At 33.1% G+C, this 144,179-nt stretch overlaps 1 protein-coding gene and 3 long non-coding RNA genes across 4 annotated transcripts; 1 reads left to right on the forward strand and 3 right to left on the reverse strand.

Moving 5' to 3' along the window:
• Positions 1-5,021: 5,021 nt before the first annotated feature.
• On the reverse strand, positions 5,022-117,099 carry LOC126886585 (signal recognition particle subunit SRP72). Its single transcript, XM_050653537.1, has 10 exons — positions 116,873-117,099; positions 115,551-115,668; positions 115,153-115,414; positions 114,723-114,913; positions 76,648-77,116; positions 74,746-74,907; positions 69,173-69,331; positions 64,996-65,150; positions 53,804-54,013; positions 5,022-5,279 (listed from the first exon to the last, which is right to left on the reverse strand). The coding sequence occupies exons 1-10, from the start codon at positions 116,979-116,981 to the stop codon at positions 5,144-5,146; spliced, it is 1,971 nt and encodes a 656-aa protein (XP_050509494.1). The 5' UTR covers positions 116,982-117,099; the 3' UTR covers positions 5,022-5,143.
• Positions 117,100-127,277: 10,178 nt separating this feature from the next.
• LOC126886586 (uncharacterized) lies at positions 127,278-130,263 on the forward strand. Its single transcript, XR_007698698.1, has 3 exons — positions 127,278-127,890; positions 127,947-128,189; positions 128,605-130,263. It is a non-coding gene; the product is annotated as an uncharacterized LOC126886586 (long non-coding RNA).
• A 2,754-nt stretch (positions 130,264-133,017) lies between these two features.
• Positions 133,018-134,430, reverse strand: LOC126886587 (uncharacterized). The gene is made up of 2 exons (XR_007698699.1): positions 133,627-134,430; positions 133,018-133,437 (listed from the first exon to the last, which is right to left on the reverse strand). It is a non-coding gene; the product is annotated as an uncharacterized LOC126886587 (long non-coding RNA).
• Positions 134,431-143,343: 8,913 nt separating this feature from the next.
• LOC126885840 (uncharacterized) lies at positions 143,344-144,090 on the reverse strand. The gene is made up of 2 exons (XR_007698464.1): positions 143,843-144,090; positions 143,344-143,786 (listed from the first exon to the last, which is right to left on the reverse strand). It is a non-coding gene; the product is annotated as an uncharacterized LOC126885840 (long non-coding RNA).
• Positions 144,091-144,179: the final 89 nt, after the last annotated feature.

Consider the following 144,179-nt stretch of genomic DNA (forward strand, 5'->3'; position numbering starts at 1 on the left):
AAGTCATCACTTCGCTGAAATAAACTTTGTACATATATAAATTATGTGTATGTATACATAAATAGCATAGGGCATACGCATCGCGTATATCGTATATGATATAGGTATAGATAGCACTTCTTTTAGGATGGGGTAAAAGCATTGAGCTCGTAATTTATATACTATAAGAAGTTTTCACTTCTTTCGGCACTCCCACGAGTGCCTTTAATTTTTTTTAATTATTAACAATTAGCGCTATAGTCCAGGATGTATCGTCGCTCCCGTTAGTGAAATTATTCCGATTCGATTTTTTTGCACAAACTTACTCAAAAAGAGGTCCTTATAACATATCCACCGTGTGCCGGCCGGTGCCGTGAAAACATGTCTCTTGTGATTTTTCTCTAAAATTGATTGTTGTCGAGTTATACGCGATTTAAAATTTGAAAAATGTGAAAATGGCCATATAACTCGACAACAATCAATTTTAGAGAAATATCACAAGAGACCTTTTTTGCTCAGAATAACCCAAATTATCTAAAAAAAATCGTTCGCAATGAAAAAATTATTTTTGTGAATTTGTTTAAAAAAATTGTTTAAACAATTTTTCGACCACGGCACCACCAGGCACCCTGTGGATGTGTTATAAGGACCTTTTTTGAGTAAGTTTGTGCAAACAGTAGAATAAACTTTGAAAGCATTTTCCCCACATTCACACTCAAATTCAAAATTTTAGTGAAATCCTTCATGTTCTAAACTTCTCATTACCAAAGATCATAATAACTTCAGGTGACAATTGTTTTGCAAAAATAATTTTTCAATATTGGGATTATTAATAATAAATTCGAATGTTGAACAAAGATGATAATAAATAAATTTTACTGAATCTGTTGCTAAGCACAAACCATCCCTTTGCAAATAATCATAGTAATCTGCTCCAGTTGTATTTCCTTTATTGTAAAAAAACAAGGTGTTTGAAATGTTCACAATAGTTTTTATTTTTATGTATTTGATGAGCGACATATCCACAAATATACAACTGTGTTGATTCGTCCAATTTATACACATCCAAATAGTTGGATTTAAAAATTTGATGAAAAGCAGCAATAATTTCTTCAGTAGATTCATTCTCTAAGACATTAGAAAGTAAATTTTTGAAATGTTTCAAATCCTGGGTCCCTTTTAGATATTATGAATACGATTTTTTTTTCAGACTCTAATATTTGTGTATATGAAACATTGTAAATACAACCTGACAGATGTCTGTACTGTCCAAATCTTTTTTCCAAGTTATCGGTTTGAAATTTGCCTAACAGTATATATTTTATATGAAAATGTATATTTAGCACTCTCTATTGATGCTATTGTTGTTCTTCTTTGTATTGCTTTATATTGTAAAGCTTTATACAGGGTGGAGCATTAGTGTGACAAAGTCCAATTACTCGGTTGTCATAAGAGATACGAAAAAAAGTTATTTAGGTAAAAGTTGGGGCACAGATAGAACCATAATTTAAAAATATTTTCAAATATACAGGGACGTTCGTATTGACAGGGTGACACGAACTTATGTTTTTTTAAATGGAACACCCTGTATATTTTTACATTTTTGGATTTTCCTCAACATTTCCTTTCTTAAAATATAGGGTTTTGTAACATTATACGAGGTAGTTTAAAAGATAATTACGTTTTTTTGTTAATTTCGTAGCAATATGTACACCCTGCAGAATTGTAGTGATTTGGCATCAAATTTTCTATTTATATTAAAACGAGTTTTAATATAGTCTACTATTGTTAAACATTAACAGCCTTATTAATAAAAATTGCTTAGTCCGACGTTAGTCTCGGATTACTTAGTCCGAGATTAAGCGAGTACTAACTTCATTTTAAGATTGTCATTAATAAACACGGACTAAGCTCGGACTAACTAAACCTTCCTTAGTCCTAGTTACAACAAATTTATGTTGGCAACTCTTGCGAAAAAGAAGAAAAATGTAGAGAATTTTGCGAAAAAGAAGAAAATGTAAAAACCTCTCTTTCCTCTAAACCGAACAGCTGTTCGGTCGGTGCCATTTCTGCACAAATTTTAGTTAATTTTTGTTGGACTTCGTTCTGAGAAGGTGCTACCTGGTGTTTTATATTTTATATCATTGTATTATTGTTTTGTATTTCATATTAACTGCTGTACCTTTTGAAAATCGGTATTTGACTTTAAATTTACCTTCTAATTCCTCTAAACTAAAGCTTTTTTTATAATTTTGTATATTTTGATGTGACTCACAAGAGGAATAGGTATCATTCCGCTGATTTCTATCCTCATTTAATTCGTATATTAATTATCTTAAATCATTAATAAAATAATATCTCTCCATTATCAATAATAACATAATAATGTTATTATATATTATAAAAGCAAGCAAAAGCAAATAATGTATTTAGCAAGTTTGTAAGGTTATGAATACAAAACGTCAAGTTAGTCTCGGTTTAAACCTACTATTACCTCGGGATTAAATTTTAGTTCGAGACTAGAGAGGGTTTAGCTTAGTCCATCGTTAGTCGCTGTTTATCAATAGGGAAAATGAATGGTATTGACTTAGTCCTCGGACTAAAGTTAGTCGAGCGTTAGTCCGTGTTTATTAATAAGGCTGTAAAAGTATAGCGAAATGTTTAATTTTAGTATACAGGGTGGGTCGAAACTCGGAATGAGTATTTCCTGAGTTTTCTTAAATGGAACTAATGGAACGGAGTATTTTAGTATTGTAATGAAATGATATTTTATGGTACTTTTTTATTTCTTAAGTATTCCCTATATCTAAGTGCTTTAATTTGTAAGTTATACGTGATTCTTTAAGCCAATCATTAATTGCAACAAAAATTACGTGAAATTGTATTAGGTGGCCCTGAAAATATCCAATCAAAAATAATTTTTCGAAATAAAAATACGTAATAATCTAGCCTGATCCTTGATTTATTAAAATTGGATGAGATATCCAAATGCATTCCTAGTAAAGTTTGTTGGTGCGTAAAATATTAATCAAACATACAAAATTCTCCCAAGTTGGCTATGACACAAAATGTGCGTAAACATTTGACGTTATACTATTTATATAGTTCCGGTTGATTTGTTACCATTACTAATATGAATTTTTCCAATAAGGAACTGATTAAAATGGCTTTGTGCTAGGAGAGTATAACAAAAATGACTAGTTGCAATAAAAATCTATCATTAGCAATTCCCTGATAGACGACAAGCAAGAAAAGAAACTTGAAAGTATATTAAACCGGTTTCAACAGACTAGATACTTAGATTGTAAGAATGGTTGTACTAATATGCAGATCTTCAGTGACACTAAGGATTACATTTAATTCCTGTTTTCTTCACTTACAGTAGTTTTTGTTCGATCAGATTTATCATAAAATAAGTGTCCAGTCCGTTGAAACCGTTCTAGTATATTTTTAGCCGTTTCTCTTCTTGGTTATCGTCTATCAGGGAATTTCTGATGAAAAATTATTATTGCTAGTAGCACATTTTTGTTATACTCCACTAGCACAAAAACCTTATTAATCAGTCCCTTATTAGAAAAATTCATATTAGTAATGGTAACAAAGCAACTGGAACTATAAAGATAGTATAATGTCAAATTTTTAAGCAAATTTAGTGTCATAGACGACTAGGTAGAATATTGTATGTTTTTAGTAATATTTTGCGCACCAACAATCTTCACTACGAATTTATTTGGATATCTCATCCAATATTAATAAATTAAGGATCAGGCTAGATTATGATGTATTTCTTTTCGAAACATTATTTTTGATTGAATATTTTCAAGGCCACGTAACATAATTTCACGTAATTTTTGTTGCAATTAATGTTTGGCTTAAAGAATCACGAATAACTTAGAAATTAAAGCACTTAGGTATAGGGAATGCATAAGAAATAAAAAGGACCATAAAATATCATTTCATTACAATACTAAAATATAGGGTGTTCCATTTAAGAAAACTCAGAAAATACTCATTTCCTCCCTTCGAGATTCGACCCCCCCCCTATACTAAAATTAAACATTTTGCTATACTTTTAATCATTAACAATAGTAGACAATATTAAAAATCATTTGAATATAAATCGAAAATCTGATGTCAAATCACTACAATTTTACAGGGTGTACATGTTACTACGAAATTAACAAAAAAACCTACAGTAGAGCGTCGATAATCCGTACAGGGGTAGTTCGGATTATCAAATTGTTCGGATTATCGAACATATGTTCAACATACATACAAAGCTCATAAACGTAGTACATATGTACATATGCACATACGTTTTAGTTACAAGGAATAAAACACCTGCATAATAAACAAATATATTGTATGTATTTCTACATAAACAAAACAAAAATCCGCGGTCATATTTTGCCCATATTGTCATATTAAATAAAAAAATTCGGTACGCGATCATTTTAATTTTATAATTTTTTTGTTTTCGGATTAGCGATCGTTCGGATTATCGACGCTCTACTGTAATTATCTTTTAAACTACCTCGTATAATATTACAAAACTTTATTTTTTAAGAAAGGAAATAATAAGTAGAATCCAAAAATGTAAAAATATACAGGGTGTTTCATTTAAAAAAACATAAGTTTGTGTCACCCTGTCAATACGGACGCCCCTGTATATTTAAAAATATTTTTAAATTATGGTTCTATCCGTGCGCCAACTTTTACCTAAATAACTTTTTTTCGTATCTCTTACGACAACCGAGTAATTGGACTTTGTCACACTAATGCCCCACCCTGTATGTATCTATAGTCAAACCTATATAATTATTGTTTTTACAGTGCCCACGTCTATAAAGTAAAGGTGGCTGTGACAGTGGATTGTTATCGAGGAGGCTGAACGCCTCCGCTTAGTCAGCTGTTCAGTCGCCGAAATCGTCTGAACGTACCCAATAAATTATTGGTAATAATTCATATTCGGTGGATCAATACGATTAAAAGTTCATATCAGTACTTCAGCACTTGATTCAGTATAAAATTAAAAATTACAATTAATTTAAATCACATTTTTTAAACCTTTATTTTATGCCGTTTGTCTAGAATTTACATTACAGTAATAATATAAAGTATGTATAAAGTAATATAAAGTTTAACAGAAAATATCAACAAATATTTATCTTCTCTTTCCCTTCTTCTTTTGTTGACTCTTTTTGTGATGAGTTTGGGCAGATTTAGATGAAGGCCTTGGACTGGGATCCACTGATGTACTCGCAGTGTCTGATGAATCTTCAACGAATTTAGAGAAGTCGCTAAAATAAAAGTAAATTATTTAAAATTAAATATTAAGTTATTATATAAATATGTCTAGTGTACAATGCAGATTTGCCCTCAATTCGTCCCCGAGCAGGTACTAGAAGATAATCCTACCCTTAAAGGGAGAGTATGGTTTGAAATCAACATTTCAAGCACATTTTTGGGATTTTTTTTGAAACTTGGACGCTCATTTTATATTTAAATTAAATAAGCATAGTAAGTAAAGGGGTGTAAAGTTGTGTTATAGAGGTAGCACCTTTTATCGGAACGACCACATCGAGCGTCATAGACGGGAGATGGTTCTTGATAACTGGTCCTCATAAGACAACTAACTCTCACTTATGGCTCCACGTGCCACACCCCGGGCAACTGCACTAAGTGAGGGTAGCCAGATATGGCGAAAACTCCACCGAGCGATTGCCGGTATAAGCAATCCCACACTTACTGACCAACGGCTTCGGGCGGATGAATTTGTAAGTGGAAGGGCACTCTTTTGTCCTGGCGCTAAGAAATTGGCACCAAAGGCGAATGAATCAAGTAAATGATCAACGGCATAAGGATACAGAAGGCAAGGAGAAACCACTGTATTAAAGATCCAATTGGATATTTCTAGTACAATCATCATGGCAATGAGTACTAAAAGAAAAAAAGAAACATCATGGGAATCGGAGCCCAAGATCCGGCAGAGAAGGAACAGACAAGGACTCCCAGGTCGTTAACCGGCGAAACCCTTGTCGAAACACCGAAACAAGACAAATTAAAATTAACAAAAGCAAAGATAGGTACGTGGAATGGCAAAAGTATGTATCAGCCGGGTAAAATGCATAACATCCTTCAAGAAATGAGAAGACTGAATATAAATATACTAGGAGTAAGCGAAACATGGTGGCCTAACTCATAGACCAGGGTATTTAGCACTAAAACCACCCGAATAAATAAATTTTTAAATACAGCACCTAGAGACTTTCAGTTTTTTGCATTATATTCAGGATGACGTCAGGAAAAAAGTCTACTATTCAAAAATGGGTGGAAATGCATAATTGCACTGTAAAGTGCATAAAATGCATCCATAATTGCATAAATATAAAAATAAAGTGAAAATCAGTATACTAACGAACAAAATTTATTATTTGGGGGGTTTTTGGGGTCACTGAATACGATTACGCCATCAGAACTGATCCCCGGATCACTTGGGTCCAAAGTAACGGCAAGAGACGTCATCTTCTTGAGTTTCTATGGTTTTCGGCATTAAATCGATGCAAACGGATTACTCACGAGTTTTAGGGGTCGCTAAATACGAATATCATATCAGAATTGACCTCCGGAGTACCTGGTGCCCAGGGTCGCTACTGCACGTCACTTTTTGGAGTTTCGAGGGATTTCGGCACTATATTGATGTAACTGGACTACTCGGGGGGGTTCTTGAGGTGGTTAAACACGAAGATGCCATCAGGACAGACCTTAGGATCACCTGGTGCGCAAGGCCACTGTAAGGGACGTCATCTTCTGGAGTTTCGAGGGCTTTCGGTATCAAATTGATGCAAACGGATTACTTACGGGTTTTTGAGGTCGCTAAACACGAATATGCCGTCAGAACAGACCTCTTGATCCCCTGGTGCCCAAGGTCACTGCAAGGGACGTCATCTTCTGGAATTTCGAGGGCTTTCGGTATTAAATTGATGCAAACGTATTACTTACATGTTTTTGGAGTTGCTAAACACGAATATGATATCATAATTGAACTCCGGAGTAACTGGTGACCAGGATCGCTACTAGGGCACGTCATCTTCTGGACTTTTTAGGGTTTTCAGCATAAAATGGATGCAAATGGATTACTCGGGGGGTTTTTGAGGTAGCTAAACACGAATATGCTATTAGAACATACCCACGGAGCACCTGGTACCCAGGGTGACTGCAAGGGACGTCATCTTCTGGAGTTTCGAGAAATTTCGGCATTAAATTGATGTAAATGGATTACTGAGGGGTTCTTGAGGTCGCTAAATACAACTATGCCACAGGAACTGAATCCCGGAGAGTCTGGTGAAAGGTTATTGCTAATGGCGTCATCTTCTGGAGCTTCGAGAGTCTTCGGCACTAAATTCATGCAAATGGATTACTCATAGGTTTTTGGGCTTGCTGAAAGCCAATACGCCATCAGATCTCACCCTAGGAGCACCTGGTACCTAAGGCACTGCTAAATTGGTACCTACCAAATCGATGAAAAAACTTTTTGGTTTTTGGTTGTTGAACACAAATATGGCTTACATGAGGAATTCTGGAGTATCTTGTGATTACGATAATCACTAATAACGTCAACGCATAATAACGCTCATATAAAAAAATATAGATCAACATAGTAAAGTTCGTATTCCGCAAACCCAAAAACCCATGAGCAATTCGTTTACACATAAATTTAGTACCAAAATTTTTCTAAACTCCATAAGATGATATACTTTAGACACCAGGTGCCCCGGTGTTTGTTCTGGCGGCATATTTGTCTTCAGCAACCCCAAAAACCCATGAGTAATCCGTTTGAATCTATTTAATGCCAAAAACCCTCAAAACTCCAGAGGATGACGTGCCTTAGGCCCAGGTGCTTCGGTATCTCTTCTGATGGCGTATTTGTGTTTAACAACCCCAAAAACCCGTGAGTAGTCTGTTTGCATCAATTGAGTACCTCAAACTTTCGAAACTCCAGAAGATGACGTGCCTTAGGCACCAGGTCCTCCGGTGTTTGTTCTGATCGGGTATTCGTGTTCAGAATCCCCAAAAACCTTTAAGTAATCTATTTGCATCAATATAGTACCGAAAACCTCGCTTGCGGTGACGCCCCTTGCAGTGACCCTGGGCACCAAGTTCTACGATGGTCTGTTTTGATGGCATGTTAGTGTTTACCGACCTCAAAAACCCCCGAGTAATTTATTTTTATCAATTTAATACCAAATTCCTTAAACCTTCAGAAGATGACGTCCCTTGTAGTGGCCTTGGGCACCAGGTGCATAGGAGGTCGGTTGTGATGGCATATTCGTGTTTATCGGCCTCAAAAACCCTCCAGTAATCCATTTGCATCTATTAAATGCCGAAAACCCTCGAAACCTCAGAAGATGACGTGCCTTAGTAGCGACCCTGGGCACCATGTACTAGGAGGTCAATTCTGATGGCATATTCGTGTCTAGCGACCCCAAAAACCCTCAGTAATCCATTTGCATCAATTAAATGCCGAAAACCCTCGAAACCCCAGAAGATGACGTACCCTAGTAGCGACCCTGGGTACCAGGTACTCCGAAGCTCAGTTCTGATATCATATTCGTGTTTACCGACCCCAAAGAACCAGTAAGTAATCCGTTTACATCAATTTAATACCGAAAACACTCGAAACTCCAGAAGATTACTTGCCTTAGTAGCGATCCTGGGCACCAGGAAATCCGGAATGAATTCAATATTCTGATGGCATATTCGTGTTTAGCGACCCCAGAAACCCGTAAGTAATCCGTTTGCATCAATTTAATACCGAAAGCACTCGAAACTCCAGAAGATGACATCCCTTGCAGTGACCTTGGGCACCAGGTAATCCAGAGGTCTGTTCTGATGGCATATTCGTGTTTAACCACCTCAAAAACCCCCCGAATAGTCCAGTTGCATCAATTTAGTGCCGAAATCCCTCGAAACTCCAGAAGATGACGTGCCTTAGTAGCGACCCTGGGCACCAGGTACTCCGGAGGTCAATTCTGATGGCATATTAGTACTTAGTGACCCCTAAAACCCGTGACTACTCCGTTTGCATCGATTTAATGCCAAAAACCATCGAAACTCCAGAAGATGACGTCTCTTGCACTGACCTTGGGCACTAGGTGATCCGGGGGTCTGTTCTGATTGTCTAATCGTATTCAGTGACCCCAAAAACCTCCCAAATAATAAATTTTGTTCCTTAGTATGCTGATTTTGACTTTATTTTTATATTTATGCAATTTTGGATGCATTTTATGCACTTTACAGTGCAATTATGCATTTCCACCCATTTTTGAATAGTAGACTTTTTTCCTGACGTCATCCTGAACATAATGCAAAAAACTGCAAGTCTCTAGGTGCTGAATTTAAAAATTTATTAATTTTGTGCTAAATGCCCTCGTCTATCAGGATGCCTTTCGACCAAAACCAGTACCTTATATTACTCGGGAAACACTGACAACCAACATAGACTTGGAGTAGCAATTATTGTCGATACAGAGGTCAACAAGTCAATAGAGGGTTTTGTCCCAATCTCAGAAAGAGTGATGCTACTACAAATAAGGATATCACACACGAAACTAAATTTGATCCAAGTATATGCACCAACGACGGATGCAACAGAAGATGAAGTAGAAACATTCTACCAACAAATTGAAGATGCACTGAAAATGACAAAGAGCAGGGAAATCACGGTAGTTATGGGCGACTTTAATGCAAAAGTCGGCAAGGGAAGTGCTGGAACAATAATGGGAGATCAAGGACTAGGGGAACGTAACGATAGAGGTGATCGTCTAATACAATTCTGCCAAGAACAAAATCTAATAATCACAAACACGTTCTCTAAATTACCTTTGAGACGGTTATATACATGGCGCTCACCAGCAGATAAACCGGAAAAAGTGGTAAGAAACCAAATCGATTATATACTGATTAAAGAGAGATATGGTAATACCATCAAATCCGTTAAAACATATCCAGGAGCAGATGTCACATCAGACCATAACCCACTAATCGCTAATGTCACGCTTAAGCTTAAACGTATTAGAAAACCCCAAAGAACTCTAAATATAGATGTTAGAAAACTGAAAGAAGTTGATATAAAAAAACAAACTTCAACAGAAAATATACGAAAACTTTGATAAATTAGATACTAACACCTACGAGATAAACCATCAATGGGAAACACTAAAAAACTGCCTACTTGTTCCATGCAAAGAGATATTATAAGAACCAATAAGAAATGGAGACAACTGGATGACCGACGAGATACTCGGCATGATGGACCAACGAAGACAAGCCAAGAACAAAGACAATCACAATTACAAAATAATTAACAATGAAATCAGAAAAAAGATAAGAGAGACAAAACAAACTTACTATGAGGAAAAATGTAAAGAGATAGAAGCTCTTCAGAACAAATACGATCTATTCAACCTGCATAAAAAGGTTAAAGAAATGACAGGACTGCAAAAAAGAAACCACAACACAACTCTTTTAGACAAAAATGGAAACACTATTATAACGACTGACGAAAAGCTAAAACGATGGAAAGAATATATATGGAAGAGCTTTTCGACGACGAAAGAGGAAACCTACAAGACATATCTTTCGAAAACAGAGAAACAAGTGTAGAAATTACAAAGGAAGAAAAATTGTATGCACTAAAAAACACCAGTAACGGAAAAAGCCCGGGACCAGATCAACTGCCTATTGATATCCTTAAAATAATAGAAAATGAGTACACAGATGTCCTCTTAAAGCTCTTTAATGAAATTTATCAGTCGGGTGACATACCCAATGAATGGTTGACCTGATGAATTACAATACAATGACCTTCGAATTATAACAAATCTATATTATAAACAGCAAGCACACATACGCATTAACGAACACACATCAGAAGAGTTCGAAATTAAAAGAGGAGTGCGACAGGGATGTGTATTATCACCACTACTATTCAATGCATACTCTGAAGAAATTATGAAAAGAGCTCTTGAGGGAGAAACAGCAGGAATAAAGGTAAATGGAACACCAATTAACAACATTAGATATGCGGACGATACTATCATAATAGCAGACAACCTTAAAGACCTCCAAAAGCTAATGAACAAGATAGTTGAGTATGGAGAAGAATATGGATTATCAATAAACATCAAGAAAACTAAATTTATGAGGATATCAAAAACCCAAAATAATAATGAAAGCCTGACAATTAAAGGTAAAACTTTAGAACAAGTAAAAAATTGCAACTATCTTGGCACAATACTTAATCACACAAACGACTACTCTAAAGAAATCAAAGTTCGAATAGAAAAAGCAAGAACAAACTTCAATAAAATGAGAAAGGTACTTTGTACAAGAGAACTGAAATTAGACTTGAGAGTTAGGCTGGCAAGGTGTTATATTTTCTCGACTCTGCTTTACGGGACAGAAGCATGGACACTTAACGCATCGACTACTAAAAAGTTGGAAGCATTTGAACTGTGGGTGTATAGAAGAATCCTGAAGATGTCATGGACCGAGCATATAACAAACAACGAAGTCATGAGAAGAGTCAACAAAAGACTGGAAATATTGGAAACCATCAAGACACGAAAGCTGCAGTACCTGGGGCATGTTATGCGTAATGAGAGATACAACATACTTCAGTTGATTATACAGGGGAAAATCCAGGGCAAGAGAAGTGTAGGAAGGAGACGAATCTCGTGGTTGCGTAACTTGAGGGAATGGTACGGATGCACATTAACCGAACTATTCAGAGCAGCAGCATCTAAGATCAGAATAGCCATGATGATTGCCAACCTACCTCCGTCGCAGAGATGGCAGGTGAAGAAGAAGATAGTAAGTACAATTCACAGAATATCAAGGAAAAATATTGAAAAATAAGCCAACAGTGGCAAATTTTTACAGACTCCTCAAAAAAAATGCATTTTGCGTTGGACGTCAGAACTCGTCACTGGATTATGTGAAACAAAAACTTCAAAAAGATTTTATTAGCTTATGAATTTCTCAAAGTAGCGCTGTCGAGTTTTTTTTATTTTTAACGATTTTTGAGTTTTTGGTATTACTCGGAAGTCAAAATAAGCATAAAAACAAATAGATCTCGACAGCGTCACGAAATGTCTAAAGAAAGTCTATGCAATATTTCTGGTGGATCGGTTGAGTTACAATTTCCACCGCCTTTGAAAAAGCAGTTTTGAGAAAAACGCGTTTAAAGTTTTGACAACTTCATCTTCCTATTTGTCTGTCAAATCGTAAAGTGATGCACATCGGAATGTTTTTCTGAATCGCCGAGTAATCTACAAACGAGAAGGCGAACTAACAGTTGTTGATCGTTTCTTACTATGCTCAAGCGTGCTGGCGCGAAACCGCGGCAAAGCGAGTCGAAGGTAGGGATATTCAACATGCTGTATCTCTGGTAATTTTACTCCGATCAATCTGAAATTTTTAGAGAGTATTCTTGAAATAATGCACTTTTATTTAAAGTCATAAAAAAAATTAAATATTTCAAACCATACCCCCCCCCTCCTTAATTTCTACCGATGCTAATAATTACGGTACATTAATGACATCAGTCAACTGGTCCCCCAGCAGAGGATTATAATTTCTGGGAAAAACAACTTGAGTTTAAGAAAGTTTAAATTTATTTTCACTTTCATTTTGAAATACTAGGCTTACCATAATTACGAAGAGCCAAACCAGGACGCAGAAGAGGAAGATGCTCATTTTCGTTTGGCTTTTCGCTTAATTTGTGTTCATATTTGAAATGCAATCAAAATTATTAAGAACTGAAAATGTATTAAAATAAATGTGAATATATTTTTTATTAAAAAGAAAAAGAGATAAAATACAATTAATACAAACACAACTAAAAATTTGCCCAGTTTTATTTTTCGCTCATGCTTGCTTAATATTTTTCACTAGAATGCACTTTTTACAGAATTTTGTCATAAAATTCACTGCATGACATATTCAAGTTGAATTTGCACGTAAGCAAGGGCGCATTCAACCGTAAGTTGCCGAGTCGGCTAAAACCCATGAAGGGTTGTAACGTCACGGAGTAAGTAAGTAAGTAAGGGCGCATTCTTCCATCCTTTCCAGATCGTCAAATCACATTTTTTTCAACTACAAAAAAATTCTTTCGACTGGCCCCGAAGTACCGGGTAGACACATAGCAAGCCCCACAATTTTTTGAAGTGAAAACTTCTTTAGGGACGTTGTGCGACTTTGGATAGGGGAAAAAGCATTGAATTCGCGACCGTCATTGCGACCGTCATCGCTTATGCTATATATTATTTGTATGTATGTATATATAAATTGTATAGAAGTATTTAAATTTAAAATAAATGTAAAACCTATTTTAGAATGGGGAAAAAAGATTTATTTCGCGACCGTCATCTCTTCGACGAAATAAATTTTGTACGTATCTATACTATGTGTATCTATACATAAATTGTATAGAAGTATTTAAAATTAAATTAAATGTAAAACCTATTTTTCGATAGGGAAAAAGGATTTATTTCGCGACCGTCATCTCTTCGGCGAAATAAATTTTGTACGTATATGTATTGAAGTGAAAACTTCTTTAGGAACGTTGTGCACTTTTTGGATGGGACAAAGTATTAAATTGGCAACCGTCATTGCGACCGTCATCGCTTCAACGAAATAAACATTTGAAGTAAAAACTTCTTTAGGGACGTTGTGCACTTTTTCGATGGACAAAAGTATTAAATCAGCGACCGTTATCGCTTCAATGAAATAAATTTTTGAAGTGAAAACTGCTTGAGGGACGTTGTGCACTTTTTGGATGGGGTAAAAGTATTGAATTATGGACCGTCATGGCTTCGAAGAAATAAATATTTGAAGTGAAACTTTTTTAGGGACGTTGTGCACTTTTTCGATGGAAAAAAGCATTAAATTAGCGACCGTCATCGCTTCGACGAAATACATTTTTGAAGTGAAAACTTCTTTAGGAACGTTGTGCACTTTTTGGATGGGGGAAAAGTATTGAATTAGGGACCGTCATCGCTTCGACGAAATAAATATTTGAAGTGAAACTTATTTATGGACGTTGTGCACTTTTTCGATGTAAAAAAGTATTAAATTAGCGACCGTCATCGCTTCGATGAAATCAATTTTTGAAGTGGACACTTCTTGAGGGACGTTGTGCACTTTTTGGATGGGGAAAATATTATATTAGCGAACCTTAATCGCTTTGACGAAATAAATTTTTGAAGTAAAAACTTCTTGAGGGACGTTGTGCACTTTTTGGATAAGGAAAAATTATTAAATTAGTGACCGTCATCGCTTCGACGAAATAAATTTTTTAAGTGAAAACTTTTATAGGGACGTTGTGCACTTTTTGTATGGAGGAAAAGTATTGAATTAGGGCCGTAATCGCTTCGACGAAATAAATATTTGAAGTGAAACATTTAGCGACGTTGTGCACTTTTTCGATGTAAAAAAGTATTAAATTAGCGACCATCATCACTTCGACGAAATAAATATTTGAAGTGAAAATTTCTTGAGGGACGTTGTGCACTTTTTGGATGGGGAAAAAGTAGTAAATTAGCGACCGTTATCGCTTCGACAAAATAAATTTTTGAATTGAAAATTTCTTTAGGGACGTTGTGCACTTTTTGGATGGGGAAAAAGTATTGAATTTTCAGTCATCAGTGAAAGTCATCACTTCGCTGAAATAAATTTTGTACATATATAAATTATGTGTATGTATACATAAATAGCATAGGGCATACGCATCGCGTATATCGTATATGATATAGGTATAGCACTTCTTTTAGGATGGGGTAAAAGCATTGAGCTCGTAATTTATATACTATAAGAAGTTTTCACTTCTTTCGGCACTCCCACGAGTGCCTTTAATTTTTTTTTAATTTGTCACCTCAATCTGCTTCTTGTAAAAATGGGTGAATAGCTGGAGCTATTTCTCTGAGTAACTAGCTTCATTAGAATTTTTGAAGAAGCCTTATGCCAATAACACCTCATCAATCATTATTTGGGTTATCGATTGAGGTTTTTGCATTTTATTTATATTATCTGCTGCTTTTTCGATTTCACTCCAGTTAAGCTCATTTTTCAAACAGATCCACTCAAAATCTTCGGCTCCGTCGAAGCTCTTTTCCCACAATTCCAAATACGAAATGCAGCGCTCATAAAAAGCGTGAACGTCACTCATGAAGTTTTCGACATTTATGGAATCTTTCAATTTATTTAAGAGTTGTTTAGCTTCTTGTGAAGGAAATTTGGTTTTCCATCCTGTGTTGAAAATTAGTTTTTAAGTGTGTCAAATCTATACCTATATCTGTCGCAGTTGAGTTAGTCTTCTCCATAGACTAAATGGTTTTGTTGAATACATTTAACTGTCCGAACACAAAAAGTAAAGTGCTCCAATTTCTGTTGTGAAGAATTGTCGCAATAAGACAGGTCAGTTTACTTGAACAAGAAAATAAGATTTCAGGCCTTCCTATAGCCAGGATCCTTTCCACAGCTGGTAATAAAGACATTTATTACCAGCTATGGTACATGGAAATCTTGTATTTCCATTTTGCACTAATTTTTTGTACTCGATGTCAGCTGTCTTACAAAACTTTTCAAGTTTGTAACGCGTACGGTATACATACAAAAATATTTGTGAAATTTTACAATAGCCTCTATTTCGTCAGGAAGACCATCAACTGCATGTTGGATTTGGATTGTATTGTGAACGATGTGTGCGATGCAACAAATGCCTTTTACGTTAACGCCGAGACCTCCCTTGAGCCTGGAATAGACGTTGTTGGTGCCTCGCCTGTTTACCCATCCGAAATTCGTATTACAGTTATTACCAGAGAAAACAGCCACCTCGTTTTCTATTTCGTGTTTTTGGTTATCGACAATAAGTGATTTGCCAAGATTTCAGTGCGCTTATTCTTGAATCGAGAGAAAATTTTACTCCCCACTACGCTAACTCGCTTTTCTACTCCTTCATAATTTCTCTCGATTTTAAAAAACTGTATTCTTGAATCGAGGGAGTCGAAAGGGATGAGACAAACTGCGAACAGTGTTGCCCGATTGTTGTTGAAAATTTGAACCAATCACAAAAGTTAAATATTGGCAAATGACATACCGTCAACTGTCAACCTGATCATTTGTTTTTGTTTACATGCTTTTTCGACATCGACAAACAAAAAAGAAACAGTTTTTCTGAAGAGTATCAGAGTATTTTCCTAAATACATTTCTTGGCTAGTTGTTTTGATTGTGACTTTCTATTTATTTGCATATACATGCTGTGATAGTAGTATTGTTTACCAGCTTTGCACCTTTATTTTATTTCTTTGTTGAGGTTTCTTAAACTCAACATTAAACTGTGCTTAATTAAACCAGCCTTTATTTTCTCTTTTTGTATGTACACAACGTTGACAAAGATTTCTCGTGTTCTAACGTTACATGTTTTGTTTGTTATTCAGTGTGTCTATTGGTTGTTGTTTTTTTTAGATATACAAAAACTATAACCTGCCTAACTCTGTAGAATAAATAAGTAACCAACAAATTAAATTCATATTTAGTTTAAAATCATTTTGTTATACAGCAGGATAAAATAATACAAAAGATGATTTTAGTAGCACAAAAAATATGATTATAACTTGGCCACATGATATACTATGCACTATGCTAAAACCAAAAAATGAGAGATTATACACTTTTGTATGTATAAAAAAGAATATTGTGAGGGAAGGAATATCTGTACACCCACTTACATATTTATTTATCGATAATAAAATTATACATTGATTATAACCAAAGAATATAAACGTTAAACGAATATAAATGGAGAGTATATATTCTCTGTTATAACTGATTAGCATGTATGAGAAGTCTGATATCAATATTTGCTCGCTATCCTCTTGTTCTCCGCTCAACATTTATACTTTATAATTCCTTCTAAAAAAATTATTTTTTTGTATAAAATTGTGTAGGGGGCTAATTTTTCTACTTTAACAATATGCACATCATTCCATTTCATTGTTTCCCCGCTGATATTTTTGGTGTAGTTAGCTGTGTTTTTTAACTAAAGCTTTAACATCCATGAAATCTCGAAATTTAATAATAATATAGGGTTTTCCAGTTTTCTTTGCCAAATTGATCATAGGTGTTAGTTGTGAAGGCACATACAGTGGTCCTCCTTTCAGAGAATTTTATTTTTCACATTCTATAAGAGCATGCATTGTATCGCCCTAGTTTTGGATGTGAGACCCAGAGACATGTTAAGGATAGACCGGGCTAGTAATATACCACTCAATGCATCGATGTGTAACGCCGACATAGGATTGAATGGTCTAGCCATCTTTGTCTGTCACTAATTTTTTTTTTGGAACTAAAATATTTACCATTTTATGACAAAATATATGCGTGAGATCTTCACTGAACGTTATTATAGAGTTGTTACCATTTGTAATTCGTAATAAATATTGGTTATTGAAGCACTTCCCAACATATACCTCGAAACCACTATAATTCAGACTTGTTACTCTTTGAAATATCTTTGTATAGATATCTAATAGACATTATTCTATAGATATGGAAATAGATAGAAACTTATAAAAAAACCTCTGTAAATTGTAATTAAAAACCAGAGTTCCATACAATTGGATCAGCTAAGATATTTCAGACAGAAAAGATTATATTATGTGACAGAGAGATGCATAGAAGACTTACTATCACAATAACAGCTATGAATATGAAACACCTGAAAAACATATGAAAAACAGCCACATAATATTATGCATCCCAAACGTGGATATTGAACAAAGCAGATAGAAATAAAATAGACGGTTTTGAGACTTCTCTCCGCTTTTTTAAGGTTATGTATTGTTATTTTCGCTCCCATTTTCAATTTCTCTTACATACTACCAGTAGAAATTATTACTCCCTTAGGGAGTGACATTTCTCTCAAAGATTAAGAGAATTTTTTCAAGAATACAGCATTTTCGGTTTTAGGGAGCCACGCCTACTTTTACGTCACTTTCTCTTACGATTTCTACTCCCTGAAATTCAAGAATAAAGGCCCAGATGTTTTTCCGGCGACAGATCCAAAATTGAGTAACTTTAAAGATATACCTCTCTCAGGTACAAAGTAAAGTAGGCACACTAAGGCGCAATGGATTAAAAAGCTCATACCGAACGTGGGGCTGTGGTACCGCTGCAGGTTTAAGAGGGTCAACTTCTTTTTTACCCAATTCTTGACCGGACATGGGTCTTTCAGATCATTCACGCATAGAATCGGAAAAGCAAACGACGACCTATGCCGGACCTGCCACGTGAGGGAGGACACAGAACAATGCGTTTTCCAATGTAACGTTTTTACTCAAGAACATGTAAGGCTTCGGAATAGATTTGGCGACATAGGTCCACATAATACAGTGTGGCCCAAAGAAAAGAGTCCACCTCGATATTTGCACAATAGTTATTACACACATTAATAGTTATTGCACAATAGTTAAGGGGGGACACATTTTTACGATACATACATCTGTCATTATTTGTCAACCGCCTTCCTTCCACTTCCCCTACCCTTCTTTTTAAATAGGGAATAGGGGTCGTGTGCTAGCTCATTTGAAAGGTTATTTAATTCTCTATTCAGTAATATAAACTTTAACATAATTATTTATACAGGGTGTAAAAGAACAAATATTTTAATTAAATTAATTGACACAAAAAGAAGAATGTATGTAATTTATTTTATTCAAAATACATTCTACTGCTGTCACAAAACAGACAAAAAATGATTTTTGATAAATAAACATTGTTTTTCGCTTAATTTCAATGTTCAAGCTGCCACCCATCTGCCTCTTGCTAGGTTGAATATTGAATCTAAGCAACAAACAATGTTTATTTATCAAATAAACATTTTTTCTGTTTTCTGTCAGCAGTAGAGTCAATTCATTTAATTCAAAATAATTTTTCTTGGACACCCTGTATAAATAATTATGTCAATGTTAGTATTACTGAATAGGGAATTGAATAACCTTTCAAATGAGCTAGCACACGACCCCTCTTCCCTATTTAAAAATAAGGGGTGGGGGAAGTGGAAGCGAGGGGGTTGACAAATGACAGATGTGTGTACCGTCAAAATGTGTCCCCTTAGATAAAAAATCGACGTATTTCGACATTTCCTTAAAATCTAATAAGTACTACTAAATATCGAGGGGCCTTTCTTTGGCCCACACTGTACTATAATAAATATTGCGATCCAGAGTAAAAATAATTTTGAATTTATAATAGACGCGGTCACTAAAATAATAAAGCAAATAGCTATAATTAAACGGGTTGAGCAAAACGGTTGAGGTGGAAAAAAATAAAAAAAGAATTTAAAAAAACAAAATAATTATTAACAAAAAGATACTTTAGCACACTTACATTTACGGCGTAAGAGACACATGACCCTAATTCTTTCCTAGGGCTCATTCTCAGTTTCCCCCCTAGAAGAGACCAATTTGTCCTATAATAGGATCTGAGTTACTTCCCTAAGCTCCTCTGAATCAGGCAGGTGCTAATGGACTTCCTTACAAAAATCCACCCTTCAGGAACCAGGCTCCCCCTATCCGTCTGCCGCGTTTGGGCGGGCGTGAATAATATGGGGATCACGAAAAGTTTTCCTCCTTTTGAGGCTTTCATTCACAGACTGCGCGGAATATCCCCAAATGTCGTTCGCTAAGGAACACGTCCAGGGATTTTCCGGGTCGGAAGAGGTGGTGGTTTTAGTTGGTATCTGTTGAAATGCTCAAAAAATTGCATTCTTCTTTTAGCTCGTTGTGTAGGTTATCTCTTGCCATCGGTGCCACTTCCGTGATGATCGCTTCACACTTGGTACACGAAGACCCTAATTTGAGCTTAAACAGCTTGTACAGGATTTAATTAGCATTAAAAAATAAGAGCAATTCATATCGATTTAATTTTTAAAGGTCTTAAACAAACATTATTGTTTATAGTAAAATAACTGGGTGACATTCTTCCGCAATGTAGGTCAATCGGTTCGAGAACACCTCAGTCAGCGATTTTGATATTATGAGTATTTCACGGTCACAATCGTGTCGTCAAAATCATAACAAAACAATTATTACGAGTTTATTTATAGATACGGAGAAAGTATTGGACAGATCATTCTTTATTCATCATTCATTATTTAGACATCAAGTAGTTAGAATATAGACTTGGCCCACCAACTCGTTACTGGTATATTTAGTGTTGGCAAATAAATATATGTCTGGTAAATAGTGTTCAACTTACTCAACCCCATCATAGGGGGGTAACTAACCCCAACCACCATAAGCTTCTATATTAATTTTGAGGAGCAATCAGATGTTTTAAAACATATCGTGCATTGCTATATGCATGCAAAGTAGCTTCTTTAGCAGCAATGGAAAGTTCATTTTCTATGGGTTCGGCATTTTTGAAAAACGATGTTATGGTAGATGAGCTTGCAATGGCACTTGCGCCGGGGTGTCGGTGTTGTTCATCGGGAAGCTAATGCAAACCGGCCGGAACTTTGGGACAGGGATCTCAAACCGGGACGTATGGTAAGCCTAGTAATGACTAATAACTATTGCAAGCAAAACATTATCGAATGCTCTAAAAGTTTTAATGAACGTGGAAAACCTATATTAATAGTAGTAAAATCTCAGAAATTTACAAGACAATGTTCTTACAAAAATATTTTTAAACTTTTGCAAATTAAAAGTTTGGGATTAAATCTGAACCCAGAAATTATTGTGGGAGACTTTGAAATAGCCATTCACAATTCCATAAGAACAATGTTCACAAATTCCAAAATACACTAAGAATCAAAATTAACGCACCACCTTAAAAATGGGACATTTTTGATGTCTCATATTTCCTTAACCTGTTGTCCGATTTGAGTGATTTTTTTAGTATGTTATAGCTTTGTTCTTCAAGAATATCGATGTAATAATATTATTGCTAAACAGGTAAGTGTCATTGTATACCGGGTGTAACAATGGTAGTGTGTTTTTTCCTCAAAGTTTGGAACACCCTGTGAAATATTCTAGAGTATATAAAATATTGAAATAATAACTTGACTGTACCCTTAGTTTTTCTTAACATTTTGCTTTTTGATTCATTCGCGTATGTGGGATAATAAAAAAGTTAGGTACTTTAACAACTAGCCATGTTATTTATCAATACAGAGTGTTTCTAAATAAGAGCGACAAACTTTAAGGGGTAATTCTACATGAAAAATAATGACCGTTTGCTTTATAAACATATGTCCACAAATGCTTCGTTTCCGAGATACGGGATGTTGAATTTTTTCTTACAAACTGACGATTTATTTATTGCTCTAAAAACGGTTGAGATATGCAAATGAAATTTGGTAGTTTTTAAGGGCAGTTATTGCGCATTTTTGACATACAATTAAGAATTTTATATTAACCATTGGCGTGCATATGGGATGTATCTAGAATGTTTATACCCGTATGCACGCCAATGGTGAATACAAAATTGTTAATTGTACTTCAAAAAATGCGTAATAACTACCTCTTAAAACCTACCAAATTTCATTTGCATATCTCAATCAGTTTTTTTCCAACTTTTTTATTATCCAACATAAGCGAATGAATCAAAAAGCAGAATGTTAAGAAAGCCTAAGGCTACAGTTGAGTTTTAATTTCAATATTTTATAGACTAGAATATTCCACAGGATGTTCCGAACTTTGAGGAAAAAACACACTAGCATTGTTACAGCCGATATACAGTGACACTTACCTGTTTAGCTAATATTATTACATCGATATTCTTGAAGAATAAAGCTATAATATACTAAAAAAAATCACTCAAATCGGACAACAGGTTTAGGAAATACGAGACATCAAAAATGTCCCATTTTTAAGATGGTGCGATGATGCTTAGTGTAGTATGCTTTGCTTTCGATTTTTCGGAAATACAACCCGAAAACCACTGTCTACAATAATTGTTTGTTGACTATTTGGTGGACAATTATATTTCCGAAGAAGGAGCACAAAAATGCATCTGAATCTGTGCATGCTAAATTTAGTGCCAGTTTCTATAGGGCTATTTATCGCCTCTCATTTGTTTCGGGCACTTATCATATGTCGTATAATATTGATTATATATATATATATATATATATATATATATATATATATATATATATATATATATATATAAGAAATACTGGATATTAGTGACTGTCAATATCAACAAACAAGTGGTTTATTAGGGTTGCAGTCAGAAGTTTGGCCAGGATATCAAAGAAACACTCTTTTGACTTTTTGTCTAGCTTTCGGGGTTGTTTGACCCCTTTATCAAGACTCTGTAATATAAAACAAAAATGTAAGTATTTTAAAATATTACATTGTTTTAGTAAACCTACTAGTCGTTGAGATTATTAAAGAGAAGCTTGATGATGCTCAACATTTCAAATTAACACAAATATTGAAAACAGAAAACAAAGGACACAATACATTTTAAAATTTTTGAATAATTAGCAGAAATACAATAATTATTCTGTCATGTTAACCTACTGATAATGTAAGTCAAAAACTCTGACACATAGAGAACAGAAATAAGAAACAATCAAATTAAAAAGTATCAAATAAAAAAGTAATTAAGTGTTATGATTATTGTGGTTCTTTTTAAAACATCAGAGGCCCATACAAGGTGTGTTCAAATTCACTAACTGTACTTAAGAGTATGCAACTCATTATACGTCCATGTGTGTTTTGTAAAACAAACAAGTATTTTTATGTTTTGGTTTTTAGTGTTGCGCAAGTAGATAACAATATATGTTGCTAAGTTTTTCTATATCTGATTTTTTATTTATACATGAGTTGCTAGATTTTATGCAACACATTTCCACAAAAACGCGTTTACAGTGGTTTGTTTCCCTTGCCAAAATTTTTGAACGATATATATAATGAGTGCAAACAATTTTTAAAATCACATCCGGAAATTTACATTGTGAGGAGTGACAAAGGAAATGTAACAGTAGCAATGTATAAGAACGATTACATTGAAAAAAGTAATAGTTTACTAAATGACACAAAAAGTTACATCAAACTAAAGAACAGTCCGGTATGCACCCTCCAACAAAAGGCGAACAAGCTGGTTTCGGATTTAGCTTCTTCCAAATCCATAACAACAGAAGTTGCTAAATCCTTGAAAATTTATAATGCAGTGGCACCTAGGTTTTATACACTACCTAAAGTTCATAAACCCATTATCTCAATGAGGCCAATTGTTTCTTCTATTGATGCCCCTAACAGTAAACTTGCCAAACACCTCACGGATATTCTCACGATTTCCTATAATGAGTCTAACGAATTCTATATTAGAGATTCTTTCACTTTTAGTAACTTCATTAACAATGTTAAAGTTCCGAATAATTATATATTAATTAGTTTAGATGTTGTGTCACTTTTTACAAACTTACCGTTAGATGCTATTCTCAACAGCATCAAAAATAACTGGAATAACATTGCTCCACATACCAAGATTAATTTAGATGATTTCATTAGAATTCTAACATTCATATTTGACTCCAATGTCTTCTTGTTTAATGGTACTTATTTTAAACAAATATTTGGCACTCCCATGGGCAGTAAAATATCTCCCATCCTATGTAATTTTGTTTTGGATGAACTTATAACAACGTGTAAAGAAAGGATACCTTTTCACATACCTTTTATTAAACGATATGTAGATGACTTGATTTTATCGGTTCCAGAGAACAAAGTAACTGATGTTTTAAACACTTTTAATAACCAATGTGAACACCTTAAGTTTACGGTTGAGAGGGAGGCGGATTATATGATTCCTTTTTTAGACATGCTCATTCATCGTGGCAGGGATGGCATTCTGAAGACTGAGTGGTATCGCAAGCCTTGTTTTAGTAACCGTTTCATAAATTTTCATTCCCAACACCCATCTAAGATGAAAACAAACTTGGTTTTGGCCTTAAAAAGTAGAGTCACTAAATTGTCGCACCTGGAATTTAGGGATAGGGGACTAAAAAAGCTGAGATCCATATTATTAGAAAATTATTATCCCATAGGGCCTCTAAACAAACTTATTTTTGGTTCTCCTTCTTGTCAATCAGCTGACGGACGAAATTGTCATAATAATGAAGTCCGACAACTGACAGGCAACACATCAGTAGTACCACCCAAAATAACTTTTGGTTCCTTGCCCTACATTCCTGATCTGACACCGAAGCTATTCAACATTTTCAAAAATGTGAGTGGCTTAAAAATCGCAACAAGGAATGTGAAAACGGTGTCTATGTTATACACAAGGACTAAGGATCCCTTCACTATGCAGGAATCTTCGAATGTTGTATATTCTATACCTTGTTTCAATTGTAACAACGTGTACATTGGCGAAACATCTCGTAATTTCCATAGTAGAGCCATCAGTCACCGTAGTGACATAAAAGTTAACAAAATAAATGCATGTGCACTAACAGAACATGCTATAACATTGAAACATGAGTTCAATTTCGAGGGTTCCTGTATTTTGGCAAGGGAAACAAACCACTGTAAACGCGTTTTTGTGGAAATGTGTTGCATAAAATCTAGCAACTCATGTATAAATAAAAAATCAGATATAGAAAAACTTAGCAACATATATTGTTATCTACTTGCGCAACACTAAAAACCAAAACATAAAAATACTTGTTTGTTTTACAAAACACACATGGACGTATAATGAGTTGCATACTCTTAAGTACAGTTAGTGAATTTGAACACACCTTGTATGGGCCTCTGATGTTTTAAAAAGAACCACAATAATCATAACACTTAATTACTTTTTTATTTGATACTTTTTAATTTGATTGTTTCTTATTTCTGTTCTCTATGTGTCAGAGTTTTTGACTTACATTATCAGTAGGTTAACATGACAGAATAATTATTGTATTTCTGCTAATTATTCAAAAATTTTAAAATGTATTGTGTCCTTTGTTTTCTGTTTTCAATATTTGTGTTAATTTGAAATGTTGAGCATCATCAAGCTTCTCTTTAATAATCTCAACGACTAGTAGGTTTACTAAAACAATGTAATATTTTAAAATACTTACATTTTTGTTTTATATTACAGAGTCTTGATAAAGGGGTCAAACAACCCCGAAAGCTAGACAAAAAGTCAAAAGAGTGTTTCTTTGATATCCTGGCCAAACTTCTGACTGCAACCCTAATAAACCACTTGTTTGTATATATATATATATATATATATATATATATATATATATATATATATAAAGACAGTTGAAGGTAACCGGGAACGACCCAATACTAAGGAAGCAATAAAAAACGGGTGCTTCTAAGTGAGTGTCTTTTATTAAAAGTCAAGCTTTCGCCACATAATTTTGGGCTTCATCAGAACTTGCTGGAATGGAAAAACATTCTTTACAATCATCATAAATTAAAGATGTTATTTTTTTAATCTTACCTAAATGTTGACACTATTTCTTAGTGCATAATAAAATTGATATGAAACCACACATTGTCACAAAAAAACCAATCACATCTCCCAACTGGAGGAAAAATGGCAATCAAAGCAATATATATATATATATATATATATATATATATATATATATATATATATATATATATATATATATATATATATATATATATTGATGCACGTTAAGTTGTGACTTCCGGTATACAGAAGAGGCTGTCCGACTTCCACCTTTTCTACTAGGAATTATTTTTTAAAAATTGTGTATTTGGTAAAAGGGGGGCTTATAAAATGGGTCTACCTGTTGAGGGGAAAGGATTTACCAAAATAAATTTTGTATATATATACGTATATACCGAAGCGTACAGCATACGTTATGGCTTCCATATATAGGGTAGTTCAAGGTGCGTTGTCACTTCCAGCGGTGTTGTCATATTTTGGAAGTCACAACGACTCGTCTGCTGATTCACCTCTTACTTTAAGCGTAATGTGTGATCTTTTGAAACTTTTACTGTGAATACAGTTGTGAATGCAGTTCTATGTTTTAAAGTTGTCTATTTAAATTAAAAGATTGATATTCTTTTGATTAAACAGGTTTACAAAAAAAATACATTTCGGAATATTTGACGAAACCATATGACTAGGGGGATTTGGGGTCGCTGGTCACGAATCCGGGGTCCGCTGACCTCTATCACGTCAGGTAATGGTAATCTCAAGGTCAAATCAAGATAAACCGACAGTCGCTCTGAAAAAGTATATTAGGGGGTTTTTGTGGTCGCTGATGACGAATTTGTGTCCGCTGACCTCTATCACGTCTAGCTCAAGGTCATTTCGAGGTCAAATCAAGATAAATGGACACGATCGCTCTGAAAAAGTATATTAGGGGGTTTTTGGGGTCGCTGATCACAAAACTGGGGTCCGTTGAGCTCATCCGCGACAGGTAAAGGTCATTTCAAGGTCAAATCAGTTTTGTGGACTTGTCCTGATTTGGCCTTGAAATGACCATTACCTTACGTGGTAGAGCTCAACGGACCGCAGTTTTCATGATCAGTGACTCCAAAACCCCTATATTTTCAGAGCGATTGTGTCGATTTATGTTGATTTGACCTTGAACTAGACGTGATAGAGGTCAGCGGACTAATGATTCGTCATCAGCGACACCAAAAACGCCCTAATATACTTTCTCAGAGCGACTGTCGATTTATCTTGATTTGACCTTGAAATAACCTTTACCTGGCGTGAAAGAGGTGAGCGGACCCCGGATTCGTGATCAGCCACCCCAAAAACCCCCTTGTAACATGGTTTCGTCAAATAGTCCGAAATTTAGTTTTTTTTTTTGTAAACCTGTATTATTTATATGATTGATATTTATTTTACAAATACTAATATTTTATTATTGCTGCAAAATGGATTTTTTGGAATTAATTAAAAAAGTGTTATTAGTAAGTAATTTATTTATGAAAATTATATCAAAAAATTTAATAAATAAATTTGAACTTATAGGAAATTTTAATATTTATTATTTTTCTTGATTAAATTTTGAATTTTAGATTTTATTACAGGCACCGTCCTTTTAATTTTTGATGTACCAATAATAATGTGTAATAAGAAAATTAAATGGCTAAATACACCAGGTGGGGTTGAGCTGCTAAAAAGCTATCTAGATCCATCTTTTTAGAGCAGATTAGTCCCAGTCTGCTACTCGATACTATTGACTGTGCTTCTCCAGTTCTTTCTATCCTCTGTCTTTTTCTGCTAGTCTCTAATTCCTGCCCTATATAAATTTTCCTTTACTTCCTGTAACCATTTATTCTAGTTCCTCCGCGTCTCCTTCTAACTCCGGGTTTCCATTGTAAAATTGAGTTTATAGTTGTTACGCTACCTGCTCTCCATATATGCCCCAACCATCTAACACTGTGCTGAAATCTGAAAATCTGGAATAATATCTACCCGGGTCGAAACATTTTTTTTAATATATGAAAATAGTTATTTATGAAACAGTTCGTGAAGTATGCTTTTTACGAATGCACGTGATGTTTAGAGCACAAGCGACAACGGAGCGAGTGCTATACATCGCTTAAGTTCGCAAAAAGTACTTCACGCACAGTTTCATACAATATTTTATCTACGATAAACAAATAAAAAAACTGTAACTCTTCATCACTGGAATTCATTCCTATTCTACAATTTTTAGAACTTATTTAAACATTCTAATTTCTTTCAAACCACAAAACTGTCAAATTTTTGTTTGTAATTTATTGCTCATTATGTCATCACCATGACAACGCGAAAGTTAAGGATATTTGATTATATGAAAGTGTGTCAAAAACAGTGCGAAAAAGTAAATCCCGTTTAAAATACATTGTTACTTCACGCACACGTTATCCATTAAATAGATCGATGCAGATCGGCCTTATATCGGATCCTCTACTATTAGTCCGTTCGCTGACGGTAAAATATTGCAAAACCCATAAATTTTAAAAAACCGCTTAGATCAGGGGTGGGCAATTACTTTTAAGCGCGGGCCAAAATGAAAGTTTCAAAATGTCTCTCGGGCCGGAGGACTATACCGGATATGTACGCTGTGCCCACGCGAATTTTTTTGGTGTAGTTTATTCCCTGCCCAAGAAATAAATACTATAAGTATTATTTTAAAGCATTTGGACAAAGAAATTTGACTGTTAATAATTAGAAAATGGTAATAATAAATTGTCCTACTTGGGAATACATGCGAAAAACTTGTGCCCAGTAAAATATGTCACGTAATTGAAAAAAAAATGGTCATTATATTAAATCATAAGAAGATCCAGAAAAAGAACCAGATAAAAAATGAAGATGGCAAGTGGACAAAATGAAATACTTACTTAGGAGTCTGGATTACGGAAGATTTAAATTCGAAATCATAAATTCGATCAAGAATAGAGCAATTGAGGGTAGACTTTTCGAAGATGAGGACATTTCTGAGTCACCAAAGACTCAATCTGCAAATCTGATATTAGTTGATAAAATGTTGTATATCCACTCTATTCTTTTTTATGGTGCCGAAGCTTGGATTGTTAATGCTGACTTAATGAGAAAGCCGGAAGCTTTTGAGATGTGGCTTTTTGGGAGAATTTAGAAAATACCATGGACCGATCATATACGAACAAAATGATGTTGCACGAAATGGAAAGAGACAGAGAACTTTTGACCTCCATTAAAAGGAGACAGACAGCATATTTACGGCACATGCTCAGAAATGATATGTACGAGTTGTTCGAAGGAAAAAGGGGTCCTGGTAGACGACAAATATTCTGACTGAAAACATTTGAGACTGGATCGGGTTAAACACACAGACGCTTTTAAGAAAAGCAGAAAATAGAGACGAATTTGCAATGTTGTTTTAGCCAACCTTCATTAGTGGAGTCGGCGTTAGAAGAATAATAATAAATTAATGGTAATTAAATAAATCAGTTATTGAAAGATTTTATTTTCTTATTTATTTATATTTTAATGATACAAATTAATTTATATTGATACATATTTTGTAAATATACCTAATATTAAATAAAATTATAAAAAAAAAGACAAACATTAAACGTTAAAATTAATAGAATACTCATTATAAGTATAACTTCTATAATAGTTAATGCGAAACGTGAAATCGCGAATGTTCATGTGATATTATTTCTTCAAAATTGGGATCCAAATCACTTGTAGCAATCCTTAATACCGAGTGTAGATTTTCGTCAGTAATTTGTGATCGATATTTATTTTTCGTGGAAACCATCGAAAAAGTTCTTTCACAAATATATGTCGAACCAAATAAAACTAGGTATTTTTGAACATAGTTTAAAAAATGTTTAAAATGTTCTGTATTCAAAGCACCGTAGAAAGCACTCAATTCGTTTGATTGAACATTTTCTTTTAATAAATTATTTGCCTGTAAGTCAATTAATTCTAGCTGAATTTCAACAGGAGCTTCTTGCACATCGAAATTGAAAGGTTGACTAATTAATGACAAAGGTTTTTCAATAGCTTTGAAATCTTGAAATCTTCTTTGGAATTCAGTATGCAGGTCTTGTGTTACTGAACTATATTTAAGAAAATCAGAATTTTTCAATAATTCTCGTCGTGTTTGTAATGATGGGAAGTGGTTTAATATTTTTTTATTAAAGTTCTCAGCAAATAAGTTTAGTTTTATCATAAATGCTTTGACATTTGAGTGCATATTGAAAGCGAACTGGTTTTTCCCTTGTAAATTTACATTAAGTTCATTTAAATATTTTACAATATCTACAGAAAACGACAAATCGTTTAGCCATGCCTCATTTTGCAATTCAGGAAAATCATGTAGTTTTTCTTTTATCGACAAGAAGAATACTATTTCATCAAGCAAATATTGAAATCTGTCCAAAACTTTACCGATGCTAAGCCATCTCACCTCAGTGTAGTAAGGAATTTCGTAAAAGTCACTTTCAATTTCTTTCAAAAATTCAACAAACTGTCGATGATTTAAGGCACGTTCCCGGATAAAATTTACAACTTTTGTCACAACAGTAACGACGTGATTCAATTTTAAAACTTTTCTACATAACACTTCTTGATGAATAATGCAGTGTAAAAATAATATGTCTTGTTCTGGCTGCAACTGTTTTACTTTGTCGCTGATTCGTTTTAGTAAGCCCACATTTTTCCCTGTTAAACTAGGACAGCCATCCGTAGTGATGCTTACTATTTTGTTCCAAGGTAAATTTACTTTAACTAAACACTCTTCAACAGCGTTAAAGAAGTCTTCACCGGTAGTTGTATCTTTCATTGGATGCACACTAAGAAGTTCCTCGCGAATTTCACATTTTTTGTTAATGCCCCGAATAAATATTAATAATTGACTTGTGTCAGTAATATCGCAGGACTCATCCAACGCCAGAGAACAATATGTAAAATCAGCAATTATTGTTTTTAGCTGGTCGAGTAAATTTCCTGAAATATTTTCGATCCGTCGTACTATTGTTCTCCTTGACAGGCTTAAATTTTCAAAAATATGTTTGTTTTCAGGACAACATATCTCCGACACTTCTACCATGCACTGTTTAACAAATTCTGCTTCAGAAAAAGGTTTACATAACTTAGCAATTTTGTGTGCAATAACATAACTTGCTTGTGTGGTAGATTTCTCGATGTTACTTTGTTTGCTAAAAATATTTTGTTGTTTATTTAAGTTTTTTGCTAAGTTGTCTGCAGCATTTTTAAGTTCTTCTAAAGAAAACGATGCATATTTTGGATGTTTTGATGTATAATGCCTCTTTAAATTATATTCCTTGAAAACAGCAATGGTTTAATGGCAAACTAAACAAATTGCTTTCTTACCAATGTTCGTAAAAAGGTATTTTTCTGTCCATGCTTCATTAAAATTTCTGCATTCCAAATCAACTTTTCTTTTTTTAGATTGTATCATTTTGCAAATGCTTACAAATAAATATTTTAATACAATAAAATAAAAACAATGTTTTCAAATTTTACTTACAAAATGTCCTCCACTTTTTCAATTTATTATATATTTGCAAAATAACACACACTGTATCAAAAGAAATATGAGGAGTAATAGGAAATACGACCAGTGCTAAATCAAAATAAACTTATACGCGTCTTTCGAAGTAGTTGTAAAACTTCGGCAAAAGTCGGTAACAATGAATTTTATGCTGAAGTAGGTATTCCAAACAACCATACTTAATTCAGATTTAATAAATAAAGAATCATATTATTGGGACCAAAGTGCTGAGGTATTTAGATCATAAACTGTCAGTGATATGGTTGAAATAGATACCCAAACACCGAGTGCTTGTCTTGAGACCTTGAGAGTTAAATACGATTATTAATACCGAATAAACAATTATGAATCTCCGGGGATTTCCCTATATTTTAAAAGAAATTTAAAGTAAATAGTTACAATTAAACAGTTTTTAAAAATATAGTTAGCTAAGGCTGTTCGTAATTATAATACTCTCTATTATTTATATATGTATTTAATAATTTATGTGAACACTATGCAAACTATTACTGTTGATTTCAACAAAATCACATAAAAGGGATTAACCCTTTCGATGCGGCTCTCTCTCCGGCGATACTCATGCCCCAGTGCGGCTATTTCTGACGTCAAAACGGTCGGCCGCTTTCGCGCTAAATAATGCGACTAAATGATTCTTTATAACGTTGTTTTATATAAACAAAATAATTGGGTAATTATTTATAATTTTTTTTATTTTTTTTTGAAACAAAATAAATTTTACAAAAAAATACAAAAACGCTATTGTTTAGAAAAACTTAGGATAGAAAGATAGATAAAACAAATTAAAAAATTATTGCACATATTTTTGCATTCAAATTCAATGTAAACAAATGTTAACAAAACAAATAAAAACAAAAAAATTATCCATAACAAAAAAACAACAAAATTATCCATAACAAAAGAAAAACAAAATTATCCAAAACAAAAAATAAAACCAAATAGTCATTTGTTATGTAGAACTTACTTTCTAAAAATGTTTGATGGTGTGAAATCTTTCAAAACAATTCACAACACATAAAGGCACATTGCACTCACGGCACATAAAACTTGTTTCTTTTCTTTTTTTGTTTTTGGCACACACAACACATTTTCTTAGTCCAACTTTCCTACTTGTTGTGGGAGGTACATGCGACGGAAAATGCCTACAAGTAAGCCGCAATGGATTGTCGTCGACTGATCTTCGACCTGCTGACGTGCGCATTTTCCCCTTGTGATTTTCTTCCACTATCTGTTGGATGAGTGTCAGTTGAAATTCTGCCAACGAAGTTTTAGTTTTTGCTACTATATTATTCAAAACGTTTGCATTGAGCAGAACCATATCCATAAGGTGAAGGAAAACTTTTTTGTACCATTTCGCAGTTTTTCGGACGCACTCTACTGAACTCAGTAGCATGTCCGTCTTGTCTACTGCACCCATAAACTTATTGTATGCAACAATACACTGGGGTTTTACAATTGTCCTCCCAGTGAGGCGATCTTTTTTACCAGTTTCCATACCGGTGTTGTTATGTAAGCTCGTAAGCATGTATACTTCTCGTTTATCACAATATTTTAGCGACAACAATTTGTCATCACTTCGGAAACTCCATTCTCCTCTCTGAAGCTTTTCTGCCATTTGCGGCATATATTTTCTATTTTTCCGCACAGTTCCACACGCATTTGTAGCTCTATTATACAGCCATACAAACAGACTGGGGCTTGTATACCAATTGTCACAATACAAAGTATGACCTTTATCCAAATAGCGTGCCAAAAGCGTTAGCACCACATCGCCAGATTTACCCAAATTACAATTATTCGTTTGTAAGTCAGTTGTTGCTCCAGTATAGACAACAAAATCGAGAATGTACCCAGTCACTGCGTCGCATAAAACAAAAAACTTTACACCAAATCGATGTCTCTTCGAGGGTATGTACTGTTTGAAAAAGAGTCGGCCTTTGAAAAGCAAAAGGCTTTCATCTATGCACAATTCTTTATGCGGCTTGACAGCGTTTCGGAAAGCATCACGTACGTGGTCTATTACTGCTCTAATCTTGACCAAACTGTCGCCGTTTTTTGGCAGATTGTTGTCCGAGAAATGCAACATTCGCAAAATCAGAAAAAACCTGTCACGCGACATAAGCTCAGAAAATGCTGGAGTAGATAATAGTGTGTTTGTTGACCAGTATTCACTGAGGCGCAATTTTTTTACACGAGGCATCAGATATGTAATCCCAAAAAATAACCACATCTCATTGAAATCTGTATCTTTCCATTTCTTCAAACGTGACTTAGCGGATACTTCCACATGTTCACAAACGTAAATATAAAATTTGTTTGTTTCCGTAACTATATGATTTACTATATTGTCCGTAAAAAATACTTTACAAAAATCCAAAGGTTTATTTTCAGCAGTCAGCCCATCAATTGTGCAACCAACCTCTGACGAGTCAAATGCAAATGTTTTTGGTAGAAGGTCTTTTTTTTTCAGAGAAAATCGTAGGTATTATTCGATGTTTGGTCTTCGGGCTCTTGAGCAACGTCCATTTCTTCATCGGAATCTAAAGCATTTTGCGTATTTTCTATGTATTCGTCTTCACTGTCGCTTCGAGTAAGAATTTCAAGTAACTCTTTTTCAGTATAAAACTGCCCCTTCTTAGGTCTTGGTAACGCTTTTGAAGGCCCCGGTTGCTGCTCGTCCATTATTTATAAAAACTAATAGGACGATACTGATGTAAAAATGATGCAATACTAAAGTAAAACTGATAGAAATCGCAATGTTTTCGTGTTGGGACAAGCATCGGCAATGAGTGAATAACAACATCTAAACGCAGACGTAAAGAGACCGCCCACTACTCAGCAAGCGCTAGCCCCGCCTTGAATTACCCACAAATGAACACGTGCGCAGGAAACTGCAATTGTCGGCCACAGCACTTCACGGCAAATCAAAATAACTAAATGACGTCCATAGCACTGTAGGCACGGCAAATCAAAGACGTCAAATGACGTCCGCAGCATTCAAAGGGTTAAAAAGATTAGGTACTTGCGGGGTTTTTCAACGGGCCGGACAAAGTAAGCGAAAGGGCCGGACCCGGCCCGCGGGCCGGCTTTTGCCCACCCCTGTGCTATAGCCTTATTCTTTAACTATATCGCTGTAATAACATTGTTTCTAGACAGGTAAATTATCATTGTATACTGGGCGTACCAATCAAACTGGTTTTTTTTTTCAATTTTCACAACACCCTGTGGAATATTCTAGCCTTTATACAATATTGAAATTAAAACCCAACTATAGCCCCAGGTTTTCTTAACGTTCTGTTTGTTATTCATTCGCTTATGTTGGATAATAAAAAAGTTAGGGACTTTAACAACTAAACATGTTCTTTATCAATACATGGTGTTTCTAAATAAGTGCGACAAACTTTAAGGGGTAATTCTGCATGAAAAAATAATGATCGTTTACTTGATAAAGCTATGTCCGCAAATGCTTGCAAATATAAAATTCTTTTGCCAAACGATCATTATTTTTTCATGCAGAAATTACCCCTTAAAGTTTGTCGCACTTATATTTAGAAACACCTGTATCGATAAAGAACATGGCTAGTTGTTAAAGTCCTTAACTTTTTATTATCCAACGTAAGCGAATGAATAAAAAAACAGAATGTTAATAAAACCTGGAGCTATAGTTAGGCTTTGATTTAAATATTTTATAAAGGCTAGAATATTCCACAGGGTGTTGTGAAAATTGAGAAAAAAAAACCCAGTTTGATTGGTACACCCGGTATACAATGAAAATTTACCTGTCTATCAACAATATTATCATAGCTATTTTGTTAAAGAATAAGGCTATAACATATTAAAAAAAATTACTTAAATCGGACAACAGGTTTGGGAGATACGAGACATCAAAAATTACCCATTTTTTGGGGTGCCCGTTTTTCGTGCCGGTGAGTGTAGATTAAATTAGAAGTTCATTGTAAAAAAGGAAGTAAACAAAAACACGAGAAAAATGAATTTATATAAGTAAATAGGTAAGTAAATATTATAGATTAAAATAAGTACAGAAAATATATAATTATAGAGATATATAATCACTTATTGTACCTTCATTTAAGGCTAACTTTAAAAGTAAAGCAGATCTGCTATTATTCATGTTTAAAAACAAAAGGCACACAAAACACTAAGTACGATTAGGACCGCGAATCTACAACAGATAAATGTCTGGAAACCGTTACACAAGGTTGCCAAAAAACGGAAGTCACACCGAGCGGTGTGGTATACGGAAGACGCTACGCGTTGTGTACATAGCCTGTATAGTAGCACGGGAGCGACACTAGCGCTGGTGATATACCGTCGAACTAAAATCTGATCTTATGAGTATGTTAGATACGATATGACTTCCAGCGAAATTTTTAATATAAGCCTTCTGATACCATCTAGTAGCCAAATTCGTAAAAATATAGGCAAAACGTTGTGACTTCCGAAATCGGAAGTCATAACGGTATATATGAAGTAACAACGTATTACGAGAATCTACTTTGGAAGTCACATGGATACATGTATCAATATATATATATATATATATATATATATATATATATATATATATATATATATATTGATGCACGTTAAGTTGTGACTTCCGGTATACAGAAGAGGCTGTCCGACTTCCACCTTTTCTACTAGGAATTATTTTTTAAAAATTGTGTATTTGGTAAAAGGGGGGCTTATAAAATGGGTCTACCTATTGAGGGGAAAGGATTTACCAAAATAAATTTTGTATATATATACGTATATACCGAAGCGTACAGCATACGTTATGGCTTCCATATATAGGGTAGTTCAAGGTGTGTTGTGACTTCCAGCGGTGTTGTCATATTTTGGAAGTCACAACGACTCGTCTGCTGATTTACCTCTTACTTTAAGCGTAATGTGTGATCTTTTGAAACTTTTACTGTGAATACAGTTGTGAATGCAGTTCTTTGTTTTACAGTTGTCTATTTAAATTAAAAGATTGATATTCTTTTGATTAAACAGGTTTACAACAAAAAATACATTTCGGAATATTTGACGAAACCATATGACTAGGGGGTTTTTGGGGTCGCTGGTCACGAATCCGGGGTCCGCTGACCTCTATCACGTCAGGTAATGGTCATCTCAAGGTCAAATCAAGATAAACCGACAGTCGCTCTGAAAAAGTATATTAGGGGGTTTTTGTGGTCGCTGATGACGAATTTTGTGTCCGCTGACCTCTATCACGTCTAGCTCAAGGTCATTTCGAGGTCAAATCAAGATAAATCGACACGATCGCTCTGAAAAAGTATATTAGGTGGTTTTTGGGGTCGCTGATCACAAAACTGGGGTCCGTTGAGCTCAACCGCGACAGGTAAAGGTCATTTCAAGGTCAAATCAGTTTTGTGGACTTGTCCTGATTTGGCCTTGAAATGACCTTTACCTTACGTGGTAGAGCTCAACGGACCGCAGTTTTCATGATCAGTGACTCCAAAACCCCTATATTTTCAGAGCGATTGTGTCGATTTATATTGATTTGACCTTGAACTAGACGTGATAGAGGTCAGCAGACTCCTGATTCGTCATCAGCGACACCAAAAACGCCCTAATATACTTTCTCAGAGCGACTGTCGATTTATCTTGATTTGACCTTGAAATGACCTTGAAATGACCTTTACCTGGCGTGAAAGAGGTGAGCGGACCCCGGATTCGTGATCAGCCACCCCAAAAACCCCTTTGTAATATGGTTTCTTCAAATAGGTCGAAATTTAGTTTTTTTTTGTAAACCTGTGTTATTTATGATATGATTGATATTTATTTTACAAATACTAATATTTTATTATTGCTGCAAAATGGATTTTTTGGAATTAATTAAAAAAGTGTTATTAGTAAGTAATTTATTTATGAAAATTATATCAAATATTTTAATAAATAAATTTGAACTTATAGGAAATTTTAGTATTTATTATTTGTCTTGATTAAATTTTGAATTTTAGATTTTATTACAGGCACCGTCCTTTTAATTTTTGATGGACCAATAATAATGTGTAATAAGAAAATTAAATGGCTAAATACACCAGGTGGGGTTGAGCCGCTAAAAAGCTATCTAGATCCATCTTTTTAGAGCAGATTAGTCCCAGTCTGCTACTCGATACTATTGACTGTGCTTCTCCATTTCTTTCTATCCTCTGTCTTTTTCTGCTAGTCTCTAATTCCTGCCCTATATAAATTTTCCTTTACTTCCTGTAACCATTTATTCTAGTTCCTCCGCGTCTCCTTCTAACTCCGGGTTTCCATTGTAAAATTGAGTTTATAGTTGTTACGCTACCTGCTCTCCATATATGCCCCAACCATCTAACACTGTGCTGAAATCTGAAAATCTGGAATAATATCTACCCGGGTCGAAACATTTTTTTTAATATATGAAAATAGTTATTTATGAAACAGTTCGTGAAGTATGCTTTTTACGAATGCACGTGATGTTTAGAGCACGAGCGACAACGGAGCGAGTGCTATACATCGCGTAAGTTCGCAAAAAGTACTTCACGCACAGTTTCATACAATATTTTATCTACGATAAACAAATAAAATAACTGTAACTCTTCATCACTGGAATTCATTCCTATTCTACAATTTTTAGAACTTATTTAAACATTCCAATTTCTTTCAAACCACAAAACTGTCAATTTTTTTTTGTAATTTATTGCTCATTATGTCATCACCATGACAACGCGAAAGTTAAGGATATTTGATTATATGAAAGTGTGTCAAAAACAGTGCGAAAAAGTAAATCCCGTTTAAAATACATTGTTACTTCACGCACACGTTATCCATTAAATAGATCGATGCAGATCGGCCTTATATCGGATACTCTACTATTAGTCCGTTCGCTGACGGTAAAATATTGCAAAACCCATAAATTTAAAAAAACCGCTTAGATTGACATGAAATTTGGCATTCACATAGGTAACATGTCAAAGAAGCACATTGATATTGTGCCGATGTGTGCTTTTGACATGGGGGTGACTTTTACCTCGTCTCGGGATGAAAAAATATACGTTCAAAATAAGTCCGGAAATGGATTAACTGACTAATTCTAGGCAACTTTTGTTCTATAGCATTTTTTCACTTAGTTACTTTACGAGTTACTTGCGAGTAAATATGTTTATTTTTCAACAAAAAAAAACATTTTTTAACGGTTTTTTGGCAATTAACTCAAAAAGTAAGTATTTTATCGAAAAAACCATTCTTAGGAAAAATATAGCCCATAAAAAAGTAAAAAAATGGTGTGCTTATGAATGAGATCCCTAGACCCAGTAAGAGAAGAGTTGTAACTAATGAAAAATAGGTTCATACACGCCAAATTCCAAATTGAATATTTCAACGTGAACTGTCAAAAACTAAAGCACTTTTTGGGGAACACTCATTACAACTTTTTTGTAGTGTTTAAAAAAAGGTTAAAACAGTTTTAGCATTAATATTGTCAAAATTATAGGCCTATAACACTGATCTCAAATATAGGCAAAATATTTGAAAAAATAATTAAAATAAGACTTACAAATTTTTTAAAAAAATTTAATATACTATCTGAATGTCAATATGGGTTTCAAGAGGGAAAATCAACGGAAGATGCAATCTGTACTCTAACAGCTAACATCTACAAAGCTCTTGATAATGCAAAACCATCTCTTTGTATATTTGTCGATTTAGCAAAGGCATTTGATACGGTTTCACATAAAATACTGCTGAATAAACTTCAAAAATATGGTATAAGAGGACTTGCATATAACATCCTAGAAAGTTATCTGCTAAATAGACAACAACATGTTTCTATAGATGGAGAAATCGGTAAAGGAAGAATTATATCTTACGGAGTACCACAGGGAACAGTCTTGGGGCCAATTCTCTTCAATATTTATATTAATGATCTATTTAGACTGAATATCACAGGTAAGATAATAAGTTTTGCAGATGACACAGCTATTTTCTATGATGCAAATACATGGAATAACTTAAAACAAAAAGCTGAAACAGATTTTGCTACAATTCAAAAGTGGTTTCAGTTTAATAAACTTACCTTAAATGTAGAAAAAACAAAATATATGCCATTTACATCATATGTTAATAACCTTCCAAATCTTGGCCCGTTAAAAATTGATGCAAAAAATGAAATTCCACATACATACGAAATTAAATATCTAGGTATAATAATTGATAAGCATTTACGATGGAACACCCAAGCAAATAATATAGTAAATAAATTAAGAGGACTCTTATCAAGATTTAAATTTTTAAAACAATTTTTAGGAATAACTCATTAACGAATTATTTATTATGCACTTATACAATCTCAACTCACATATGGTCTTTTAGGATGGGGTGGAATACGCAATAATTACTTACATTCTATAAATATTATTCAGAAATGGATAATTAGAATTATATACGGGAAAAATTTAAGATATTCTAGTGAGCTGTTATATAACGAAAGTAAATTTTTAACTGTACGTAAATTATTCTGCTATAAAGCCCTTATACATATACATGAAAAAAAGATAATATTAAATTTTAACAGTCATGCCCATCAAACTAGATATATAAAACATAATGCAATTCTACCAAAATGTAATAAATCCATCCTCCAAAGATATGTTGGTTACATAGGGCCCAAATTGTACAATTTACTACCGGATAATTTAAAACAATTTAAAAATTATAAAAAACATAGGTATAAATATGAAATTAAACAATGGATTGGGAGCAAATCAACAAAATTTTGCGAAGAACTTATTAATGGACAATTCTAATAAATAAACTTAAGTATGAAATAAATATCGAAAATAAAGTTTACATCTATAGAGATTTTTATTATCAACTGCAACATTCCTTGAATTGATGGACACATTTATATCACAAATTACATATAGTAAAATTAGTATATTTTTATTTTTTTCTTATTTAATGTTAGAGTTTTTAGTATTTTTATAAATTCCCATATAACTGTGTACATTTATACAATTGTTAAATATTTTTTGTTTTTGTTTATATTGTAAGTTAATATATTATATTTTTAAGTCTCACGCACAAGGGGTGCTACTTTTGTATGTATATTAATAATATATATACAAGGTAGCTCAACTTCAGTGAGTTATTTATGTTTATTTAGGTAGTACTCATTATGCTTTTTATTTTTTGTAAATCTTTATTGTTATTCCTAAATAAAAAAAATATTATTATTATTAAATTAAGGAAGTTACGCTCAAAATGAAGATCCTTTTTTTTTTTTAAATTATAAAATTCACCCCCTAATTAGCATCCGAAATGAAATTAATAGTCACCACTTCAGAAGTTGATTTACTCGTGTATGTATTGTTTATAAATATGATCTGTAAGCTTCATCGGTTCAAAATGCTTATTTTAAGGGGATATAATTGAAAGGGATTGAACTAGTCACTAACCAACTGTGTAAGCCAATTTTGAACAGCCATATCTTAACCAATATTTGTCTCAAAGGAAAACACATAATCCTAAATATTCAGAAAAGCAAAACCTACATTTTTTACTATTCGTAATTTTTAGTATCACTAATAAATTTTATGTCATTTTGAAACAACATTTTTTTCTGCAAAAAATTTTATTTTAAAACCAATTTTTTTCAAAAATTAGCCCTTTGAGCCGATCATATAAGATATACAGATCATATAAATATTACATAAGTTAAGTAACTTGTGAAGCGGTAAGTATTAATTTCATATGAGATTCCAATTAAGGGGTGCTTTTTCGAATTTTTTAACAAAAATAGGACCTACTTTATTTTGAGCGTATCTTGCTTAATTTTGATGCTAGAAAGTTTTTTAGAAAACATAAAAAATATTTTTTTAAAACTTTAAAAAAGTTGTAATAAGTTGTCTCAGAACAGTGCATAATTTTTTGGTTGCTATCATTTTTTGGTTATTTCACATGAAATTATTCGTTTTTAAATTTGACGAATATGAACCTGTTTCCTGTTTTACATTAGCTACAACTTTGCTTCTACTGATTCTAAAAAGTTCATACGTACATCAATTTTGTTACTTTATAAGCTATATTTTTAATGTTTTTCCCGATAACATACTTACTTTTTGAGTTATTGGCAAAAAAAACCGTATAAAAGTGTTTTTTTGATGATAAATTGCCATATTGACTCGCAAATAACTCAAAAAGTATTAACTTAGTGAAAAAATTCTATATAACAAAAGTTGCTTAGAATTAGTCAGTTTATCCATTTCCGAACTTATTTTGAACGTATATTTTTCACCTCCGAGAAGAGGAGAAACTCGCCCCCAGGGCAAAGTTTTCTTTTCACTTTTTTCTTTGACATGTGACCTATGTGTATGCTAAATTTCACGTCAATCTGTTCTTTAAAATTTGGAGCAAAAACCGTTAAACCTCTTAAAGGAATATCCCGGTTTAAGGAATAGAAATTTGCGGTCCGGAAACGTTTCTACTAGCGACCAATGATCGGTTATTAGAATATCCCGGTTATAGGAATACTTTTGATTGGCACGAAGGCTATTCCAATAAGCGGGTTCGAATGTATTTCGGTAAGATCGTAAAAAACGAATCAGAATATTTTTCCTATCGACTAAGATACAACCTGGACTAGGTAAAATAAAATACCTACTTTCAATACACCAATAATCATTGCGTTTTTTATAAATGTATAAAAGCATAATATTTTAGTGCATATTTCAATTATTCAACTGTTTTTTGCATAATTTAAGGTTTTTTTAAGTGCATATTTCCCGAGCTCTATTAATTTGATGTATTTCTCCACGAGTTTACAGCAAAAATCTTGATAATTACAATTGTTTTGTTTGTATAATAATTATTGTTTTATCATACAGTCAAGTCGTCCTTGAATCCCAAACATTTTTAAAAGAAAATAAAATTTTTATTGGATATGTTCAAGCAGACATTTCCGTTCAAGCAGAATTTTTAGTCACAACAGATCAATGTCAAATATTATTAGAACAACGCTACGGTGTCACGTTTCTTTTAATGACCGACACACATATTATATTTTAATTACGGATCCCACATTTTGCTAAACAGTTAAGAATGTAGTAGAAACATCAAACTTAAGAAACATATTTTTATTGCCTACTGCTGATAAATTAAACAGTATCAAATGTATGTAGTTTTGTATTCTAAAATATTTGGAAAAAATACCTATGTATTTTTTTTCATTCACACATCATTTTAAGGGAGTGTCCGTTGAAGAGTACAGGTTCAATATTATCGGCAAATGAGTTTTGTCTTAAATACCGTCCGTATAGAGGAGGTGTTCGTTAAGGAGATAGGCGCAAAATCTTGGTAAAATGCTAATTAAATGCACTAATTTTTTTCGAATTCTGAGAAAACTAATAAGTATTTTTGAAAAATTTAAACGCAGAATGGAATATTACATTATTACCGAGGGCCGAAAGTCCCTGAAAACTTATATAATGTTTATTTTAATAAGATAACGGGATAAAAAAACAAGAGAAAAGTTGGTGTGATTTTTAATTTCGAATATTTCATTATCAAGAAACTTTTTGTTTATTCCAGGGACTTTCGGTCCTCCGCAATAATAATCTTTCATTCTGGGTGTAAGTTTTAAAAAGTATTTATTAGTTTTCTCAGAATTCGTAAAAAATGAATGCATTTAAATAGCATTGGACCGAGATTTTGCGCCTACCCCCTTAAGAGAGAGTTTACTGTATTTCATATTATTACTAGAATTTATTACTTTAAACTGTTTATCGCTCTTGATTCATTTTTTCGTGTATTTAATTCTAATCAATTGTAATTGTACATTCAATTTTTTTGTATATTTTTACACGTTTTATTACTTTCGAAATAACAATAACTATAAAATCGATTTTTCAGCCTACTTGGGTCAAAAAAATACGCAATTTTCGGAAATTTCGTTAAATGAGAACATTTACCTACATTTCTTGTATTTAAGCTTTTAATAAGATTTTTAAAAATAATTTAGATTATTTAATAGATACATTCACCGGCACGAAAAACGGGCACCCCAAAAAATGGGTCATTTTTGATGGCTCGTATCTCCTAAACCTATTCTCCGATTTAAGTATTGCTTTAATATGTTATAGCCTTATTCTTTAACTATATCGCTGTAATAACATTGTTTCTAGACAGGTAAATTATCATTGTATACTGGGCGTACCAATCAAACTGTTTTTTTTTTCGATTTTCACAACACCCTGTGGAATATTCTAGCCTTTATACAATATTGAAATTAAAACCCAACTATAGCCCCAGGTTTTCTTAACGTTCTGTTTGTTATTCATTCGCTTATGTTGGATAATAAAAAAGTTAGGGACTTTAACAACTAAACATGTTCTTTATCAATACATGGTGTTTCTAAATAAGTGTGACAAACTTTAAGGGGTAATTCTGCATGAAAAAATAATTATCGTTTACTTGATAAAGCTATGTCCGCAAATGCTTGCAAATATAAAATTCTTTTGCCAAACGATCATTATTTTTTCATGCAGAAATTAACCCTTAAAGTTTGTCGCACTTATATTTAGAAACACCTGTATCGATAAAGAACATGGCTAGTTGTTAAAGTCCTTAACTTTTTTATTATCCAATGTAAGCGAATGAATAAAAAAACAGAATGTTAATAAAACCTGGAGCTACAGTTAGGCTTTAATTTAAATATTTTATAAAGGCTAGAATATTCCACAGGGTGTTGTGAAAATTGAGAAAAAAACCCAGTTTGATTGGTACACCCGGTATACAATGAAAATTTACCTGTCTATCAACAATATTATCATAGCTATATTGTTAACGAATAAGTCTATAACATATTAAAAAAATTACTTAAATCGGACAACAGGTTTGGGAGATACGAGACATCAATAATTACCCATTTTTTTGGGGTGCCCGTTTTTCGTGCCGGTGAGTGTAGATTAAATTAGAAGTTCATTGTAAAAAAGGAAGTAAACAAAAACACGAGAAAAATGAATTTATATAAGTAAATAGGTAAGTAAATATTATAGATTAAAATAAGTACAGAAAATATATAATTATAGAGATATATAATCACTTATTGTACCTTCATTTAAGGCTAACTTTAAAAGTAAAACAGATCTGCTATTATTCATGTTTAAAAACAAAAGGCACACAAAACACTAAGTACGATTAGGACCGCGAATCTACAACAGATAAATGTCTGGAAACCGTTACACAAGGTTGCCAAAAAACGGAAGTCACACCGAGCGGTGTGGTATACGGAAGACGCTACGCGTTGTGTACATAACCTGTATAGTAGCACGGGAGCGACACTAGCGCTGGTGATATACCGTCGAACTAAAATCTGATCTTATGAGTATGTTAGATACGATATGACTTCCAGCGAAATTTTTAATATAAGCCTTCTGATACCATCTAGTAGCCAAATTCGTAAAAATATAGGCAAAACGTTGTGACTTCCAAAATCGGAAGTCATAACGGTATATATGAAGTAACAACGTATTACGAGAATCTACTTTGGAAGTCACATGGATACATGTATCAATATATATATATATATATATATATATATATATATATATATATACAGGGTGCTTCATCTTATTCGCCTCGGTCTCTGTACGGAAAACCACTTGATATTTTAAAAAAATTTCTTCACAGAAATATACAGGACCTTTAATACTACAACCTAAAAATAATGTGAATTATACAGGGTGTTCCAAAAAAGAGTGGTATATCAAAGTTATATTTTTTCTTATGGAATGTCCTATATCTGATGACATTATTAAATTGACCTTAAAAAATAAGCTATACTTTCATAAGGGTTCCCTATACCTAAATACAGGGTGTTTTGAATTATTTCGATTTTTATAAAAATGTAAGGTTTTAGAGAAAAATAAATATCTACGAATCTAAGAAGCAGTAACAAATTCTTTCTTGGATCTTAATAATAGACTATTTAGCATACTTAAACAGATGCTTATTGCAACAAAATTTCTTACAGGGTGGTCAAAATATGAGATTGTTCTATTAACAAATTCAAGCTGTAATAACTTATTTATTTTAAATGGAACACCCTGTATCTTACTAGTCTATCGCGTAGAAAATTTAATTAGCTTTCAATTTGTATTAGGGTTTCCTATACCTATCTTTTTACAGGGTGGTCAAAATATTAGATTGTTCTATTAACAAATTCAAGCTGTAATAACTTACTTATTTTAAATGGAACACTCTGTATCTTACTAGTCTATCGCGCAGAAAATTTACTTAGCTTTCAATTCTTATTAGGGTTTCCTATACCTATCTTTTTACAGGGTGGTCAAAATATTAGATTGTTCTATTAACAAATTTAAGCTGTAATAACTTACTTATTTTAAATGGAACACATCCGATTATGGATTTGCAGATTGAGAACATTTTGATTACTCAGAAATATCCTCATCTTCAAAAAAAAAACTACTCTCGATGGCTCTATTCTTAATCGAATTTCTCATCTCGGATTTAGGTCTTTAGTAGATCTTCCTTTAACATTCTACTTTTTCTTGTATTCAATAACTTGCTTCTTCATTCGTACCTATTGATTGATACCTCTATGGGAGATTGCCATTCATATCACATAGTGATCCTTTGGACTTAATTGATCGTGGAGGTGATTATTCCTGAAGCCGAACTGATTTTTTGAAGATTTTTTCTTATAATATCAAGTCTCTTAACAATCGCTCCCAAACAGTTTTGATATTATTGGTAATACTAGGATACGGTAGCATTGTCCAATACGAGGAGACTGTATTTAGTGATTTTTTATCTTTGGGGGCATTATGACTTTAGCCTTCAGGCTTCATTTTTTTTTAATTATTTCTGTTATGAGATTATATTTTGGCGTTTTTTGGATTGATGTTTTTCTGGATTTCTTTAGCTACTTAGTTGGGAGTTAGCTGGCCTGATGTTTAATTATAGCTTCATAACTTTACGGATTTTGGTCTAATTGGAAAATCTTCTCTAGGTGCGTAGCGAACATGTTTTTTTTCTGCGTCTTGTCTTACTTTATATAGAGAGATGTTTGTTTATTTTGGGGCGGTTGCCTCTATGGAAGATTGTTACTCTATCTCTTGCTCGTTCGACCGATACTTTTTCTACCACTTGATGATTTGCCCCTTGCTATTTTAACAACTTTTGCTTCCTTCATTATATTCATCTGATTATGTCATTCTTTTTTCTATTTAGTGTCTACTCGTTTATACCCAGTACGTTACATTTTGTTCTAATCACGTCACTCCTAGCATCATCTTGGCGTGCTGTACTCGATCAAAATTCCATTATAAAGAATAGAATATCGAGTATGTCATTTAAAATAAGAACACTCTGTGCGATTAAATGATAATAATGTGAATTTTATTAATGAAACTATCTTGACTAAGATATTTAAGTATATTGGCGGTGTTGATGATGTGTTGTACATAACCACGACATAGGTATTTAATTCTAATTTTTAAAGCTTACAAATTAGGAAATCTTTAAATATTTAAAAAATGAAGGGAGATAGGTATAGGAAACCCTAATAAGAATTGAAAGCTAAGTAAATTTTATACGCAATAGACTAGTAAGATACAGGGTGTTCCATTTAAAATAAGTAAGTTATTACAGCTTGAATTTGTTAATAGAACAATCTAATATTTTGACCACCCTGTAAAAAATAGGTATAGAAAACCCTAATACAAATTGAAAGCTAAGTAAATTTTCTACGCGATGGACTAGTAAGATACAGGGTGTTCCATTTAAAATAAGTAAGTTATTACAGCTTGAATTTGTTAATAGAACAATCTCATATTTTGACCACCCTGTAAGAAATTTTGTTGCAATAAGCATCTGTTTAAGTATGCTAAATAGTCTGTTATTAAGATCCAAGAAATAATTTGTTACTGCTTCTTAGATTCGTAAATATTTATTTTTTTCTATAACCTTACATTTTTATAAAAATCGAAATAAATCAAAACACCCTGTATTTAGGTATAGGGAACCCTTATGAAAGTATAGCTTATTTTTTAAGGTTAATTCAATAATGTCATCAGATATAGGGCATTCCATAAGAAAAAATATAACTTTGATATACCACTCTTTCTTGGAGCACCCTGTATAATTCACATAATTTTTAGATTGTAGTATTAAAGGCCGTGTATATTTCTGTCAAGAAATTTTTTTAAAATATCAAGTGGTTTTCCGTACAGAGACCGAGGCGAATAAGATGAACCACCCTGTATATATATATATATATATATATATATATATATATATATATATGTTACACTTGAAGTTTCCGCGGGAGCTATATGTGCTTTCTGTTGCTTTCCGGGTTTGACTCCGCGTTGAATAATTTTGGTTTTGAGAAAAACCATTATTTTGACGACGTTTCGGCAAGATCTCACTTGCCATTGTCAAGTCAGGTGGTTCCGCTTCTCGCTGCTGCTTGAAGTAAACTGAATTCTTACTCACGATACCGTCACTTATGTAGTTGATCCTGATGCTGCTGCTTGCCCTGCGCGAACTCGTGCTCTTGTTATTGGTCCGGTGTAGGTTGCAGTCGTCGGAGGGATGTTACGCGTGGATGTTGCGGCCTGATTTATTTTGGTCTTTTTCTTCAGTACCGTTTTCCATGTTGTAGGAAGCCGTTGCGCATCATCTCTTTGGTTTAAGCCGTTGGGATTTCTTTCAATTTCTATCGATTCTCTGATTTCCCGTTTTCTTTTTACTTCGATGTTAGCTAACATCGTTGTTTGGTTCAGGTTTATTGTGTGTCCTGTATTTGCGACATGTTGAGCCAGGGATGACGTGGTTTCTCCCCGTTCGATAGCATTTCGGTGTTCTTCTCGTCTTACCTGGATTCTTCGGTTGGTCTGTCCAATATACGACTTTCCACAATCCCCACACGGAATCTCGTATACACCTTGGCTTTCTAACGATATTTTGGTCTTTGGTGTTGGTAAAATAGTTGAGATCTTTCTGTCCGTATTAAATATCGTTTCTATGTTGTGTTTTCTCAGCACTCTCCCTATTTTCTCTGTCGTACCCTTCACATATGGCAGAATGGTTTTGCCGATCGGTTTATTGTCTTCTGTAGGGTCCTTATCTCTTCTTCGAGCATTTTGAGCTTTTTCGATGTTGTATGTTGAGAAGCCGTTTTTTCTTAACGCTGTTTTCACGTTATGCATTTCTTCATTTTGATGTTCTTGGTCTGTCAGTCTTTCGGATCTTGTAATCAAGGTTTTGATGACTGAATGCAATTGTGCAGGATGGTGGTGTGAAGCAGCATTTAGATATCTATCGGTATGTGTCGGTTTCCGATACAAAGTATGGCCTATGTGTCCGTCTTGTTTCTTTATTATTAACACATCTAAGAATGGAATTTGATCGTTTTCTTCCAGTTCCATGGTAAACTGGATTTTATGGTGGATATTGTTGATGTGTTCTAAAAAAGCCTTTAGTTTTTCTTCTCCGTGGGTCCAGATGATAAAAGTGTCATCCACATATCTAAGCCACAGTTTGGGTTTGTATTCAGCTGTTTCTATTGCCCGCTGTTCTATTTCCTTCATAAACAAGTTCGCTATTACTGGTGACAGTGGGGAACCCATCGGTGCTCCCTCAACTTGTTTATATCTTTGTTCCTTATAGATGAAATAAGTGTTATTCACTTATAACATTCGTGAAAAGTGAGACAACATCGAAGCTGACTAGCAAATGTCCCGGCTCAAGAGTCACACCTTTTATACGCTCGATGAAGTGGCTCGCGTTCTTGACGTAAGAATCCGCTTCTTCCGCGTATGGTTGCAGCTGTTGGGCCAGAAATTTCGCCAGCGGTTGTAAGGGAGATCCGATGGAGCTCAAAATTGGTCGCAGTGGTAATCCTGCCTTGTGTACCTTGGGTAGGCCGTAAAATTTTGGGCATCTAGATGACTTCTCTCTAGGTATGAGATGGACCTGTTGTTCTTTATTGATATTTGAGGCTTTGATCTTGGCTTTTGTTATTTTCTCTAGATAGGTTGTCGGGTCTGACGAGATGCTTTGATATGTTGTATCATTTAAGATGTCGTTTATTTTTGTTTCGTAGTCTTGAATATTCATCACTACCGTAGAGTTGCCTTTGTCAGCTGGAAGCACGATGATTTCTTTGTTGTTCTTCAAATTATGTAAGGCTTCTTTCTCTTCCCGTGTTAAATTTCTTTTTGGTGGTTTAGCTGTTCTTAATATTTTTGATACGTCCTAGCGTATGATCTCGGCTGTTTCTGCTGGGAGATTAGTAATTGTAGTCTCTACCTCAGTAATGATGTTTTCTACGGGAATGTATGTAGGTGCAACAGCAAAATTGAAACCTTTTGCAAGAACACTATTCGTCGCTTCATCCAGTGTCAGATTTGAAAAGTTATATACTAAATTGTTTGTTTCTATTTGTGGATTTTCTTTCTTTTTTGGCCGCTGTTGTAGTAACAAATTTTCAAACTTTTTAATTTGTTTGGTCTTAGTGAGATCAGCATCAGTTTCTGCTCGAAAGTTTGTCAGTTGTTCAAAGAAATTCCATAATGTTGGATGTATTGTGTTACTTCATAAGCAAAAAGTATCCAATATCACCGGATACACTAAACCTTACCAAACACTGTTTAAATAACACTTATTTCATCTATAAGGAACAAAGATATAAACAAGTTGAGGGAGCACCGATGGGTTCCCCACTGTCACCAGTAATAGCGAACTTGTTTATGAAGGAAATAGAACAGCGGGCAATAGAAACAGCTGAATACAAACCCAAACTGTGGCTTAGATACGTGGATGACACTTTTATCATCTGGACCCACGGAGAAGAAAAACTAAAGGCTTTTTTAGAACACATCAACAATATCCACCATAAAATCCAGTTTACCATGGAACTGGAAGAAAACGATCAAATTCCATTCTTAGATGTGTTAATAATAAAGAAACAAGACGGACACATAGGCCATACAGTGTATCGGAAACCGACACATACCGATAGATATCTAAATGCTGCTTCACACCACCATCCTGCACAATTGCATTCAGTCATCAAAACCTTGATTACAAGATCCGAAAGACTGACAGACCAAGAACATCAAAATGAAGAAATGCATAACGTGAAAACAGCGTTAAGAAAAAACGGCTTCTCAACATACAACATCGAAAAAGCTCAAAATGCTCGAAGAAGAGATAAGGACCCTACAGAAGACAATAAACCGATCGGCAAAACCATTCTGCCATATGTGAAGGGTACGACAGAGAAAATAGGGAGAGTGCTGAGAAAACACAACATAGAAACGATATTTAATACGGACAGAAAGATCTCAACTATTTTACCAACACCAAAGACCAAAATATCGTTAGAAAGCCAAGGTGTATACGAGATTCCGTGTGGGGATTGTGGAAAGTCGTATATTGGACAGACCAACCGAAGAATCCAGGTAAGACGAGAAGAACACCGAAATGCTATCGAACGGGGAGAAACCACGTCATCCCTGGCTCAACATGTCGCAAATACAGGACACACAATAAACCTGAACCAAACAACGATGTTAGCTAACATCGAAGTAAAAAGAAAACGGGAAATCAGAGAATCGATAGAAATTGAAAGAAATCCCAACGGCTTAAACCAAAGAGATGACGCGCAACGGCTTCCTACAACATGGAAAACGGTACTGAAGAAAAAGACCAAAATAAATCAGGCCGCAACATCCACGCGTAACATCCCTCCGACGACTGCAACCTACACCGGACCAATAACAAGAGCACGAGTTCGCGCAGGGCAAGCAGCAGCATCAGGATCAACTACATAAGTGACGGTATCGTGAGTAAGAATTCAGTTTACTTCAAGCAGCAGCGAGAAGCGGAACCACCTGACTTGACAATGGCAAGTGAGATCTTGCCGAAACGTCGTCAAAATAATGGTTTTTCTCAAAACCAAAATTATTCAACGCGGAATCAAACCCGGAAAACAACAGAAAGCACATATAGCTCCCGCGGAAACTTCAAGCATATATATATATATATATATATATATATATATATATATATATATATATATATATATATATATATATATATATATATATATATATATATATATATATATAGCGTGTCTACTTAAGTTGGAAACAGTGAACTTCGTTCAAGAGTAAAGTACCTTTATTTCTCTCAACATCGAAAATTCTTATTACGAAAAGTTGTTTGGAATTAAAAACTACGATGAAATATGCAATTATATGCTTCTAATTGAAAAACATATTTTCCAAATTTTTCTCAAATTTGTGGATACTTAACTTCGTTCTTATTTATTACACATATGATAACTCTTTTATTATTACTTTTACGAAAAAAAAAAGTATTCTCTATAAAAAGCTTAGAAAAAAGTATTCTCTATAAAAAGCTTAGGTCCTAAGACCTAAGATGCAACCATCAGATATCACATTTTATAATATTTGTAGGAGGTATGTCAAAAAATATGAATTTGACTCAGGAGTAAAGTACCTTTATTTTTCACAATATTGAAAATTGTTATTACAAAAAGTTGTTTATATAATATTCAATTGCATCTTTCTAATTGAAATATTGTGAAATATAAAGGTACTATACTCATGAGCGAAATTCATATTTTTTGACACACCTCGTATAAAATTAATAAAAGTTGATATATTATGGTTGTATCTTACATTTTAGACCATGCTGAGCTGTTTATGAAGAATAACTTTTTTCGTAAAATGAATAATAAAGGGTATTCATAAATGTGAGAAAAATTTGTAAATTTTTTTTTCATTTAGGTGCATGTAATTGCATATTTTTTAATTTTAGTTTTTAATTCCAAACAACTTTTCATAATAAGAACTTTCGATATTCAGAGAAATAAAGGTACCTTACCATTACACGAAATTCATATTTTTTGGCGTACCTCGTATAATATTGATAAAATTTGATATACGATGATTGAATCTTCGGTTTTAGAGCATGTAGAACTTTTATGAAGAATAACTTTTTTTCGTAAAATTAATAATAAAGAAGTTTCCCATATGTTCCCAACTTAAGTAGACACTGAATACAGGGTGTCAAAGTTAAACTTTTATTTTATTTATTCTTGAATATTTCGTTACAGGCATGGGATAACAACATGAAATTTGGTAAGCGGGGTTTTTTCGGATGAGAAATCTAAATTACCACCAAAAATGATGTATTACCCAGAGGGTGCCACATACGTCTTTCAACGCTCATTTAATACGTTTAATTTTTTATCCCCCAGTCTACATACTTTTTTAATCAAAATTTTTATTCTCTTAATATTTTTACTTAAAAAAGGTATTCTACATTCATCTAACTAAACTCAACTTTTTTCGAGATAAACGCATTTTAAATCTGCGATACAACATAATTTTTTGCATAATGTCATTGTAATTAGACCAGAAAAATAAACTTGAAACCATAATAATTGTCAGAATTCTCATATTTATGTCATTGGATCGCAAATTCCATTTGAAGAGATTTGCGATACATTTTTGTAAATTTTTATGGTTTTAAGTTATTTTTCGGGTGTAACTACAATGATATTATGCAAAAAATTATGTCGCCTCGCAGATTTAAAAAGCGTTTATCTCGAAAACGGTTGAATTTAGCAAGATGAATGTACTGTATCTTTTTTAGGTAAAAATATTAAGAGAATAAAAGTTGATTCAAAAAGTATGTAGAGTGGGTAATAAAAAAAATTTAACCTATTATATGAGCGCTTAAAGGTTTATGTGGCGCCCTCTGGGTAATACATTATTTTTGGTGGCGAATTTAGATTTCTCGTCCCAAAAAACCTTCGCTTACCAAATTTCGTGTTATTATCCCATGCCTGTTAGGAAATATTCAAGAATCAATCAAATAAAATTTTAACTTTAACACCCTGTATACCCGCCATACGTCTTTGGTATGTATAATTGGTATATACCAATAATAGGTTTGTTCCAACACAACGAGAAACCGTACATGTAACGATCACCGTCCTGCGCAATACCATGGAACATATATTATTTCGTTCCCATGGAACGTTAATTATATAGTAACGTGATCGTTACATGACGGTTCTTCGTTGTGTTGGAACAAACCTAATATATGATGTACATAGATATATTAATATTATACGACATATGACTAGTGCCCTAAACAAATGAGAAGCGATAAATAAATAGCCCTATTCGGCACATCCGTCAATTTTTCATTTTCTTGAAGTTTTAAAACAATTTTTAACAGACACTTATATAATATATAATGGATCTATTATAAGATTTGATTTTGTAAAATGTATAGCATATTTTTATACACGTTAAAGTACTCGTTGTATGTACATTATTAGTAATATAGTTAATATTTTTTGTATATTGTTGGGTATTTTTATTTTCTCTATACTTTTCCAAACTTAAACTTAACTTAATACTTAACCAAAAGAACTCATAGAACAATATCACATAAGAGAAGCAACATTTTAATTTTATTTCTGTATTAAAAATCCCAACGATGGCATGATACTAATTCATAATTTTACGGGGACGAGTTCATGAATCTATTTTTATTTACCTACTATTCTCGGGGAGGAATTGATGTATGTTTTTTTAGGTAGGAGATTAACTAATTTAGTAATTTTAATCTCAGGGACGAGTTAATGCACGTCTACAATGCAGACCATCTGAAATAATACTTACTATTGTTCAGCTTGTCCAGAAGCAGTTCCTTGAGAGCCTTTAATAACTTCTTTAGCTCTCCTATCTCTTTTCTTTCTATAGCCGGTCCTCTCATATTTAGGTAACCAACGTTCTGGATCTGGTGCAACCAGTGCATCATAGTTTTTGGGTAACTTTCCTTTACGTTTTTTGTGTTTTCTCGTTTTCTTTTGACTTTCATCTCGAGGCGTACTATAAATAAAATAGTTATGTTGAAAAACTGAAGTATCAAATTATAAAATTAACTTAAAATTGATTTCTTTAAACGATTTATACATATACGGAAAAAGTTTATCGTTATAACGTCTACACACGCTTTGACAAAACCACCTGACTGTCGGGGCTGAGAACGTTGGGTCTGACTGTTGGAGCGTGTGTACAGTGGGTGATCATATTTTTAGAGCCACATCAGAAAATTTTACTTTTGTTTAATAATGGTATGTAAGTTTTTTCTTTATACGGTCCACGTTGTCTTTGAAACTTTAGAAATGGATGCTACGTTTCTGTTGGAGTGATTAGTATTCAATATTAAAGTTTTTATTTCTGCTATTTTCCTTGGTGAGATGTCTTTGGATTTCCCATGATGTTCTGGTACTAGTGTAACGAACGCGCAATTTTTACTAAATTCACAAAAAATAGTATAGGCCTGTCAGAATATTACTAGAGAGCAATGAAAACTCGCAAAGTTTATTAGAACTCTAAACACCAAGAATACGAAATAATAGGCACACGAGTTGCAAGCTAGGCTGGGCAGCACTGACAAACAATGGCATCTGAGTCACGCATTGCCACACATGCGTGTTGTCACTACTGTTAGAGCATTTATTGCACTTTCATAAACTGTAACAAGACAGCCAAATGCAAATAAATCCATTAATATATGATACAGCTCAATTATATACCATTCCTCTAAACTAAAACATTGAATTTTACTAGGTGGCTCTAATAATATGATCACCCACTGTAGGTTTGTCGCACGACAAAAATGAGTAACCCTGACAGTCAGGCTGACGGATTTGGTCGGGTGGTCTTGCTATTCCAACATCCTGACCGTCCGGGCCAAAATATATTATGTCAGGACGCGTGTAGCGTTATTGGCCTGACCTCTGACTCCAACAAGCATGAATAATTGTTCATAAGCTAGACGGGTGGCTTTTGTAAAGCAGTGGACACAAATTACGTGTTAACTATGCTAAGGTCTATGGTCTATAATAAAGAGTACATAATTTACTACTTGGTGCTGTATATTTTAACATGTTGCATTTTTTTAACTCCAATTAAGATATTTAAAAATACGGCTTATACACTTACGGCTTTAAAAATAGGTTTAGAAAAAATGTAAGTAAGATCACAATTTTACAAATACCATTTACCATATTCGTAATACGTTGTTTATTTCGTTCTTTCCGTATGCGTTACCATACAAATGCACAAGTTTAAATAAATAGTTCTTTATTTGATGAATAAAAGTTATTCGACCAATAAAATTGACACATCTAGGTTTCACCAACGTCAAATAATACCTATTTTATTTATTAATCAAATAAATATTTACTCTTCGAATAAATTGATAAGTTAATCTCGTTTTAAATATCTATAACAAAGAAAATTCGTCAGTTTAACTTTAAATTATCAAAATTGTATTGAAACACAATAAAAATATAATGAATAATAAATTTTATTCGACGAATAACTATTCATTGATTTATTTATCGTTGGTGAAACCGGCCCTAAAACATAATACCGGGTGTCCACTTATATTTTCCCCCATTTTAACTGCCTATAACTTCTAAACGGTTCAAGATAGAAATATGCGGTTTTCGCTGAAATGTTTTATTTTAGTAAAAGTTTTGTCTGAATGGATTGAATTTTTTATATCGCTTTCAAATACGAAATAAAAAATGGCGGATTTTTGAAAAAAAACTTTGTTGACTTTTTTTTAATGGAACACCCAGTATATTTTTTTGTAAATTGAAAGAAAAGTCATTCACCTATCCAGCGATATAAAGTTTTTAAAAATCGGTTGTTAAATCACTGAGTAATTAATTTTTAAAATGAGAGGTGCAACGTGGATATCCCATACCTAAATAACATAACTGAGCAAAATGATATTATGTTACGTGATTTCCACATTGCATCTCTCATTTTAAAAATTAATTGCTCAGTCATTTGGCAACCGATTTTAAAAGATTTTATATCGCTGGATAGGTAAATGACCGTTTTTTCAAGACACAAAAAAATATACTGGGTGTTTTAATAAAGAACAACGTTTTTTTTTTCAAAAATCCGCCATTTTTATTTAAAAGCGATATAAAAAATGGTCATTTACCTAAAAACTTGAAGAAACGGTCATTTATCTATCCAGCGATATAAAATTTTTTAAAATCGGTTCTCAAGTGACTGAGCAATTAATTTTTAAAATGAGAGATGCAATGTGGAAATCACAAAACTTGCTTAGTTATGTTATTTAGGTATGTGATATCCACGTTGCACCTCTCATTTTAAAAATTAATTACTCAGTGATTTGACAACCGATCTTGAAAAACTTTATATCGCTGGATAGGTGAATGACCGTTCTTTCAATTTACAAAAAAATATACTGGGTGTTCCATTAAAAAAAAGTCAACAAAGTTTTTTCAAAAATCCGCCATTTTTTATTTCGTATTTGAAAGCGATATAAAAAATTCCATCCATTCAGACAAAACTTTTACTAAAATAAAACATTTCAGTGAAAACCGCATATTTCTATCTTGAGCCGTTTAGAAGTTATAGGCAGTTAAAATGGGGGAAAATATAAGTGGACACCCGGTATATAGGGTGAGGCAGATAACTGGCCTATTAGAAATATCTCGAGAACTAAAGGCAACAGAATCATGAAAATTGGAATAAAGGGGCTTTGAAGGATGATCTATTAAATGAAAATATTTTCATCTCTTTGAAACTTCCGGTTATACCGGAAGTTGCTTATAATTTCGTTTTTTTAAATGGGACACCCTGTATATTTTTACATTTTTGGATTCTCTTCGATGTCTTCTTTCTTAAAATATGAGGTTTTGTAATATTATACAGGGTATTTTAAAAGATAATTACGTTTTTTTATTAATTTCGTAGCAATATTCACACCCTGTAGAATTGTAGTAGTTTGACATCTAAAACTCTACTTACGTTCAAATGATTTTTAATATACTCTACTATTGTTAAGAATCATTAGTATAGCCAAATTTTTAATTTTAGTATACAGGGTTGGTCGAAACTCGGAACAAGTATTTTCTGAGTTTTCTTAAATGGAACACCCTGTATTTTTGTATTGTAGTGAAATGATATTTTACAGTACTTTTTTATTTCTTAAGCATTCCCTATACCTAACTGCTTTAATTTGTGAGTTATTGGTGATTCAAACTAAACATTAATTGCAACAAAAAATACGTAAAATTTTACTAGGTTGGCCGTGAAAATACTCAATCCCAAATAATTTTTCAGAAATAAATACATATTAATCCAGACTGGTCCTTAAAATTACCAATAATGGTTTAGCTATCAAAATACCTACGTAGTTAAGATTGTTGGTGCGATTAACAATTAAGCACAAATTAAAGCAGTTAGGTATAGGGAATGCTTAAGAAATAAAAAATACCATAAAATATCATTTCATTACAATACTAAAATACAGGGTGTTCCATTTAAGAAAACTTAGAAAATACTCATTCCGAGTTTCGACCAACCCTGTATACTAAAATTAAAAATTTAGCTATACTAATGATTCTTAACAATAGTAGAGTATATTAAAAATCATTTGAACGTAATTAGAGTTTTAGATGTCAAACTACTACAATTCTACAGGGTGTTAATTTTGCTACGAAATTAATAAAAAAACGTAATTATCTTTTAAAATACCCTGTATAATATTACAAAACCTCATATTTTAAGAAAGAAGACATCGAAGAGAATCCAAAAATGTAAAAATATACAGGGTGTCCCATTAAAAAAAACGAAGTTATAAGCAACTTCCGGTATAACCGGAAGTTGCAAAGAGATGAAAATATTTTCATTTAATAGATCATGCTTCAAAATCCCTTTATTCCAATTTTCATGATTCTGTTGCCTTTAGTTCTCGAGATATTTCTAATAGGCCCTTTATTTGCCTCACCCTGTATACAGGGTGTTTGGTAAAGAATTGGCCATAGCTTAACCTCAGGTTGCTGAGGTTAAAATAGGCCGATTTAAGCTAACTTACCTTAGTACAAAGTTTATAATAACCGAGATACAGGGTGTCAAAGTTAAACTTTGTTTTATTTAATATTGAATATTTCCTGACAGGCATGAGATATCAACACGAAATTTGGTTTGTGGGGGTTTTTTTGGGACAAGAAAACTAAATTCCCTACCAAAAATTATGTGTTGCCCAGAGGGCGCCACATACGCCTTTCAGCACTCACTTAATACGTTCAATTTTTTTTATCCGTCACTCCGTATAATTTTGACATTAGAATTTTTATTCCCCTATTAGTTTTACTTAAAAAAGGTATACCTTTTTCATCTCCCTAAACTCAACCGTTTTCGAGATAAACGCATTTTAAATCTGCGGTGCAACATAATTTTTAGCATAATATCATTGTATTTACACCAGAAAAATAACTTAAAACCATAAAATTATCCAAAAATGTACAGCAAATGTCTTCAAATGGAATTTGAGATGCAATTACATAAATTTGAGAACTGGCACAATTATTATAGTTTTAAGTTATTTTTCGGGTGTAACTACAATTATATTATGCTAAAAATGATGGTGTATCGCAGATTTAAAATGCGTTTATCTCGAAAACGGTTGAGTTTAGGGAGATGAAAGAAGTATACCTTTTGTAAGTAAAACTAATAGGAGAATAAACATTTTAATGTCAAAATTATACAGAGTGAGGGATAAAAAAATTGAACGTAATAAATGAGCGCTGAAAGGCGTATGTGGCGCCCTCTGGGCAATACATAATTTTTGGTAGGGAATTTAGTTTTCTCGACCCAAAAAACCCCCACATACCAAATTTCATGTTGTTATCTCATACCTGTCAGGAAATATTCAATAATAAATAAAAAAAAGTTTAACTTTGACACCCTGTATCTCGTTAATTATAAACTTTGTACTAAGGTAAGTTAGCTTAAATAGGCCTATTTTAACCTCAGAAACCTGAGGTTAAGCTATGGCCCATTCTTTACCAAACACCCTGTATATTGGTATGTGAAATAAAAAATTGCACCTAGGCTGCAATTAAAAAAAAAATGGAAAAATGCGCTGGGCAGTTGCGCATACGGTTTGTAGCGTGTCCATTATTGCAATATAGTAAAAGTAGAAACGCACCTTATAAAATTTAATGATCTATTTATACGCAAATGACGTGTTAACTATGAGAATTTACTACTTGGAGCTGTATAGTTTAAAACGTTGCACTTTTTGTACTCCCAATTATATGACGGTAGAAATTAAAAAAATACGGCTTATACATATGATGTTTAGACAAAATGTAAGTAAAATAATAATTAAGTATACGTTTTGTCGGATAGTTTGGTCAGGAAGTGTGTAGAGTTGACCCCGACAAGAATGGTCGGAGAATTCTGTCGTGTCAGGAGGTTTGGTCAGAGTGTGTGTAGACAGATAATAACATTATGTCTCCACTTAATAGAGAGAGATAAAAATTATATTTCCTCCTAGTCTGCCGATTGAAACGCGATTGTTTCCGATCGAACCTAACACTGCTTAAAATATAGCCCTGCATTGCCAGGTGTACGATAATTATTATCGTTTATGATAATTTTAACGATGTCCGTAACGTACATATCTTGTGCAACATACACAAACGTAGAAAATAAAAACAAACATTTCTCGGATGCTTAATTTCAAAAATATTAATAAAATTAAAATGAATGGAAGAATTTTATTGAGAAATTTTTTACCTATTTTAATAATGGGTTTTACCACAATTGTTGTTAATAAATTTTTCCAACGCGATAAAGTACAGGGTGTCCCAAAATGAATTTACGGTTTTAAAGAAATAAAACAAACATTCAAATCATTGTAGAACGATTTTAATACACTCGTTAGACACGTTAGAAATGCGGATTTATTGTTGAAACGAAACACCGTTTAAATGCTGGCCGTCTTCTTCGTAGCAGGCCGTTAATCTAAAGCGCAAGCTGCTCCAAACTCGCTGGCACATCTGAATGGGTATGTCCCGTATAGCATTGATAATGCGGTCTTTCAGTTGCTGGATGGTTTCTGGTACTGGATTGGTGTAGAGTGTAGACGATACTCTTTAGGTACCCCCATAGCAATAAATATAAGGGAGTCAGGTCTGGGATCGTGGAGAAAACGGAATATCTCCATTAATGGAAATAACCGTGCCAGGAAACAGGTATGGTATGTTTAACAGTAAATGGTTGAGTTCAATTAGTTACCACTATAAACATCCTGGATTAACCGATAATAGTATAAAAGGCCCAGTTTCAGGTAAAATTTATTTCAGGCTTTATTATGGGAGTACCGTCTATTGAGTATTAATTGTCAAAAGACCAACTCTGTCTACCTCGGTTGCTTATCGCTCCGGGTGGGTCTTAACAATGGGCCAGGTAATAATATTTACGACCGCACTAATTGAACTCAACCATTTACTGTTGAACAAAACAACTGCGTTGATCGACATTGCTGTAGTATGTGCCGTGGCACCACCTTGTTGAAACCACATTCCGTTGACATCATAGCCAGGGAACTGTAGCAAGGATTGGCGTAAACATTTTTGAATCATGGTGATGTAGCGGGCGCTGTTCACAGTAACCGTATGTGCTACAGCTACACCATCTTCAAAAACGTACGGCCCGATTATGTCCAAGGCGGACATGACACACCATACAGTCACTTTTTTGGAGCGTAATTGTCGTTGATGTTTTTGCCGCGGATTATCTTGGGCTTAATATCGGCAATTGTGCCTGTTCACATATCCATTAAGATGGAAATGTGCTTCATAACTAAAAATAATGTTTTCGATACCACTTTCATTCAAAAAATTGTTCATCATTGTCTCAGCAAAAGTTTTCCGTTTTAAATGGTCGTCCGGCTTCAAAAATTGACAAAGCTTAATTTTATAGGGGTGAAAGTTTAAGTCCATCCGCAATATTCGTTGAACTAGCGCGCGTCAATTGCAATGACTGCACATGTTTACGAACCAACCGCCTGGGATGGCGATTTACAGCGCGCTGTACCTTGTCAATATTGTCTGGCGTTCTCGTGGTTCTGGGTCTACCAGCTGGTGTGTGATTTATGACAGAAGCTGTTGCTCGGAATATTTTCACCCAATTGTTCACCAAAGCTGCCGACGATGCATAGGCTAAACGTCTGATATTGACTTGTGCACAAAACGTCGACGCGCCACGGTATAAAAATCGTTCGACTTAAAGAACGATTCAAGCATAAATGCCCGTTGCTCTGTTGGCCACGACAGAGGCCGATTGGCACGATTGGCAATTTTTTAGTAAAAAATCGACCTGTTTCAGCATTTTCACAAAATCCCACGAATGTTACCAAATATCAGGATGGACTCCTTGTAAGTGGCCAACGCCGTATGTAGATTATGTTAACTACTTTTGAAAGTTGTTATATACTCATGGACAAAAATATCGAATATTTTGGAATTTTTCAAATGTTTTGTAGTCATTATTATTTCAAAATAATTTTAGATCTCTGATGTTACTCATATAGTAGGATGATGTACTCAATTGGTTGGAAATCTTTTGACGTTTATTCAGCGTTTAGTGTTATTCGTGCATTTTATCATAAAAAATCTTCTTCGCGTAAAGGAAAAACCATAGTGATTCGGTTATTTTTAGTTTATTTATTAAGTTTAATTAAATATTGTTTTGATTTAACTACGTTTAAACAAAGTATGCCACCAATTCGACACTGCGATGAAGCCCAAGAAGCACAGATTGTAATTTTGTGCGAAGAGGGTATACACAAAATGATGTCGCACGAAGTCTCAATCTACATTTTCGAATACTTAAAAAGGTACCGCGAGACAGGAAATTTTGTACGAAGGCTTGGTCAAGGACGCCCAAGGTTAACAATCGCAATAATCGTTTGTTGGTTCTTAATTCTTCACGAAATCGCTCATTGACATCGATGCACCTCAGAAACGGGCTACTAAATGTTAGACAAGTTAATGTGAGTTCAAAAACAGTTAGACGAAGATTTAAAGAAGCAAACTTAAAGCCTAGACACATATTCAGTAGAATATTCACTGGACACTTGGACAATGGAAACAATTGGAAAAAATGTTTTTTTCACTGATGAGACCAGAATCCTATTATGGAAGCCATATGGTCGAAACCACGTCACAACAGAGTTGGAGAACGATTCGCCACCTGTAATCTCGCCCAGACCGTTAGTTTTGGAGCTGGTAGCATAATGCTTTGGGGAAATATTAGTTTGGATGGGCGCACCACACTTGGGATTGGACCAATGGCTAGTGACTTACGTTCAAAACATCGTGAAAGATCATGTTTTGCCATATGTTGGTTACATTAGATATGACAGATTCATGTTAATGCACGATAATGCTCGAACCAGTGGCGGCCGGTCAGGGTCGGCAGTGCCGACCCACATATTTATAGATATTATAGATTTTTTTAATATTCAATTTAACCAGAGTTCATGTCATTTTTTGTATCTATGAAATTAAAAAAAACTGTCATATAATACAGACTAAATTTTATTCATGGTTTTTAAAAGGATTCGGCCAATCCGAGCGTTAAGTAATTCCTGCGCATAAGAGACTTTTCAAAAAATGAATGATCCGAGCCATTCATCTGACTGTTCGGCTAGCCGACCCCAGCTCATCCGTAACTTGACGATTTACACGTAAAACTCAACGAAAATTATAAGTCGATGGGCAACCAAACATACATTTCTCCCTAGGCATTAAGCAGCAGGTACGGCACATTTAAATCTTCCGGTTTCATTTGGAAGCATCAGCAGAAATTGTAAAAAATAATCACGCCGTTTTACGTCTTTAATTGATATTGTAATTTTTTTTAAGTTGTCAGGAATTATCATTTATTTATAGATATATAATATCGTATAATCGTTATATCATATAATTATCGATAACTAATAAAATTGTTTAATAAATACGATTTGAATTTTCTAATTTACTTTCTGATTCTAAGATATTTAGCGGCATGCCTAAAACAGTACAGAATAAACTAATATAATCAATTAGTTACATTTGGAATAACGTTATTGGACCTGAGATTCTTTAAAACATTTTTTGCTTTTGGCTAGAAGTAGATGAAACTTCGGATTATCATGTCATTTACAATAATTATCAACTGTTGTCCGATACGCGTTACGTGGTAATATTTATGAGATGTTTTTAGTTTTACAGACGTGAGTAAAACCAATAAGGCAGAATATGTTTTTGGTGTTTTAAAGAACAGATTAAAATTTTTTGATATCAAAAATAAATTGGTAGGGCAAACTTGGGCAAACTTACGACGGCGCTGCCGTGATGTCTGGTAAGTTGAACGGTCTCCCAGGCAAAAGTTAAAACTATTGCACCACAAGCTTTATTTACTCACTGTCATGGGAATAGAATGAATTCAGTTTTGCAGGATAGATACGTGTAAAAAAATTAAAGAATATCGTCTTTTCTTTCCAGTTTAGCTCGCCCAAACGGATTACTGTTTTAGAACAATTTGTTTCGAAAAAAATGCAAACAGTTTGTCAGACGCGAAGAAATTTTAAACCTCGGTTAGTTTCCACTGTAGCACATTTTCGTGAACAGCTTTTGGAAGTTTTTTTAATTTATTATCAAAGGCGACGATTTTGAAAGTTGTGATGTGATATCTTGATCCGTGAAGCAATCGGTTTGAGAACTTTATTAAATGATTACTCTTTTAATATTCTTTTAAATATTTTTAAGAAAGTGTTTGCCCAAACCGATTTGATATTCATTGTTGTTCAAAATCAGTCAACTGACATTTTTTATTCCAAAGATAGAATAAGAAAATCTGGTGCAAAATTTTAAAGATTTTCGTAATGATAGTAGTTTCCAATATATACGCAGTGACGATTTGGGTTCGCTTGATATTTCCGAACCCCCCCCCCCCCCAAAAAAGACACAGGCATGATACATATCTCGAAAAACGAGTATATTTTGAAATTTTGGATACCTACTAGTTGGGAAGTTACCTTCGCCAAAGAATTTTCAAGATATTTATTATTACAAATTACTTAAAAATTACGCTGATCCAAATATGTATTTTCAGAAAGTTGGATAAGTTACAACATATGTGTAATTTTATATAGTAAGTACTGCAATTCATTACAACAAACTGATCATCAATTCCATTATTATCACCAACTTCTGCTTTAAATGAACGGGATTTCTCTTGTCTCAAAGGAATCAAAACATATTGTCGAAACACCATGAAACAAGAAAGAATGTCAAGTAAACCAAACAAAAAAATCTCCTATGATGATTTAAGCCTTTTAATTAGATGGTATACCTATACGAGGAGACAAAAAGACCTTGCCGACCCTGTCTCTAAGGCCACGAGCCGCCACTGCTCGAACCACATGCCGCAGCCATAGTGAGTAATTATCTTGATGAGGTCCAAATTCGAAGATTTGATTGGCCACCATTTAGCTCGAATAAAGCACATGTGGGATCAGCTAAAACGCCGCATACGACAAAGAAATCCCGTTCCAAATACTATAGAGCAGCTTCGGCTTGCTGCACAGGATGAATGGAATGTAATTCTCCAAGGATATGTCCAAAATTTACTTGCAAGCAGTAATAAGAGCTAGAGGGGAATACTCGTTATTGATCATGCGCTTGTTTAAGTTAAAAAGACTTGTTTAAGCAATTTAAATTAGCATTTAAGTTTAAAATAAAATAACCTTATTTACCTAACATTAAGCATTATTATTTTCGCAATTTTCTCAGCATAAAAACTTAAAAATTGTTCATTAAACATCGTTAAAATAAACTCTTCGCAAAAAACGACTTGATTGACCAGAAGTTATTTTCAAAAAAATTAGAAAATTCCAAAATATTCATTATTTTTGTCTACGAGTGTATGCGGGATAATGATAGCTGTAAAAGTTGTACATAAAAATATAATTGTCATACCTTGGTAACGACTCCTGTTTAGATGAAGGACTCTTTTTGTTAAAGCTGATTGTAGGAAGAGCAGTTGCTTCCAAAGCATCTAAATCTACTTCTTTTGCCAATTCTTCTGTAGGTGTTAACTGTGCTGCAAGTTTTACAGCTTTGGGCTCATTAAACTAAAAAAAAACAAGTTAGTTTAGAATAGGAAACATTCTACGACATACAGTATATTCAAAATCAAGACGCACTGGAAATAAACAGATTCACGCTAAGACACGTAAGAAGCCATAGGCGTGCGGTTTTGCTTTCCTATTGAATTATTAAAACAATATGTACAATTACATATTTGTTTACTATGAATGCCGAAGATAAAATATGCAATGTTAGTATTATTTTCAAGAAAATTCAATTCAGTAGACGATAATATTTACTGTTATAATTAAAAATAAGCTTCTTTACTGTTAAATGGAAAAAGAAACGTATGATTTGACAAAAATAATAAAGCAATAATTGCAGTAGGTAGTGTTAAACGATTAATTTCACAATATTAGGCAGTAGTACATATTATTATGTTTGAGTTTTTATTTGAATATCAATAAAACTCACGTGATCCACATTACGAATGTTACCAGAAATTTTGTTTAAATCCCATTTTATATAAATTTCGTAATTTTGAATACAGATATAACGTAATTTAAAATGTTTTCATAAACGAAAATTTTATATTAAAAAAATATTGCACTCGGGGGATTGCCGACAGAAGTGAAAACTTCTTAAATTGCGTTGAAATTAAAGTATTGATTTGAGATAATGCTACGAAGTGCCCTTTTCGTTGTCGCCTTGTTTGTTTTATCTATCTTAACATATTCGTTATATCCTCCCCTTTCATTTGCTATGTCGCATGTGAGAATTCGAGTTGTTTATTTTGTACTCGCCAGAGACTTCTTTAAGTCAATAAATAAAAATTTGTCTTATAGTAAATCTATTTTAACCATAATGCTTGATGATATCTCGTATGTAACTATACGTTCATTAACGAAGATGCTGTGTAGTGCTCTTTTGAAAGTCGCCTTGTCAGTGCTTCAAAAAACGAACAAAAAAAAATGCCATTTCGATATCAAAACGAAAGAAATTATTTTAAATATTTGTAATGTGAAATAGAAGAAAATCATACACTAACAATAGATGAGTCGGTAATAAGAGTTGTACATTAGCCAGATGTGTGCAGGCGAAGTATTTGACAGGTTTCAGGTTGTGTACAGAACCGCGTCGAAGAAAGCGGATATTCAAGATTGGCCACGATCAAAAAATATAAGTTTTAACAATTCACTTCTAAAAGTCGAGACTTTTAACTATTGTGAATAAACATAAAAAAGAATACACTAAGTATATTGTAGTTGAAATGACTAAAGAAAAAAATCAAATAGTATTGAGGCTTCCGCCATACCATTGTGAGCTCAATCCAATTGAGTTAATTTGGTCATACTTAAAAAATTAAATTGCAGAGTTGAATACTACTTTTAAATTTTCATTTATGAAAAATACACTAAACGCAAAAATATCGCATAATTTTTGAAACAGAAAAAAGTTTAAAAATAATTTTTAATTTTTAGCAGAATGTTATACATAATACCCGTCTATCGTCTTCTTTAGGTGTCTATAAACCCATAACATTTCAAGTTGAAGCGTGTTTTTGCCGAAAAAAAAAAACAAGAAACAAAACGTTGTTAAAGCAGAATATTTATTTTGGACATTGGTGTTCGAGAATTTGATCTGTGCACTATGTCTGCTTGAGTTTTCAATGAAGAGGTGCGTTCTTACAAAAAATGAGTAATATAACTTCACAACAAGCAGCCCAAATTGTAGGTTTAATTGGAGATGGCCGATCGCAGCAATTTCTTGCTGAAGTTATGGGAATCCACCAATCCAACGTTTCAAGAGTTTTAAGAAGGTATAGAGAAAGTGGAGGATACACAAAAAGACCAGTTCCAGGACTTTCTAGGTGCACGATCCCAGCAGATGAACGTTATTTACAATCAACTATTTTTAATGGGAATAAGCCACAATTTTACCAAAAAAATGATTTTATTAACGTTTCGAAGCCCAAATCGGGTTTCGTTGTCAAAATACAAAATACTAGTATTAGTATATAGTAGTAAAAATATATAGTACAAAAAAATAGTAGTAGTATTTTGTATATTGACAACGAAACCCTATTTGGGCTTCGAAACGTTAATAAAATCATTTTTTTGGTAAAATTGTGGCTTATTCCCATTAAAAATAGTTGATTATAAAAATGCCACAAGGAAATAGCTTCAGAACAACATTAACGTTATTTACATCTGCAGACTTTACGTACACATCATGTTACAGCTAGAAAACCGCAAAATGATCTTTCCACAGCCCGCGGCCCGTAATGTTCGGTTCGTAAAGTGCCAATTCGGTTAGAAACAGATTAAGGGAATTTGGAATCAGAGTCAGAATGACTGCTACTGCTCCACTGTTAACGAGGGTATACCGTATGTCACGTTTAAGTTTTGCACCAGAACATGTCGATTGGGATATTAACGACTGGACTAATATTATTTTTACTGAGGGGTCAAGATGTTCACTTTGTGGATCCGACAGTGCAAAGTATCCATCGGATCCAAAAAGTGCAAATTTTGACTCATCAATAAAAAGAATATTAGTCCAGTCGTTCATATCCCAATCGACATGTTCAGGTGAAATACTTAAACGAAACATACGGTGTACCCTCGTTAACAGTGGAGCAGTAGCAGTCATTCTGACTCTGATTCCAAATTCCCTTAATTTGTTTCTAACCGAATTGGCACTTTACGAACCGAACATTACGGGCCACAGGCTGTGGAAAGATCATTTTGCAGTTGTCAAGCTGTAACATGATGTGTACGCAAAGTCTGCAGATGTAAATAACGTTCATCTGCTGGGTTCGTGCACCTGGAAAGTCCTGGAACTGGTCTTTTTGTGTATCCTCCACTTTCTCTATACCTTCTTAAAGCTCTTGAAACGCTGGATTGGTGGATTCCCATAACTTCAGCAAGATATTGCTGCGATCGGCCATCTTCAATTAAACCTACAATTTGAGTTGCTTGTTCTGACATTATATTACTCACTTTTTGTAAGAACGCACCTCCTCATTGAAAATTCAAGCAGACATAGTGCACAGATCAAATTCTCGAACATAAATGCCCAAAATAAATATTCTGCTTCAACAACGTTTTGTTTCTTGTTTTTTTTTGCAAAAACACGCTTCGACTTGAAATGTTACGGGTTTGTAGACACCTAAAGAAGACGATAGAGGGGTATTAAAACATTCTGCTAAAAATTAAAAATTATTTTTAAACTTTTTTTCTGTTTCAAAAATTATGTGACATCTTTTATGATTAGTGTATTTTTAATGAAGGAATCGCGAGTATTACACCTACAAAATGGCAAAAATTTATACAGCATGTTCAGCAGAAAGTCGAACAAAAGATGTGGGATCTTGACAATATCATTGAGACTGAAGTTGAACGACTGATAATTAACGTAGTTAGTGATAGCAGTGCGCCAGACACTGATTCTGAGTCAAATATCATTTTCCTTAAAAAACGAATGGGGTGCGATAAGGAGCTCAGTTCACCACTAGCAACCCCGTTTCAACCGGAATCTCTTAGATAATTAAGACATTTAACTTTAAAACATTTTACACATTTAATTTAATTTAATTAATTCAAAGCATTACAATAACGAATTCACATTATTTTGTTGTTGGAAAACATCATTCTAACATTTAGTACCTAACATTTTTAATACATTTAGTACATTCTAACTTGATTCATAGCATCATACTTGATGTTAGTACATTCTAACATTTAGTACATTTAGTACTAACATCAAGTACCTACAATTCCCTGGCAAACGCCATAGCTAAAACATTAACACCAAAAAAAAAGTGGTCCAACTAAGTTATTATAAATTCTTACGCGTACAATGGCTACTAAATGATAGGGTATGCTGTTATTTTGCTACAAGGTCTGTTTATACAAGTTTATGACGTAGATGTACTTACATTGTACATACATTGTTAAAATCATGATTTGGGAGTGTTCCTCGTAACATTCATACTGTTGATAACATGTCTTGGTTTGTTTATTCCTAGTGCATCTTTATCGTGTGGTTAGTTTAGATATTTTACCTGTGCATAGCCCAATATTAACTGAGCTATTAATCTTAAATCGTTTTTATTAGTTTTTAGTAATTCCTCCAAACTGTTTGCTGCTACTTGTGGTAAACCCTTTTTGATATGGAATTCAGCTGCTTGCCTCCATAACTGTGAGAGATTTACACCCTTAACCTGGAATTTAAGATATTTTTATTGATTAAGAATGGGAATGTAAAGTGAGAGTCGTGCAATAATTTCACTCGTATAACTGATTCTTATTCGAGTTGAAACGTCTTCTAAAATGATAAAACGTTTAATCATACTATTTACTCATTCGAAAGCCACATAAAAGTTTACTTTACTCCTCTTGTTTTAAAAGTTTCTTTAAAACAAGAAGATTAAAAAATAATCAAATAGATAATTAAAGTTTTCATCATTTAGTCCAAGATTAGCATCTGCAGTTTTTACTGGAAATAAAGAGTATCCTAAAATTATTTGATTGATTTTTCATAACTAAAGAAAGATAAGTATGCGATTTTTCAGATTGACGACGTTATCAGAGTCAAGGCCTAAAGCTTACGAGCCGTGAAATGAGAAAATTGGCAACATTGGAGGTAGTCCGATAGTAGACCATTTTTACTGTTTTTACGTGGAGGAGGTATGCTATTTGTTTGTTTTTATTATATTATTCTGCGACTATTCATTTGTCAGCGCGGAAAACTGCGTGACTTCTTAAAGGTCGCAGAGTGTCATTACTGTTTGATATACAGGGTGTTTGGTAAAGAATGGGCCATAGCTTAACCTTAGATTCCTAAGGTTAAAATAGGTCGATTTAAGCTAGTACAAAAGTTGATAATAACCGAAATACAGGGTGTCAAAGTTAAATTTTTAATTTATTTATTTTTGAATATTTCCTGACAGGCATGGGACAACGACACGAAATTTGGTAAGTGGTGCTGGTATTGTACACCCTACTAAATTACAGTAGAGCGTCGATAATCCGAACCCTAGTAATCCAAACGTTCGCTAATCGGAACGCAAAAAAAATTTAAAATTAAAAAATATGATCGCGGACCGAATTTTTGGATTTAATATGACAATATGGGCAAAATATGACCGCGGATTTTTGTTTTGTTGGTGCAGAAATACATACAATATATTTGTTCATTATGCAGGTGTTTTATTCCTTGTAACTAAAACGTATGTACATATGTACTATGTTTACGAGCTTTGTATGTATTTTGAACAGATGTTTGATAATCCGAACAATTTGATAAGCCGAACTACCCCTGTACCAATTAGTTCGGATTATCGACGCTCTACTGTATGTTAAACAAACGTTTCTGGTTACTACCAGAGGCGTACGAAAGGGGAACGTGAATGGTTGACCCTTCCCAAATTCTACGCCACTGGCGGAATTTCTATTTTAGTGCAATTTTTTTATTCTTCAATACATTATGCAAATAACATACTCTTCACATTCGTAACGATAAAGCCATTAGTTTTCGAGATATTTGAAACTAAATACGAAGGAGCATAATACATTAAGGGGGGGTATGGTTTGAAATATTTAATTTTTTTATTATTTCAAATAAAAGTGCATACTTTCAAGAATAGTCTCTGAAAATTTCAAAATAATCGGAGTAAAATTACCAGAGATACAGGGTGCTGAATATCCCTACCTTCGACTCGCGTTGCCGCGGCTTCGCGCCAGCACGCTTGAGCGTAGTGAGAAACGTTAAACAACTGTTCGCCTTCTCTTTTGTAGATTACTCCGCAATTCAAAAAACATATTCCAATGTTCATCACTTTATGATTTGGCAGACAAATCAGAAGATGAAGATGCAGTTGTCAAAACTTTAAACGCATTTTTCTCAAAACTGCTTTTTCAAATGCGGTGGATATTGTAACTGAAAAACTACTTGACCGATCTACCTGAAATTTTGCATAGATTTTCTTTAGACATTTCGTGAGGTAACAACGTCGAGATATTTTTCGTTTTGTGCTTATTTTTTGTTCAACAATATTAAATCTGTTGGTTTTCACAAAATTTTTATCAAAAATTTCGTATTTTTGACTTCTGAGTGATACCAAAAATTCAAAAATCATTAAAAATAAAAAAACTCGACGTTGTTACCTCGTGAAACTCATAAGCTAATTAAATATTTTTGAATTTTTTGTTTCGTATGATCCAGTGATGAGTTCTGATGTCCACCGCAAAATCCATTTTTTTTGAGCTGCCTGCCAAAATTTGTCGCCAATGGCTTATTTTTCAATATTTTGGATTGAATTTTTTCTTAAATATTCTTTGAATTGTTCTTAATATGTTTATTTAATTTAAAAATAAAATAATTCTACCATGGCTTCGAAAAAAAATCACAAAAATGTGCTCGATATGTTGATTTCAAACCATACCCCCCCCCTTAATCAAAATAAGTGTGCCTTTTCATTTTTAACTTCAAATATCTCGAAAACTAATGACTTTATCGTTACGAATGAAGAGTATATTATTTGCATAGAAAGTTTTCGAGAATCTAAAAATTATGCTAAAATAGCAGTTTCATCATTGGCGTAGAATTTGGGAAGAGTCAACCATTCACTTTCCCCTGTCGTACGCCTCTGGTATTAACCAGAAACGATTATTTAACATAATTTAGTAGGGTGTACAGTACTTACACTTTCTGCCAAGTATCATAAGGATATGTCAAATAGTTTTATAGTACCGGGCACACATAGTTATTAAAGTTTTAAATAAAGAATAAATTATAAAAGAAACATTAATACTTTAAAATAATTTGACATATCCATGTCATACTTGGCAGAAAGTGTAGTCACTGTACACCCTAATAAATTATGTTAAATAATCGTTTCTGGCTACTACCAGAGGCGTACGACAGGGGAAAGTGAATGGTTGACCCTTCCCAAATTCTACGCCAATGATGAAACTGCTATTTTAGCATAATTTTTAGATTCTACAATACTTTCTATGCAAATAACATACTGTTCATTCGCAACGATAGTCATTAGTTTTCGAGATATTTGAAGTTAAAAATGAAAAGGCACACTTATTTTGATTAATGTATTATGCTCCTTCACTTTTAACTTTAAATATCTCGAAAACTAATGGCTTTGTCGTTACGAATGAAGAATATGTTATTTACATAGAAAGTATTGGAAAATCAAAAAATTGCACTAAAATAGCAATTCCGCCAGTGGCGTAGAATTTGGGAAGGGTCAACCATTCACATTCCCCCGTCGTACGCCTCTGGTAGTAGCCAGAAACGTTTGTTTAACATAATTTTGTAGGGTGTACAGTAGCAGCATCACTTACCAAATTTCGTGTAGTTGTCCCATGCCTGTCAGGAAATATTCAAAAATAATAAAAAAAAAAAGTTTAACTTTGACAACCTGTATTTCGGTTATTATCAACTTTTGTACTAAGGTAAGTTAGCAGTAGCATAAACTTGTCAGTTCCTTATGTGTTTTATTTTATTTGTTGTAAGTATGTTCAATTTGCAATTTATATAAATTTTGCAATAAACTGTTTTTGTCTTGGCTTTTATATCTTATATTATACTGTACATATATTGACGATTTATCTAATTTTAGTAAATTGTAGTTGCTACTTGTTATTGATATTATGTTTTCTTTTGACTGTATGTAAGCTTTGTCCATAAAATTGTAAAAATTTTCAGTGACAATAAAGCATATTTCTATTCTATTCTATTCTAAATCGACCTATTTTAACCTCAGGAATCTAAGGTTAAGCTATGGCCCATTCTTTATCAAACACCCTGTATATCAAACAGTAATGACACTCTGCGACCTTGAAGAAGTCACTCAGTTTTTCCGCGCTGACAAATGAATAATCGCAGAACTCACTGCTCTTCAGCATACTTTCAATCTTGAAGGTTTGACTAGTATTTCAGGTGCGTAGTAGCACAGTTGCTGCTCTTTTAACCTTGTACATTCGTTTTAATATGTTGCCTCTTGAAGCTAATGGAACTACTGAGATCATTCAAAGATTTGATAATTTATTTGACCTATTTAATTCGTCTAATATTTCTAACTGTGAGCCCTACAATAGGGCTTTTAGTGCTTCTGATTACCAGAAAGATTTTTCATTGGGTCAGTCCCACTACTGTTTGTTTTTAATACTGTTACACTACATTGTACCAAATTGCAAATCAAATTATGCAGCTACTTTAAAGGACGAAAATACCCAAAGTACATTCTCTTTTCCCAAAAACTATCACCTTCGTAATCAGTGGGTTAGATCTATTAACCGTGAAAATTTTACAGTAACTTTTAGTTCAGCGGTATGTAAAAAACCTTTGATTCAACAGACATTATTGAAAGTGAGTCATTTATTGATAAAGGAAAGAAAGAGAACGTAATCTCAAGGTTTTTTGAAAATCAACCTTCATATTTATCTAACCCAAAAACCACCAACAAGAAAAATTCGTGAAACTAGGCGAGCTGAAATAAGTCTCCAGGAAAAAATAATATAAAGGAATTTGAAAACGAAGACTTTATCGTGGCTTTCAAGCAACTTGTACTGCTATTGAAAGGGTTGAGTTAAAAAAGGGATACTAGAATTCAATAAAGTGCTAGTTGATTAGAAAAATATTAAAAGCCTATTTTCTTTTTTAAAAATAACGTAACCTGTATGCTCTTGTATTAGTTTTTAATACTTACAGTATACACCTATTATTTGTATTTAATATTTTGTAATTTTTATAAATGTGTTACATAAGGGTACTTTAGTAGACTATTTTGAACGATTTTTTTTTATTTAATAAAATTTGTATAGCAAAAATGTTCTTCGTTTATTTATTATTTTGCTGTGTCACAGTATTAAAAACAAAGAGTAGTGTCACTCTCGTCGGCGCCTTTGAAGCTTTTGAAGTCTCGTTTTGTAGAGGCAGCCATCTTACCTGTCATCTGACGCGAAAAGTTACAACCGGACTGGCTCAATGAAAAATCTTTCTGGTAATCAGAATTACTAACAGCCCTATTGTAGGGCTTAGGGTTAGAAATATTAAACAAATTAAATAAGTCAAATAAATTATCAAATCTTTGAATGATCTCAGTAGTTCTAACAGCTTCGAGAGGCAACATATTAAAACGAATGTACAAGATTAAACCAGCAGCAACTGTGCTACTACGCACATGAGTTGCTAGTCAAACCTTTGAAAGTATGCAGAAGCGCATTGAGTTCTGTGACTTTTCGCCGCAATCTGTCTGCGCGGAGAAAATGCGAAACTTCAAGGTCGCAGAATGTCATTACTGCTTGTTATATAATTATATATACTAGGGCTGTGCGAACAATCGGACTACTTCCAACAGATGATGCGATGTTGCGATTCTTATTTCACGGCTTGTAAACTTTAGGTGGCTGTTTCCTCGATTTAGAGAATTCTCTAATTTTGATCCACATAAGAAAGCGTCAGTTGAGACGTTTAAGTTTGGTTTGCCATATATTGGATATTCCAATGGAACACATACTATAAGTGAAGGACCCTGAACGCTATATGTTAACTGAAATTTTAGAGGAAAATACATGTAAGAAAATCATACACATAAAAAAATCATACAAAACTTACATTATTTTTTTTGTAGAACTCTACAGTTTTTTCAAATACTTTAAGTGCGACATCTTCTTTTCCTATGCCTAAATACAGGGTAGTTAGAGCTCCTACTATACCTGGTTTGTATCTTGCTTCTCCAAGATTTTCTAATATTTGACAGGCTTCCGCTTTTTCGCCCTACAAATACAACATTATGTATTACAATTATTTAAGACAATAAGAAACGAAACACATTCACTCGTAAGCAGAATAAAAAGTAATCACTGGGAACGTTTTTCGAAAAAAAAATGGAACATGATTTTTGTGGTCTGCAAAAGAAACATGGCGATTTATAAGAGGTCAAAGAACGGAGGTAAAGGGACTAATAGAATACATAGAAAAGGATACATGGATTGACTATCTAAAAAAGCTCTATGCAAGAGAAGAACAAATGACGCTAGAGCCGGAAACACCAGAAATTACCAGAAATGAAGATGTTAATATAAGTACACAGCAAGTTCGAAAAACACTTGAAAAGCTGAAGAACAGAAAAGCTGCAAGTAAGGACGGAATACCAAACGAATTACTGAAATCGTGAAGCAGCAATGTCAGAACAATTGACAACATTAATTATTAACAAAATTTATAAAACACAATAAAATGCCGGAAGACTGGAGAACGAGCGAACTAATTCCACTATTCAAATAAGGAGATAAAAAGCAGCCAGGAAACTACAGAGGTATTAACTTGTTAAATACTACCCTAAAACTTACAACTAAAATTCTACAAGAACTAATGAATCAGAGAATAAGTTTAGCAGATGAACAACAGGGCTTTCGTACTGGAATATCGTGAACAGAACAGATGCAATATTCGTCATAAAGCAAATTACTAAGAAATCACTAGAGTATAATAGACCAATCATTTATATGTGATTGACTTGAAGAAAGCAAATGACAGAGTAGACTCAAGGATGTAATTCATCTTCTGTATAATAGAGAAGTCCCCCTTGATATCATAAAACTATTGAAAACATCTATTAAAACAACAAAATGGAAGTCAGAATAGATGGACAACTTACAGAACCTATAAACATAGGCAGCGGAATAAGACAGGGAGACTCATTGAGTCCTATGCTCTTCAATTTAATCATGGATGAAATCATCAAAAGCGTCAACAAAGAAAGACGATACAGAATGGGAAACAAAAAAGTAAAAATACTGTTACACAGAAGATTTAACATAAGAGCAAAAGAATTTAATATGACAATTTCATCTCAGAAAACTAAAACAACAGTAATCAGTAAAGAACCAATCAAACGTAAAATAGAAATTGATGGCATCAGTATTGGACAAGTAATGGAAATAAAATCCTTGGAATTACACTGTACTGCTATAGAGACCTCGACAAAGAAGTGAGAGATCAAGTACAAAAAGCAAATATACTGAAAGGATGCCTTAATAACATTATATGGCGAAAGCGACATGTTAACTCTGAGATAAAGTCAAGAATTTATAAAGCCAGTATAAGACCAATAATGACATATACACCAAAAACAAGACCCGACACAGCCACAACACAAAGACTATTGGAAACGGCAGAGATGAGAGTACTGAGAAGAATTACAGGAAATACGCTGAGAGATCGAAAGAGGTGGAAGACATTAGAAGACAATGTAACGTACAGTGTATAAACGAATGGACATTAAATAGAAAAAAGAATGGAATAACCACATAAGCAGAATGGGGGAGACACGAATGGTCAAAATAGCAAGAGATAAATCACCAATTGGTAGAAGTAACGGCCGACCGCGCAAAAGATGGAGACCACCTTGCATAGAGGTATCAATCCGCCAATGAATAAGCAGGACTTATAAAGAGGAAGAAGAAGATATACAATTATTATCTCAATGCAGCCTAAAATATTAACTTAACTCACTTGCATTAGGTAGATTTGGGCAATACTCAAGTTTATGTATAGATTATCATCCTTAGTTTTGATCTTGTTAAGTAAATCAATAGCATCTTTAGATTTATCAGCCTTTATCAGATTAAGAGCCCGAATGGTAGCAGTTTGGAGTTGTAATTCAGGCCATCTTTCATCAATGAGCTTACATGCTTTTTCACATTGATCAGTCTGGTTAATATAATAATTTAAAATGGCGTTATTGAGAGCTATTAGTTTCCTTTGCTTCGATGGCAATTTAAAAACCAATCCATCATTGAGAGCCACTTTCATTTTCTTTTTGGAATCAAATAAATTTTGGTCTTTGTTGATACAAGCAATATTATTACTAGCTACAGCCATTAATGCAATATCATCAAGTTTTAATTTTAAATTTCCAGTATAAAGCAGTTGGCTTTCCTTAGTTCTTCCTTGTTTTTGGTAAACATAGGCTAACTGTATTCTAAAATATGAACAAAACTTAATTACATATAAATATATAATTATACATACATTTAATGATGATCAATATATAATTAGTGACAATAGATGCACTATCTACATATGAATGAAGACAGTAATTTTGTTCAGCAACCAGTTTTGTACTAGTTATCATATAAAATAGGCCGGTTGAGAAAGGAGCAGGGTGTGGGATGGTTAGCGGATGGGTATTAGTGGCCATAGGCGTAAACAGGGGGGTTTTGGGGGTTATAACCCCCCCATTGGGATGTACTTTGAGCTCTATACGCTTAACGAGCAGTGCCTATCTCGGCCCAAGAAACAGGTAGGTCTTTTAAAAATGTTCCAAGTCGGCGCAAAGATTAAAACTACCCGATATAAAATATACCCAGCTCGGTTCATGGGATATTAATTGTTACTATCAAATAATTTTACATCTCAATGGAAAAAATACATCTATAGAATAACTTTATTAAATAGATATATAATTATATATAGTCCAATAAAAATAAAAGCTTATATCAAAAATTATAATAATTTGATAATATTTTAACATATTCAAGTTGCGATAACATATTATGGTTGTTGTATTCATTAACTATTGTATTAATAAAATCACGGCGCTTTTTTGAATGTATATTTATAAATTTCTGGGGTGTATTTATACTGTTACACTTAACAAACATGATTATGATTATTGTTTATACTAGTTGTAATTCGATTCTTATTTTCTCCAATTGTTTTGACGAATGCTTTGCAATTATCAGTAGTAATTGCACAAGAGCTCTGAAATTATTGAATTTTTCCCCAGTGACACTTTGACAGTTTTAATTTCACGAGCCGAAGGCGAGTGAAATTATGTCAAAGTGTCACGAGAGCAAAAATTCTATATTAATTTCAGAGGTCGAGTGCAATTTGTTGCGATTATTTCATAAATAAAACTGTTCAAAACCAAAATTTTATTGTAATTTATTTATGTAAGTACCATTAAACACACAGTTTTTATAAATATTTGACGATTGAAAGTCATCACTTTTATAATTTTTAAAACATTAAAATTGTCATTAATGTCACTGAATGTATTTTTTCGTAGCAACGAAGGGCATCTGACGTAATATACTTAACGACGGGAGATTATCAAAAATTATCGATTTAATTCAGATTTCTGTAGCTTTCTATTGGTCAGAATCTCCTATGAATGAAATAATCCTTTACACATCTCCACTTTGTTTCACCTGAAGCTAATTTTCGTTTTTGTTCTTTAAATTTATAACGTTCACACACTAATAACAATTTTCCTCTTTGACTAAACATTTCATTTATACTGGGCTTTAAAATGTCATTTGGATTGAAAGTCATCACTTTTATCATTTTTAAAACATTAAAATTGTCATTAATGTCACTGAATGTATTTTTTCGTAGCAACGAAGGGCATCTGACGTAATATACTTAACGACGGGAGATTATCAAAAATTATCGATTTAATTCAGATTTCTGTAGCTTTCTATTGGTCAGAATCTCCTATGAATGAAATAATCCTTTACACATCTCCACTTTGTTTCACCTGAAGCTAATTTTCGTTTTTGTTCTTTAAATTTATAACGTTCACACACTAATAACAATTTTCCTCTTTGACTAAACATTTCATTTATACTGGGCTTTAAAATGTCATTTGGATTTTGCCTGGATACTGAACTAGTAGTTAATTGAAAGATAAATTAATTCCACTACGAGTTGTCGACCGAAAACATGCTTTTTAAAACATAGTATACAAAAACAGTGACATTAGTGTATCTTCAACTAGAAATGGGGTACTAATATCTACCCGTTCGAGCCGACTTGGGGGGGGGGGGGTTTAAATGTACCTGGGGTACCATAAAGGATTATAGTGAGCCGAGATGGGAATACCCCCGCTTAACACCATAGCCCTCAGAGACCTTCCAGTAGTTGTAACCCCCCCTTTCAGGTAGTTGAAACCCCCCCTTAGGATCATCCTGGTTACGCCTATGTTAGTGGCAGTAGCTATACTGTCATATATATACTTTCAGACAGTATAACAAGGCGCCGCAATCATCCCCAATTGCGACGCCTTCTATCTTTCATCTGATTGTAACATAACCTGACGAATTTGAAGGCTTTCGTGCCCTCACTGCCATCTTCTGTGTCTACGGCACAAATCATAGTCACAACTGGTCTACGACAAAAATCAAAGGACATTTTAAACTAAAAACTCCGAGTACAATCAGCATGACCCGTTCCCCTACCCCTTTCCATATTCCTCTCCCCAACCCCCACTCCCACATTATTTCCCTAGACCCCACTCCCACAGGAGACAACCTGGTCCTAAATCTGATGGGAGTAAACCAACAGTAAAAAATCCGGAAGTCAAAGTGTGGGACACCGTGCCGATGACTGGATGGCTGCACCAAACGCGGTCCTGAACGGTTCCCTTGGGGAGCTGGCGACATCCCATTGTACGTAGCCTTACTGCCGCATGCGGGGCCCTGCGGTAGCCGACTTCTATTTCCCTAGCTACTCATGGGAATGATATGTCTAAATCTACTACAAGTAAAAGAACCGGGGGCGACTCGCCCGGAAAAGCGGGAAGAGCAGACCAAGGCAAAGCAGGTAGGGCGAGACTGAACTCACTCACTGATTTTTGTTATAGACTTGAGTCTTTGCAATTGATGGGGGCTAAACGGACGCTTAGCACCTCGGATATGGTATATAAGAAGAGGGAGTGTCCGGAATAATTCATTTTTACGGAATGCCTGATGATGCAGGAAAAATTCACCCGGGACCTCTGTAGGTTAGTTACAGAGGTGCCAAACACTCATAAAGCAATTAATCTCACGTTACAGAAGAACACAAATAATATGAAAAATTAGTTTTATTACGGTGGTCGGGCTCCAGAAAATGTGTGAGGTGATATTCCGAAATACCAAGGTCACAATAAACATCTATACCACTGCAACGAGGAAGGACCGCCCCACATATGGTATGATTGTGTCCAAGAAAGACACATCATACAAAGATTTATTAAGCTCGGTCAAAACGGCGGTTAAGACCACGGGACCCACAGAGTCAATCAGGACACTGCGTAGCACCAAGGACGGTAAGCTCCTTATCACAATGGATAAGGACCAGGCCGCCCTAAAACAGATTAGAGACGCTCTGGCCCACAAAGGTAGTGGGTTACGCACCCTTCAGCTTGGTGAATAAAATAAGACAGTAACCGTCCATGTAAAAGGCATGTCGGAGGACACTAGTAAAGAGGAGCTTAAAGAAGCCCTCGAGGTTTACACTGGTCGATGGCAAGAACCGAATAGAATCAAAGAGGTGAGGCCATTTAGGGGTAACACCCTAGCGGCTACAGTCATCCTCACCAAACAGGCGGCTGATTCTATTCTCCAGAGAGAGACAGTAAAGGTGGGCATCGTCCGATGCCAGGTTGAGAAACGTATCCGGGTCCCCAGGTGCAATAGATGCTGGGCCTTCGACCACGCTCAGGATGTGTGTGTCGGCCCCGATAGGACCGGTATCGGTACTTGCTATGGCTGCGGGGCAACCAGGCACGATACGGAGTCCTGTCGGGTTGCGGCAAGATGCGTCTTGTGCGATGAGGTGCACAGGTGTGGCAGTATGGCCTGTCCTAAATTCAAAGATGCCCTGAGGATGGCCAGGCAGGCCGAAAAGCCACAATTTAAAAAACAAGATATCCCGATGCCGGGTAATAAATCTGACATCCGTAACTGATGATATGAAAACCGTCTCCCTCGCTGATACGCCCAATGTCGGAGTAGATGTGGAAATGGAACCTTCCACATCGTTCTCCAGCCCCACACACACCGCGACCCAGAATCAAGAACTGGATGATGCTGCTGAAATAGCACCGCCCTCGTCAGATATAGCCGGTCTAGTATAAGTCGATACTATCCACCGATCCTTTAACCTTAAACTAAGACAAGGGTAAGACTCTGCAATGACATCGCTAGGAAAAAAAGACTTAAAATACTCCAGGTGAACATCGGGAGGGCCAAAATGGCACACCATATGATTTATACTAAAGCCCTCGAAATTGGAGCTGATTTACTGGTTGTCCCCGAGGCAAATAAAAACATGACTAAGAACCAAGGCTGGATTGCCGACTTTGATGATGTTGCCATATACCCCGTAAAAAAGAACGTGTGCATCAGCAAAATCGTAAAGAAAGAGGGTCATGTAATGATCAAAATAGATAACTTGGAAATCATTGCCTGCTATATCTCCCCTAACATAACTAGGGAGCGCTACCAACAACAGGACGAAAGTATCATAAAACGCCTCAACAACACAGAGACTTTATTGTGGCTGGCGATATAAACGCCAAATCGATCACATGGGGGTCTCCTAGAAACTACAACAGAGGGGAGATGTAGAACGATTGGATACTTTCAGAAGACCTAGTAGTGCTCAATAATGGCAAACCGACGTTTGTTAGAGGCGAAACACGAAGTCATATTGATGTGACCCTTGCCAGGAAGTTGATGGGTTGGGATGTGTTGGAGGACAACCTCTACACGCATCATAGATACATCGTATTCGAAACTGGAACTAAGGTCACGAAGATAGGAAGGAAAAGAATTCAGACCTTCAACATAGACGCTTTAAGACCGAAATAAGCAATCTACAAGAAGGATGATACTACTGACTTTCAAAGTCTCCGACGGACTATTGTCATCGCACATACTCTTAGTAGAACGCGTGAGAATATTACGTATACAGTCCCATACTGGTGGAACGACGAGATTAAGTCTAAAAGAGCCGAATGTTTTAGGTGCAGACGAACAACACAGAGGTATAGGACCCAGAAAAATATCGACGATTATAAGCGTTCTAAGAAAGAACTGGGCAGAGAAATCAAAAGGGATAAGCGTAATTGTTGGCAAAATCTATGCACAGTGCTAGAAAATGATGTATGGGGAGAAGCATACAGAATCACCATAAAAACTTTGAGGTCAGAAACCCCGTACAGCCTCTGTTCACAAAAAAGGAATGAAATAGCGAACATACTTTTTCCCACAATGCCCTGTCAAAAATTCGCCCAAGTCAACGTTACTGTTTGACCCGACAACTTCTCGGCGGAGGAAATAGCAGAAGCAGCAAGTAATATAAAAGTAGGTAAAGCAGCTGGTCCAGATGGTGTGCCTCCAGAAGCTATTAATGTCATCATAGGAAAATATCCTGAAATGATCAGGAGGATTTTCAACAATCTCCTCCATAGGCAAGAGTTTCCCGACCAGATTAAACAAACCAGATTAACACTTATTTTGAAACCGGGAAAAGACCCCGATATAGCCAACTCATACAGGCCAATCTGCCTCTTGGATTGCCTGGGAAAATTCTATGAATATCTAATAAAGAATCGCCTGGAGGAGGATCTGCAAAGAAACAGAAGTATTTCTGATAGACAGTACGGATTTAGAAGATCCAGATCCATAATAGACGCGGTAAACGCAATAACTGACACGGTCAAAGAGACGAGGAAAAGATGGGCCATTCTCGTGATGTTCGATGTGAAAAATGCAGTTAATTCAGCCAATTGGGGTCACATCGTCAAAGCTCTGGAAAAGTCAAGAGTGTCAGAATATTTAGTAAATATAATTAAGAACTACCTTAATGAAAGGTATGTCCAGATGGCGAAGCCTAAAGACCTGCAAACCACAGCAGGAATACCGCAAGGATCCGTACTGGGACCAACGTTATGGAATGTTCTGTATAATGGGGTTCTGGAAATTACCTATGGAAGTAAAGTCAAAGCTATTGCGTATGCAGATGATCTAGCGCTGCTGATTCAGACTGAAATGAAGTGGGACTTAGAAGACATAGTGAATAAAAGTTGTAGGAAAATATATGACTGGATGAGGCAACAAGATTTCGAATTGGCTACACATAAAACAGAAATGTGATTTTAAAAGGCCCAAGAAAACGACCCAATCTAACTTTCATGGTAGGTAGTACAAGAATAGAGCCGACAAATTGTGCTAAATACTTGGGCATACACCTGGATACAGGTCTTAGATATACCAAACATCTGAGTAAAATAGTCCAGAAAGCAGAAGGAAGGACTACTGCATTATCAAAGATCATGCCAAATATCGGCGGACCATATAGCGGTCACGCTACTAATTAAATGAATTCAAGTAAAATTGGGTTAATATTACCCCTCCGTGAGACGCCCATGATCGAATTAGAACGTCTTTTTACCAGAAGAGGGCTTCCGTGTCCACGTAGTCGATGTGATCGATTTTTGATACCGGCAGCAGGCAGTAGGTCAGATAGCTCGCCGTTGATACGTAGTGGTCTTTTATACTTGTGGACGAATCTGGGAAAAATATGGCATAGAAGTTAAATATTCTACATAAACATCATTTAACAAACAACAGAAAAGTTACCAGTAAATCTCTAGAGGGTATTTGAGAAGCTGATTGATATAAGATAATATAAATATATAGGTACTACGTGGAATTTGCCGTGAGGGAGTTAGTTTCACTACGTATCATATCCCAGGTAATATAATTAAATTATTTATTCTTATAACATCGCTTTTGGAATACATACAGGGTGAGGCAGATAACTGGCCTATTAGAAATATCTCGAGAACTAAAGGCAACAGTATCATGAAAATTTGAATAAAGGGGTTTTGAAGGATGATCTATTAAATGAAAATATTTTCATCTCTTTGCAACTTCCGGTTATACCGGAAGTTGCTTATAACTTCGGTTTTTTAAATGGGACACCCTGTATATTTTTACATTATTGGATTCTCTTCGATGTTTTCTTTCTTACAATATGAGGATTTGTAATGTTATACAGGGTATTTTAAAAGATAATTACGTTTTTTATTAATTTCGTAGCAATGTTCACACCCTGTAGAATTGTAGTAGTTTGACAACTAAAACTCTACTTACGTTCAAATGATTTTTAATATAGTCTGCTATTGCTAAGAATCATTAGTATAGCTAAATCTTTAATTTTAGTATACAGGGTTGGTCGAAACTCGGAATGAGTATTTTCTGAGTTTTCTTAAATGGAACACCCTGTATTTTAGTATTGTAATGAAATGATATTTTATGGTACTTTTTTATTTCTTAAGCATTCCCTATACCTAACTGCTTTAATTTGTACTTAATTGTTAATCGCACCAACAATCTTAACTACGTAGGTATTTTGATAGCTAAACCGTTACTGGTAATTTTAAGGATCAGTCTGGATTATTATGTAATTATTTCTGAAAAATTATTTGTGATTGAATATTTTCACGGCCAACCTAATAAAATTTTACGTATTTTTTGTTGCAATTAATGTTTAGCTTGAATCACCAATAACTCACAAATTAAAGCAGTTAGGTATAGGGAATACTTATAAAATAAAAAAGTACTATGAAATATCATTTCATTACAATACTAAAATTCAGGGTGTTCTATTTAAGAAAACTCAGAAAATATTCATTCCGAGTTTCGACCAACCCTGTATACTAAAATTTCAAAATTAGCCATACTAATGATTCTTAACAATAATAGACTATATTAAAAATCACTTGAACGTAAGCAGAGTTTTTAATGTCAAACTATTACAATTATACAGGGTGTGAATGTTGCTACGAAATTAATAAAAAAAAACAAATATCTTTTAAAATACCCTGTATAATATTACAAAATCTCATATTTTAAGAAAGAAGATATTGAGGAGAATCCAAAAATGTAAAAATATACAGGGTGTCCCATTTAAAAAAACCAAGTTATAAGCAACTTCCGGTATAACCGGAAGTTGCAAAGAGATGAAAATATTTTCATTTAATAGATCATCCCTCAAAACTTCTTTATTCCAATTTTCATGATTCTGTTACCTTTAGTTCTCGAGATATTTCTAATAGGCCAGTTATCTGCCTCACCCTATATACATCATTTTTTTTGTGTCACCAAAAATAGTAAAATCGTAGTTTCATGTCCTTCTATCATTTAACTTCCATTTTTTGTATGACATAGCCGGTAGTTTTTGTATCATTTCTTAAGTACAATAAAAAGTGCTAGCTTTGGGAAATGGTACAGACGTGCAAGCGCGAAAATATCTTAAAGTGACACTGACTAAATTGACAAGTTTGACAAGGCATAACCTAATGTTATGCTGTTATAACACTAATATTTATTAGCACTATTACCTAATGTTTATTGACAGTAATGTTCTGTTTGGGTCCAGTGGGGGTGGATGTAAGCTGTCGCAATTATTATACGGAGAGGGCCTAAATTTCTCAAATGTTTATTTTAGGTTCGTCTACATTCTATAGTTGTTGTTACATGCTATAGCCACATTTTGTTTTTGGAATGGTTTGGATAGCAATAGGATAACTCGTACACCATTATCCAACCTTACAGTCACCAGCATATCAGCCGTTTTTGCTTTCTTCCCAACAGACTTCCAAATACGCGGATTTTGGTAGCGCCTTGAAGGAACACCCTTATAGGACTTTCTTGTGGAAACATCTGTTGGATAAGTTAAGCTTGTTTTTTATCTATATAAATATACTGATTCTTGCCCTCATGTATTTAGAACCCATGTAAGCTTTTATATGCATATAATAAGTACCTACACTACATATAGTTTTTTGTAATCAATAAGGGAGCTTTGATTAACAAGCTGATATTTTAAACAGAACAAACCAGGTAATGGTAAATAATAATAAAGTAAATTAATCTAAAATTTTGTTAAGGGAAGGGGTCATTATTTGTAGAGGTTTTAAATAAAGTGAAAAAGTTTTATGTTAAGAATTTTCAAATAATATTTGTATAAAGACCATCTGACCGTACTCATTTCTCTCGATAGCTTTGTATATCTCCCAGTGTATGTGCGTAAGTATAGTATTTACACACAGACCTGGCATTTAGTTAGTTTGCACACCTGTCAGTCCTATTGATTATTGGATTACGTAACTAACCTTAGTGTTAAGACCCTTAAGCTTTCTCACGGACCTTGATTTTGTTTATAGTACCTTTTGGCTTTGCGCAGTAGCAGTGATATTTTATTTGTTAGTGGCTGTCAGGTCGTATTAACACCATCCACTGCTACTGTTAATCAGTTTTATATAGATATGTCAAGTATTGATACAGAATATAATGTTGTTGAAATAAATAAGAATATATTTGTTGTTAGTATTTTTTGCTTTTATTTCAGTTCCTACTAACAGTAAATATAGCAGGACAAGGTAATTATTGAATTTTTTATTTCAGGAAATTATATCAAGTGTCATTTATTTAGTTTATTTCTTGTCGTTCGTTACTTCAAAAACCTCGAGCAAATTTCTCGTACTTTTGTCTCGAGTTGGCGCACATATTCTTCTTCTTTACTTATCGTACTTTTCATATCCTGTTATTTCCAGTGGTCTCATCTAGTCGCATTGACTTTTGTATTAAAAAGGTCTCATTTTCTCCCTTGTTTATATCATATTATCCAATATCTTCGGTTTCATATTTCAAAGCCAATATTCAGTGTAATAAAGTTAGCCCGAATCCCCACTTGAGAGTTTGTGTCTCTCCGTCAGTTTTAATTGGTTCCTCTGAGCTAAGTCGTTCTTCAGTAGTATCTTCCAACACTTTCTTCCAGTTTTTCCCTATTTCTTCAGTTTCCTCTTCAAAATCCCAATACCCAGAGTATTGGGTTACAACCAAGCAGTCATAAAAGAAGAATGTACCTTCAGGTAGTGCATTCTACTCTTCTGTATGGTACCCCCATATGGTACGAAGTTTTGAGAATGACAAAGTATAAAAACATGTTAGAAAAATCGCAAAGAAAACCCCTCTTGAGACTAACAAGTGCGTACCGGACTACCTCGACAATTGCCCTTCAGGCCATATCAGGTACGCTCCCCATTCACCTCCTAGCCAAATAATGTTATTGTATGCAAATGATTATGGGGCCACTTGTCCCACATAAAGTCTGAGGTAAGAAGACAGATGTACCAAGAATGGCAAGGTGAATGGGAGGCACAAATTGAAAAGGCTCAATGACCAAACGGCTCATTCCAGATGTGGTGGCCTGGTCTGCATGTAACTATATAAGATTAAATTACTACTTTACACAGTTCCTCACCGGCCATGGTTCCTTTAGATCGTATACGTATGTTGTCAAAACAGTAGATGACCAATGTTCAGAATGCAACGTCAGAGACGACGCTCAACACTGCATATTTGCCTGCAGGCTCTTTGAAAGAGAGGGACTGATTCTAACAAGGTTAGGAGAAATCTCCATCGATAACATTATGGAAAAATCTTTGCAAAGCAAAGATAACTTTAATTAAGTGATCGATCTGATAACCGGAATTAAGAAGAAAAAGGAGACGCTTGAGAGAGCGAGACAGGATCAAGGTGGATAGACTTATACTAGATTGATGTATACAGGGTGAGTCACCTCTAACGGGACGGAAGATTACAGCGAAATGGTAAAAGATTTGAAAAAAAATTAAAATTAGTAGTGTGTAAGTTGATAAAATCTACATTTTAAAATTATTTTGAAATATACAGGGTGTCCCAATAAATGACGGCGTATCAAAGTTATATTTTTTCTTATGGAACACCCTATATTTTATTGCATTTTTTAATTGTCCGCAAAAAATAAGGTATAGTTTCATAAGGCTTCCCTATACCTACAGGGTGGGGCATTAGTGTGACAAAGTCCAATTACTCGTTTGTCGTAAGAGATACGAAAAAAAGTTATTTAGGTAAACGTTGGGGCACACATAGTACCATAATTTAAAAATATTTTCAAATATACAGGGGCGTCCGTATTGACAGGGTGACACAAACCTTTGTTTTTTTTTTAAATGGAACACTGTATATTTTTACTATTTTGGATTCTCCTCAATGTTTACTTTCTCAAAATATATGGATTTGTAATATTATACCAGGTAGTTTAAAAGTTAATTACGTTTTTTTGTTAATTTCGTAGCAATATCTACACCATGTAGAATTGTAATGATTTGACATCAATTTTTATTTTATGTTCAAACGATTTCTAATATAGTCTACTATTGTTAAACATTAACAGTATAGCGAAATGTTAAACTTTAGTATACAGGGTTGGTCGAAACTCGGAATGAGTATTTTCTGAGTTTTCTTAAATGGAACACCCTGTATTTTAGTATTTTAATAAAATGATATTTTATGGTACTTTTTACTTCTTAAGCATTCCCTATACCTAAGTGCTTAAATTTGTAAGTTATTCGTGATTCTTTAAGCCAAACATTAATTGCAACAAAAATTACGTCAAATTTTATTAGGTGGCCGTGAAAATATTAAAATCAAAAATAATTTTTCGAAAAAAACTACATAATAATCTAGCCTGATTCTTAATTTATTAATATTGGATGACATATCCAAATACATTCGTAGTTAAGGTTGTTGGTGCTTAAAATATTAATCAAGCATGCAAAATTCTCCCTAGTTGGCTATGACACAAAATTTGCTTAAAAATTTGACATTATACTATTTATGTAGTTCCAGTTGATTTGTTACCATTACTAATAATAATTTTTCTAATGAGGAACTGATTAAAATGGCTTTGTGCTAGGAGAGTATAACAAAAATGAGCTATGTACTTGCAATAAAAATTTATCATCAGCAATTCCCTCATAGACGACAACCAAAAAGAGAAACTTTTGAAAGTATACTAAAACGGTTTCAACGGACTAGATACTTAGATTGTAAGAATGGTTGTACTAATATGCAGATCCTCAGTGACACTAAGGATTACATTTAGTTCCTGTTTTCCTCACTTACAATAGTTTTTGTTCGATTAGATTTATCATAATCTAAGTGTCCAGTCCGTTGAAACCGTTCTAGTATATTTTTAAACGTTGCTCTTCTTAGTTGTCGTCTATCAGGGAATTTCTGATGAAAAATTCTTATTGCTAGTAGCACATTTTTGTTATACTCCACTAGCACAAAAATCTTATTAATCAGTTCCTCATTAGAAAAAATCATATTAGTAATGGTAACAAAGCAAGTGGAACTATAAAAATGGCATAATGTCAAATTTTTAAGGAAATTTGGTGTCATAGCCGACTAGGTAGAATATTGTATGTTCTTATTAATATTTTGCGCACCAACAATCTTAACTACGAATTTATTTGAATACCTCATCCAATATTAATAAATTAAGAATCAGGCTAGATTATGATGTATTCTTTTCGAAAAATTATTTTTGATTGAATATTTTCACGGCCACCTAATAAAATTTCACGTAATTTTCCTTGCAATTAATGTTTGGCTTAAAGAATCACGAATAACTTACAAATTAAAGCACTTAGGTATAGGGAATGCTCAAGAAATAAAAAAGTACCATAAAATATCATTTCAATAAAATACTAAAATACAGGGTGTTCCATTTAAGAAAACTCAGAAAATACTCATTCCGAGTTTCGACCAACCCTGTATACTAAAGTTTAACATTTCGCTATATTGTTAATGTTTAACAATAGCAGACTATATTAAAAATCGTTCGAATATAAAATAAAAATCTGATGTCAAATCACTACAATTCTACAGGGTGTTAATATTGCTACGAAATTAACAAAAAAACGTAATTATCGTTTAAACTACCTCGTATAATATTACAAAACCTGTATTTTAAGAATGGAAACATCGAGGAAAATCCAAAAATGTGAAAATATACAGGGTGTTCCATTTAGAAAAACATAAGTTTGAGTCACCCTGTCAATACGCACGCCCCTGTATATTCGAAAATATTTTTAAATTATGGTCCTATCAGTGCCCCAACTTTTACCTAAATAACTTTTTTTCGTATCTCTTACGATAAACGAGTAACTGAACTTTGTCACACTAATGCCCCACCCTGTATGTACAGAGTGTTCTGAGTTATGGTGACTTTTCTTAAAATGTAAAGTTTTAAAAGAAGGCTTATTCTCAAGTTATTTAAGAAATTATGAAAAAAATACTTTTACATCTAAATAGTTGGATATTGGTTGAATGTATTCCATAATTAATTATTACACAATTATTTACAGGGTGTTCAAAATTTACAGTTTCATTATTGGATTATTCAATGTGTCATATGATGCTTATTTTAAATGGAACACCATGTATATTAATACACCATTATACTAAACGGAGTCACCTCTTTCGAATGGTATATGGATGTCCTATACCTAGGTCTAATAGTTTTTGCGTAATTTACAATTATTTAAATTCTTAATATGTAAATCGAGTTTAAAACAAAAGATGTATCTCATTGTATGCCATCGTCATTTTACGACAGTACGGTCTGGTAATTATCAAAAATATAAACATCCGTGTATAAAATTCAAATTTAATTGTTCCTAAAAATGAATAATCTACGAAAAAGTAGACATGGTACTTACTTTGCATTGGGGAGTGTTTGCAAAATTGTATCTTACCTTCTTAAGTTTACGCTCAAAAGTATCCTGATAGAAGACACCCAAAAAAGGACGTTTTTGAGAGATTTCAATGGATTCCGTGCTACTGGTAATGCTGCATACGGAAAGTTCAATAAAAATAAACCAGTTATTTGTGATGACGTCAAGGAGCTTGATGTCCTGCTTTCTGTTACGGAAAACCCAAATACTAGTAAAGAAAAAATTTCGGGTGAATTGTAAATCAGTCAAACGACTGTTAGAATACTTAAGAGAAACCATTATTATCCGTATAAAACTCAACTACACCAGTATTAGACCAAACAGGATTATGATAAATATTTAACTTATCGTTTATGGACTTTAGACTTTATAGAAGATCCTGATTTTTTTAATGTCTTGTATACAGACCAATATACCTACTTTTCATAATAATGGTCTAGTAAATAGACATAATTTTCATTTCATTATGATACAGTAAACAAACATTTATTTCGTACTGTTTAAAAATCGAGAGTGACTATAAATATTATTTTTAAAATCAATTTACCGTTTAAGAAAATTGTAAATTACGCAAAAACTATCACTCCTAGTTATAGAACATCCCTATACCATTCGAAAGAGGAACCTGTGCTTAGTACAATAATTAATTAATATACATGGTGTTTTATTTAAAATAAGCATTATGACACATTAAATAATCCAATAATGAAACTGTAAATTTTGAACACCCTGTAAATAAATGTGTAATAATCAATCACGGAATACATTAATTATAAAATAAAAACCAGACCATACTGTCATAAGGTGACAATGTCATACAATGCCATTAATTAACTACATCTTTTGTTTTAAAATCGATTTACAGATTAAGAATTTAAATAATTGTAAATTACGCAAAAACTATGAGACCTAGGTATAGGACATCCATATACCATTCGAAAGAGGTAAAATTGTTTAGTATATTTATTTATTAATATACATGGTGTTCCATTTAAAATAAGAATCATATGACGCATTGAATAATCTAATAATGAAACTGAAACTGTAAATTTTGAACACCCTGTAATGTGTAATAATTAATCATGAAATACATTCAACCAATATCCAAATACTTAAATATAAAAGTAACTTTTTTTATAATTTCTTAAATAACTTGAGAATAAGCCTTCTTTTAAAACTTTACATTTTAAGAAAAGTCAACATAACTCAGAACACTCCGTACATAGGTATAGGGAAGCCTTATGAAACTATACCTTATTTTTTGCGGACAATTAAAAAATGCAATAAAATGTAGGGTGTTCCATAAGAAAAAATATAACTTTGATACGCCGCCATTTATTGGGACACCCTGTATATTTCAAAATAATTTTAAAATGTAGATTTTATCAAATTACAAACTATTAATTTCAAATTTTTTTCAAATCTTTTACCATTTCGTTGTAATCTTCAGTCCCGTTAGTGGTGACTCACCCTGTATATATGTATGTATGTGTATATGTGTTTGTGTGTACTATGTATGTTTGAATGTGTGTATGTTTAAATATGTGTATATTTCTAAGCACGACATCATTATAGATAATTATTTGCCTGTTGTATACATTGTTTTCTTTTCTCTTTTTTAAAAAGTTATATGAGCCATATTAGGCACTCGAAGTTACATCCGCCAAGGAATTTGTACTGTGTCCACCGGGGGAGAATGGGTTGGACTTTAGTTGGTAGGCAGTTAGCTAGAGGGTGCCCGTAGGCGGTGGCGCTCAAAATCCCGACAGCCAAAATCCCGACGGCCAAAACACCGACATGCCAGAATCCCGACACGCCAGAATCCCGACAGGCCAAAATCCAGACAGGCCAAAATCCCGACATGCAACAATCCTCGCATAAGTAAAAATTCCGACCACTACACTTTGAATATTTATTGTTTCTACCCCTATTGTTGAACTACCCCTTTTAATTTATTGTTTCCTTTTCAAATGCAATACCAAATCATATTATAGAGTATTGAAATTGAAAAATTATTACTTACTAATAAGTAAGGGTACTAATTATTATGTATTTTAAAAGAAAAAATTATTTAAACTCTTCATTTTATAATATAAAAGCTATACTGAAATGGAAGGTTGTAAGTGACATGATAATATCTATTATATGAAAGTAAACTTGAATTCAGGATTTGATTATACATATATCATTGGACTATATATTGGCAAAAAAAATAATTTAATTCATATATCCATGTTAGAAATTTTATGTAGAAAATTAGTTCATATTAAATGGTAAATACTTTTGTTTAGTAACAAAAAATAAAAAACAGATGACCATAAACAAAAAACAAGAAATAAATGTAATTATATGTTAAAAAGAAACTTATCAAACCTGTCGGGATTCTGGCCTGTCGGGATTTTGGCCTGTCGGGATTTTGGCCGTCGGAATTGTGGCTGTCGGGATTTTGGGGTAGACCCGCCCGTAGACAGGACTTCTTAGGGGGAAATGCATGAGGGTAAGCTCTTCCCCTGTGAATCCAACACACGCTTAGCCATCCTTAAGGGGACACGGGTAGGTAGGTACGGTATTTAGAATATTTACCACCTCCTCAAAAAAACATAGGAGACCACGCGAGCAGTCAGTAGAGGAAGGTCATAAAAACGATGGCTAGACGACATCAAAGCAAAGGTGGGGAGAAACTGGCACTAAATAGCACAAAATAGAAGGGTGGAGAACTCATGATGAGGCCTTTGCCTAGGAGTGGATGCAAACGGACTGAAGAAGAAGAGAAGCTATTACTAAGTGGCTTCTGTCATTAAATATGAAGCAACGTCCTAGTTGACATATGTTAATTAATGACACTAGCAAATCCTACTAGTGATGGGATGGGTGAAACCCAAATAGAAGAGTGTGGTTCTCCCAGGTATGGGGTTGGGCATAATATCCCGACACCATAAAAAAATTGTTACGAGAATTCAGGGAGAAGTTTCCGGACTGAAATCTAGACGACGACTTGAAGTGAAAAAGGAACAACGATTTAGGGTGATTCACGTAGAATGTAAGATCACTTTTCAGGCCAGGGGCCTTATAGACTCTTATTAACTTATTAAGACTCAGTAAAAGATTTAACGGAAGGGGAGGAAGAAAACAACGATAGACGTTCAAACAGTGCTCCGCAATCCCCACTACCAGAAGAAACCGACGCGACGGTGTGGAGCCCACACACCCATTACTAACAACTACTTGGAAAGAAATGTCTAAACCAGAAGGTAAGGCTGACATAAAAGCGACACCAACTATTTCGAAAAACATAACTAAGCCTTATACTCGTCTTCAAGATCAAAGAATACGAAATAATTCAACTTCTCTGTCCAGGAAATAATTACATATAGGTACTTACTGCTAGTAATAACATTGTAATTTGTAAAACAGGTTTGCCCTTTGTTATCGTTGTTTAAATATACTCTTTAAATATCGTATCTATAGATTATATATTGTTAATTTTAATATTTTTTTATATATTATTATCTTATATTATATTTAATAGTTTGTAATCCATTATAATGGATCAATTTATAAGAGATGTAGATTTTGAGCCTTTTGATAGTGCAACTAAATGAGTTTATCAAACCGGAAAATAATCAAATTAACTTAAAAATTATTCACCAAAATATAAGAAGCATAACAAAAAACATTGATGAGTTTAGCACAGTGTTAAGTCAACTAAATTCAGATTTTGATTTGATAGTACTAACTGAAACTTTTAAACTATGTGATGTACAATATTACGGTAATAATGAATACATATTCTTGTATAGTGATTCAAACTTCAATAGGAATGACGGGGGGGCAGTATATATAAAGAAAACCATTACATTTTCGCATAAAAAGGTAATGATTGGGCATTCTCAAGCAATCGAATTACTTATTCAAAAAGAACATAATAACAAAATCTTAGTTACTTGTCTTTATCGTTCACCATCTGGTGATGTGGAAGAATTCCTTCAATATTTAAAACAATATTTAGAACAACAAAAACAAGAACGGGTAGAGAATCATATACTACTCGGGGACATTAATATTAATGATACAACTAACGAACATGCTTACGAATATCTTAACTTGATGTATGAATACCAATTTGAATCTATGGTCAACAAATATACAAGAATACAAGGAAAATCTAAAAGTTGCATTGATCATATTTTTTTAAAAGCACAGGGAATTCATAAACAATCTAAGGCAGCAGTCGTGGAAACTTGCGTTACTGATCATAAAGCGACTGTTATTTGTTTACCACTTAACCTAAAAAATAGTTATAAAAAACTAGTCAGAGAACAACACGTAATCAATTACAAAGAACTAAAAAAGACTTAGAAAGTTATGATTGGTGCGAATATAATGCCTCTAAAAATGTTAATGTTAAATGCAACCTATTATGTGAAATTCTAAATAAACTTATAGAAAAAAAAACAGTTATATAAAAACACAAAAGACGGGAAATGAAGCGTCAAAGTTGGATAACTGCAGGACTGGTTAAATCCATAAACACAAAAAATCTTTTGTATCGTAAACATGTCAAAGATCTTGACAATGTTAATAAAAAAAAATTAGTATTTAAATTATAGAAAACACCCAAATATATTAATAAAAAATGCTAAGAAAAATTACTTTAGAAATAAAATGAGAAAAACAAGAATGTTTCTAAAAACTTGTGGAATATTGTTAAAACTTTGACAGGTAACTGAAAAAAATATTATAGAAATAGTTATACAAGAAGGAACTACTGTAACAGATGTTGAATGAAGCTATCTCTAATTCTTTTGCTCGTTATTTTACAGCAATTGAAGAATCTTATGCCAAAAAATAATACCACCGACATCGTATTTCCATAAATATAACAACGTGATGCATTCAATGTATTTAAGACCCGTCTCTGAAAGCGAAATTGAGGGAATTATTAAAACACTTAAAAAGAACAAATCACCCGGTATTGACAACATTAGAACAGAAACAATAAGAACTATGGATAAACAAATCACCAAACCGTTGATGGATTTAATAAATTTAATATTTAAAACTGGTGAATGCCCAGACAAATTTAAAGAAACGGTAGTAATTCCTATACACAAGAAAGGAGATAAACTAAGTTTGTCAAACTACAGACCAATTTCATTAATTACTATTTTAACAAAAATCTTTGAAAAATGTCTTAAAATCAGATTAACATATTTTCTTGATAAACACAACATATTATCGTCTTCTCAGTTTGGAGTCCGTGAAGAATTATAGAACTCACCAATGAAATATATAATCGAATTGACAATAGCCAACCTACTGCTTGTGTGTTTCTAGATCTCGCAAAAGCTTTCGATACTGTAAGCCATCCAAAACTACTAGAGGCACTAGAAAATAGTGGAATACGCGGAACTGCTTAAAATCTACTGAAATCTTACTTGGACAATAGACAACAAATTGTTAGGATAAATAATATCAATAATAACAAACTTCACTTAAGATGCGGTGCGCCTCAAGGTACAGTATTAGGGCCACTATTATTCAATATCCACGTCAACGATTTATATAACCTCAATACTGAGGGGAAGATAATCAGTTTTGACGATGACACTGCAATTTTATATAGCGCAGACAGTTGGGAACATTTAAGGGATAAAATTAATGTAGATATGCATAAACTAATCAAATGGTTTAATTATAAAGGTTTAACAATTAATTATGAAAAAACCTTTTTTGTTCCGTTTTGCAGTTACAAAGTATCACTACCTTCTTATAGTGCTATAACAATTAAAAACACGAAAGGAAATATAATTATTAAATCAAGTAACAATATAAAATATCTTGGAGTAAAAATCGACTCTCATTTAAGATGGGATGCCCACATAGATCAAATAACAAAGTGTTTGAGAGCCTTGGTTCCAAAGTTCAAATTTCTCAAATCTAAAATAGATTTAAAATATTTAAAAATATTATATTATGCACTAGTTGAATCTAGAATTAGATATGGAATACTTGGGTGGGGCGGTGTACAAAAAACTGTACATTTAAAGAAAGTCGACATCTTACAAAAAAAATATTGAAAATAATAATTAACAAAAAAATGACATACCCGTCTCATTTATTATTCTGTGATACTAACGTAATGGATACGAGGCAACTTTATATGTATTCCCTGGTATTATACACATACAACCATAAACATATCCTGCATACATTACCTCATCACTATGAGACTCGTACTAAAACCAACCAACACGTGCAATTGGGAAATATTAAAAAATCAATAGGACAAAGATCTGTCATGTATCTTGCTCCAAAAGTATTTAATCACTTGCCCAACATATTACAAGATATATATATTAATACTCTTAATTCACTAAGTATGGTAAAATCTATAGTCAAAAAGTATGTATTGAACCTTGATCGTAATATTGTACATAAATTATTTGATCTGACTTAACAAGTGAACAAAATTAAAAAAATTTAAAAACGAATGTTTGCAATAGAGTGGTTTGTTAAATTTACCCAGTTCCTTTATGTATAATATAAAAAAAAATTAAAGAAAATAAACAAATACATGTAAGATAATAGAATGTTTGTAGCTAGGCATTTGGTATACACATACTATATTTAAAAACTAAATATTGTCACACACTATCCCCGTGTTCGACCAACGGGTTTTAAAGGGTAGTGAGTAAATGTTTCTTTATTTTCCAGGATAAACATGTAAAATTAAAAAGTAGAATGTATAATGTAAAACGTAGAATATAAAATTAAAATGTATGTATTTAATTCTTGTACTGTGAAATTAATAAACATTATCCAGATTTAGCCATACGGCGCACACTCCATTTAAGGGGAAAATTGACTCATCCCAGATACCTACGGTATCAAAAGGATTGAGCTCTGGTGGGACTCTTTCCGTGTTATCGAGACCTAGGTGACTTGGTATGCAGGTGTATCTCCCAAAAATTTTCGTACACATCTGGCCGTTGCGAGTAGTACAGCTTTCTGCATGGTCTTGTAAAGATGTTCATTTAGACCCAGCCTTTTTATGCTTTCGAGGAGGTTCTTCGGAATGACTCCAGTAGTAGACATAACAATAGGTATCGTCTGGGTACTTTGCATTCTCCATTGTCTTCGTATTTGAATTTCCAGATCTCTGTACTTGGCGATATTTTCAGTAAATTTACTACGTAGATTATTGTTGTTAGGTATCGCCACATCAATTAGTGTTGTTTGTCTTGTTAATTTATTGACTAATACGAGATCTGGTCTATTATGCGCCACTGTTTGGTCTGTGAGCACAGTGCGGTCCCAGTATAGCTTGTAGTTGCCATCCTCAAGCATACTCTCAGGGACGTATTGATAATATGGGAGATGGTCGGTTTGGAGAAGTCCCAGCTTGATAGCTATCTCCTGATGAAGGATTTTTCCCACTGCGTCATGCCGTTCCTTGTATTCAGTTGCAGCAAATGCCTGGCAGCCCTGGTAATTTCTGGTTGGTATAACCTGATCCTGAAAGGCCAGTAATGAACCCTCAGTTTCAGGGAACATCTTTCCTGATGTCAACCAATAGTTCGACGCTGTATTGTCGACATAGTCTTGGCTGACCTTATTGGGATGTCGCCCTTTGCTGAGGTTTACCCATCCAGGTGCGCATTTTTTCGTCTTTAGTGAGGTGGTTTATGCGCATTTCTGGTTCCCTCAGTTTGATCGGTGTTGTGTCATCTACTGCGCAGATAGCGCGATGTAGAGTAGATGTCTCAGCTTGCATCTGAAAATAAGTTCTTAAATTAGCAATTTGTTTATCTAATTGCTCACCTATATCCATAAGTCCTCTTCCTCCTAGATTCCGTGGTAATGTCGTTTTTTCTACTGCACTTTTAGGATGGTGTTTTTGTGCCTTTATGAGGTGCGTTCTTACTTTTCGCTGAAGATTTTCTGTGGCCGTTTTTGTCCACTTAACAATGCCAAATGAGTAGCTAAGCGAGGAACATGCGTAGGTGTTTAGTGCCTTAAACAAATTTCTACTGTTAAGGTGTGAGCGAAGCAGCTGTTTTACCCTTCGTATAAACTCAGTAGTTATCTCTGTTTTCATTTGTTTATGGTCAATTTTCCGCGCTTGCTTTACTCCAAGATATTTATACATATCGTTTTCACCCATGGCCTCGATGTTCTGGCCATTTTGCATATCGAATCCTCCGGGCTGTACTTTTCCTCTGATTATATTTAAAACACGGCACTTGTCTAGTCCGAAGTGCATACTAATGTCATTTGAAAATGATTCTACAGTACTTAGCATCTCATCTAGTTGGTTTCGAGTGGAAGCCATTAATTTCAAATCATCCATATACAACAGATGATTAAGCTTCGCCACCACATTGTTATTTTTTATGCTAAAACCTGCGTCAGTGGAGTTCAATAGCTGAGATAGTGGGTTCATAGCGAGACAGAACCACAGTGGACTTAAGGAATCTCCTAGGAACAGGCCCCGGCCGATTCGATATTTTCAGTTTCGATGTTATTTTCACCAGGTATTTGAAGGTGAATTCTTGTCTTCCACTCTGTCATTATATGCTGTAAAAAGTCAATATATTATCATCGCCTTTATATATTCTCAATATATCTAAAAGCCATTCATGCGTCACTAGGCCAAAGGCCTTCTTGTAATCAATAAAGGCAGTAAATAAGTTCTTCTTTTGGAATATGCTTGATTATAAATGACTGAGTCGATGATAAGTTGTTCTTTGCAACCCATGGAACCCTTAGCGCATCCTTTCTGTTGAGGCTCTATGATATTGTTCAGTGCACAGTGTTAGTAGATATGCCGGGCTATACAGGATGTGACCAATTTATACAAAGTTGGAAGACAAGTAATTGGGCGGTATTTGGCTGGATCTTGGGTGTTATTTTGATCCTTCGGTATTAAATAAGTGGTTCCCTGAGTTAGAAATAAAGGTGTTTCCTGCGGATTAGAAATTACATTATTAATTAGTGTTGATAAGCAATCATGAACACTCCAAAACTTCTTAAGCCAGAAGTTTTGAACTCCGTCTGGTCCAGGAGATTTCCAGTTATGAAGCTCTTTGATGATATTTGAGACTTCTTCAGTGGTGAAGGGTTCGTAGAAAGTAGTAATGTAGTGTTGGCAGTTCTGTGTCGTATCTTCTATCCATCCAGCACTGTTATTAAGAGTAGCTGGTGTGAAACTCATGAATTTCTTCTTGGCTTGGGTAAGACTTATCGAGATTTTCTACGGTGGAATTGAGTTTTCGATAGAAGGCTTTCTCAGCAGTCTCAAAAAGGGCATTGTCGGATTTTCGGTTGTTACTCACTTTGTACCTTCTTAGTCGTCCTGAATAAACGGAGAGTTTTTGTTGTAATGTATCCAGGCACTGTTGGGCTGTGTTGTTTTCTGGATCATATCTTGAGTGTCTAGCAGTACTCAGTATTATTTCATTTATTTATTTATTTATTTATTAACGGTTTCACCATTGTTCAAAAAAGTAATACAATGAATTATTTATTTATTTATTATTTATTGACGGACCGAAGTCTATTAGTACATGATACAATTAAAATGTCACACAAATTATAAAAAGAATTCAAAATAAGAATTAGTGCTAGTAGGTACAAAATTGGTAAATACATAATAAACAACAACAAAAAAATAAAATTACTTGCTCTCATTTAACAATTGAGAGCTAGTCCTATAATATAAAGTAAAGTAAAAAATCTAAATATCTAAAACATCTAAAACATTTTGCAATTGACAAATCAGTCTTGAAATTAGAACATTAAGTTAAATATAAATGTAATTGTGTGGAAAACGCAGTAAAGTCGTTCATAAAGAAATCAATATGCGGAGATAATGTATTTGCTAATTTAATAGTTTTACAGAGATAGGAACTTGAACCATAGTTTGTACGGTTAATGACCTCGTGGAAGGTGGTCACAGAACGGGTGGTCCTTGAAGGTACATGTAGATCAATTTTATTTAAGAGTGAGATACAAAATGTATGACCATGAATTAAGTTATATAAGAAGCAAAGATCTTTATGTTGACGACGACCAGTAGCGTACTGATAGATCAACGGGCCCTGGTTCCAGTTGGAATGCGGGAATGAAAACACACATTGTATATCAAAAGTTTTTAATAAAAATGAAATATAAATCAACATATAAAAACTCAAGCTAATTTAAAACAGTAAAATAATATTAATCCTATCGTTTTTCATACTGACATGACTGATCACTTTATTCCAGCCGTTTTTATACCTAAATAATGAAACTCAAAAATTTTCTACATCTAAGGCCTGGATCCCGCGTCCCAAAAAAAGTTTATTAACAGCAAGCTGAAAATTTGTTAATAGCTTAACGGTGTCTATTCGGACAAACTTTGATATATGGGAACACTGGAACAGGATCCCATATTCCCACAATTAAAACTTCCCCGGTTCCAGTGTTCCCGTACATCAAAGTTTGTTCGACTAGACACCGTTAAGCTATTAACAAATTTTCAGCTTGCTATTAATCAACTTTTTCTGGTTCGCAGGATCTAGGCCTGTCCAGTCATAATTAAAAACCTGAATATCGGAAAACAGCTTTTAAAAAATGAACATTAGATGCAATTTATATCAACAAAATAGATTCTCAAATTGCACATAATATATCACATTATAATACATTTATAAATAAGTTAAATAATTAGAAACAAACCTCTAAGAGTAGGGACATAAAGCGCTTTTATTTAAAAATAGCATAAATATAACCTCGGATAACGGTGGGGTTGATATATTTAATCAAACGACGAGATTTTCTTAAAAGGAAATTCATAAAGCAATTTTCGCCAACACTTAGGGATAGGTGCAAATTTCGGCTCCAATGTATTTTAAATTCCTTTTTTTCGAATCCTAAGAAAACTAATAGGTATTTTTTTAAAATTTAAACGCAGAATGAAAGATTACGTTATTACCGACGGCCGAAAGTCCCTGACAACTTCTATAATGTTTATTAAGTTAAAGGGGTGAAAATAAAAGGAGAAAATTGAGTGTGATTTTTAATTTCAAATATCTCATTCAAAAGAAACTTTTTATTTATTCTACTTTCAGCCCTCGGTAATAAGCTGGCGGTAATAAGATAGCCGGTGGTATTCAATAGACGCCGTACAGCGTGTATTGGAGACCACAGCCTTAAGCCACCGTTTGTTAGAACAGTGAGCGACGCACAACTCACAGTCAGTCGAACGCCGCGCACGTCAGTCCAAATCAAAGGAATGGCTTCTGTATGTTAACGGATTGTTAGGTTCTGCTTAGTTGCGTGCTCTAAAGACCGACAGCAGTGTACGTCGACGGAGTGCGCTGGAATCAACTGTGGTTTGATTTGGACGCAAACGTTCAGCTGAACTCACACTGTACAACATAGTGGTACACTAATTTTATTCAAACAAAAATAAGTTTACATGATTTGACATATTTTTAATTGCACAAAGTAAATGAAAAAGTCACTTGTATTAAATTGATATTATAAGTATTTAATTCGTATTTAGATTAACTGGTATTATTACTATTATTTATTAAACGGAGGCATGCATTATAATAAAACAATGTTGGTACAAAATAAAGTGTATCGTTATTATTCAACACATGACACAATTTTGTCTTGTCATTCTACAGATCCCTGATCACTATTATTAAAGTATGCTTTGAATATCTCATTTTTTAATATTATATTTTCGTATTTTTAAATATGTACATATTTCTCTGTAAATTGACCTGTTTTCAGGTCAATACTTTAGGTAAATATTCAAAGAGAAAAGCAGGTTGCCTTTTTTAACAAAAAGTACTATAAACCTTTCAGTAGTGCCTTTCAAAGACACCATATGCTCCACCGAAACCGAACATCTAATATTTTTATTACTATTGTATTAGACAATTTATTACTCCTGGCTCCTTGCGCCAGGCTAGGTCTTTTTTCTTCGAAACCATTTTGGTCAATGCAATGGTAATATAAAATATAAATGGTCAATAACTTTCACATAAGAAATTTCTGACATTTCAGTCTAAAAAGTCAATGTCTAAAAACAGAAATTTCTCATTAATGAGCGAATTAAAAATGAGACGAGAGGAACGAACCGCTTTGATTGAAAACTTGTTAAAAAGTCGGAAACATCATCGACATTGCCTTAAAAATCAGGTGATCCTTCTATACACATGTTTTTGAAAGTGTTGCTTCCACAGTATCGAAATTTCCTACGATTGAAAAGGCAAGAATAAAAGCTGAAGTAATGAATATTGTTTCGCGATATGAAATTGAGCTGGCTGCAAATGAATTAGGTACATGAATTGGTTCCTATTATACAACAAATAATTCTTGTGACGAAAATTTTTTGGAACCCAATATAAGATCTCAGAGCTTGCATTCGTTTGTATTTTCGCCAGAATCAATTAATAGCAATCTAGAAATAATGTAAGACACATTTATGGTATACTTTACATTTTTTGAGGTGTTTTCTTTTTTGTATTTAAACACAGTATTTTTATTTTTTCTCTAAATAAAAACAACTTATTTCAAAGTTATGCTTAATTTTTCTTCTGCAGGAATCGGATGTTGTCTTCTGTTGTAGGGTTTTTTAATAATATCATCCCTTATAAATTGTAATACAGTTTCAGATAAATCCCTGAAAAGTCTAAAATATTCTCGAAATTTTTCCTCGTTCTGAAACAATCTTCTTTCGACTGTTAATTTAAACGCACCTTCTGTATTACGACATGAAAAAATTTCGTTTACATTTTTATTTCTTTTATTTAAATTTAATATTATCAACTCTTCTTCCTCATCCTCTTTTCTTCCTCATCCAGGAGTAATAAAATTATTGCCTAGATTTTGCCAGAATTCATTTTTCTACGTACACCCTCCGTGAGAACAAACGTCAAACTCAAACTATTTTGAGAGCGACAGAATATGCTAACAATCCGACTCACTCAAATCTGCCGTGCGTCGAGTACAACAGATTCTACTGTACGTGTATGTCGTGCGTCGTTCACTGTTCTAACAAACCATGGCTTTAGATTGTGGTCTTAGCTCTTAGATATTTCAAACTGTAACTGTATGATTAAACTTAATAACTGCAGTGACTGCTTCCACGCATGAAGGGCGAAAGTTCTGATACGTACCTATAAGTTCGGTTGTCCTCATTTTTGTCTATATTTAGAATTTAATTTCAGTTATTTTATAAGAATTACCTAAAAGTAGGTAACGGACCGTTCAAGTATTACGTAAAGCAGGTTGGGGGAGGGGGGGGGGGTCAAAAACCTTCAAAAATTGCGTTACGCAATAGTTAAACTCCCATAAGAGTGCGTTACGTAGGGGGAGGGGGTTAAAAATCTTCAAAAATCGCGTTACGTAATACTTGAACGCTCCCTAAAAGCTGAAGAATTAAGACGCTATAAATACGAACAAAAGGAGCATCGAGCGTCTAATTTATTGTCTTGGGATTATTTTTACAACCCCCCCGGGGGCCTGATTCTAATTCATTTCGACAGTCGCAATTTCATTTCGACACCGCCATGACAGCCGCAGAGTATAGCGATTCTTATTAATTTCGATATTAGTTACAACTGGGGATATTAACCTTATCATTTGCACATACCATTATATTTGCACATAACGTACAATTTGCACATACATTACCAATTGCATATATTAGTAATATGGGGTATGACAAGTACGCAGAAAGTGTGTTATTTTATTTATAAACAAATTAGCACTCCTAAATCTTCTTTTTTTTTCAGTTAGTGCATGCTCTGTAACTCCTAAGATTTTTCCTTTGAGCCAAAAACACTCAAATAAAAATTCACCGTAATTTAGTTCTGCACAAAGTTATTTTTTTTCCGATTTCCTTCAACAAAAATTTTACTCAGAAAATCCGAGGTTTCCCAAAAAATCTGCAATTTTCAATTAAAATTTTAGAGAAGTACCTAATTATTTATCAATAATTAAATAATTGATGACATGAAAAATTTATTATAGTAGATTATACAGAGGGGCTAAATTATGGAATAGATTCATTCTTTAAAACGGACGATTTTGGAGCAAAATCCCGATAGAGGTCGATTTTTATTTTTAAATTACAATTTTTTGGCATATATTTCATACTAGTGACGTCATCCATCTGAGCGTGATGACATAATCGATAATTTTGTTAATGGGAATAGGGGTCGTGTGGTAGGTCATTTAAAAGGGCGTTCAATTCTCTATTCAGTAATACACTGCGCGTCATAGAAAACGGGCACCCTAAAAAATGGGTAATTTTTGAGGTCGCGTATCTCCAAAACCTGTTGTCCGATTTAAGTGATTTTTTGAATATGTTATAACCTTATTCTTTGTCAATATCCATGTAATAATATTTTTGCTAAACATGTAAATTTTCATTGTATACCGGGTGTACAAATCAAACTGTTTTTTTCTCAAAGTTCGCAACATCCTGTGGAATAACCTAGCATTTATAAAATACTTAAATTAAAACTTAACTATAGCCTCAGGTTTTCTTAACATTCTCTTTTTTGATTCATTCGCTTGTGTTGGATAATACAAAAGTTATGTACTTTAACAACTAGTCATGTTCTTCATCAGTATAGGTTGTTTGTAAATAAGTGCGACAAACTTTAAGGGGCAATTTTGCATGATAGAATAATGACCGTTTGCTTTATAAACTTATGTCCGCAAATGCTTCCTTTATGAGATACAGGATGTTGAACTTTTTTTACAAACTGACGATTTATTTTATTGCCCTAAAACCGGTTGAGATATGCAAATGAAATTTGGTAGGTTTTAAGAGATAGTTATTGCGAATTTTTTGACTTGCTACTAAGAATTTCATATTCACTATTGGCGTGCATACTGTTAATATGATCGATCATGTTATCTGTATGCACGCCAATGGTGAATATAAAATTTTTAATTGTATGTCAAAAAATTCGCAATAACTATCTGTTAAAACCTACCAAATTTCATTTGCATATCTCAACCGGTTTTTGGGTAATAAAGTAAATCGTCAGTTTGTAAAAAATTATTCAACATCCCGTATCTCGGAAAAGAAGCATTTGCGGACATACAATTATAAAGCAAACTGTCATTATTTTTTAATGCAGAACTACCCTTTAAAGTTTCTTGCACTTGTTTAGAAACACCCTGTACTGAAAAAGAACATGGCTAGTTTTTAAAGTACCTAACTTTTGTATTATCGAACGTAAGCGAATGAATCAAAAAACAGAATGTTAAGAAAACCTAAGGCTATAGTTGGGTTTTAATTTCAGTATTTTATAAATGCTAGGTTATTCCACAGGGTGTTGCGAACTTTGAGAAAAAAACACAGTTTGATTCGTACACCCGGTATACAATGAAAATTTACCTGTTTAGCAAAAATATTATTACAGAGATATTGACAAAGAATAAGGCTATAACATATTCAAAAAATCACTTAAATAGGACAACAGGTTTAGGAGATACGCCACCTGAAAAATCAACCATTTTTTAGGGTGTCCGTTTTCTATGACGCGCAGTTTATAAACATTAATATCATTAGGTATTTATACAGGGTTGCCAAAAAAAATTTTTTGAATTAAATTAATTGGCGCAAAAAGAAGAATGTCTGTAATTTATTTAACTCAAAATACATTGTACTGCTGTCAGAAAATAGAAAAAAAGGTTTATTTCACAAATAAACATTTCTTTTCGCTTAAATTAAATCACAAACAGCCTCCCTCCTACCTATTGGCAGTTTGAACATTTAATTTAAGCTAAAAGCAATGTTTATTTGCAAAATAAACATTTTTTTCTATTTTCTGACAGCAATAGAATGTATTTTGAGTTAAATAAATTACATGCATTGTTCTTCTTGCGTCAATTGATTTAATTCAAAAATTTTTTTGGCCTCCCTGTATAAATAATGATATTAATGTTTATAATAGGGCTTTTCATCGATTGTCATTTGTTTCGAGCTCCTGTCATATGTTGAATAATCTGTGTATAATATTAATATTTACGGATTATACGAAATATGACAGAAGCTCGAAATAAATGACTGTGAATGAAAAGCCCTATACTGAATAGAGAACTGAACGCCTTTGTAAATGAGCTACAACACGAACCCCTATTCCTTTTTAAAAAATAATCGATTACGTCATCACGCTCGGATGGATGACGTCACTAGTTTGAAATATATGCCAAAAAAATTTAATTTAAAAATTAAAAATCGACCTGTTTCGGGATTTTTCTCTAAAATCGTCCATTTTAGAGAAAATGAATTTATTCCATAATTTAGCCCCTCTCTGTATATCAGGAGACCGGCGACAATCTAACCAATAGTTTAGCAATAATTAAAATGTTAATTAAAAAATTTCGGTCGAAATAATAACCAGAAAGATTATGATACACCAGAATAACTATGATTTTCGTATAAAAAAGCACTATACCTATTCAACGTACCTTACAGGATTGAAATTGGACCATTTGAGCGGTCTCAGGAATGTTATAAAGAAACATTTTTTTGGCTTATAAACAAATAGAACCCCTCAGAAAATATTAGATTAAATTAAATTAAGTTAACGCTGTTGAAAAGGGCACGGCTTCTGTGCCCTTTTCGAAGAAAAAAAAAATTGAATTGCGAGGAGTGATTCCAGGTATAAACGGGCAAATTTGACCGGCATTTGCGACAGAGTTATAAACAACAGGATTTTAATCTTTGAACCATTAGATACCTTTTAATTCCGGTAATCTTTGTACATACAAATTTTCATATCTTCTAATTATAGATAAGTAATTACTTCTCTCAAATTTTAGTTGAAAATTAAAGATTTTGTTTGGAAAACCCGAATTTTCCGAGGAAAATTTCCGTCGAAGGAAATTGGAATAAATTATCAATGTGCAGAATTAAATTACTGTCAATTTTTATACGAGTGTTTTGGTTTAAAGTTAAAATTTTCGGAGTTATAGAGCAATAATTAAAAAAAAGATTTCGGAGCTCTAATTTGTTTATAAACAAAATAGCACACTTTCTGTGGACTTTGCACAGCTATATTACTAATATAGGAAATCTTAAGATTTGATTTCAGCATGTCCAGCAATAAAATAGCTGGTAATTAATTTTCCTTGTTTTTTACTAATTTTCCCAGATTATTACCTTACATCTTTCATTGAGTTGATGATTCATGTTATTGTGGACATTCTCAATTATTATATTTCTAATTTAATACTATTCTATCTAATTCCTCAAAACAAGCAAATTTCAATTAAACTCAGCCATATTAATACCTTTTGCTTTAGTTTTCCTTGCAAGAAATAAACAAAACACATCTAAACTAAACTCGCTTTTGGCCATTCATTCATCTCCGTGTCAAATAATTTCGACATCGAAATTATAATATCAACCACTTTTTTGGAGTCGGTATTAATTTCGATAGTCGCTATTTCGTGACGTCATTTCGTTAGTTCAACTAAAATCCACAAGGTTTGCACAGTCGCATTTCGACGTCGCCATATTGAAAGCGACTTGTTTAGTGTCGAAATTTGATTTAAAATCAGGGCCCGGATAAAACGTACATTGAATATCTCAAATTCCAAATTTCTACAACTTTGTAGTTTACAACAACTATTCATGGATCGTGCTGATATAAATACAAGTGTTTGGGTTAGTAGGTACAGGCGGTTATTCTTTAAACAAGTGTTGAAAGCAGGGTTTCGGCTTAAGCAGGTAAAAAGAGTACACAACCTGACAAAAGCGTTCCCTATGTTTCTTAATACATTTTGTTTTCAAATTCTTTGATAAATAGGTATTATTCGTTTTTATTTATAATTACCTACACAAAAATTAAAATTTATTAAGCAGTTACATTTCCTAGTGTGTACTTGTGTAGTTCAAAATGTCCCCATCAAATTATAAAAAAAAAGAAACAAAAAGCGTATTAGAGCGGGCCCCGGGCCCTGGTTCCGCGGAACCATGCTCAGTACGCCACTGACGACGACTCTGTAATGAGTCAAGTCGAATAGTTTGCAGTAAAGACTCATAACTTTGACCAGTGAGATGCATCTTATAAGCATAATAACATAAGAATTTACGCTGAACTTGTTCGATTTTATTAATGTGGCAATTATATTGAGGTGACCAAACACATGATGCATAATCTAAGTGCGGTCTAACCAAAGAACAATAAAGGAGTTTTAAAGAACGACCAGTCGTAAAGTCATAGCTACATCTTTTAACAAAGCCAAGCATCTTTAATGACTTAGAAACCATGCTATTAATGTGTAGGTTGAAATTCAAGTTAGTGTCAAGAATAACACCCAGATCTGTAACTGAGTCAACTAATTGTAACGTAGTGTCCCGTATATAGTAAGAATTATTCTCAAAGTTTCTCAGTCGAGTAAAAGTTATAGCATGGCATTTGTTGGCATTTAAGCCCATACCATTAAGTGAGCACCATTCCACAAGACCATTAAGATCTGATTGCAAATTGTAGCGATCCAAATCAGAGGTAATTATGTGAAATTATGTGCATTCAGGTGTCTTGGTGAATTGTCCTCAAGGTTCACATGCATTGTACTTAGCTGAGTTTTATGGGTACTTGAATTTTTTCCAGATGATTAATATTCCAAATGAAAGAAATGTGTTTTTAGACTTAATATTTACAAATGTTTGTGATTTACAAGTAGCAAAAGCCTCAGATCCGATTTTTAAAAATAGTTATCATCACATAAGTTACACTTACAATATTAGTTTGTGTGAACATCGAGGTAAGTCATTAGAATATACTGAATTTTATCATGATTTTGTAAATGCAGACTATGAAGGTCTCAATAACTATCTTTCAATGATACATTGGGAAGACCATTTGAATTTGTCAAATGTTGATGATGCTTTAACAGAATTTTACAACATACTTAATATGTCACTATCATTGTTTGTACCGGTGAAAAGATTTAAAACTTCTAGTTATCCAAAATGGTTTGATGCCAACTTGCGTTATTTAGTTGTACAGAAAAAAAATTGCTCATAAAAATTATTTAGCTTCCTGTAATCAAGAGGATTATGTGATTTTTTCAGAACTTAGGAGATTGTGTAAGGATCTATCAAATCAATGTTATAACACTTATCTGAATCAAGTAAATCATAATTTATGCAGTAATCCTAAGTACTTTTGGCAGTTTGTAAACAGTAAGAGAGCATCAAATGATTTACCAAACAGTATGTACTATGGTAATGCTATAGCAACAAACGGACAACAGATTGCAAACTGTTTCCGTCAATTTTTTTCAACAGTTTATTCGCCACAATCAAATATTAATAACTTGGAAGTAAAGGGAAACAACAATCTTTTTATACCTAATTTTTCAATATCAGTGAAAGATATTTTCAACAACATTTTATCCCTACCCAATAAGTTAAGCAGTGGTCCAGATGGTATTCCCGATTACTTTCTAAAGAACTGTATATATTCACTAACTAATCCTTTATATCTTCTTTTTGAGTCATCATTAAAGACATCAGTTTTCCCAACTTTATGGAAGCACTCTTATATCTGTCCAATTTTTAAATCAGGTAATAAACAAGACATAACAAATTATCGAAGCGTTTGTAAACAATCCTCTATACCAAAACATTTTGATAGACTATTGCACGATCAATTAAAATTTTATTGTAAAGAGCGTCTAATACACAACATGGATTTTCTCAGAATAAATCAACGGTAACAAATTTAGTACTCTTTGAACAAAAAATATTAAACGCGTTGGAGAATAAAAGTCAGATGGATACTATTTATACTGACTTCTCCAAGGCATTTGACAGAGTAGATCATAACATGTTATTGGGAAAATTAAATGCTTTTGGCTTCAGTCATCAATCCTTACAATGGTTCAATAGCTTTTTAAGAGATCGCACACAGCAGGTGAGAGTAGGTTGTTTTAATTCAAATATAATTCATGTGACATCAGGAGTATCCCAAGGAGCTCACTGTTCACCTTTGTTATTTAATATATTTGTGAACGATATATCAGAGTGTTTTAGAAATTGCGATTTCCTGATGTTTGCAGATGATTTGAAATTATTTAAATCCGTAGATTCAAATGTTGATGTAACATTAATTCAAGAAGATTTAGACCGGTTGAGTATTTGGTGTGAGAATAATATTTTGCATTTAAATGTTGCTAAATGCTGTTATATAAGCTTTTATAGAGGTAATAAAAAATATGATACTTCTTACACAATTAATGAAAATGAATTGTCTTATGTTAAAACAATAAAAGACTTAGGAGTCACATTTGATGAGCAGTTGCGTTTTGTGCAACATATAAATGGTGTAACAGTAAATGCATCAAAATCTTTGGGCTTTATCATTCGCAACTGTCTGAGACTATCTGTAGGGGCTTTAAGAACGGTATATTATGCTTTGGTTGTATCTAAAGTGGAATATGCATCTATTGTATGGTCTCCACAATACCAAGCTCATTCTACTACGTTGGAGAGATTGCAGAATAAATTTTTGAGATATTGTGCATACAAATTAAACATACGCATTACTAATCATGATTATACCTATATTTTAAAAACACTCAACATGAATTTATTAAAAACTCGACGAGATAACTCTGATTTGGTATTTGTGTTTAAATTAATAAATGGTTTAATTTGTTGTTCTGAACTTCTCCAATCTATTAATTTATATGTTCCCTCCAGAAGTCTCAGACATGTTGATTTGTTTTATATACCTTTTCATCGGACAAACTATGGTATGTATGCATTCGCCCATTGAGCGAACACTAAAAATTATAAACGAGAATAACTTGGAAATGTTTGGTGTCTCCTTGGCTGGTTTTAAGAATCGGATTAAAAGAGCTTGACAGGTACTTTTTGTTTATTTGAACTGATTTATGTAATAGATGTAATATGTGTAATGGATAACTATTAATATTTCGTTTTTGTTTAATAAGTATGTAATTAAGATTTATTTTACTCTAGTTTAGTAGATATTACAGAGATTGATTTTATACTGTATGTGTTGTAATGGGGGTAATCCCGTAAATAAATAAATAAATCAATAAATAAATAAATAATTTAAGGTCATCAGCAAATAGAAGAAACTGAGCTAAATTGAAACTTTTATTTATGTCATTTATAAATAAATTAATAATACAATGTTTTTACATACAATGAATTATAATGCAATGAATTATAAAGCCTAAAAAGTCATCAGCTCTCCTGATGACTTTTCTACTTCTTACACCTCGTATATATTCGGTGACTTGACCAATATCCCTACTCAGTACAGTAGAACCTCGATTATCCGTCAGGGCACCGGACCAAGGGTATGACGGATAATCGAAAAGATGGTCAACAGAACATTAAAAAAAGTTAAAAATTGATAATACAACTCTCAAATTTTATTTGTATGTTTTGTTTTATAATATAAGAGGAATTTGTGTTCGTGTTAATATTGTCGAATTTGGTTTAAAATATTTTGAAATCTTTGTTTGCTTTACTGATGATTAACATTTTACAAGGGCTGAATTTCTTAATCGGCGTAAGATCATGCAATCTACTTTATTGAATTCTTCTTGCCGAGAATACCACTCGATGAATGGGTGCATGTGCGATGCAGCTTCTCTAGCATCTTTAATCAAATCTTTGTCAGTTGCAAAAGCATCATCGACATCGTCACTGTCAAATTCCAATTTTGTGTCAGCTTCTGAACCTGTTTCGTCAGCCTCTGTTTTGCCATTTCAACGATTTCATCAACTGTCAGCAATCGATAGCCGTTTGCGTCCTCATCACAAATTAACCTTTCGTTTATGTCATCTTTAGGCAACGAAAACAAAACAGTTGATTCAGCCATAACTTCATTTTATGGTTTTACCGCATTGTACATTTCAGGGAATTTCGTTAGACTAGTCTCGAACTCTAAAAAATGAATTGATGACTAGAATTTTTTCTTACCGAAGGACTTCCGTTGTTAGTACCCCGTCGTGTTCTGATCTTAATGCCCATTACATTAGCAATTGCTGTTGCTGCACAGTAGATTAGCATGTGCAAATATTCTAATGTGTGGGCTTCTATGACATAATTGGGTAGGACTTCAGTGTTCACAATTTGTAACTTACAAGAGTTTATTCGTGGTAGCGGTGGTCTGCTAAGTGGGTTTGTTCCATTAAACTCCTGTACTGCATGTGCCATTTCGGTTACCAGGTTATCACGTAACCATTGTTTTCTTGCTCTGTATTCTCAGGTTGAGCTTCTTGTATGGCAAGCTCAGCAATCTGCTCATGAACTTCAACAGGGATTTGATCTTCAATTACTACATTGTTATGAATCTCCCGTTCGACTTCGCTTCTGATGGTATTGCGTCTAGTCTCTGGGATAAGGTTGTTTCTTATAATTACCGGTATTGGTCTGATACTCGTTGCTACGATACTTGAATATCTGGGTACGTCCTGCAAAATTCGGCATACAGCTGTTGTCAGTAGCCGATTGTTTCTTGAGCGAGGTTTGTCACCTTGTAGTAGAAGCGCAAAATGTTTTCATTAATGGACACAGTCCATTTCATGCGCTGCCTCGGTCGTCCCGGTTGAGTGAGTGCCAGCTGATGTTCCAGCGCAGCACCTTCGGCAGGTGGAGCTCTTGTTGTTTCGCTCGCTTGTGGTTGTGGTTGGGCTGTAGCTGATTGTATGACAGGGGCCCGCCTCCTCAACACCCTGCCACCGACTTCCCGCATGCTGTCACGTCCAGCGCCGGCTCCAGACGTGCCCTGGCGATCCCCAGGCAGCGATCCTAAAACATAAACCATAATTCTCCATATTAATGGGTGTGCATTTTATACCTACTGCCAGGTGTCAGTTTTTGTTCCACTGCAAGTATCCCTGCTACTCTCTGGGTATTGGTGCTACGAATACCCAGAAAGCATCCCCCATTCGCAGTTGGCCGCGCCTGATAGAAGAACTGACAAAAAACTCCCACAGGAGAGATTATTATTATTATTATTATAGCTGCCACCCAGCAGAACAAAAATTACGAACAGGCATCATAGTCAATAAAAGAGTAAAGTACCTTAGATTTCCAACCTATCAACAACATTGTGCAAAATAGTAATTAAAGATAATATATTATTTAAGTATTCAATAATAACTGCTCATGTACCGGAGATGCTGGATTAGGGTGCACCTACATTGGATCCGTATTTCTCCGATCCGACGTCAGATTAAAAAACAAACTCATAGTATTAAAAGGCTGCACCTACACTGGATCCGTATTTCTCCGATCCGATATCTGCCAACGTCGAACTGAATTGCTTCTCCTATCAATCGTCCGATATCAGATCGGGCTTCGGAGCAAGACACATAAGCGATGTGATAGACAGATGTGTAAGGTGCGAGGCAAACAAACCCAGACCACTACTTCATGCAAAAAAAACAAGAGTGTTCTAATGCAGACTTTCAAATAACAATCTTAAAAAACCCTGAGACAGCTAAAAGATTTGCGGTAAGTCTCAAAGGTAAGCTAGAGGACTGTACAGATGGTATAGTGAAGATATTAATAACTATTGAAGGGAGGGTATATTGGAAGAGGTATCAACTGAAATGATCGGAAGAAACGAGCGTGAAAAAAAAATTAACATTGGTACAATGAGGAATGTGCACAAGCAATGCAAAGAAAAAATGGAGCATTAATACAAAAGTAAGTATAATTAAGAAAAATACATTTAATGCTCTTAATATTTACCAAAATATTCACTCAATGCACTAAAGCAGCGGTGCTCAAACGGTCGATCACAATCGACCAGTCGATCGCCAAAGTTTTTGAAGTCGATCACGATTCACAGAACGAATACACATGGGAAAGGTGGAGACTGCGCTAACTTGTGGATAATATGAAGTGCCATGCACTTCATGAAGTGCATTAACATCCATGTAAAATTAAGATGAAAAACATCTTTAATTACAACTCTCTGTAGTTATAACCTTTTATCAAATAGAAATGTGAAATAAAGTATTTTATTTTCAAATTTTTTTGCTAATAGCAGTCGATCGCTGGACGCTTGCAGTTTATGTGGTAGATCCCATGCAGTGTAAGTCTGAGCACCACTGCACTAAAGGCTTAAGTAAATGTTTAATTTTTAATGTGTTTCCAAACCTGATAAGCGCCAATTCAATGTCAATTTCCTCTTCGGTAGTTTCATCTTCCTCCAACATCTCTCTACACATCTTTTCACACTGCTTGAGTTTCTTTTCAGCCTCTAAATAGTTTTCATATTCAATTAATAAACATGCTTTGTTATAACACTGTTCATAAGTGTTCTCAACAAATTCGTTAATTGTATCCATCTAAAACGAGAAAGATCTTTTTTAGAAAGGAAATTTTTAAAAACTACAGAGGGAAAATTATTCTTTTAGAACTAAATTAGTTGTTAGGTTAACTGGAGACCCATCTACCCAAAAAGCCTAACAAATATAATCCCAAAAAACAGAACCAACAGGAATATTAAAGTAATTTGCACATATTATGTAATATATAACCAGCAGATAAATATTTAAAAAATCAATATAATAAATGTGGTACATACCGCATTTTCATTCTTCAGATGAACCATTGCAGCACTCAAATTGGTGTACCGTTCATCATCATAATCATCATCATGCATATTTTTAATGATGTCTCTGTATATAGAGACAGAATTATCATATTGTTCAAGTCTGTACAAAATCTGAGCTTTCAATTCCTTGCAACGGAAATCCAGTTCATTCTCACTTAATTCAATTGTTTTTAAAGCTTCTTCTGGTTTATTAACACGATAGTAACTATAAGCTTTTTCAAATATTACTTCCCTGGAAAAATTTAACATAATATGATTAACTAAATAATAAATATTAACCTTTTATGAAAAAAAGGTGGAGAGATAAATCAACAAAGGACCAAAATTGCTTAAAAAAACAATCATAAACCACAGACTCATAAACTTACTGTAAAAATTGTGGATTTTTGTTCATCAAAGAAATGGCTTCCTCAAAACGTGATAGGTGAATAAGACACACCATTTTACACTGGAAAGCTAAAAATTCATGTGGAGCCACACCCAGAACTAAAACAAAAAGTATATATTTCCATATGCAACCATTGAGTGCTATAACACTATAATCTAAAAATGCAAATTATTTATTCTTAAGTCTATCTGTTTGCAACTGGCAATTCATTACAAATGTAAATCTTCAAATAGAGGTTAATGGTTTGTTCCGTTTTACACTTATTTTTGTTTGTACAAATACGTTTGTATGTCGACACTCAAATATAAGCCTACCAATTCATCCAAAACCTATTTTATATGTAACCGTCGCCCAGAGCGTGCGAATGTCTCCTGTGAGACACATTATATCATTACAGTTCCGACTTCGAAGAAGAAAGGTTGTGTGTAACTGGTATCCATTCAGTTGCTAACTGTGTTGAATACGTTTAATAAAAAGTGTAACCAATAAACTCTCATTTTTTTCCATGGTTCCTGTCAAGGCCATAAACCATTATCAATCAACTTACCATCTGCAAAGAATCATTTATTTCTCTAGAAGGCTATCAGCAATGTGCTTGCAAAGTAAACATGTAAAACGGATAAAAATGGAAAGTTGTGTAATTCCAAGTGCCATAGTGATGATGATATCCAACCTCTGATTGGGAGACACCACTTAAAGAAGAGTTGAAGATAAAACCATCAACTGAATTCGGCTGTTCCATAGATGATATTTGTTCCAAAGTTGTTTTGGTTTTAATACCCATGATCGCACTCACTAAAGATGGCATTTTCTTTGCTTAATTTTCGATAATTCTTTTATTAAATGATCACATATTAACTTTTAAAAGCACTACTTCATTCAACATTATCTTTCAAGTGTGTTGAACAGTTCACTTTTCAGATACCGTGTAGATAGCATTGCTTTCATTTTTGCCCCATTCAACCAAAGTGATTCAATTTGGTTGAACCCCTGTAATTTCGCCATTACCTCTTGAGGTGTTGTGGTGAGGATTGAATGAATTATGAGATGGTACAAAGCAATTTTATTACTCTACTGCTAGTGTGACATGATTTTTTATTGAGTAATAGACTATGATGAAAAATCTTGCATTATGGTTCCATTTTTCATACTGATAAAACTGATTTTGATAATGATTTGATCTAAATTTTTTATATTGTTTCAGTTTATTAAAATATTTGACATATTTATGTAGGTACTTTATAAAAAATCTACATTATTTAGTAAGTAATTTACCGTTAAGACTAAAATTAAGGTACTCACTTTTATTTGATGTTTTCAAAGACCTTTCGTATTCCCCATTTTGATTAAATTTATTTAACTCTGCATATAATGATGTTATTGTTTTGTCTTTTATAGTTTTTTCTGCCATTCTTTGTATTTTAGAACTTTAAAATTAGTACAATATGTAAATCAAACTTAAAAAAGTAACACGTTACACATTACCTCTGTCACATTGCCACAATAGGGCTTTTCATCGACTGTCATTTGTTTCGAGCTTCTGTCATATGTTGTATAATCTGTGTATAATATTAATATGCACGGATTACGACATATGACAGAAGCTCGAAACAAACGACTGTAAAGGCTCTATGACACTATGCATTTTCTTGTATCATTTCTAATATCGTTTCTGATATGTCAAAAAAATGTATAGTGTCATACACAGATACAAGAAACGATATCAGAAACGATACAAGAATTTGTGTCAGGCACAGATTCTTGTACAATAAAGTCGGATTTATAGTTTGACGTAGCGTAGACGTAGACGTAACGTAGACGCACTGGAAAAGATCAACACCGAATTTTGTGTACTCCTGTTTATAAATGAACGCAAGCGCCTGACGGAACATAAGAGAAACGTAACATAACGGAAGAGATGACCAACTTTCATCTTTTACAGTGCGTTTCTTACGTCTGGCCAATCAAAATTAAGAATTTTGTTCTATCAGCTGTCACCCAAAGTGGACACGCCCTCATCAATTTTGTAAAGATAAAGTTGTTTATCAACATATTTGAATTTTGTTAATTATTTGAATACAATGGATGTTAAGTTATTAATTTAATAAAAATATATCATAGAGTCATTTCAATATTTCAGATAAATATGAGTTGTTTATTAGCCTAATTCGGGGTTATATACACATATTATACGATAGGTAAATCCAATAAACATTTTAAAGATAAGAAATGAAACAAAATAGTTGGAAATCCCACGGCATGCGGCACCAAGGAGCATATCTTCGTTTATTTCCTAATCCATGTAACACACAAAACAGATAAATATTATCATAATAATAAATAGTAGTATAAGTATAAATAAATAAACACAAAGTTTGTTTATTACTGTTCGCATAATTTATAGGCTATGTTGTTGAATCAGAATTAAGTCATTGGGTGCATTCAGCAGACGCAATCGCTAACTAATCGATTAGTGATTTTCTGCTGAATGCCACATAAATTGTGGCATTCAGCATGTAAATCACAAATCGATTACTAATCGATTAGTTAGCGATTGCGTCTGCTGAATGCACCCATTGTTTACTCTTTCTACTCATGCGCAAAAATTCCGCTACGTCGAACTATAAATTGACATAATATTTTCTTACGTTTCCAGTCCGTTTCTTACGTCTCCGTTGCGTCTACGTCTACGCTACGTCAAACTATAAATCCAACTTAATAACTGCGCCAATTTCTGCGCAAACTCGCAAAGAGCAAAAACGTAAAACCTGCTGGTAAAACTTCTAAATGTCATAATGGCGGCTGAAAATGAGATCATATGATTCATATGATTTATGTCTTGATGAATTTATTTGTGTTTTGTAGGTATTATTTATAAATATTTTATTGATACTTAATATAGCGTTTGGTATGGACTACTGTTCTACTAATAACCATATATTTAGAATAACTTTGGGTTTCATATTGCATAATTTTTTAATAGAGGAAAATACAGAAAATACAATGGATCAAACTGAAGATAATTATAATGCAAATATTTTAACACAAATATAAAAAAAATAAAAAACAAATAATCAACAGTCAACGTATAAATTCTAGTTATTAGAGAGTTATCAAGTAACTCTATGAGAATACGGTAACGTTATAAATAACATGTAAAGTATACAGTAAAATAGCGTTACCGTATTCTCCTAGGGTTACTTGATAACTCTCCATTAGAGAGTTATTAGAGAGATATCGAAACCCCATTTAACATCGTCCTTTAATAAAAGATCCTTTATTTTGACATATACGCAAGCGCAGTATCACATCCTTTATTTTTGTCCTGTAATAAAATACAGGCCGCCTGTATTTAAGGAAAAATAAAGGACAAAAATCTTTTAATAAAGGATCTTGTATTTTGACGTAACGTGTCAAAAATGTGACATATTTGTCAAATTATGTGAAGAAACAAGAAAAGAAAGTCGTCTAACTTCACTTCTATTTATGTTTTTATCACATCTGGATATTTTTGATCTAAGTTGAAGTTTTATTTATTAAAAAGAACTCCTAAATAAAGGAATAACAGTTTATTCTCAGATATAGATTATTAATGTTTTGACCCAAATCAATATAAAAAAGAATATTTAAGACCATTGAGTTATTAGAAAAAGTTTGTAAACAGGAATTTAAATATAATTTTTGTAAATAATTTTAGTGTTTAATAATTAGGTACAATAATCAGACATAGAATTTCTTTACAACTCATTTAAACTCCAGACATTTTTGTATAGAAATAAATATTTTTATTACAGATATATAAGATGTACCTACCTAATTTCAATTAATTTGAATGCACAAGTATCATACTTGAGACATTGTGGAAAAGTTTAGGATTTGTTCAAATTCTGCATTCAAAGGTAGAGTTCAATTCAACAGATATATAACATAAATGGTATTAAAATATAAACGGGTTCATACAATAAAACAAAGATTTAAGTGGTTTAAGTATTTATTTTTGAAATTTTTTATCCTTGATGTATTAGAATCTATATCGTTTTGAACCAAAAGTATTACACTTTCGTGCCATCAGCTTTTGTTTATTTAAATATACTGTCAAAATAATTCATCCACCATAAAGCTAATTCATCTATTATTTTTGTCCTTTAAAACACAGTTTTGGGCTATGTCGGCTCCATCTTTGTTGCCGAGCCACAAATCTTCGAGGGTACAAGGATAGTTTCTGCATGTAAGAAGATGTTCCATATTCTGTATTTTTCCATAGTCACAGTTCACATCAGCTTGGTCTATTTTCCTCCATTTTATAATGTTTAATTTTACTGGAGCGACCCCTGGTCTTATCCTATTTATAGTTTTCCATGTTTTAAAGTCTAGGTCTAGAGATTGTCTGGTTCATTGAACCTAGGGAAGAGGAAAATACTCATCCTGCACTGTTCCAAGGAAGCTTTTCCTGGATTTTAGTCGCTTTTGTGGCGTTCAAGCTTTGTATAGGGCATTCCACTCATCCACAATCTGTTTAATTTTCTATATGTGCTCTGCAACGCATCTGTGTATCAACGGTTCTACAAAACCCGTTAAAACAAATTGTTCATACATTTTTGCTAGTTGTGGAAGTCCTTTTAACGGAAAGTGATATAACATATTTTAAAGGATACGTAAAATCAAACATTAATATGTATTTATAAATTTATTAAAAAACTGCTAATAATAAAATACTTAACATCAGACACCAATATTAAACTATATATATACTACACCTATTTATTTATAACTTTACTAGCAAACTGCAGTCCAATAAAAATAAAATTATCAACATTAACCATTTAAACTTGCCTTAAATTGCGAATAATTTTACCACAAACAAACACACACAAAATGTAGTTGCACTAGATTTGCTCCTGTTTGAAAATGTACTGCCACAGCATGTTCGATTTGGCGAATGGATTTAGTGTCGGCAGTCATAAATATAAACCCAAATAAACAACAAAGCTTGTTCGATTAAATCGCACCACCTTCATATTTGTTAGTGCAAATTTCAATGAAACTGTAAAACTAGTAAAACTGAACAAGCTCATATTATTCTTTAAATATAACTTGCATCTTATTTCACATATTAATATTGGAAATCTTCTCTTCAAAATACAAAATGTTCTTTCAATAACAGCTCTTGAAGCAATTTGTGATTAATTACACAGCACTTCAACTGCTCCCTAACAGATACATTGTCCATAAATTCTCCATTTCGTATACCCATAATATGCAAAAGTATTTAACAACTCCTTAACTCCCTTATAACATAGTATTTCTAATTTCACTTTCATGTTGTACTATGGTTTAAGTATTATGGGTTATGTTGTTCTTTAAATGACAAAATAATTAAATTCAACGTTTTACTCTTTTCAATGATCTTATTCTTAATTGTCTTGTTCTTACTCTTATTTTAATTTTTATCTCTATAATAAGGTCTTATTCACTCTTCTATGGTCTTATTTATACGAGATTACGATTACAAATAGAATTTTATTTATAGGTTATAAGGTTATTTTTATATTTACAAAAATATTTAATGTCATTTGTCAAAATAAAAGATCCCTTAAAACTGCTTTTCGATAACTCTCATTACACATGTCCTGTATTTGTCCTTTATTAAAAGATCCTGTAATAAAGGAACTTTTAACTCCGAGTTTCGATATCTCTCTGCCAACGTCTTTTAAGTCGACCTGTAATAAAAGATCCTTTATTTTGACATATAAGCATGCGCAGTATTGCGTCTTTTATTTTTGTCTTTTAATAAAATACAGGCCGCCTGTATTTAAGGAAAATTAGAGGACACCTTTATTTTAATAAAAGTTCCTTTATTTTGACATAACGTGTCAAAAATGTGAAGAAAGGTGTAACTTCACTTGTATTTTGAATTTATCTTGTCGCTTCTTTGGATTGATAATTTATGTATTGTGGGATTGATATTTGATTAAACTTTCATCATTAAAGTTGTATGTTGGGTTTTATTTATTAAAAACAACTCTAAGTAATATTCTGAGATATAGATTATTGATGTTTTGACCCAAACGAATATAGAAAAGAACATTTTATTGAAGCTTGAGTTATTACAAGAAGTTGTAAAAAGGAATATTACGTAAATAATTTTAAATTGTTACTAATTACAATGATCAGACTTAAAATATCAGTAACTCATTTATTAAACTCAATATATTTTACATTTTTCTATAGAAATAAATAATTATTGAAGATATAAGAGATTGAAGATAAAAGATCAATAAATTTTAATGAAAGTTAGGATTTGTTAAAATTCTAGATTCAAAATAGAGTTCTATTCAACAGATATATAACAACAGGTTAACAAAATAAAACAAAGGTTCAAGTATTTATTTTTGAAAATTTAATCTTTTATAGATTAGAATCTATAAAGTTTTTAATCAAAAGTATTAATACACTTTCATTTTCATGCCATCTTCTTCTTTTGGTTCTTATCCGTTTCGAATGTTGGAAATCATATAGCAATCGTAACCTTGCTAGCTGCGATTCGAAACAGTTCCATTGATATATTCTCCCTCTACCAGGTCTTCGCTTACCTTTGACTGTACCTTGCAATATGTACTGCAGCAGGGAGTAACGGTGCTGATTTATCATATGTGTCCCAGATACTGCAGTTTTATGCGTTTAATGGTAAACACAATCTCCAATTCCTTCTTCATTCCTCCTTGTTCGTGATCCATTTCATGCCATCAGTATTTGTTTATTTAAACATTGCCAAAAAAATTAATAAAAACCAGCATAAAGCTTAATTCTTCTATTATCTTTTTGTATATCGGGAAGTTTATCTGACAGATTAGAGGTCTTTTCATTTTCAGATAACTAATTATTGGGAAGTTTATATAACAGTATCCTTAGTATCTGTCTTTTCAGCTCCGGATAACTAGTTAACGGGAAGTTTTTCTCTGTCAGATATCTATTAGTATCTAATCTGTCAGATAAACTTCCTGATAACTAGTTATCCAGAGGTGAAAAGAAAGAAAGAGAGGGCCATAATGGATAAAAGATCAAACGCCAATAGCATGTATGTACATATTTATAAATTTATTATTTAAAACCTGCTAATGATCATAAAATACTTAAAATCAGTCACCAATATAATATTTATATTTATTTATAAATTTATTAACAAACTGCAGTCCAATAAAAATAAAATTAGTTTAAGCGCTAGCTTTAAATGTCGAACAATAATTTTAAACAAACACACACACAATTTAGTCGCATTAGATTATGTAAAACTGAACAAGCTGATATTATTCTTTGAATAAAAGGTAACTTGCATCTCATTACATATGGTAAAATGGGAAATCTCTTCACAATACCAAATGTTCTTTCAATAACAACTCTTGAAGGGATTTGTGATGGATTATAAAAACACAACTTGTCTGAAAATTCTGGAATGGTGTCATTCGGTAGTTGTAGTTGAGGAATGGATATCCACTATTCCCTAATAATATATTCTCCAGAAATTCCCCATTACATATACCCATAATGCAAAAGTATTTAAAAACTCCTAAAATAGTATTTCCAATTTATTGCACTTCCATATTATTGAACGATGAGTATTATGGGATATATTATGTTGTTCTCTAAACATCTTTAAATGACAAAATAATTAAATTTAACGTTTTACTCTTCAATTATCTTATTTTAATTTATATCGACAAATGGAATTTTATAGGTTATTTTTATATTTACAAAAATATTTCATGTCATTTGTCAAAATAAAAGATTCTTTAACTGCGTTTGCAATACCACTCTTTTAGACCCGTCCTGTATTTGTCCTTTATTAAAGTATCCTGTAATAAAGGATCCTTTATTTGCCGGTGGCAATAACTCTCTATTATAACATTAAAATATTTGTTTTTAAAAGTTTATAAATTTTATAAAATCCTTAAAATCAGCTGTAGACGCAGTACTACCATAGGAGCGGCTAAAGATACAGTGCGGCTCCCTAATTTGCGCATGCGTCAAAATATTTACAACGTTGTCATGTTGTTTACACATTGACATCGCCGGGAAATTCAAAATGCTAGCTCGTAGCAAGGAATCTTTTATTTTGACAAATGACATAATAATATTTTTGTTATGTAAATGTAAATATAAAAATAACCCATAAAAATAAAATTCTATTTTGTTTTACCTGTACTTGTAAGGGTATTAAGAAAATATATATTATAAGATCATTGAAAAGAGTAAAACGTTGAATTTAATTATTTTGTCAGATAAAGAACAACATAACCATCATACAATATGGAACTGCTATAGGTTTAGAAGTTTTTAAATACTTTTGCATATTATGATGGGTATATAAAATGGAGAATTATGGACAAATGACACCATTGCAGAATCTTCAGACAGTACTTGAAGTGCTGTATAATCAATCACAAATTGCCTCAAGAATTGTTATTGAAAGAATATTTGGTATTTTATGAAGAAAAGATTCCCAATATTAATATGTGAAATGAGATGCAAGTTACCTTTTGTTTGAAGAATAATATCGGCTTGTATACTTTTATATTGCAGTTGTTAATAGAGAAAACATTGAAATACTGGAAAAGGAGGATGCTGTTAGTTAATCAAACAAGCTGTGGCAGTACCTACATTTTCAACCAGGAGCAAATCTAGTGCAACTAAATTTTGTGTGTGTTTGTTTTAGAGGATTATTCTCCATTTAACTCAAGCCTAAATGGTTCCCACATAACAATTTCATGTTCTTGGTAGATTCGATATTCAATATTCGATAAAGGTTTATTCCAAGACTAAACTTTTATGAATATTCTAAGTAACTATGTACCTACATGAATGTGTTCAGTATATTTGGTTCGAGGATATTCTTTGAAGTATATGCAAAAAACATGAAATTTAGAATGTTTTTATAGTATATACCTACTATGCTTCTACTACACACATACTAAAAAGAATATATTGCGACAAATGTTGGTAGTATAATATGCTTCGAACATGATCAAAAGATCATTGTAATGTAGTATAATGTTGATAATTTTATTTTTATTGGACTGCAGTTTGTTAATAAATTTATAAATAAATAGGTATATTATATTGGTGACTGATTTAAGTATTTTATTATTATTGGCAGTTTATTAATAAATTTATAAATACATACATGATATTGGTGTTTGATTTTGAGTATCCTTTAAAATTTATTTTATATCTCATTCTGTTAAAAGGACTTCCACAACTAGCAAAAATGTATGAACAAAGAAGTTACAGTAGAGCGTCGATTATCCGAACTAATTGGGGGACATGGGCGTTCGGAAAACCAATTTGTTCGGATAATCAAACTATATTGAGATTGTCATACATATTTATCCACAAGTGAATGAAAACCATATTTATATAACTATATTTGTTTATACTTTGATAATGACAAATAGCAATTAAACAAAAAAAGTGCAGTCTTTGCAACAACATATTTTTGGATACAAAATTGAAGATTTTTAAGCGTTAATTACTAACGCTTGCTCAGTACTCGAGTGCGGGGCGCAGAAGTCGGGAGTTCAGATAACCGGTCGTTCGGATAATCGACGCTCTACTGTATTTTAAAGGACAAAAATAATAATAGAAAAATTAGCTTTATGGTGTCTTTTTTATTAATTTTTTTGACAGTATGTTTAAATAAACAAATGCTGATGACACGAAAATGAAAGTGTAATACATACTTTTGGTTGAAAACTTTATAGATTATGGGCCGGTACTTTCTGCACCGGTTAAATCTCGGTTAGCTAGAAAAGTACCTCTTTGGGCCTCTTGCGTTGTAATATCATGTATAATCATAATATCATCATCATTGGCTCCACAACTCATGGTAAGTCTTGTGACCTGTTCCAGAATCAGCTTCCTATCCCTCACCTTGGTTTTCCAATTTCGCACTCCTATCATATGTGTTTATGTCTATGTTATGCATATGTATATTTCTGTCCTGATTAAACCCGGTTAGCTAATGGCGGTTTAACCGGGACATAAAGTACCGGCCCTATATCTAATATAATAAAAGATTAAAATTCCAAAAACCTTTGTTTTATTGTATTAACCTGTATTGTATTAACCTGTTTATATTGTTAATATCATAGGTATATTATGTTACATCTGTTGAATTGAACTGTACTTTCGAATCCCGAATTTTAACAAATCCTAAACTTTTCCACAATTTCTCAAGCATATATTTGTGCATTCAAATTAATTGAAATTACATCTTATACAGGGTGTCTGCGTAACTTGGAACCGTATGGGACACTTTTTTAATATCAATTTTACGAAAAAAAAAGTCATTCTTTATAAAGTGCTCTGCATAGTCTAAAACCTAAGATGCAATCATCAGATATCAAATTTTGTCAACAGTATACGAGGTATGTCAAAAAATATGAATTTCGCTCAATAGGGCTTTTCATTCACAGTCATTTGTTTCGAGCTTTTGTCATGTGTCATATAATATTAATATATCTACGTCGTACGTTATTGGTATTTCCAATGATACAAACTGAAGACGTATGACGTAGATATATTAATATTATGTGACACATGACAGAAGCTCGAAACAAATGACAATCGATGAAAAGCCCTATAGCAAACTACCTTTGTATTTCAAAATATCAAAAATTTTTATTATGAAGTTATTTGTAATTAAAAACCATATTCAAATATGCAATAACAGCCTTCTACTTGAAAAAAAAAATCTGAAATTTTCCTAAATTACTGATTTCGAACATCATTTTTATTTATTAGACATGTAGACATAACTCTTTTATTAATAATTTTAGGAAAAAAAGTTATTCTTCATAAAAATCTGTGCATGGTCTAAACCTCAAGATGCAACCATCAGTTATCCAAGTTTCTTAATTTTATACGAGGTGTGTCAAATAATATGAATTTAGAAATTCATATTATTTGACACACCTTGTATAAAATAACAAACTTGGATAACTGATGGTTGCATCTTGAGGTTTAGACCATGCACAGATTTTTATGAAGAATAACTTTTTTCCTAAAATTATTAATAAAAGAGTTATTACATGTCAAATAGATAAAAATGATGTTCGGAATCTGTAATTTAGGAAAATTTCAGAAATTTTTTTTTCAAGTAGAAGGCTGTTATATTACCTATTTGAATATGGTTTTTAATTACAAATAACTTTTTATAATAAAATTTTTTAATATTTTGAAATATAAAGATAGTTTGCTCTTGAGCGAAATTCATATTTTTTGACACTGTTGACAAAATTTGATATCTGATGATTGCATCTTAGGTTTTAGACTATGCAGAGCACTTTATAAAGAATGACTTTTTTTCGTAAAATTGATATTAAAAAAGTTTCCCATATGGTTCCAAGTTACGCAGAGACCCTGTATATCTATACCTACTAAAATTATTTTTTATTTCTACACAAAAATGTCTAAATTAATTATAAAGAATGTCTATGTGATTTTTGTAATTAACAGTTTAAAATTATGTAGCTTCAATAAATGTCCTTTTTTCATATTGATTTGGGTCAAACCATGAATAATCTGTATCTTAGAATAAACTTTTATTTAGGAGTCCTTTTTAATGAATAAAACAGGACATGACATACACATACAACTTAGATCCAAAATATAAAATAAAAAATATCCAACAAGAACAAACAACCAAAGCTGTGACAAATATACAAAATACAAGTGAAGTTAGACGCGTTTCTTGTTCTCAACGTAATTTGTCCTTCAAACTATCTCGGAACCGGCAACGTTGGAGTTGAGGACACGCATGCGCAAATTAGGGAGCCGCACTGTATCTTTAGCCGCACCTGCAGCGGGACTCCGTGCACTTTCGTTTCAAGCGATGCGATCGCATTTATGCAAATTAGCAGAGTATAGACGTAGTAGAAGAGGTGTTCCCAAATTCCCAACAGACTACTAAATTCCACACGGACGTAAGCAGTGATTGGTCGTTATCATCTGATTTTGACATAGATAGACATATGGATTTGGATGAATTTTTGTGGTTATGTAAGTATATTTTTTGTCTGTCTGATTGACACTTTCTTGTTTTTGAAAAATTTGTTCAAGAATGGAAATATGAAGACGTGGAAAGATATGCAGAAAGTTGAGACAAGTTATGTAAGGTCTAGAACAGTTCACACAAAGAAACAAGATGATTTATACTATGAGTATAGTTTTTAATCAATTTCATGCTATGAGTGTAACAGAAATAACATAATAATATGCAAGGAGTATAGATGCTAGGAGAGTATATTATATTCATTGATGTGGTAAGTCCTTTATTAGTTGCAATAATTAAAACTTATAGGTACTTGTCTATCTTTAGGATATAAGCCCAACTATAAAATAATTAGGACAGAGAAACCTGTTCCATTCATTGTCCCTCCAGACTGATTTGCAAACTGTGAGATCAAGGACAGCTTTCTATCAGTTATGTATTGGAAAACACATGCTGAACCATGCATCTGTAAAAACTACAAGAAAAAAATGGTTGTAGAGAAATTAATGAGGTGCCACCCAATAAAATTTCATGAGATTCAAGAATGTGAAGATACATGAGCAATTTCAGGTAGGGATCCTATTAAATTACATAATGTAACTTTAACACAGGTATATGAAAGTGAGTGTAAGGCAGTGGTCTCCAATAAACACTGTACACGGCCTAAGGCATCTATTGGATACCACCAGTTAAGTCGGTGGCTACTACAAATTACTCTGTAATTTGAATTTGTTTTAGAATTACTCTTTTCTGTAACTCTTTTCGGTTGTAAGATAGTTTTCTGTCCTTCAAAGTTTATTAAAAGAACGAAAATGAACAATTTTCCTACAGCGTGACATACGCAGCCTACAACATCTATTGGAGACAACAGCCTTACACATTGTTTTGTAGAGTTTGTAACATTTTTTGTATTCCCTGTTACCAGTGCAACTGTAAAGTATATGAGCTGAAAAATACCTTATGAATAATACTAACTCTGTTTTAGATGATGCTGCAAGGTGTTTGGGAGAAAATAAAAAGAGAAACTGAGTAAACATTGAATTTGATATTAAGATAGTTTTTTAGCTCACAAATGTTTTTTGTTTTGTATCTGTATTAAATTTTTATTATACAGTAGGTACTTAGCACCCCAATTATCCGTGCTCCTCGTGATCGGAAGTGGCACGGATAATTGAAAAGCACAGATGATCCAATCATTAATTTCTTATACAGTGAGCACGTAAAGGTTGGAATAAATTCATTTTCTCGAGAATGGATGACTTTTGAAAAAAATCCCAAAACAGGTCAATTTTTAATTTTAAATTACGACTTTTTGGCATATATATAATACTAGTGACGTCACCCATCTGGGCGTGATGACGTCATCGATGATTTTTTTAAATGAGACTAGTAGTCGTGTGATAGCTCATTTGAAAGGTAATTCAATTCTCTATTCAGTAATATAAACATTAACATAATTATTTATACAGGGTGTCCAAAAAATTTTTTTTGTATTAAATTTATTGACATAAAAAGAAGAATGTATGTAATTTATTTATTTCAAAATACATTTTACTGCTCGCAGAAAACAGGAAAAAATGTATATTTGAAAAATAATCATTGCTTTTTGCTTAAATTAAATGTTCAAATTGTCACGAGGCTGGTGGGTACCTGCTTTAATATTGAATTTAAGCCAAAAACAATATTTATTTGCCAAAAACACATTTTTTCCTGTTTTATGATAGCAGTAAAATGTATTTTGAATTAAATAAATTACACTCATTCTTCTTTTTATGTCAATAAATTTAATTCAAAAAAATTTTTTTTGGGCACCCTGTATAAATAATTATGTTAATGTTTATATTACTGAATAAAGAATTGAATTACCTTTCAAATGAGCTATCACACGACCCCTATTCTCATTTAAAAAAAACATCGATGACGTCATCACGCCCAGATGGGTGACGTAACTAGTATGACATATATGCCAAAAAGTCTTAATTTAAAAATAAAAATTGACCTGTTTCGGGATTTTTTCCCAAAATCGTCCGTTCTTGAGAAAATGAATTTATTCCAACCTTTACGTGCTCACTGTATATGATTCATATAAGAATATTTCATAAGAATTTCTTATGCATGATATGTACTTACCTATCATAAAAAAATAACAGAAAAAATAAATCTTTCATTATGAGTCTCCTTTTCTGCATATAGAGTTTCTGTCGAGTGATTAAAGTGATGCTATTTTGATAAAACCTTAAAAATTCAATTTGAGTAATAGAAAATCATAGCACGGATAATCCGCAGCCCGGATAATCTGCACACGGATCGGGGTTCTACTGTAGTTGTATAGGCTAATTTACAAGAATGTTAGTTTGTTTTTATAGATTTTACTTGATTCATAAATATTGTGAAATTTCTTATAAGATTATATTTACATATATACGCATACTTAATTTAGGTCTGAATTTTAAAGAATTGTTAAGTAATGATGTTATTTTATAGACAACATTATAATATACTAGAGTTGTACTTTAAAAATCAAAATATTACTGGGTCCCAGGCGGGGTTTAGAGGGGTTTTACCTTCGCCATTGCACCAATAAGAGCCTCCCCTCCTTTGATTTCCGAGATTTTTAATAAAGAATAAAAAATTTTAAACATTAGGTATTTAGTGTTTTATTTAGTTTGCAATAGTTATTTTCAGTAAACATTTTTTATTATCGTATATTTATGGTGAAAACAATATTTAGTGTAAGGTTCTAGAAATTAAAGTCATTTTGAATTTATGCAAGGCAGGTCCACAACAGCAATTTTTATTTTAAGACAGCTAATGGAAAAACTTGAGAAAGAGAAAAAGAAAGACTCGCACATAGTATTTATTAATCGTGAGAAACATATGACAAAGTTACTGGAAACCTACTGGTACTAAGTAGGAAAGGAATACCGGCTGAATATGTGAGTGCTGCTAGACATGTATGAGATGGTAACGATCAGAGTTCAAGCAACGAAAACAGAATATTCTTTTAAATATGGTATTACAAATCCACATAGAGTAGTTAGCTGGGATAAACAAGAGCTCCACAAGATGATAGTTTTATGTATGTAGGATCGATATTACTGAGCAATGAGAAAGTACATGGAGATACTAGATACAAGTAATAGACCTGGATCCCGCGTATGAAAAAAAAGTTGATTATTAGCAAGCTGACAATTTGTTAATGGCTTAACGGTGTCGAGTCGGACAGCATGATTTGAGTTTCCACTAGACTTGTGTTATGGACGGATTTTACGGGCTGTGATTGGTCGTATTCAAATCAAGGACATTTAGGATTAGGAATCTCTCTCACTCGTTTGTTGCAGTTTTAGTTTTAAGGTTATAATACTTATACATATTTACATTTTAAATTTGTAAAGTTATAGTTCTTCTACAATAAATATTATAATACAAATGAATATCTTAATTTATAAATGTAAAGTTAATATTTTTCAGAGTATTTACGTACTTTGTATGCTGTTTTTTATTAAGTACTTATAGTTTTCTCGGATCTACATTCAGCAAAAATTATATAACTAGGGGGTAGTAATGTTATAAGAAAATTAAATAGTATAATTTATACTTATAAAAGAGATAATATTATATTTATTTGTGTCTTAAAAATGTATGATTAACTTTCAGACTTATTTGATCTGATGTACTAAATTGGCTCAGAGACTAACAAAGTATTAACATATAGTTAATAGAACTTAGTTTAAGGGTTGTAAGAACTTCAGAAGGAAATTTTAATACGAGAGTGGCCATTCCCCTGCCTAAACTGCAATACATATTTAATTTAATTAAATGAATTGCCATAAAATAGTCATACTAACTTTATGATGGAATTAATGGTAGGTATAGAGAAAAAAACAAATAGAACGTTTTTTAAATTGTTTATTAGTGAGCTGTTCTTTAGATCATACATAAGGTCGATCATAGACTATGCCACCATCTTATATGCATCTGCTAGCACCAATTTATTAAAGAAAATAAATGTAACGATCAATTGCTGAATTCAATTGATTGTTTGTCTAGGTGCCATGAGATCCACTCCTGTTGAAGCGTTATTTGGAGAAGCCATTGAATTACCACCACAGTTTAGAAGAACCTATCTGAGTGACAGATTCTTAATAAAAATTCTTCTTTCTCGAAACTCCTTATGCCCCTCAGGGGTGTCAGATCTTTTCATCCTCTATCCATCTCTTCCATTTCTTGCGGTCCTTTGCTAACTCTTTCATTTGTGTATGTGTTTTTCCTGCCCAATTTCTATAATCTGATCGATCCACCTTTTTCTTGTCCTCCATTTCCTTCTTTTACCATACCTTTTTGATTCCATCACCTGCTTTGGTAGTCTTCCCTGGTTCATTCGGTTAATGTGTCCATACCAATTTAATTTCTTTTTTGGATCTTCGTTATTATCGATTGCTATTTAGCCTTTGTCTAATATCCTCATTTCTTATTCTGTCCAATTTTGTTTTTCCTGCTATTTTTCTCAACTGCTTCATCTCCGCTGCGCTTATTGTACTGTCTATTTTTGCATTGTTTACCCATGTTTCACTTGCATAATTTTAAAGTTGATACATATATTGCATTGTATACCTTTAGTTTTATTTCTTCCTTTCCAAATATTGTTTTATTTAGTGCATAGTAGATCTTATTTGCTTTTTTCGCCCTGTATGAGATTTCTTTGTCTACCTTTCCATCCTCTGATATTATTACTCCCAGGTATTCAAACGTCGAGATTGTTTCCATTATTTCATTTTTGCGACTAAATAACGTTTGGTTTATTTCTTCCCTTTTCTTTTGGGTTACTATCATGGTCTTCGTTTTCTTTACATTTACCTCCATTTTCAAATTTTCTATTTCTTCCACCCATATATTCATTAATTTTTGCATTTTTTCTTTATCTGATATTATTTCTAGGTCATCTGCATATAGTAATCCTTCCATTTTCACTGGTACTAAATTCCTATACCCTATTGTTGACTGTTTGCCTTGACCTTCTTATAGCACTCTTCATTACTCGATCCATTACTAATATGAATGAAACTGTCCCCTTGTTTTATTCCTCTTAGATTTATTATTGGCAATCAGTTTCCGTTTATTTGTACTTTAGCCAGTACATTTCTATATACTTTTATATGTACTTTTTGCCAGGCTTATTATCTTTTGTGGGCTTTCCAGGTCTTCCATTACTGACCATATTATTTCTCTATTTATACAATCAAAAGCAGCTTTAATATCTATAATCGTAATATATAAGTGTTGTCTTTACAACACAAAAATTCCTACCCAACAATAGATATTAACTGCTCAAATCAACTTGATCTTTCACTAAAAAAAAAATAATTGTTGGAAATAATGGGAGTGTATACTAAACTCATAAAATTTTGTGGAATTTATTTCTATAAAATATTTTTATTTTGTACAATAAATACTTTTCTCATCTGTTATCAATACATTATAAAGGTTTAAATAAATAATTATTGATTGGTGTATGGTGTATGTTATGTTATTTATGCCTGTTTACTGTTAATAATAATATTGGCTATGAGTACTTAGTTATGTTTGGTTGTGTAGTCTTTTCCAGTTACATCTAGCAACCTAACTTCTCAAAAAAAATTACCAACGTCACTAGACAGTAGTTGTGTCTCAGATTAGCAAATAGACTTTACCTTTTCATACTTGATGGTTTCACTGTAATTATTAAGAATGCCTGACAGTTAACATGTTTAGATGACGGATTTTTTGTCTTTGATGAAGGCAAATTAGCCTGAGTATTGCGATGGCATCGATAGTCTTTCTGTAATAAAAAAAATCTATTTAATATCTTACAATATATGAATATATGTTTTGAACTTTAAATCAAAATGAACACAAAATTTGTTGCTTAGCAAAATACTTAAAAATTCTCTCCAATGTTAATTATTCATCCCTACAAAATATAAAACCCATAAAGTTAGAAAGTGAATATATTAACATCAATATTTACCTTGAAAACAAGCTTCATAGAATCATTTGGATAAGTTCTTAGAACTCTAAAATTTACTTTATTAATATTTTCATATTCTTTTTGACAATTTTGAGCATCTTCTTGTGTTGTTATATTAGCTCAAATCACTGCATTAAATGCGCCATCCTTTCCATTTATTTCGGAAAAATGAACCACCTTATACTCAAATGAGTCTGGGAGGAAGCTTTAAAAATTTACAAAATATAGGAAGCAAGCAGAAAGTAATTTGTTTTTTTTTTTTATAAATATTACTATGTATCTGTAAACGTTCCATAACTTTTGCTGGAAATAATATGGCTGTTTAAAAATGAATACAATAAACAAGTATAAACGTATAAAATAGTCTCAAAATCCAAGATTAATAACTAAAATATCAATATTTTTCTTTTGTATAACATAAACACACTGCATAAACAAAAACAAACGAGAAAACAGGATTACGTATTTCTTTTAAATGTCATCAAATGTCATTGATTTGAATACGACCAATCACAGCCCGTAAAATCCGTCCATAACACAAGTCTAGTGGAAACTCAAATCATGCAATCCGATGACGATGACTGCCAATCACAGCAAACGTCCATAGAGGTAAATTGACATAGAGAGAGTGTCATTCAAAGCGAAGTGACGACGCCATCTTTTTTCTTTGGATTAGTGCTGTTTCACTCTTACGCATATTAAGCTACGACAGTTGTCCTCCTCTTCCGTGCCTATATTCACACCTTAATGTCATCTTAGTTTCTCGGTACAATGTGCTAGAAAGAGATAGCGCAAACCAGTCGAAGAGATAATGGACTTCCTAAGTCTTGACGTCACAAAATTGGGAGGAGCTTATATTTGGCTCCAAACAATTTTGTTTGTAATGTTAAACACTCATAAGGAATTTTTAATTTATTGTTTACGTAGTTTGTGTGACAAAATAAGACTTTTCATTTAGGTATTTAGTTAAAGAAACGTGCCAATTAAGAGATTTTTATTCGTTTTGGCTCAGGTGAGTTAATTTAATGCAATGATTAGAACGTAAACAGTGTTGAGGTTATGTTTATTTTCAATCACTAAGGAATAAAAACCACCTGAGCAAAAACGAATAAAAATCTCTTAATTAATACGTTTCTTTAACAAAATACGTAAATGAAGTCTTATTTTGCCACACAAAGCACATAAATGAAAAATGTCTTATGACCATTTAACCTTACAATCAAAATTGTTTGGAGCCAATATAAGCTCCTCCCAATTTTGTGACATTTGTGACGTCAGACTTAGGCTGTCCATTGTCGTCAGGACGCGCGGAGTGAAGGCTCACTCTATGTTAATATATACCTATGCAAACGTCCGTGTTGAGTTTAGTCACGTTTAGTGTGGTCTCTTCTAGAACCGTCTATATTCCTTAAAGACCGCTTTACAGCTTGCAAGAAAACTTGCTGCAATTTCTTGCATGCAAGACTTTCATGCAAGTCTATTGCATGGTCTTTTACAGCTTGCAACCCGGCTTGCATGCAATTTGAAAGTTTTACCCTTAACCTAACTTATAAACTTTTGTTTTTATTTAATTACTTTATTGCTGTTTATTTAACTTGGTAAATTTCGAAATGCCAGGACTATCAGAAATAACCAAATATAAAAGGAAAAAGGCGGTAGCAGCAACTTTAAGTATTATTATTGCTGCAGCCAGCCTTTTAGTCACTAATTTAGAACGCCGAGATCGGAGATGGTGAGTAAGATCTTAGTTGAACAAGAAGAGGGGTAATAATGTATCTCCAACAGAAGAATTTATCCAAGTAGATGATGAAAATGACACCAATTTTCTAGGAATGAATGTACATTTTAATAAATCCTTGGGAAAAATTGAACAATTACAAAGAAATCTATATTTCGAAATACTATTTCTGCGAAACACAAATTAATTATTATCCTAAGGTACTTAGCTAGAGGAGAGAGAGCTTCCGTAACTTAATATACAATTTACAATAATTATAGAATCTCAGAAAGTGCCATTTCAATTCATCCATTTCCATCTTTGATATATTTCACAAACAGAAAACAGCTGATCGGCATGTATTCGTGAATCCGTGTCGTCAATGACATTTGATATTGTGGAAAAATCAAATTCCCCTAGACTTGCATGAAAACTTGCAGAAAAAATGGCACCAAACCGATTATCGCGCAATTGCAAAGGGCGCTTTACAGCTTGCAATTCTACCTGCAAGACGCAAGAAAGTTGCCTAAAGGCATGCGCAGTATGTCGTCAGTTGATTATTGCATGCAACTTCTTGCAACTGCGCGATAATCGGTTTGGTGCCATTTTTTCTGCAAGTTTTCATGCAAGTCTAGGGGAATTTGATTTTTCCACAATATCAAATGTCATTGACGACACGGATTCACGAATACATGCCGATCAGCTGTTTTCTGTTTGTGAAATATATCAAGGATGGAAATGAATGAATAATGAAATGGCACTTTCTGAGATTCTATAATTATTTTAAATTGTATATTAAGCTACGGAAGCTCTCTCTCCTCTAGCTAAGTACCTTAGAATAATAATTAATTTGTGTTCCGCAGAAATAGTATTTCGAAATATAGATTTCTTTGTAATTGTTCAATTTTTCCCAAGGGTTTATTAAAATGTACATTCATTCCTAGAAATTAGAGTCATTTTCATCATCTACTTGGATAAATTCTTCTGTTGGAGATACATTATTACCCCTCTTCTTGTTCAACTAAGATCTTACTCACCATCTCCGATCTCGGCGTTCTAAATTAGTGACTAAAAGGCTGGCTGCAGCAATAATAATACTTAAAGTTGCTGCTACCGCCTTTTTCCTTTTATATTTGGTTATTTCTGATAGTCTTGGCATTTCGAAATTTACCAAGTTAAATAAACAGCAATAAAGTAATTAAAAAAAACAAAAGTTTATAAGTTAGGTTAAGGGTAAAACTTTCAAATTGCATGCAAGCCGGGTTGCAAGCTGTAAAAGACCATGCAATAGACTTGTATGAAAGTCTTGCATGCAAGAAATTGCAGCAAGTTTTCTTGCAAGCTGTAAAGCGGTCTCAAGGAGTTGCATGCAATAATCAACTGACGACATACTGCGCATGCCTTTAGGCAACTTTCTTGCGTCTTGCAGGTAGAATTGCAAGCTGTAAAGCGCCCTTAAGGGTCGTTTAAACACAGCGATAAATCAAACAACTTATCAAGGTCAATCGAGTTGTTGCAACTTATCATTGTGTGTAAACGGTGCATCGCACAACTTATCAAAGTTGGAGTTGGGTTGAAGGTGGTATCGCATTGAATCGCAGCGTCTAAACAGTGTTTCAACTTGTCATCACAACTAGTTGCTGTGACTTATCGTTGTGTTTAAACGACGCTTTAGAATACGATCGACTCAGGCGTTCGACTCAGGCGATAATGCACGTAGTCCCAATACTGATTCTAATTCATTTCGACAGTCGCAATTTCATTTCGACACCGCCATGACAGCAAATGGGGATATTAACCTTATCATGTTGAGACTGCTCAGAATTTGGGTTGGCGCTTCGGTTTCTTGGATTTTGTTGATAGTCTGGGAAAATTATCGAAATAATAGTACCATTTTTGGGAAAAATTATTTACCAGCTATTTTATTGCTAAAATCGAATCTTAAGATTGCATATATTAGTAATATGGGGTATGACAAGTCCGCAGAAAGTGTGTTATTTTATTTATAAACAAATTAGCACTCCTAAATCTTCTTTTTTTTTTCAATTAGTGGTCTGTAACTCCTATAATTTTTCCTTTGAGCCAAAAACACTCAAATAAAAATTCACCGTAATTTAGTTCTGCACAAAGTTATTTTTTTTCCGATTTCCTTCAACAAAAATTTTACTCAGAAAATCCGAGTTTTCCCAAAAAATCTGCCATTTTCAATTAAAATTTTAGGGAAGTACCTAATTATTTATCAATAATTAAATAATTGAAGACATGAAAGATTTATTATAGTAGATTATACGCAGAGGGGCTAAATTATGGAATAAATTCATTTCTTTAAAACGGACGATTTTGGAGCAAAATCCCGAAAGAGGTCGATTTTTATTTTTAAATTACAATTTTTTGGCATATATTTCATACTAGTGACGTCATCCATCTGAGCGTGATGACGTAATCGATAATTTTGTTAATGGGAATAGGGGTCGTGTGGTAAGTCATTTGAAAGGGCGTTTAATTCTCTATTCAGTAATATAAACATTAATATCATTAGGTATTTATACAGGGTTGCCAAAAAAAAAATTTGAATTAAATTAATTGGCGCAAAAAGAAGAATGTATGTAATTTATTTAACTCAAAATACATTGTACTGCTGTCAGAAAATAGAAAAAAAGGTTTATTTCACAAATAAACATTTCTTTTCGCTTAAATTAAATCACAAACAGCCTCCCTCCTACCTATTGGCAGTTTGAACTTTTAATTTAAGCTAAAAGCAATGTTTATTTGCAAAATAAACATTTTTTTCTATTTTCTGACAGCAATAGAATGTATTTTGAGTTAAATAAATTACATGCATTCTTCTTCTTGCGTCAATTAATTTAATTCAAAATTATTTTTTGGCCTCCCTGTATAAATATTGATATTAATGTTTATAATACTAAATAGAGAATTGAACGCCTTTGTAAATGAGCTACAACACGAACCCATATTCCTATTTAAAAAAATAATTACGTCATCACGCTCGGATGGATGACGTCACTAGTTTGAAATATATGCCAAGAAATTTAATTTAAAAATAAAAATCGACCTGTTTCGGGATTTTTCTCTAAAATCGTCCATTTTAGAGAAATGAATTTATTCCATAATTTAGCCCCTCTCTGTATATCAGGAGACCGGCGACAATCTAACCAATAGTTTAGCAATAATTAAAATGTTAATTAAAAAATTTCGGTCGAAATAATAACCAGAAAGATTATGATACACCAGAATAACTATGATTTTCATATAAAAAAGCACTATACCTATTCAACGTACCTTACAGGATTGAAATTGGACCATTTGAGCGGTCTCAGGAATGTTATAAAGAAACAATTTTTTGGCTTATAAACAAATAGAACCCCTCAGAAAATATTAGATTAAATTAAATTAAGTTAACGCTGTTCAAAAGAGCACGGCTTCTGTGTCCTTTTCGAAGAAAAACAAATTGAATTGCGAGGAGTGATTCCAGGTATAACCGGTCAAATTTGACCGGCATTTGCGACAGAGTTATAAACAACAGGATTTTAATCTTTGAACCATTAGATACCTTTTAATTCCGGTCCTCTTTGTACATACAAATTTTCATATCTTCAAGACACTCATAACAAAAAAGATTTATGTCACTGTCACCAAATTATTTAATTATTGATAAATAATTACTTCCCTCAAATTTTAGTTGAAAATTAAAGATTTTGTTTGGAAAACCCGAATTTTCCGAAGAAAATTTCCGTCGAAGGAAATTGGAATAAATTATCAATGTGCAGAATTAAATTACTGTCAATTTTTATGTGAGTGTTTTGGTTTAAAGTTAAAATTTTCGGAGTTATAGACCAATAATAAAAAAAAAAGATTTCGGAGCGCTAATTTGTTTATAAACAAAATAGCACACTTTCTGTGGACTTTGCACAGCTATATTACTAATATAGGAAATCTTAAGATTTGATTTCAGCATGTCCAGCAATAAAATAGCTGGTAATTAATTTTCCTTGTTTTTTACTAATTTTCCCAGATTATTACCTCACATCTTTCATTGAGTTGATGATTCATGTTGTGGACATTCTCAATTATTATATTTCTAATTTAATACTATTCTATCTAATTCCTCAAAACAAGCAAATTTCAATTAAACCCAGCTATATTATAATACCTTTTGATTTAGTTTTCCTTGCAAGAAATAAACAAAACACATCTAAACTAAACCTAACCTCGCTTTTGGCCATTCATTCATCTCCGTGTCAAATAATTTCGACAGTCGCCATATTGAAAGCGACTTGTTTTTGGTCGAAATTTGATTTAAGGCTAATTTTCACAGATCCGATATCCGAAGACACGAAATACGAAATTTTTTCGTACGATTATATTTGATTGTCGTATCCGAAATTTTTTGACATTTGTGTAATATGTCTGATTATTCCATGGATTGATATTTGATACAAATGTTTGCTGTTGGATATTGAACAGGAACAGATAGATAGTTTTATTTCGATTTTATTCTTATTATTGTTTGGATCATCATGGATTCGTCAAATTATCTGTTTGAAGAGGGTAACCATCACATCCATTTATAATTAACTGTTTTTAATGGGAAATAAGCCACAATTTTACTAAAAAATAAAATCTTTTTTTTATAAAAATTGTGGCTTATTTCTCATTAAAAATAGTTAATTACAAAAATGCCGCAGGAAAATAGTTTCAGAACAACATCCATTTATAATTACGATTTTGTTGTTCCATTTCAATATATCAAAAACATAAACACTTCACAAAAGTAAGGTTATCAAGACGTTCAAGATAGAATGTCAACAGTGTCAAAATTCATCCGATTTTCGTGCAAAAGTTAAAATAATTTTAACTTCTTCCGATGACTTTTTAATTTCGTACGAAAACCCATCTGTCACTTTTCAGCCAATGAAATTCTCTGAAATTTCTATCGTATCATCGTACTGTCGGACATCGGATCTGTGAAAATCCACCTTTAGAATCAGGGCCCAGATGTTCAGGATGTGACGTCACTAACTGTCACTTTGTGTCACTAACTGTCAAGTTTGATCAAATTATTTGATGGTGAGACGGGGCCTTAAAGGCCGCGTCTCACCATCAAATAATTTGATCAAACAGTTTGAGCAAACTTGACGTACTTGAGGAAGTACGTCAAAGTGACGTCACAATTGCAGTTTGTTGAAATTCTAAAAATCGGTGTTCTCACGATCAGTCTATGGTCTATGTAGTTTGATCAGTGATGTGGGAGTTCCCAAATCACTGAGTTTGATCAAATTTTCTGTATTAAGAGTTGTCTAACTTGTTTGAACTTAATCTAATCCACAATGAAAATTGAAAATGAAATGAAAAGGCTGGAGTGAGGAGTGCTGAAGGGAGTTGTGACTTTACTTTGTTGTCAAGTACTAAGTATAGGGCACCTATTACCACTGTTCGGGCATATCAGGCAGAAAAAATAGAAAAGAAAGAATATAGGCTAGACCTGGACTTTTTCCATGAAATGAAAGCCCTAATAAAAACTAAATTGTGTACAAGAAGACATTGGGAAAACGTCTCTAGTTTGTATCATTGGTTGCGTTCATCAAACAGAGAGCTTGGAATCGGATTGCAATCGGATTGGAAGCTCTTTTACTAGTGAACGGTGCGCTGAATTAATCGGATTGGAAGCGCTCGCCATTTTATTCAGCCTTAAATTTGTTATTGTGCTGTGATAGCTGAATCCCGCCAACTTTAAAATTAAGTTCAAAGTAAAATGGATAATTTAATTAAAATTGAATATAAATACAATAATTATTGTATGTAATTTATTGTAAATATTTGTAGTTCTTATTTTAGTATTATTAATATGTATCCTATATATAGTTATTATCTAAATTAAGTTAGAAATATTTGTGTTTTTTTATTTATATAGTTACTAGAAATATTAACACAATATCTGTATAGTAGGTACCTACCTCATTTATTTTCCAACAATCCAGTTTTTGATTGATTCACAAATCTTATAAAAATTGGTATTGATTGCATACCAACTATTTGTAATTAATATTTACCTACAATAAAATTAAATTTAATATAGGTAGGTAGGTACCTATACAATAATACTCCATATTAGTTATTTTCAATAATATTTCCAATTTTTTATTCTTCTTCACCCACCGTTATGTTATTAATTTCTTTATTTAGCATACCTACTCAATATTGCATTTATCCAGAACATTATTGCCTTCTATATTATAAAATTGTGTAAAACACAATGTTCGTTAATCGAATATTTTCTGTATCAAATTTTAATCCTCTAAATTTGCATTTTATTAGTTCAAACCTTTCTACAGCTGACCGAATCTTTAATTTATTATCAAAATTTTTTTGTTCTTGTAGTAAACGTTTATTATTCTGGTAAGATTTCATTAAGTTAAGTATCTAGATATGCCGAATTTTGAATGAGATTTATATTCGCTGGTAAAATGGAATCTGCTCGAGTTAAATAGTTAATAGGCCTGGATCCTGCATACCAAAAGAAAGTTTATTAATAGCAAGCTGAAAATTTGTTATTAGCTTAACAGTGTCTAGTCGGACAAACTTTGATGTTTTAATTTAAAACAAACACTGGAACGGGAAGTTTTAATTGTTGAACAGGTTACAGGTTTCGAACGTCAGACTACAAAAACGTCTCATGTGTTGTGTCGGACAGAACTTCCAATTGATTTGCTACTCTTTCATTAGCATGCAAAATTAGACTGCTATTTATCACCAATATAATTCCTATCCTCTGACATGTTCTACGTGTCGGAATTATTAAAATGCCCAACATAGAGAGAGACATACTTTATTGATACAATGTACCAAAAGGCCATCGACCAAAGTCTTTCAGCCAACTGCCCAACATATTTTTCGGACAAAAATTTTTTCATATATTATAATATACAAAGTTTGCTATTGAATAAACTTAAAAACAACCTGCTAGTTTTCACAATCATAAACTTGTCAGGATGGCACGTTCCACAATTAAGGCTTCCCCTGCTCCAGTGTTTCTATACATCAAAGTGTGTCCAACTAGACACCGTTAAGCTATTAACAAATTTGAGCTTGCTATTAATCAACTTTTTTTTGGTATGCGGGATCCAGGCCTAGGTACGAAATTTTTAAAAGTAGATGTTTTAAAAAAAATTTAATTATACAGTTTAAACAGCTTTTTCAAAACTATTTACAATCATATTATTTGTTGTCATTTCATGGAATTAGGCATAATCCAAATTTAATATAAGTACTATGAAAAAAGAACTAGAGGGAGATATAATCTATTTTTTAATACGATTCTTTGATAACAACCAACTAACTCTTGAGATAAACTGGGAATGCAGTAGACATCCCTTTATGATGCTCATACAGAATCACATTTCCAAGCAATCTTACATTACAAAGTTGTTGCTGGCATCCTATAAAGGGAAAAAATAATTATTTTGCATGGTTACGTTATCTTGAAGCTGTATTCGATAAAAAATTCTGAAACGAGAAAGCTCACTTTAATACTTATCCGGGCAAGACATTTTACTTCCATATAAAAGACATGGCATTTCGGGCCTATTGAGCCCCACTTGCCCGGATAAGGGTTAAAACAGTAAAAGAAAACGCAGCAGCATATACTGTTGGTTGGGAGCACTCTGAAGACCACCATGTGTTCGTTGTTCTCTGATAATACCATCAATACAGATAGAATTATTTCTACGAGTATGGCTATGTCCAACGAAATAAGGATTGAGAGACCTTTTAAATGCTCTCAGTGAAACAAATGCAATTTTAGAGCCACAACCAAATACTAGGAACGCTAAGGAAGAAATTCCTCTTATTAAAAAAAGAATGGAGGGACAATTCTTGTTAACAAATTCTGCTTAACAATGGAGGAGGAAGATATATGAAAGGTTGTGTTATATATACAATACATTTAGTTTTTATCTAAGCATGAAAATAAATATTATGACCACATTTGTACTACATTTATTTTCAAACAAACCAGTTTTTTATTGATTCACAAAAATTTTTTATTGATTACGATTTACAATTAACCCATTCGCAGATACGACTAATATGCATGTACTTACAAAGGGAAATTACTGTCTGCATATGAAGATGTGTCCACAAATGTGTTAATACAATATTTACAATAAAATTATATTATAGAATATTTACAATAAAATTAAACTCAATATACACATTGATATTCAAGATTAGTTATTTCCAATTTTTTGTAATTCTATATTATTTGGGTGAAAATCTTATGTCCAGAGCTCTTTGGCAAACCAAACGTATCCCCAGCAACAAATTCTCTGGTTTACTTAGCATCCACATCATAAACATTAATTTTTTCCAATAGAATTATTCTGTTTTCAAATTGGTGGATATGACCAATACAATTAAATAGTTCCTGGAAATATAACAATATAATATACATGATGTTATTAATTTGTTATACAATTTTACCTGGAAAGTAGTTCTGGACATATGAAAATGTTCTCTAAATTGGATATTGAATTATGGTTTATTAATATTTAATTTCATCTCATCCTTCTGGAATAATTTGAGGTAGGTACATCTGCTAAATGTATAACGGCATTTGCTAATTTCGTCCCCAAACAAAAGTTCTTCAAGAATATTATCCATTTTAGTTTAGACAGTTTCAGTTTTATTTAAAAACAAAACTGTCTAGGTTATAAATTATATTTTTTTTTTTATTTATTTATTGCTTATTTACAATCTACTTCAATACAGTAATAAGTAAATATAATGTATGTTGTTGGCTTGTGGCAGGTGTCATCCA

Source organism: Diabrotica virgifera, chromosome 6 (assembly GCF_917563875.1).
Source record: "Diabrotica virgifera virgifera chromosome 6, PGI_DIABVI_V3a".
Classification (NCBI taxonomy): Eukaryota; Metazoa; Arthropoda; class Insecta; order Coleoptera; family Chrysomelidae; genus Diabrotica; species Diabrotica virgifera.

Excerpts from the sequence above, each read along its gene's own strand:
- LOC126886585 (XM_050653537.1), bottom strand. The coding sequence starts at position 116,981 with ATGGCAGAAAAAACTATAAAAGACAAAACAATAACATCATTATATGCA. Across the intron at positions 54,014-64,995 it reads AAACAGGAGTCGTTACCAAG|TACGCCTCGAGATGAAAGTC; the intron begins GTATGACAATTA and ends TTTTATTTATAG. Across the intron at positions 5,280-53,803 it reads TCTGGACAAGCTGAACAATA|CGACTTCTCTAAATTCGTTG; the intron begins GTAAGTATTATT and ends CTTTTATTTTAG.